The sequence below is a fragment of the Scyliorhinus torazame genome, chromosome 4 (genome assembly GCF_047496885.1).
Source record: "Scyliorhinus torazame isolate Kashiwa2021f chromosome 4, sScyTor2.1, whole genome shotgun sequence".
Classification (NCBI taxonomy): Eukaryota; Metazoa; Chordata; class Chondrichthyes; order Carcharhiniformes; family Scyliorhinidae; genus Scyliorhinus; species Scyliorhinus torazame.
The window spans coordinates 211,439,347-211,563,298 of record NC_092710.1 but is presented as its reverse complement, the minus strand read 5'-3'; the positions used below and the strand labels follow the sequence as shown (position 1 = coordinate 211,563,298).

The window sequence follows — 123,952 nt, the reverse complement described above, 5'->3', positions numbered from 1 at the left end:
GTCAATTGTTGAGAAGACCCGGTACTGCGCAATCTGATTGACCATATCAGATATGCGTGGGAGGGGATAATCGTCGAGCTGCATGTACTGATTGATGGTCTGGCTGGAGTCCATGACCATCCTGTGTTTCTCACCAGTTTTAACCACTCCCACTTGGGCTCTCCAGGGGCTGTTGCTGGCCTCGATAATACCCTCCTTAAGCAGCCGCTGGACTTCGGACCTGATGAAGGTCTTGTCCTGGGTGCTGTACCGTCTGCTCCTAGTGGCAACGGGCTTGCAATCCACAGTTAGATTGGCAAAAAGGGAGGGGGAATCGACATTGAGGGTCGCGAGGCCGCAAACGGTAAAGGGGGGTAAGGGCCCGCCGAATTTGAGGGTGAGGCTCTTGAGGTTGCACTGGAAGTCCAGGCCCAACAGGAGTGCAGCGCAGAGTTTAGTGAGGACATAGAGGCGGAAGTTACTAAATTCTACACCCCGGACCGTGAGGGTGACTGTACAAAAGCCTCGGATCAGGACGGAGTGGGATCCGAATGCTAGGAAGATCCTTTGATTGGTAGGGTGGACCGTGAGGGAGCAGCGCCTTACCGTATCTGGGTGAACAAAGCTTTCGGTGCTCCCGGAGTCCAGCAGGCATGAGGTCGCGTGGCCGTTGATATTAATCGTCGTCGACGCGGTGGCCAGGTTGTGCGGGCGAGATTGGTCCAGCGTCATCGAAGCGAGCTGCGGGTAGCCATCGGATGCTTCGGGTGGAGAGAGTGTGCGGTTCCGATGTCGGGCTGACCCAGAGACGCTGTGGGGGACAAGATGGCGGCACTCATGGTGCGCACATTGCGGGGTCGGGACAAGATGGCGGCGCCCATGGTGCGCACATTGCGGGGTCGGGACAAGATGGCGGCACCCATGGTGCGCACGTGGCCAAAGGTGGACACAATGGCGATGCCCATTGGTCGCACATGGACCCGGGAGGAGAAGATGGCAGCTCCCACTGTGCGTCTGGAGTGGGGGAGGGGGCGATAGCATGCGCGATTGCAGCGACTGCACGGGCCTGGCACACAGCCACGAAGTTGCCCTTTTTACTGCAGGCTTTACAAACTGCAGTGCGGGCCAGGCAGTTATGGCGGGGGTGCTTCTGCTGACCGCAGAAGTAGCAACGGGGACCCCCGGGGTGCGCAGATTGGCGTGCGGCACAGGCGTATTGGGAAGGCAGGGCATCAGCTGAGGAGGTCGCCGGCGGGGTCCAGGAGGGGTAGGAAAGAGTAGGAGGATGGGCATCGCGGCGTGAGGGGTAAGATTGTACGTTACGGGATGCGACCGTCAAGGAAAGCGCCAAGGTTTTCGTCTCCGCCAGTTCGAGCGTGGTCCCTTCCAGTAATCGTTCTCGGATGCGGTCCGACGCAATCCCCGTCACGAAGGCATCGCGCATGAGGAGGTTTGCGTGCTCGGCGGCCGTAACGGCCTGACAGTCACAGTCCCGGACGAGTGGAATTAGGGCCCGCCAGAAGTCTTCGATGGACTCATCAGGTAGTTGCGAGCGGGTGGCGAGTACATGCCTGGCGAAGAGCGTGTTCGCCTTCTGCGCGTCGTGTTCCTTAAGGAATTCCATTGCTTTTGTATAATTCGTGGCATCTTGGATCAATGGGAACACGCTGGAGCTCAGTCTGGTGGACAGGACGTTTATCTTCTGAGCCTCTGTTGGCTCGGGGTCCGCCGCGTTGATGTAGGCCTCGAAACATGCTAGCCAGTGAGCAAGGTATTTCCTGGCATCGGGTGAGTGCCGATCCAGCTGCAGGCGATCGGGCTTAATTCGGATATCCATTCTGTGGAAAATCTGACTGTAATAAATTGATGCACGATTAATTGCACAAAGACTAAAGTTGGGTACAACTGTGGCTTTATTACAGTCAAATGCGTGGCCTCCTGCTGCAGCTGGTGAAATGGCAGGGCACTGGAGGTCATGCACATTTATACAGTTCTCCGTGGGCGGAGCCAGCCAGCAGGAGCTACCGGTGAACCTGTAGTGCAGGTCCTACCTTACATCTCCTATTACAGTGGTTCACCACAGTCTTCACAGTGGAAGACAAAAATAACATGCCAGTGACTGATGGAAATGAGGCTATGACAGGTGAGGACCTTGAGATGATTGTTATCAGTAAGGAGGTAGTGATGGGTGATATGCCATCAATGAACACACGACGAGTGGTGACCGTAACTGAGGCTTTAATAAACTAAACAGAAAGCCTCCTGGCCTCGGATCCCGAACTGAGGGAGTGGCAGAGACTAGACACCTTTATACTGAGCCTGGGGGGAGGCGGAGCCAGCAGGCAGAAGTTTACCACATTACATATAACACAGTGGCAGTTTACCACAATACACAGATTATATACTACAGTGGTTCGGACCCAGCAGGGGCAAGTCCAGGCATGTAACAGTACAACAGTACAATACAATACAGTGGTTTACCACAATGGGCAAGCTAATGGGGCTAAAGATAGAGAAGTCTCCTGGCCCTGATGGAATGCATCCCAGAGTGCTAAAAGAGATGGCTCGGGAAATTGCAAAAACACTAGTGATAATTTAGCACAATTCACTTGACCCTGGGGTGGTCCCGGCGGATTGGAAATTAGCAAACGTGACACCGCTGTTTAAAAAAGGAGGTAGGCAGAAAGCGGGTAAGTATAGGCCAGTTAGCTTAACTTTGGTAGTAGGGAAGATGCTGGAATCTATCATCAAGGAAGAAATAGCGAGGCACCTGGAGGGAAATTGTCCCATTGTGCAGACGCAGCATGGATTCATAAAGGGCAGGTCGTGCCTAACTAATTTAGTGGAATTTTTTGAGGACATTACCAGTGCGGTAGATAACGGGGAGCCAATGGATGTGGCATATCTGGATTTCCAGAAAGCTTTTGGCAAGGCGCCACACAAAAGGTTGCTGCATAAGATAAAGATGCATGGCATTAAGGGTAAAGTAGTAGCATGGATAGAGGATTGGTTAATTAATAGAAAGCAAAGAGTCGGGATTGATGGGTGTTTCTCTGGTTGGCAATCGGTAGCTAGTGGTGTCCCTCAGGGATCAGCGTTGGGCCCACAATTGTTCACAATTTACATAGATGATTTGGAGTTTGGGACCAAATGCAATGTGTCCAGGTTTGCAGATGCCACTAAGATGAGTGGTAAAGCAAAAAGCGCAGAGGATACCGGAAGTCTGCAGAGGGATTTGGAGGCAGCACGGTAGCATTGTGGATAGCACAATTGCTTCACAGCTCTAGGGTCCCAGGTTCGATTCCGGCTTGGGTCACTGTCTGTGCGGAATCTGCACATCCTCCCCGTGTGTGCGTGCGTTTCCCCCGGGTGCTCCGGTTTCCTCCCACAGTCCAAAGATGTGCAGGTTAGGTGGATTGGCCATGATAAATTGCCCTTAGTGTCCAAAATTGCCCTTAGTGTCGGGTGGGGTTACTGGGTTATGGGGATAGAGTGAACGTGTTGACCTTGGGCAGGGTGCTCTTTCCAACAGCTGGTGCAGACTTGATGGGCCGAATGGCCTCCTTCTGCACTGTAAATTCTATGATATCTATGATAGATTAAGTGAATGGGCTAGGGTCTGGCAGATGGAATACAATGTTGACAAATGTGAGGTTATCCATTTTGGCAGGAATAACAGGAAAAGGGATTATTATTTAAATGATAAAATATTAAAACATTCTGCTGTGCAGAGAGACCTGGGTCAGCTCGTGCATGAGTCGCAAAAAGTTGGTTTACAGGTGCAACAGGTGATTAAGAAGGCAAATGGAGTTTTGTCCTTCATTGCTAGAGGGATGGAGTTTAAGACTAGGGAGGTTATGCTGCAATTGTATAAGGTGTTAGTGAGGCTACACCTGGAGTATTGTGTTCAGTTTTGGTCTCCTTACCTGAGAAAGGACGTACTGGCGCTGGAGGGTGTGCAGAGGAGATTCTCTAGGTTAATCCCAGAGCTGAAGGGGTTGGATTACGAGGAGAGGTTGAGTAGACTGGGACTGTACTCGTTGGAATTTAGAAGGATACGGGAGGATCTTATAGAAACATATAAAATTATGAAGGGAACAGATAGGATAGATGTGGGCAGGTTGTTTCCACTGGCAGGTGAAAGCAGAACTAGGGGGCATAGCCTCAAAATAAGGGGAAGTAGATTTAGGACTGAGTTTAGGAGGAACTTCTTCACCCAAAGGGTTGTGAATCTATGGAATTCCTTGCTCAGTGAAGCAGTAGAGGCTCCTTCATTAAATGTTTTTGAGATAAAGGTAGATAGTTTTTTGAAGAATAAAGGGATTAAGGGTTATGGTGTTCGGGCCGGAAAGTGGAGCTGAGTCCACAAAAGATCAGCCATGATCTCATTGAATGGCGGAGCAGGCTCAAGGGGCCAGATGGCCTACTCCTGCTCCTAGTTCTTATGTTCTTATATCGCTTGATTCACTTAGTGTCAAAGAGTTTACTAATCTTACTCTGGAATATACTCGATGACTGAGCATTGTCATGAATCTGCATGGCGACAGAGGTAGACAAAGCGTCTTAATTGGTATGTGCCTCTCCTGGTAATGGCACTTTAGTTAATAAAGAACAATACAGCACAGGAACAGGTCATTCGGCCCTCCAAGACTGTACCGGTCAAGACACTAACCTTGGCCAAAACCCTCAGCACTTCCTTGTGCCATATCCCTCCAAACCCATCCTATCCTTGTATTTGCCGAGATGCCTTTTGAACACCATTAATGTATCTGCTTCCAGAACCACCCCTGGCAAGGCGTTCCAGGCACTCACCACACTCTGGGTAAAAAACCTGCCTCGCCCTTCTCCTCTAAACTTTGCCCCACGGACCTTAAACCTATGCCACCTGGTGATTGACCCCTCCACCCTGGGAAAGAGTGCCTGCCCATCCATTCTATCCATGCCCCTCATAATCTTGTAGACCTCTATCAGGTCACCCCTCAATCTCCGTCGTTCTAATGAAAACAGTCTGAGTCTATTCAGCCTCTCCACATAGCTAATACCCTCCAGACCAGGCAACATCCTGGTAAACCTCCTTTGCACCCTCTCCAAAGCCTCCACATCCTTCTGGTAGTGTGGCACCCAGAATTGTGCGCAATATTCCAAGTGCGGCCTTACCAAGGTTCTATACAACTGTAGCAGGTCTTGCCAGTTTTTATACTCGATACCCCGTCCAATGAAGGCAAGCATTCCGTATGCTTTTTTGATTACCTTGTCCACTTGTGTTGCCACTTTCAAAGATCTGTGGACCTGCACACCCATATCTCTCTGACTTTCTATATTCCTAAGATTTTTGCCATTTACTGTGTATTTCCTTCTATGTTAGACCTACCAAAATGCATTACCTCACATTTGTCTGAATTAAGCTCCATTTGCCATTTCTCTGCCCAAGTCTCCAACCTATCTATGTCCTACTGTCTCCTCTGACAATCCTCAACACTATCTGCCACTCCACCAACCTTGGTGTCATCCATGAACCTACGTATCAGACTAGCTACATTTTCCTCCAAATCATTTATCTATACGATAAACAGCAGTGGCCCCAGCACAGATCCCTGTAGAATCCAAGTGTGGATAGTTTAAGGAGGAGAAGCAGATTATACACAATTGGGAAGATCCATGTGTTAATTTATGACCAAGGACGTTGTTAGGGGCAGACAGATGAATACACAGGATGCATAATCAAAGAACAACAAAGGGATAATTGCCCAGACTCTGAGAAGCAAGGAGAGTCAATTACCATCTAGCATTCTCAGAAAGCAGATAGGGCAGTTTCCAACCACCAAACCTGAAGGCAAGGTTTACAGCAAACAAGCCTTAGAGCCAAGGCTTTGCAGAAAACCTTCATAATAGCAGTTTTAAAATGTCTTCGCTGGACCAAGAAAAAGACGGTTCCCAGATTTGAGTATCACCCGTGTACTGTGTATTGTGTGGTAACTGTAGCTGGTCATTCAATTTCAATGTTGTTTGGGGAACAGAGGAAGTCTTATAGAGTTCAGGTACCAGAGACTTATTTGGGAACAAGGGGTGCGTTTTATAGAAACTTTCATCTTAATTGCGTGTTTGTGTGCATTTGTCTTTACTTTAATAAATAATCTTTAAAATTGTTATCTGACGATTGTGCTTTTTATACTCACTAGAGTTTCACTTGTCTCCTCACACCAAAACAAATAAAACTATACACCCCCAGGAACCAGTGTGCCAAGTTGGGATACCCTCACAGATAACATGAGCATGCTTCGTGACAGCATTCACAACTCATAACATTCTATTGAGGACACAAATTCGGCAGGATTCTCCAGTTGCCGACACCGAAATCACCTTTGGCGATCGGCCGGAGAGTCCCCATTTCCGACGAAATCAGGGGCGGCACCACTTTCATGATGCTCCGCCCTCTCCAAAGTGCCGTACTCTAGGAGTACGCTGCCGCCGTATCAATGGCCTCAGGTCGTTGCCTGAGGCCCACCTCCCAATGCTCCGGCCCCGACTGGCCGAGTTCCCGACGGCGTGCGCCTCTCATGGTCTTACCTGTTGGGAACTTGGCGTGGCAGCTGTGGATGCAGTCCAGTGACACCACAGTCGGGGAGAGCCAATATGTGGGCAGGGGGGACTTTGGCAGGGGCTGGGACACTGTTGGGGTGTGGTCTGCGCTCGCAAGCCAGCCAAAGGGGAGGCACAGTTTTGCAAGCCAGGGCCGCGTGCTGCCAGCACCATGTTGCACGACATGGCCTCTGCAGAGGCCGCCGTGCACACGCACGGCTACGGACCCACCAATTCTCCAGGCCGTATCGGCAGCTGGAGCCAAGTGTTCTATGCTGCACTCCTGCTAGCCCCCAGCTAAATGGAGGATCGGTGGCCGTTTTGCGCCGAATGTTCGGTTGTAAAAGGCCACCGTTCCCACGTCTGCGTCAGGACATAGCCTGAGAATCAGAGAATCCAGCCCATTGTTTCTGATTTCAGTCCTAAATGGCTAATCCTTTATCCTATGACTAAGGATGGGATATTCCAGCCCTCCCACTACCACTATCTTCTGGACCCAGCAAAGTCAATCACGCACGGTGGATTCCCTGGTGGCGGGGCCGGTGAGTCATGCAAAGGCCCATGTACTTGGATGGGATCAGATGATCCCCAGCAGCCAATGGCTTGCTGCATCCATCGTGGGAATACCAACCAGAGGAGGCCCAGTTAACCACCAGTTCTAGACTCTCCAACAAGAAGACACAGCCTCTCAGCATATATTCTATCGAGCCCAGTAATAATGTTACACATTTCAATGGGATCACCTCTTACTTTTCTAAATTCCGTCTCTCCTCAGAGGAAGCCCTCACATCCCAGTAAGCAATCTAATTAACCTTTATTCCACCCCTTCTAAAGCAAGTATAGTGTTCTTTAGATAGAGACCCAAGTTGTTCATTGTACCCTAGTTGTGGCCTTACCAATGTCCATATCATTGCAGCAAGACTTAATTACTCTTATACTGCAACCCCTTAGAGTAAAAGCTAACTTCAATTTACTTTCCTAAATGCCTGCTGTACCTTCACATTACCTGTGTGCATAAACCTCAAAATTCCTCTGAATGGCAGCATTTATTAGGATCTAATCATTTAAAAAAATACTTCTTTTTCATTTCCCCTACTAAAATGGATAATAGAAGATATCTTCTATCTGTTACGTTCTTGTTTAATTGTTTAGCTGGTGTATACCGACCCACAGATTTTTAATTCTTTCATAGATCGTGAATGTGACTGGCTTGTCCAAAATTTATTGTCCATCACTACTTCCCTTGAGAAGAGGGTGGTGAGACACCTCCTTGAATCACTGAAGTACATCTGGTGTAGGGACACCCATGGTGCTATTAGGGGTGGAGTTTCTGGACTTTGACCCAGCAATAGTGAAGGAACAGCAATATATTTCCAAGTCAGGATAGTGAGTGGCTTGGACAGGAACTCCTAGGAGATGGTGTTCCTATGTGTCTGCTGCCATTGTCTTTCTAGATGATAGTGGTCAATGGTTTGGAAATTTCTGTCCAGAGAGTCTTGGTGAGTTTCTGCAGTGCATCTTATAGGTGGTACACAATGCTGATAATGTGCGTCGGTGTGGAGGGAGTGAATGTTTGTGGACGGGGTGTCACTCAAGTGCGTTGCTTTGTCCTGGATGGTGTTGAGCTTCTTATGTGTTGTTGGAGCTGTACTCACCCAGACAAGTCAAGATATTTCATCACACTCCTGACTTGTGACTTGTAAATTGTTGACAGACTTTGGAGGGTCAGGAGGTGGGTTACTTGCCACAGGATCCCTAGCCTCTGACCTGCTCTTGTAGCCACAGTATTTGTATTGCTAGTTCAGTTGAGCTTCTGGTCAATGGTAACCCCAGTATGTTGATAGTGGAGGAATCAGTGATGTTGATGCCATTGAATGTCATGGAGTGATGGTTTGATCCTCTCTTGTTGGAGATCATCAATGCCTGGCCTTTGTGTGGTGTCAATGTTACTTTCCACTTATCAGCTCAAGCCTGGATGTTGTCCAGCTCTTATTGTATTTAAACACAACTGCTTCAGTATCTGAGGAGTCACAAATTATGCTGAGCATTGTGCAATCATCAGCAAATATTCTCACTTCTGACTATATGATGGATGGCAGGTCATTGATGAAGCAATTGAAGATGGCTGGTCATAGGACACTCCCCTGAGGAACTCCTGCAGTGATGTCCTACGGTGAGATGCCTAACCTTCAACAACTACAACCATCTTTCTTTCTGCTAAGTATGACTCCAACCAGCAGAGAACCTTCTCTCTGATTCCCACTGGCGCCAGTTTTACTAGGATTCCTTAATGTCACCCTCAGTCAAATGCTGCCTTGATGTCAAGGGCAGTCACTCTCACCTCATCTCTGGATGTTCAGCTCTTTTGTCCATATTTGAGCCAAGGCTGTAATGATTTCATGAGTTGAGTGGTTCTGGCGAACCCCAAACTGAGAATCAGCAGAAGGTATTGTTAAGCTACTGCTGCTTGATTGCACTGTTGATGAACCCTACCATCACTTTACTGATGATCAAGAGTAGACTGATGGGTCAGTAGCTGGGTGGGTTGGATTTGTCTTGCCTTTGTGTACTGAACATACCTGGGCAATTTCCCACTAGACATAGGTAGCTCCAACTCGATAAAACAACATCCATCTTTACTGAAACCACAGAAACAATTCAGATAGAAATGGAAACCCAATACATGATTGGTATATTGCGGAAACAAGCAAATATGATGTGGTGCACAGACTGCCAAACAGCATTTGAAAAGTCGAGGGCCATTTTGGTAAGCGAACCAATATTGGCAGCCCCTGATTTGTCCAAACACTTTAAAATGGCCACGGATGCCAGCGATCTGGTAGTGGGGCAGCGCTAATACAGGATGATGAGTCAGGAACAGAGAGGCTGGTCAGGTACTTTAGAAAAAACAACGTCGACACCAAAGATAGTACTCCACCATAGTACTTCCAACAAATTAAGCCTTGACATTGCTACTAGCCCTTCAACATTTTGAAGTATATCTCCGGCATGACAATATACAAAGTTTAGTCTATATGGACCATAATTTCTTGCATTTATAGAAAAGTTTTAAAACACAAGAGTCTACTGTTGGATTTTATCATTACAACTGTTCAATGTTAAAATTGTACACATCCTCAGAAGGGATAATGTGACAGTGGATGATTTGTTGCTGGTTTAAGGGTACAAACTGGGGAGGGGTGGATGAGAACATATATAACGAGGAAGAATGAATGGGTATATGTTTGTGATTTATGTCTTACATACCTCATAATGAAACATCTGTATTATGACATTTCATTCCTTTTAGGGAAGGATTTATGTAAGGGCCTTTCCTGTTGATTCCTAAGTTCCTATTTCTTAGATTTTGTCTTTATCGTGTTTGTTCATGGATCCGGTAATAGAGACATACCTTTAAGTCGAGCAGAGGAAGTAAGGAACTCAAAGTGTCAAAATAGTATACTGTGTTATAAAGTTTTGTATTTTGGGCTGAAGAACCCAAACTTAATGGCACCCAAAAAATTGGAGGGATTTGCTTTGATTGGTTGCCTGGTGGCCAATGGTTGGGTCAGGGACAATATTCAGCCTGGCAACCAAAGGTGATTGGTTTCTGTCAGGTGATGTTTTTTGGCGAGAAGTCACTGGATCCCCAAGGTTGTAGAAACTCTCTCTTTCTGTTCTGGTGCCTTCTGTCTGAAGGCAGAATTTTCTAGACCCTGAAAAGTGAAGCTCTCCCTCTCCCTCTCTTCAATGCTGGCTGCCTGCTAATTCTGTGCGTCTACAGTGAAAACTACAACATGCTTAAAGAAAAAATAACATCCATCTGAAAGTCTAGATTGAAACTAACTGGACGACATCCATCCAAAATAAAGGGCAGAGTCTAACGGAAATGTTTCTAAGTGTCATTTGTGGCGGCTTTGGCTGGCTGTTTCCCGCTGGCTCTGCCAATGAGTTCCCCACTGCTATCTACCCATACTTAGTCACGTTTTGGGGCCCTGGGGAGTTTATCAGCGGTTTACCCCACACAGAATTATTTTCATCACTGGGGAGCTGAACTCACTGGCCAGACCGGATCCTCAGGGATCGGGCCGCCATTTTGAAAGGCTATCCTAATCTCTAAGTGAGCTTGTAGGTCCCCCACACTCCTCACCCATTGGCAATGTCACCCCCTACACATATGGGCACTCCCCCATCCCCAAGTAAAGACACCCCACTATGGGGTAGCTGAGACCCTCTCCTTATCAAGTCTTCCCACACCCCTTTTGGGTCCCCCCCCTTCCAGCACCGCCAACATTCAACCCCCAACCTACTAGAGTACTCTTTTACCCGCTCTGCACTCCCCACCCTTCCTACCCCCTCCCTCCTGTCTCCTTTTATGAGCATGACCCCCCCCCCCCCCAAGCCTTGATCCTTGGCCATGCCACCCTGGCACCCTAGGAGTGCTCCAGCTGGCTTTGCGGTGTCAACCAGGCACCTTGGCAATGTGAGGGTGGCAGTGCCAAGGTGCCGACTGGGCAGTGCGAAGGTGCCTGCCTTCCAGGGGGTGGGCCAAGTGGCCACCTTGCACTATACGTGGCCACCCAGGAGCCTCCGATGGCCTGGGAGACCCCTGGGTGCCGTTCTGCATGGTCCATGTTTGTGTGAACCATGAATGGTGCCTGGCTGGGGACTCTCTGGGTGGCCATTAGATGCTGTGAGGAAAGTAGATCCCGGGTGAGTTTGCTTAATTTACTTACGTATGCGCAGCTTGGTCACCCACCCATTGTGGGCGGGATCCTGGTTATGCCACCTCATGAGACTTAGTAGATCCCATGAGGCATAGTGACCAGCTGGAATCCCTAATCACTAAGTGAGCTTGCAGGTCCCCCACACTCCTCATCCATTGGCAATGTCACCCCCTACACATATGGGCACTCCCCCATCCCCAAGTAAAGACACCCCGCTATGGGGTGGCTGAGACCCTCTCCTTATCAAGTCTTCCCACACCCTTTTTGGGTCCCCCCCCACTTCCAGCACCGCCAGGAGAGGTGTCTCCTGGTATCTACTAGCCACATTGCACTCCCTGTCAGGCACGCTGTGGACAGGAGATCGCACCTGAAGTCTCTTTTTTTTAAATTTAGATGTACCCAATTTTTTTTCCAATTAAGGGATAATTTAACGTGGCCAATCCACCTGCCCTGCACATCTTTGGGCTGTGGGTTTGAGACCCACGCAGACACGGGGAGTATGTGCACACGGCAGTGACCTGGTGCCAGGATTGATCCCGGGTCTTTGGCGCCGTGGGGCAGCAGTACTAAACATTGGGCCACCATGCCACTGGGGTGAGTTAAAAGAGGTGGGTTTGAGATTATAGGATAGTTAACTGGTTATATTTGTTGCCTATTTAATTGTAGTTATTGTTAATAATAAAATGTTAATAGTTTAAATTTACAAACCTGATGACTGTCCTTATTGGGCAGCCAAAGACCTTGGGTATTTTAAAATAGAAGCTACTTTCGACTGTGTTGAGACTTTGGGTCAAGTGAGGCTGGAATTGACCACACATTGGCCCAAGGTGTTGTAACACCATATTGCTGGGTAGATGCCAGTATTGTAACTATATTGGAACATCTTGGCTAGGGGTGCAACAAATTCTGGAGCACAGGTTTTCAATACTATCGCTGAAATATTGGTTAGGGCCCATAGCCTTTGCAGTATTCAGTGCCCTCAGCCATTCCTTGATATCACGTGGAGTGAACCAAATTGACTGAAAATTGGCATCTGCAATGCTGCCTGGGGACCTTAGGAGGAGACCGAGATGGATAATCCACTAGGCATTTCTGGCTGAAGGCTGAAGATTGTGGCGAATGCTTCAGGCTTATGTTTTGCACTGATATGCTGGGCTCCCCCATCCTTGAGGATGGGGATATTTGTGGCGTCTCCGCCACCAGTGAGCGTTTGCTTTTCCATCACCTTTCACGGCTAGTTGTGGAAGGACTGATCGGGCAGAACTTCCTTATGAGATAGAGTGGCAGTCTCCCCTTGAACAGGTCCCCACTGACATTTTAGCTGATGGGGAAGGACCACCCCCAATGTGGTGTATTTTGTTTACCTTCTAAAAATCCAAAAATGCTACACTTATTGGTTCCCCATTTATTTACCTTACTCCCTGAAAAAACTCTATGAAATATGTCAAACATGATTTCTCCATTATAAAACCATGTTGACTCCAGGTGAGATCTTCTAAGTACCCAGTTGTTGTTTCCCTGATAACAGATTCTAGCATTTTCTTACTATTGATGTCAGGGTTAACTACCCTTAAGAGCCTTAGGTTTTTCATCCTTGCTTTCTTGAATAACACGGTTACTTTTGCTACCATCCAGTCCATGGAATCCAGAAAGATCAGAACCAATGCAACTACTTTTTCTGCAGATACTTCTTTTAAAATCCCAGGTTCAAGCCATCAAATCCAGGCGATTTATCAGTTGTTGTGTTGGCAAATTGTATGTGGGCCTTTACTGCAAGAGGCTTTAAGTACAGGAGTAAACATGTCTTGCTGAAATTGTACAGAGCCTTGGTGAAATTGTACCTGGAATATTGGGCAGAATCCTACCAGAATTTGGGAAATTGTCAGGCTCGGATAGAAAAATGGCATGAAACTCTCCAGTTGTACAGACCAGTTTTCTCTCCAAATTGGATTGGATTTGTTTATTGTCACGTGTACTGGGGTACAGTGAAAAGTATTTTTCTGTGAGCAGCTCAAACAGATCATTAAGTCCAGAAAAGAAAATGCGTAATAGGGCAACACAAGGTATACAATGTAAATACATAGACACCGGTATCAGGTGAAGCAGACAGGAGTGAGGTATCAATCAGATCAACTGTTTTTAGATCTGTTGGTGTGTGTTCTCAGACTTTTGTATCTCCTGCCCGATAGAAGAAGTTGGAAGAGAGAATAACCCGGGTGGGAGGGGTCTTTAATTATGCTGTCCGCTTTCCTAAGGCAGCGGGAGGTTTAGATAGAGTCAATGGATGGGTGACAGGTTTGTGTAATGGACTGAGAAGTGTTCATGACTCTCTGAAGTTTCTTGTGGTCCTGGGCTGAGTAGTTGCCATACCAGGCTGTGATGCAGCCAGATAGGATGCTTTCTATGGTGCACTTGTAAAAGTTGTTAAGAATCATTATGGACATTCCGAATTTCCTTAGTTTCCTGGGGAAGTAACGGCGCTGTTGTGCTTTCTTGGTCGTAGCGTCGATGTGGGTGGACCAGGTCAAATTTTTGGTGATGTGCACACTTAGGAATTTGAAGCTGCCAACCATCTCCACCACAGCCCCGTTGATGCAGACAGGGGTGTGTACAGTACTTTGCTTCCTGAAGTCAATTATCAGCTCTTTACTTTTGCTGGCATTGAGGGAGAGACTCAGCCTCTTTGATCAAAATAAATGAGTGAGCGTTTTTTACGCTGTCACTCTAGCAGGATGCGGCCTCACAGAGCCGGCAACCACTCCAAAGAGATCAGAGCGCATTTTTTCAAGGCACCCCAATCAGTTTGCAGCTGAACCAGCTCCAGTCCCCCTGCCCATCACAGAAGTATTGGGGTAACACGCCCTCCCTCGACAATCCTCGGTGTTCCGATCCCCCTAACCACTATCCTTGGAGTTCCAGCCCGTCAACTCCTGACAATCCATTTTCTATTTAATAATATTAATTATTTTAAGTTCCTTATTCACATTAGACCTTTGGTTTTCCAGTACCTTCATCACGTCACTTCATGATCAGCAGATTTCAGGGAAAGCTAGGCCTGGTTCAATGCGAACTGTACGTGGACACGCTGGAAACCACGGCAAGTATACATTAAAAAGTCGCATCAACTTCAAGGTGCTCTGAGGACTACTTACATACTGTACAGAAAGATAATGGGGTCCCACAACTAATAGGTCAGAGTAAAGCTCTGTAGCCCTATCAAATTCAATTAACAGAGGAAGAGGGCTCCATGAACACTCAATCACCAACCAATCACAAGCCCTGCAAATGAGTACAGGAACAAGGCTGAAATGAAGTGTGAGAAGGGAGGTGGTCAATACAGGATTGAGGGTGTTGTACCTAAATACGCGCAGTATACAAAACAAGGTAAATGAGCTTGTTGCATACATTGAAATTGGCCGGTACGATGTTGTAGGCATCACAGAGACGTGGCTGCAAGGGGATCAGGGCTGGGATCTAAATATACAAGGATATGTGTCCTATCGAAAGGACAGGCAGATGGGCAAAGGGGGCAGGGTTGCATTGTTAGTAAGGAATGAAGTTAACTCGATAGCAAGGAGGATATAGAATCAGAAGGCATAAAATCCCTGTGGGTAGAGTTGAGGGATTGCAAAGGTAAAAGGACTCTAATGGGAGTTATGTACTTCTCCCCCTAGCAGTAGTCAGGATGTAGGGCAGAAAGTAAATCTGGAGATAGAGAAAGCATGTAAAAAAGGCAATATCACAATAATCATGGGCGACTTCAATATGCACGTGGACTGGGAAAATCAGGTTGGTAGTGGGTCCCAAGAAAAGGAATTTGTGGAATGATTAAGAGATGGTTTTTTGCAGCAGCTTGTGGTAGAGCCGACTAGGGAACCGGCAATTCTGGATTTGATATGTAATGAGGCAGACTTGATTAGGGATCTTAAGGTGAAGGAACTCTGAGGGAGCAGTGACCACAATATGATAGAATTTACCCTGCAGTTTGAGAGGGAGAAGATGTAATTAAATAAGGGAACTACAAAGACATGAGGGAGGAGCTGGCCAGAGTTGGAAAAGGAGACTAGCAGGGAAGACAGTGGAACAGCAATGGCAGGAATGTTGGGGGGTTATTCGGGAGGCACAACAGAAATTCATCCCAAGGAGGAAGAAACATGCTAAGGGCAGGAAAAGGCATCCATGGTTGACGAGGGAAGTCAAGGACAGCTTAAATGCAAAAGAAAAAGCATACAAAGTGGCGAGGATTAGTGGGAAGCCAGAGGATTGTGAATCATGTAAAAGCGAGCAGAGGACAACTAAAAAAGCAATAAGGAGAGAGAAGATGAAATATGAGTGCAAGTTAGCTAGTAATATAAAAGAAGATGGGAAGAGTTTCAATATATAAAAGGAAAGAGAGAGGCAAAAATAGACATTGGACCACTGGAAAACATGGCTGGAGAAGTAATTATAGGAAACAAAGAAATGGCAAATGAACTGAATAGTTACTTTGCATCCGCCTTCACAGTGGAAGACACCAGTGGGATGCCAGAGCTCCAGGAGAATCAGGGGAAAGAAGAGAGTGCAGTGGCCGTCACTAAGGAGAAGGTTCTGGTGAAACTGAAAGGTCTGAAGGTGGATAAACCCGGATGGTCTACACCCCAGAGTCCTAAAAGAGATAGCTGAGGAAATTGTGGAGGCATTGTTGGTGATCTTTCAGGAATCACTGGAGGCAGGAAGGGTCCCAGAGGACTGGAAAATGGCTAAAGTAACCACTGTTTAAGAAGGGAGGGAGGCAGAATACAGGAAATTATAGGCCGGTTAGCCTGATTTCGGTCATTGGTGAGGTTTTTAGAGTCTGTTATTAAAGATGAGATCGTGAAATACTTGGAAGTGCATGGTAAACTAGGACTGAGTCAGCATGGCTTTATCAAAGTGAGGTCATGTCTGACAAATCTGTTAGAGTTCTTTGAGGAGGTGACAAGGAAACTAGACAAAGGAGAACCAGTGGACGTGGTTTATTTAGATTTCCAGAAGGCCTTTGACAAGGTGGCGCATATGAGACTGTTAAATAAGTTAAAAGCACATGGTGTTAAAGGTAAGATCCTGGCATGGATAGAGGATTGGCTGACTGGCAGAAGGCAGAGAGTGGGGATAAAGGGGTCATTTTCAGGATGGTAGCCAGTGACTAGTGGTGTGCCTCAGGGGTCTGTGCTGCGACCACAACTTTTCACAATATACATTAATGATCTGAAAGAAGGAACTGAAGGCATGGTTGCTAAGTTTGCAGATGATACAAAGATCTGTAGAGGGACAGGTAGTATTGAGGAAGCAAGGGGGCTGCAAAAGGATTTGGACAAGCGAGCAGAGTGGGCGATGAAGTGGCAAATGAAATACAATGTGGAAAAGTGAGGTTATGCACGTTGGAATGAGGAATTTAGTCATAGACTATTTTCTAAATGGGGAAATGCTTAGGAAATCAGAAGCACAAAGCAATCTGGGAGTCCTTGTTCATGATTCTCTTAAGGTTAACATTCAGGCTCAGTCGGCAGTTAAGAAGGCAAATGCAATGTTAGCATTCATGTCAAGAGTGCTAGAATACAAGACCAGGGATAGACCTCTGAGGCTCTATAAGGCTCTGGCCAGACCCCATTTGGAGTATTGTGAGCAGTTTTGGGTCCTGTATCTAAGGAAGGATGTGCTGGCCTTGGAAAGGATCCAGAGGAGGTTCACAAGAAGGATCCCTGGAATGAAGAACTTGTCGTATGAGGAAGGTATGAGGCCTCTGGGTCTGTACTCGCTGGAATTTAGAAGGATGAGGGGGGATCCTATTGAAACTTACAGGATACGGCGAGGTCTGGATCGAGTGGAAATGGAGAGGATGTTTCCACTTGTAGGAAAAAACTAGAAGCAGAGGACACAATCTCAGACTGTAGGGACGATCCTTTAAAACAGAGATGAGGAGGAATTTCTTCAGCCAGAGGGTGGTGAATCTGTGGAACTCTTTGCCACAGAAGGCTGTGGTGGCCAAATCACTGAGTATCTTTAAGAGAGAGATAGATAAGTTCTTGATTAATAAGGGGATCAGGGGTTATGGGGAGAAGGCAGGAGAATGGGAATGAGAAAATATCAGCCATGATTGAATGGCGGAGAGACTCGATGGGCCGAGTGGCCTAATTCTGCTCCTATGCCTTATGGTCTTATAGTCTTATGGTTTGCAAGTTGACAATTCTCTGTGGGTTTCACCATCATTGATGAAAGTGTTCAGTCAATTTGATTTCCAAGTTCCATGTGACATTATAAAACAGTAGAGTGAATAGCAAAGGCATCAGGCCTTAAGAACATCCCATCTGCAATGTTAAAAACCTGGGCAACAAGGCTATCTGTTCCCCTGGGCAACCTGAGAAAGTGATATCCACCAATCTAACAGAACCAATTGTCATCATAACGGCTTCCTTTCAATCATGAGCAAAGTTGTCAGAATCATCAGCCTTAAGACCAAGGAACATTTCTAATAAGGATATAGAGAAGCATTAAATACAAATAACAACATGAGATAGATGGGTCATTTATAATTGTTGTTGCCTGACAGTAATCAGACAGTAACAGCCCCGATAACAATAATGGCTCAATTTCAAAGGTGATCTACCATTGGGTGTCCAAAGTGCCCTCCGGTTTTAGCAGAATATAGAAATTAGAGGCCTTTGAATTAAGTAGGACCCTGATTGCAAAGAGATTTGAGCACACAAGCTGCACATCACATGGCTAAGGTCATAATAAAATAAAAAGTAAATGGGATACTGAGTATAAAAGATAAAAAAAGTAATGGTGAATCTATGTGTAATGTTAGTAAAGTCGCATTTGGAGAACAATGCGCAGTTTTCGACTCCATGTTATAGGAAAAATATTGAGGTATTAGAGAAGGTCCAATACAAATTTAATGCGATTCTGCCTGGAGAGGTTTCACAAATTGGGACTGACTTAAGTGATTTGGGACAGAAAGCAGGAGAAATCTTTATAAAGATGTTGCCAAAATGCACTTTAGTGATTGAGGTGGAGAGCATATTAATATTTAAGGATAGGCTGGATATATGGTTGAAGGAGAAAAAAGGAATTAAGGAATATGTGAACAGAACTGGCAAAGGTTAGGACTACATCTCATGTGTGGCATAAACTCCAAAATGAACTGGTTCAGCCAAATGGTCTGATTCCATATTGCAATTATTATGAAATTCATTGTTGTGCAACAGTAAAACTGGAATTTAAAGCAGTACACTGAAGAATACCAATTTAGAGGCCAAAATTAACCAATTTTAATCCACAAATACTCAATTTCAATGAGCTAAACCAGACTGATATCTTCCCTCACAGTCCATTTGTAAAATTGTATTTGGTTACATTAAATGTGTTTAAATTTAGAAATGCATTTTTGTATTCATGGGGTGTCAGCTGCTGAAAATTTTGCAATCAAGAAAGACGATACCCTAAAGCCTTTTGTCAAAAGGAACATTACCTAGAAAGTGACATAAAGAAAACGATTTATGAAAACAACTAATCCTGAGTGGCCAGTCATGAGAACTTACCAAACCACTTGATAACACCTTAAAGAAAATGAATGAAACATTTTTCTCTGTAACTACATTTTCTAATGTAATAGGTACAAACATCAAACATTTTTTAAAAATAATAATGGAATATATGGAGGATATCATTCAGATTTGCCTTGGGAATAGCAATGCAAGGCGGCACGGTGGCACAGTGGTTAGCACTGCTGCCACACAGCACCAGGGACCCGGGTCCAATTCCGGCCTCGGGTGACTGTTTGTACTTTCTCCCCATGTCTGCATGGGTTTCCTCCGGGTGCTTCGGTTTCCTCCCACAGTCCACAGGTGTGCAGGTTAGGTGGATTGGCCATCCTAAATTGCCCCTTAGTATCCAAAAGTTTAGATGGGGCTACTGGATTATGGGGATAGGGTGCGGCTCTTTCAGAGGTTCAGTGCTGACTTGATGGGTGGAATGGCCTCCTTCTGTACTGTAGGGATTCTATTCTATGATAAAAGCCATGCAGGTCTTGTAGGGGGTTGGCCACCGTGTAGTGGGAATAATGGAGGACCTGGTAAAGCTATTCTGGCCTGGGAAAGCTAGCACTGGGGCAAAATATTTTCAGCTACTTTGAAGGCCCCCCAATTTCCTTGCAAAGCCACACACTGTCCTGACTTGGAAATGTAAGACTGTTCTTTCACTGTCAAAATCCTGGAACTCCTTCCCTAATAGCACTGTGGGTGTACCTGCACAACATGGACTGCAGCGATTCAAGAAGGCAGTTCATTACCACCTTCTCAAGGGTAATTAGGGATGCGGAATAAATAGTACAAATCAAAAGGTGATGGTGGAATTGGATAGGCCATACTTTGAGGAAGCCACGGAACAACATTGCACGGCAAGCTCTCACATGGAACCCACAAGGAGAGGGAGAACATGGCAAATTAAGGGACGCATAGAGGCGGGATACAGAAAAGAAGATGCGAGCTGAGGGCTATACCTGGAAACAACTGGAGAGGTTAGCCCAAGACAGGATTAGATGGAGAGAATTTGTCCATGGCCTATGTTCCATCAAGGAGTGAAAAGGGTAAAAAGAAGAATAAATACTGACCTCTCGTGCAACATCCACATCTCACAATTTAATAAAACCAAAGGCAGGAGATTGCACAACTTTTGGAAGCTTACATTCAACTGATCGTTCTGCCTCTGAACGCAAGGACAAGGCCAGACTGGCACTGCCTAATCACCTAGCAGCAATGGGTAACCAATTTGTGACAATTAATTTGGGGCAGCACAGTGGCACAGTGGTTAACACCTCACAGCGGCAGGGTCCCAGGTTTAATTCTGATTGTCTGTATCGAGTTTGCACTTTCTCTCCGTATCTGGGTGTGTTTCCTCCGGGTGCTCTGGGTTCCTCCCATAGTCCAAAGATGCGAAGGTGAGGTGGATTGCCCATGCTAGATTGCCCCTTAGTGTCCAAAGATTAAGTGGGACTACAGGAGATAGAGCGGGGATTTGGCCTAGTTGAGGGTGCTCTCTCAGAGGGTCAGTGCAAACCCAATGGGCTGAATGGCCTCCTTCTGCACTGCAGGGATTCTATGATTCTATGAACTGTCTATTTTAGTGGAATTTAGTAACACTACCGGAATCTTCCCGACAGCAAGTGAAGGTCAGTTATGCCTCCTTTAGTTTTGCCCCACCGCCGCACCATCCTACCCAACAGCTGCTGGTGCCAGAAGTTAAAAGCTGCAGCTAAAGATTATTCTGTGAATGATGGCCTGGTAGCCGTGCCAACACCAATGAACATATGAACAAGGAGCAGGTGTCGGCCACTCAGCCCCTCAAACTTGCTTCGTCATTCAATAAGGTCATGGCTGACCTGATTGTAACCTCAACTCCAAGTGCCCACCTACCCCATTGCTTTATCAAGAATTCATTTACTTCTGCCTTAAAAATATTTAAAGGCTCTTCTTCCACTGCTTTTTCAGGAAAATTATTCTCAAAGACTCACAGCCATCGGAGAGAAAAAATTATCTACATTTTTGACTTAAATGGGTGATCCCTTATTTGTTCTACATTCTCCCACAGGGGAAATTTCCTCTCCACAACCACCCTGTCAAGACCCCTCATAGTTTTATGTTTCAATCAAGTTACCCCCTTATTCTTCTAAACTCCAGTGGATACAGGCCTAGCCTGTCTAACCTTTCCTCATAACACAAACTACCAACTCCTACTTATCTGGTAAACCTTCTCTGAAAAACTTTCAACACAATTACAACCATCCTTAAATAAGGTGACAAATACTGTACACAATACCCCAGATGAGGTCTCACAAATGCCCTGTATAACTAGCATAACATCACTAATTTGTATTCAATTCCCCTCACTACAAATTATAACTTTATGAGCTTTCCTAATTACTTACTGTACCTGCATACTAATCTTTGTTATTCATGCACTAGGACACCTAGATTGAGGATCTGCAATCTCTCACCATTTAGATAATATGCTTCTTTTTTGTTCCTCCTGCCAAAATGGAAAATTTCACATTTTCCCACATTATACTTCACTTGCCAGATCTTTGCCCTTTCACTTAACCGATCTATATCCTTATGTAGTTTCTGCGCATTCTCTTCAGAACCTACTTTCCTACCTATCTGTTATATATCAGAGTGACACCATTGGCTGGTGTAATGTCACATGTTTCACAATGAGGTCATTGGAGCATTTCTTGGATTTTTGTGGAGTTCACCATTGTACCTGTTTGAGCAGCATCTTGTAAATATGCCATACAAACTCAACGTGTGCCATCTCTGATTCTTTCTCTTTGTGGCTACAACAAAGAACATAACACTATCCCTGTGGAATCAGCAAATTCAGCAACCATATCTTCAAACTCTTCATCCAAGTAATTTCGATAAATTGTAAAGAGTTGGGGCTGCAGCACCAATCCGTGTCCTACACTACTCGTTATATCTTGCCAATCAAAAATGACCCATTTATGCCAACTGCCTGTTTTCTGCCAGCCAGCCAATCTAACCATCCAAATATTTTACCCCCTACACCATAGCTTATATTTTCTACAATAAACTTTGATGTGGCAAATGTCTTCTGTGGTGGATTCAAGATTAGTCTGTGGGTCTTGGAGGTTCAACCAAAATGTAGAGTTTTATTCAGAAGAAGTTAACACGACAGGCTGTGATGTGAAACTGCCCGCTTGCCCACACAAACGGCTGATGACATCACACAATCATTCTCGTAAAGTGCCCCTGTTCACCTTCAAGGCTGCTTGTGTGGAAACACTAAAAACACTATGAATACACAAAACTTCCTCCTCTTTAAATCAAAGGTCCCTGACACCATGAACAGTATAACTTTAACAATCAATTAGCAACGTGAACAATCAATAAACAACAGTCAATATGTCTGATGTTCCCGAGGTCGTCGTTCTCTGTGTGGTTGTCGGTGAAACTCAGGCATCTGCTTTTTAATACTTGCTGCTACCTCTGGTGTATTTGGCTTGGTGTGAGCATCGTCAGTGTTATCTTAACTGGAGTCATGGAGTGAGCTGAGGTTAACTAGGTGTTTTATTCCCAATTGAGGTGCTGTTTTCTCCAATTTGTTCGATTCATGGCAGGTTCTCAGGAAGGTCCAGGTCATTTCTTGGCACAGCTGGGTTTGGACACTCTATCAGTTCTGCCTCTGACGGATTGGTTCTTGTCGCAAAAAGTTGATCTACATGCCTTCTTCATATTACATCGCCTTAGATTTGAACAGTGTAGGAGGAGAATGGTCCAATCTGTGCTAAGATGGTGGCAGAAAGACATTTTTCACTTGTGGCATAATTTCTTTCCAGAACATCTTGTCCCTGACGCTAAACAGAACCGTTTGCCTTGTTCTTCTGCCACATGATCTGATCCTACTGCTTTGTCTCGGCAATTTCTTTTGTCTTGGGTAGTTTTAGCAAATCGAATGCTGTGCGTAGTTGGCATTTAACCATTAGCATTGCCAGAGAAACTTGAATTGTTGAGTGTGTAGTATTGCTGTACATGAGCAGGAATTGACTCAAACGTTTAGACAATGCTCCTTGCTCTCTGGTTACCTTTAACAGATGTTTCATTGTCTATACAAAACATTCTGTCAGAGTATTTGTGGCAGGGTGATAAGGATCGGACTGTGATGTGTTGAATTCTGTTCTCCATCAAGTAGTTTATGGACTCTTGAGATATGAACTGTGGTCCACTATTTCTGACAGTTGTTCAGAGTAACCGAATCTGCTGAAGATTTCACTCAATCTCTCAATTATTTTCTCGAATGGCATTGACTTCATAAAGGCAACTTCAGGTCATTTCAAGTCAGCATCAACTAGAATGAGAAACATGCAGCTTTCCAATGGTCCAGTGTAATAAACATGTACCATTCCAGGCCCCTTCTGGCCATTCCCACAGTTGCATCGGGGCTAATGTGTCAGGTTCACATTTTTTCACAAGACAAAAACCTTCCCGCCTCCTCCTCAGTTTCAGCATCTAACCCCGGACACCAAAAATAGCTCCAGGCTCCAGCCCCTGATTCCAGGGGCTACCTCCTCCTTCATCCTGACAATACTATAGTGGCCTTCATGTCATTGGTTTAATACACATTTTATTAATAATGGTGGAATGAGGAATCACATTCCTCAGAGGAGACAATCTGTCTACGGATAACTCAAGTCTTCAGATGGAATTTGGCTTTAACTCAGGATTTGCTCCTGAAGTCTTTCCTTGAAGCACCGTGTCCATAACCTCTAATAGTACTAGATCACTTCAGGTAAGTTTCTTCACCTGTCCTGCGGTTACAGGAGTTTTATCTACATGCTTGAATTAGAAAATGTTTTCACACAAACTGCTTATCGACAAACTATTTGGTAAGGGTAGTTGGGAGAATCCATCCATGTTCCCATGAAGGTTTAACTGCTGATACTTGATTGTGTATGTTTGTGCTGGCAAGAGCAATTCTGCATTCTGCTCATTGCCAGCGATGAAATCCCAACATGAGGTCCAAACATCATTGTTAGTGAATGATGGTCTGTCAATAAAGTGAATGTCCTCCCATACAGGAATTTGTACAACCGTCTTATTCCAAAAATGATTCCAGGGGCTACCTCCTCTATCTGCTCATAATTGCTTTTGGTATTATTTAAGGTCCTTGATGCAAAGTCTATTGGCTTTGTATCACCTGTGAGCATTATGTGGGAAACCAACATCCCAACCCCATAAGGTGATGCTTCACATTCCACTTCGAACAAACAGTGTAGGAATTCTGACTTGAGTAGCCTCTCTTTGGTTTATATGAATGCTCTCTCACATTGATCCCCCCATTTCCACTTTTTATTTGGACACAGTAGATTGTGCAAGGGTTATAGAATAGTCACCAGGGGCGAAATTCTCCGTTATCGGCGGAAAGTCCGCCGATCGGCGCAAAAAACGGCGCAAATCCGACTTGCGTCACGTCGGAAAAACGGGATCCGCGCTTGCGCAGTGGTTCACGTCGTGCAGCATCATACGCGCTGCACGGCGTGACGGCTCATAAGGCCGCGCTGCTCCCCCCCACCCGACCGGAACACCCGACCGCAACACCCGACTGGATGGCTGGCCGCCGCTCAGCCCCGAAGTTCGAGTCACGGGATGTGGAGGCGCTCCTGGACGCGGTGGAGCAGAGGAGAGACGCTCTGTATCCCGGGCACGGCCGCAGAGTTGCCCCACGCCACAGCCGGCATCTGTGGAGGGGAGTGGCAGAGGCCGTCACCGCTGCGGCCCTGACACCACGGACAGGCACCCAATGCCACAAGAAGGTGAACGACCTCGTCAGAGCAGGCAGGGTGAGCCTCCCCATATCCCCCCTCCCGCATATCCCCCCTTCCCCCATATCCCCCCTCCCCCATATCCCCCCTCCCCCATATCCCCCCTTCCCCCATATCCCCCTCTCCCCCATATCCCCCCTCCCCCATATCCCCCCTCCCCCATATCCCCCCTCCCCCATATCAACCCTCCCCCATATCCACCCTCCCCATATCACCCCCTCTCCCATATCCCCCCTCCACAATATCCCCCATATCCCCCTCCCCTATATCCCCCCTCCCCCATTTACCCCCTCCCCCATATCCCCCCTCCCCCATATCCCCCCTCCCCCATATCCCCCCTCCCCATACCCCCCTCCCCCATATCCCCCCTCCCCATATCCCCCCTCTCCCATATCCCCCCTCCACAATATCCCCCATATCACCCCCTCCCCCATATCCCCCCTCCCCATATACCCCCTCCCCCTTATCCCCCTCCCCCATATCCCCCTCCCCCCTCCCCCATATCCCCCATATCCCCCCTCCCCATATCCCCCTCCCCATATCCCCTCCCCATATCCCCCTCCCCCATAACCCCCCATCCCCCATATCCCTCATATCACCCTCCCCATATCCCCCATATCCCCCCTCCCCCATATCCCCCATATCCCCCCTCCCCCATATCCCCCCTCCCCCATATCCCCCTCCCCATATCCCCCATATATCCCCTCCCCCATATTCCCCCTACCCATATCCCCCCTCCCCCATATCCCCCATATCCCCCTCCCCCATATCCCCCATATCCCCCCTCCCCATAACCCCATATTCCCCCAACCCCATATCCCCCATAATCCCCCGTCCCCCATATCCCCCCTACCCCATATCCCCCCTCCCCATATCCCCCCTCCCCCATATCCCCCCTCCCCATATCCTCCATATCCCCCCTCCCCCATATCCCCCCTCGCCATATCCCCTCCCCCATATCCCCCATAATCCCCCCTCCCCCATATCCCCCATATCCCCCTCCCCATATCCCCCCTCCCCATTTCCCCCCTCCCCATATCTCCCCTCCCCCATATCCCCCCTCCCCCATATCCCCCCTCCCCCATATCCCCCCTCTCGCATATCCCCCCTCCACAATATCCCCCATATTCCTCCCTCCCCCATATCCCCCCTCCCCCATATCCCCCCTCCCCCATATCCCCCTCCCCCATATCCCCCCTCCCCATATCCCCCATATCCCCCCTCCCCATATCCCCCATTACCCCCCTCCCCCATATCCCCCTCCCCCATATCCCCCATATCCCCAAGTGAATCCAGCCCTAACCTTAACCTCTGCAATGCACGCGCAACCGATGGCGTGCATTCATATACCTGTCTAACAGTGTTGCCTTTTACCCCTGCCACACCACCCCCCCCCCCCCACAGGATAAGCGCGCACACAACAATAGGGAGCATGTGAGGACTGGAGGAGGCCCCGCTGATGAGAGGCCACTGACCGAACACGAGGAAAGGGCCCTGGAACTGGCTGGCAGACCTGACGACCGGGAGGTTGCTGATGCAGAGGTCGGGGGCGTAGTAGCAAGTGAGCTACCGACAGCCTGTCCCCATATCCCCCCTCCCCTATATCCCCCTCCCCCATATCACCTGATCACTGCCTGATGTCTAACCATGCATGCTTCATTGTGTATCGCAGGACCAAACGTCCAGGCACCCATCCCCGCAGATGCAGACCGCCCGCAGGATGCCCCTCGGAGGCCATGGGAGACGGAGAGACATGAACCCTCCAGCATGCGACGCCCGCAGGATGCCCCTCGGAGGCCACGGGAGACGGAGAGACCCAGACCCTCCAGCATGCGACGCCCGCAGGATGCACCTCGCACACCACGGGAGGCGGAGAGACCCGCACCCTCCAGCATGCGACGCCCGCAGGATGCCCCTCGCACACCACGGGAGACGGAGAGACCCGCACCCTCCAGCATGCGACGCCCGCAGGATGCCCCTCGGAGGCCACGGGAGACGGAGAGACCTGGAGCAACAGAGAGACGACACCCCCGTCACGTGCGGGAGCGACCACCAAGCGACGAGGGGGGCAGCCACAGGCCCCCGTCACATCCGAGCCAGGACACCACTACCCAGGACACCACTACCCAGGACACCATTACCCAGGACACCACTACCCAGGACACCACTACCCGGGACACCACTACCCGGGACACCACTACCCGGGACACCACTACCCGGGACAGCACTGCCCAGGACACCCCTACCCGGGACAGCACTACCCAGGAAGACGAAATACCGGACAGTGACTCAGAGTGGATGGGTGGAGACGAACCCCCACCCCAAAGTGCCATGGACTCAGAGTGGGACGAAGAGCACGACACAACGCCACTGCTGTCACCAACACCCTCCACCATCGCAGAAACACTCACCTCGGTTGGGCACTTTAGTGATGGGGTGTCTGGTACACTCACTGGTGCGCACAACACAGCCGTCCCGGTACAGCAGGTGGAGGTAGGAGCAGCAGAGGGGCCGGGCGGTCGGAGGGCAGCCCAGCCCAAGCGAACATCTGCCGCCCAGATGGATCCCGGGTTCCTGGAGTTACCACACCCACACATAGATCCGATGCAACCACCGACCCGGAGACGAGCGAAGAGGGTGACGGGTGGCTTGCGGCGGCTGCAGTCGCAGGTGGAGGAGTCCACCCGCGTCCAGGAGCTGGGAGTGGTGCCGGTCATGCGTGCCACCCAGGCTGACACCGCACGGGTGGCGTCCGCAGTGGAGGCAATGGGTGCGACGGTGTCAGACATGGGGAACGGTTTGCGAGGCCTGGGGCTTTCCGTGCAGGCGGCGTCTGTGGCCCAGGAAATGGCTGCCCTCTCACAGGAGGCCATGAGCCAGTGCCAGCGCCAGATGGCAGAGGCGCTCAACGCCATAGCCCAGTCTCTGCAGGCCATGGCCCAGTCTCTGCAGGCCATGGCCCAGTCTCTGCAGGCCATCGCTGAGGGCATCGGCGCCAGTGGCCATGTGCGAGCCGGCGTCGCACTGTCACAGACAGGGTTTGCCAACCCCCTGGGCTCCATGGCTGCAAACCTGCAGACCCCTGTCGATACCAGCACGGGCCTCCAGGACTGGCAGCGCCAGATGTCGGGGGTGCGTCGGATGGCCAGTCCGTTCGCATCCCCCACCCATGAAGAGGCCTGGGGGCCATCGGGCACCCCGAGGGAGGAGGAGGTGGTGTGGTCCGTCCTGGCTCCCCCTGTAGGGGATGTCCCGGTACACCGCGACACCTCGGACTCCCCCCCTTCCGTCCCAGGTGCATCGGGTGGGCAACGGGCAGGACAGGCTGGCAGCTCGCCATCCCAGTCGCCCGGGCCGCAGCCTGGCCCATCTAGGCCAGGGCGCCCCAGGAAATGGCCGCCAAAGGGATCCAGTGTCAGAGGGCAGGAATCACAGGAGTCCACCTCCAGTTCTGCTGTACTGTCTGGGGAACCACGTAGACGTAGTCAAAGGGCCCTTAAGGCCAAACAATTAGACACTGAGTAAGTTGGCACGGGTGCAGGGCACAGATGGGTTTTAGGGGCTAGGGCACGTGCATGAACTCCTTTGGTTATTAAAGTCAATGTTACACCTACCGAAGCTGCCTTTGTGCTCTGTCCAAAGCGTGCGGGGTTGTCATGTACGTTGAGCGCAAGTGTGTGTGTGAGGGGTGGTCTTACCTCAGCCCCAGGTGAGTCTGCCCACTTCCCCCTGGGCCGCCATCAACATCCCCCGGGCAGAGGACGGGACCGTGCGCTGCAGTGTCACAGCCGCATGCAGGGATGGTCCGGGTGGATGGTGGTACTGTGGCCATGGGTCAGACATAGTCCAACGATGTAGAGCCAGGAGCTCACCGCAGGGAGGGTTGTCATCATCCTCCATGGCCTGCAATAGACACGCGTCCACCCGCAACTGGGTGAGCCCGGCCCGTTGTGCCGCAGGTGGATCGGCAATGGGGGGGGGGGTGTGCATGCGGGTGGGGTGGGTGGGGTTGGGGAGGGGGGTGAGGGTGCTGGGTTGGTGGGGGGTGTGGGTGGTCGGCTGTTGCCATGGTGTGCGGTCTGTGGCCATACTACCCGATTCCCACGCCCATCTAGTCAGTGAAGCGGGCGTCTATCAGTCTGTCCCGTGCCCGCTGGGCCAGCCGGGAACGGTGGACAGCCACCCGCCTGTGTCTACCCCGTCTGCCCTGACCATTACCCCCATCCCCCTCATCTGGGGAGGACTGTGCCTCTTCCTGCTGCTCCTCCACTCCGCCCTCCTCTGCCTGCGGCACATCGCCCCTCTGCTGGGCTATGTTGTGCAGGACGCAGCACACCACAATGATGCGGCCGACCCTATCTGACCGATACTGGAGGGCGCCCCCAGAGAGGTCCAGGCACCTGAAACGCATCTTCAGCACGCCAAAGCACCTCTCGATCACTCCCCTTGTCGCTACATGGGCATCATTGTAGCGGTTCTCCGCCTCATTGCGTGGCCTCCGTACAGGCGTCATCAGCCACGATCGCAATGGGCAGCCCCTGTCGCCCAGCAACCAGCCCCTCAGCCGGGGATGGTGTCCCTCGTACATGCCGGGGATGGATGACCGCGACAACATGTATGAGTCGTGTACACTGCCTGGGTAACGGGCGCAGACGTGCAGTATCATCACGCGGTGGTCGCAGACCACCTGTATGTTCATCGAATAGGTCCCCTTCCTATTGGTGAACACGGCCCTGTTATCTGCAGGTGGCCGCACGGCGACGTGTATCCCATCGATCGCGCCCTGGAGCATGGGGAACCCGGCCACGGCAGAGAAGCCCACGGCCCGGGCATCTTGGCTGGCCCGGTCCACGGGGAAGCGGATGTAGCGGTGCGCCATGGCATATAGGGCATCTGTCACTGCCCGGATGCACCGATGCACCGATGTCTGCGATATGCCGGACAGGTCCCCACTCGGTGCCTGGAATGACCCCGTTGCATAAAAGTTCAGGGCCACCGTAACCTTGACGGACACGGGGAGAGGGTGTCCCCCGCCAGTGCCACGCGGTGACAGGTGTGCCAGCAGGTGGCAGATGTGTGCCACGGTTTCCCGCCTCATCCGGAGTCTCCTCCTGCATTCCCGGTCCGTGAGGTCCTGGTATGACTGCCGGGGCCGGTACACACGGGGCGCCCTCGGGTGCCTCCGTCTCCATGGGGCCGCGACGTCCTCCTCCCCCTCCTCGTCCTGTCGGTCAGGTGTCCCTCCAGCCTGGGCGGCTGCCGCCTGTCCCTCTGCGGCAGCCTGCGCCGCCTCTCTGGCACGCTCCTCCTCCTCCTCCTCCTCATCCAGGGCAACATAGACATGAGCGGCTGCCGCCAAGGCGGCCAACATCGCTGGATGATCGGAAAACATGACGGCCTGGCGTGGGGGAGGGGAACGACGACATGTCATCATTGCCCATATCCCCTCCTCCTCCCAGCCAGGTGGCATGGACCGCATGGGTCCAACTGTTGGAGGCTGGCACCTAGCCAGGTGGACCAACTCACTTGCCCTCGCATCCCCCTCCCCGGCACGGGCCCCCCATCCCCCTCCCCGGCACGGACCCCCCCCAACCTCCACCCCGGCACGGACCCCCCCCCCAACCTCCACCCCGGCACGGACCCCCATCCCCCTCCCCGGCACGGACCCCCCCCAACCTCCACCCCGGCACGGACCCCCCCCCCAACCTCCACCCCGGCATGGACCCCCCCCCAACCTCCACCCCGGCACGGACCCCCCCAACCCCTCCCCGGAACGGAGCCCCCCCCAACCTCCACCCCGGCACGGACCCCCCCCCAACCTCCACCCCGGCACGGACCCCCCAACCCCCTCCCCGGCATGGACCCCCCCCAACCTCCACCCCAGCACAGACCACCCCCCAACCTCCACCACGGCACGGACCCCCATCCCCCTCCCCGGCACGGACCACCCCCCCCAACCTCCACCCCGGCACAGACCCCCCATCTCCCTCACCGGCACGGACCCCACCCCAACCTCCAGCCCGGCACGGACCCCCCCCAACCTCCACCACGGCACGGACCCCCCCCCAACCTCCACCGCGGCACGGACCCCCCCCAACCTCCACCCCGGCACGGACCCCCCATCCCCCTCCCCGGCACAGAACCACCCCCAACCTCCACCCCGGCACGGACCCCCCCCCCAACCTCCACCCCGGCACGGACCCGCCCCAACCTCCACCCCGGCACGGACCCCCCATCCCCCTCCCCGGCACGGACCCCCCCCCCAACCTCCACCCCGGCACGGACCCCCCATCCCCCTCCCCGGCACGGACCCCCCCCAACCTCCACCCCGGCACGGACCACCCCCCCAACCTCCACCCTGGCACGGACCCCCCATCCCCCTCCCCGGCACGGACCCCCCCCCCCAACCTCCACCCCGGCACGGACCCCCCCCCCAAACCTCCACCACGGCATGGACCCACCCCCAACCTCCACCCCAGCACGGACCCCCCATCCCCCTCCCCGGAACGGACCCCCCCCCAACCTCCACCCCGGCACGGACCCACCCCAACCTCCACCCCGGCACGGACCCCCCATCCCCCTCCCCGGCACGGACCCCCCCCCAACCTCCACCCCGGCACAGACCACCCCGCAACCTCCACTCCGGCACGGACCCCCATCCCCCTCCCCGGCACGGACCCCCCCCCAACCTCCACCCCGGCACAGACCCCCCATCTCCCTCACTGGCACGGACCCCCCCCCCCAACCTCCGGCACGGACCCCCTCCCAACCTCCTCCCGGCACGGACTCCCCCCCCAACCTCCACCGCGGCACGGACCCCCCCCATCCTCCACCCCGGCACGGACCCCCTATCCCCCTCCCCGGCACAGAACCCCCCCCCCCAACCTCCACCACGGCACGGACCCCCCATCCCCCTCCCCGGCACAGAACCCCCCCCAACCTCCACCCCGGCACGGACCCCCCCCCAAACTCCACCCCGGCACGGACCCCCCCCAACCTCCACCCCGGCACGGACCCCCCATCCCCCTCCCCGGCACGGACCCCCCCCCCAACCTCCACCCCGGCACGGACCCCCCATCCCCCTCCCCGGCATGGACCCCCCCCCCAACCTCCACCCTGGCACGGACCCCCTCCCGCACTCCCCCGGAGCCCAGCCTACTCTAACCCCCCCCCGCCGCACACACAAACACACAACCCGAGACACACCTCTCCTCACGCAATCAGTCTGCGGCCACGCCATTTCCCATTTCCTGCCCAGAGCCAACCCCCCAGGCCGTCACTCACCTCCACGCTGGTCAGCGTGAGCCTGGAGCACCGGGTCACGCCGATGAAAAGGAGGTTTAATTCACGTCGACGTGAACGGTCATCACGTCGACGGGATTTCGGCCCATCCGGAAGGGAGAATATCGGCAGGCCAAAAATCGGCTGCCTTGCGCAGACCGGTGACATTCTCCGACGGCTGCGGCGACATTAACGCCCCGCCGACTTTTCTCCCTTCGGAGACTTCGGCAACCGGCGGGGGCGGGATTCACGGCGGCCAACGGCCATTCTCCGACCCTCTGGGGGGTCGGAGAATGACGCCCCAGATTAGGAACAAACCTTCCATGGTAATTTAGAAAGACCAAAGTTGGTGGACATTTTGAGTTGCGGCTGCCTTGTTAACGGCTTTGATTTTCAAAAGCGACTTATGCAGCGTCCTGGTATCGAGGCATGACCCAGATATTCAATTGAAGATTAGAAAAATTCACATTTGTCTTTTTGGACTCTTAATCTAAAATATTCTAATCTCTGGAGTGCTGCATCTAGGTTACAGAGACATTCTTCCACATTCTTCCCAGTAACCAAGATGTCATCCAGACAACACTGGACTCCATCTAATCTGCCTAAAATTTAGCCAATCGCTCATTGGAACAATGCTGATGCTAAAGTGATGCCAAATGGTAAACTTTTGTATTAAAATAACCCTTTGTGTGTCACAATCATCAAAAACTGTTTTGAATCCTGATTCACATTCATTTGAAGATATGCTTGACTGAGGTTTATTTTAGCCAAGTGTTAACCAACAGCCTATCCAGCGAATAGGGTAGAGGGTACTGCTCTACACACAGTATTGGATTAATAGTGACTTTAAAATCACCGCAAATCACTGCCTCTACTTTATAACTGATTGCGTATGGCATTGACCTAGCCTTTAAGCATCTTGCCTGACATTTTCTCTTGATCTTCAGCTTTCTTTGTTCTTTGTGTAGAAGATTGTAGTTTAGTCGGGCAGCATGGTCGGCACGGGCTTGGAGGGCCGAAGGGCCTGTTCCTGTGCTTTACATTTCTTTGTTCTTTGTTGTTCTTTATTGATATATCTTTCATGCTTCCCAGCTCACTGTTGAAGTCAATGGCATGTTTCTATGCGGCCGGCCCACCAATTCTCGGCCGAGTTCCCGCCGGGGAAGGGTCGGGGGCGGCGTGTGGGGGGGGGGTCCAAACCCGGGGGGAGTGGGGGCCTCCGATGTGGCCTGGCCCGCGACTGGGGCCCACCGACCGGCAGGCCGACCTCTCTGGCTGGCAGCCTCCTTTCTTCCGCGCCGGCCCCTGTAGTCCTGTGCCATGTTGCATCGGGGCCGGCACACTGAAGGAAGCCACTGTGCATGCGTGCATTGGCGCCGGTGCCACTGCAAATATGCACGTTGGCGGCGGTGCCACTACGCATGCGCGGATCCCGCGGCACCCAGTTCACGCCAGGATCAGCAGCTGGAGCAGCGTGAACCACTCCAGTGCCATGCTGGCCCCCTGTAGGGGCCAGAATTGCTGATCCTGAGGCCGTGTTTCCGACAACGTCAACACTTAGCCTCAGGATCACAGAATCCCGCCCGATGTCTTTGCATCACTAATCTGCTGCTGAGTGCCCGGGTTTTGCAAACCCATGCCAAGTTCGAGTCTGTGTTGTTAGACTGCCCGCTTGTCCATGCATACGGTCGATGAGGTCACCTCCGTGATGTCGCACAATCTTTCTCTTACAGTGCCCCTGTTCAGCCACAAGGCTGCTTGTGAGGAAACACTGAAAACACTATGAATACACCACACCTTCTGGAAATCTAAATCCAGCACATCCACCAAACCCCTTTATCTATAACACATGTTACTTCTTCAAAGAATTCCAATAAATTGGCTGAACACAAAACCATGTTGACTCAGCTTGCTGACATTGAATTTATCTAAGCTCCCTGCTATAATATCCTTCATAACAGCTTCCAACATTTTCCATAACTGATGATAAGCTAACTGGCTGATAGCTTTCTGCTTTTGATCTCCCTCCCTTTTTGAATAAAGGAATTACAGTCTCTATTTTCCAATCTAATAGAAGCTTCCCCGAATCACTTAATTTTATCATTTAAAAATAATTCATTCTTGGATGTGAGTATCTCTGGCAAGGCCAATATTTATTCCCCCATCCCTAATTGCCCTTTTTGAACACTTCTGAAGGATCCTCCATCATGACGAGCCCTCACAGTCACCCACCTCCATTCGCAGTGCTACCTCTCCCAGTCGGGCTTCCAACCACCTACAGCCTCAGCTGCTCAAACTGGCCCTCCAGCTTCCAAACCTGCCCGTTGGTCTTAATTAGACAGGGCTCCGCGATGTGGCCTGTTTATCACCTTCGGGAAGTTGATTCAAGCGGGAGGACTCAGACATCAGGATTGGGTCCCCATGTGGTCCTGGTGCCTGAGAATCTTCTCAGTTGAGAAAATTCTGCCCTGGGTGGCTGAAACAGAAGAGGTCAATTCTCTAGCCCTAATTTAAATCCCTTAATTTAATGAACCTAAAGAAAAAATAGATTGGCGTCAGAAAATGCTACTTAATTATTTATGATTTGAAGGTGTCATGAAGGACATTCAAGAATATGGTTGACAGTATTATTCTGTGAGAAAGGAATAGGCATGTTTGTCCCAATGGCCTTTTTATGTTCCTAACAATTTGTTAGAATACGATATTTCCATGTGTTATTAGCATATTAACAGTGAATGCATTTGTATGAAATTCCTTAATCTGCTACTTTAATAGCTGGTTGAGCTCATTATAATAATGAATTACTTCAATATGTTATTTTACTTATTAATGATCTTATTTAATAATCCACACATTCTGAAACTACAATTTAAACTACATTATTGTTTAATATATACATTTGACATATGAATGAAATGAAATGAAAATCACTTATTGTCACAAGTAGGCTTCAAATGAAGTTACTGTGAAAAGCCCCTAGTCGCCACATTCCGGCACCTGTTCGGGGAGGCTGGTTCGGGAATTGAACCGTGCTGCTGGCCTGCAGCCACATATTGTAAGTGCAGAAGGAGTAAATTATATTTAAGTTCCAATGAAATGAAATGTTTTGCCAAATCAATTATAAAATAAACCTTATTTAAATTGGCCCGATTTGTTTTCACATGTCATGAGTTTGTTTGATATCAGGTTGAACATTACACTTTAGGATCGGAATATCCCCATAATTGTTTTCGGATATATCCAGTCTTTTTTTTTTTAATCCCAAAACCTTTTCACTGAGAGCTTAAATAACAACGAGTGCCAACTGAGATCTTTACAGCTTTGATCACAAGTTTAGGATAACTGTCTTACATTGTGATTATTTTAGTGGTGGATTGGGGTGGGTGGGTGTAGGTCGCAGACAGCAAACACATGATTGCAAAATAAATAAAATTATCAAAATACTACATAAAGTGCATAATAGCAACATCTGTCCAAATGAAATAGAACAGACAGAAAGTAAGTCAGATTTAGATTGTCAAATTAGTATTCAGGTGTCAGTCCCCTCCAAACCCCAACCACCACCCCTCCCCACCCACTTCCCAGTCCCCGACCAACCAAGCGCAGCAGCCAATGCTATTTTAAATAGTGAATTAACCAAGCTGACAGTTTATGTATTAAACTTATTGCTATACTTGTCAGGTTAAGCATTATACATCCAAGTTATTAATTTGTAACACTTTATCACAGCTGATAAAGAGAACAGAACTGATGGACCCTGTAGAGCAGCCAAAGTGCGTCCAACAACACCTAATTTAGCTTGGCATTGTTTATACATTGTTACAAATGAAAGTTCATATTGTGTACATGTGTAATATTTATTTCCTCTGAGCAACCTTTGTTGCAGAGTCATGGCCTAGTAAGGCTGTGCTACAAGCCAGTAGTGGTTTTCAGCCATTAACCAAAAGCTGTCTGGAAGTGGTGCAAGGTGACTGCTCCAGATTGGTGTCCTGCTCACTAAGGAAACACAGTTCACCGTCACTCAGCAGCTCCTCCAGTTGTACAGGAAAAAATAATTTGCTGCGTGTGGAATGGCTTGTGTAATTCCCTGCAATGGCATGGTACAGCATGTTAGAACATCAACCAGTCACCCTGGTAACACATAGTTTCTTATTGAACAGTGCAGTTTATGCATGTAACAGCTGTAGTCAAAGAAGTAACTTGAAACAGGCTGAGTTTTAGCATCACATCCTCTGCCCCTCACTGCATCATTAATTATTTTTAAATGACGTGCTTTATTTATATCTATGCTATATCTCTTCAAACTTATGTCTTTCACAAATATTTTATCCTATCTTGCAACACCAGGTGGTTTCTGCAGCTATACAAGACATTTTTAGATATCTTTTAGGTAGTGGGATAATTTTAATCGATCTTGTTTGCTGGGAACTGTGTGGTTTCAGCTCTGATGTGTATTCTATACCTCACTCAAATTTATGCACCCTTGAAGATATTGGAGCATTAAATTGGGAGAGCAACAAAAGGGGAGTCCAACCTGAACCACTCCCCTTCCTGCTCGGTGAAGTTAAGGTAAAATTAACCCAGTGATCTCTGAAGGGACTAAAATCCTCTTATGCTGGAACCACCGTCCATAGTGGTTTGAGGTAGTTTGGCCACCAAATATACTAGAGCCTAAAAATGGGCACATGGATCCAGGTGTGTGATTGATTTGCACTCATTGCTTCCAATGCAGGCCACACAATAACTTTAGGCTGTCTGCTTAATTAAGTGATTTCTGCTGAGTAGCTGCACATCTGAGCAAGGATCACAAAATCCTGAAATGCTGGTACTATGTAAAGCTAAACTGCAGTACTTAAAATCAATCCTCTTAAGAAAGAGGTAGATTCTCCCTGGAGCAGATGCAGGTGGGGAAGAGAGACTGTGCTAGAACACTGAATGATGGTATATCATTGCAGAGAATGGACTTCTGATGCTGCACTAGAAGCCATGGCCAATTAGCTGCTTACAAAGATAGATGTCATAAATCTGCAATATCAGGAGGCCCTACAGACAATCTTTCAGGGGCAATGGGAGTAGATAGCCATCATGGTCAATGCTAAGAATGCAATCCCAAGGACATGAATTCAATGGCACAAGAAATTCAATGAGCGTGATTCTCTGGAAAGATTTCTAAGTGTGGTAATGAGCGGGAATTGCCGCGTGCTTCCCGGTGCTTGGCCCAGCAAGGCCGACAAAGCAATTCCACGTTAATTGGTCCACTTAACGAGGCCTCACGGGCTTCATGCTGCAAATGAAGGCTCACTAACCGATTTGGCAGGACTGCGCTCGCTAGCCCCCCGCTAACAAGGTCAAGCAGCACTTAAACAGTACTTGCAGAACCAACCCCACTCAGCTCCCAGCCATGGTGCCGACAGCAGTCAGAGGGTTTCTGGATCCTAGGACCCAGCCGGGTCCCAGCCAGATGCTGAGCCTCTAGAACAGGTTTACCTGGAGCTGATTGAGACATTGGGAACGGCTGGGACATCCAGATGAAAATGTCAGCGGAGACTCAAACAGGTTGATAACTGATTGGAGAAGTCCCACAGTCTATGGGCACAGGAGATATTGCTGGCAATATGTGGCACCGAGGCTAACACTGCTAGGGTGGTGACCGCAGTGGAGAGCCTGGTGCACAACGTCAGCAGCATTAATGAAGGTATCCAAAGCATTGCGCAGTCGGTGATGGCCATGGCTGAGGGTCTCGGCAGAATGTCTGACTCACTGGGGGATGTGACCCAGCACCAGGTTGACCTTGATGAGGCTCTTTGGGCCATGTCCTGCTCTCAGATGGGAATAGCCGAAGCACTGCGGAGCTTGACCCAGTCATAGGTGGGCATTGCTGCGGTGCTGCAGCGCATGGCCCAGTCACTGAGGAGCATCCCTGAGGGTGTCAACACCATAGTGCAGACATTGTGGAGCCACTGGGGCTGGCAGAGCCAGATGTCGCAGGGACAGCCGGTGTTCGAACCAGATGACCCTCCGTCCCAAGGTGAACCCCAGGGCCCTATGGGCACCGACCGGGAGGTGGGAACCCGGATCAATCTTATGGACTGCCGACAGAGGCCACCAGCTCCCTAAAGTTCCTCCCTTTTGATGAGGCCTTGCAGCCAGCACCCGGAATAGGGCAGCAAGTGCATGTGCCGCCATCAAGTGCGCTGGAGCCCTTCGACCCCAGAGTCCCCACAGGATGCCTGCCAGAGGCATTGAAGGCCACAGGACGTGGCAAGCAGCTGGCTGCCTCCACCCCTGATGTAGATTCACCTAGAGGTTGCGGTAGAGCAAGAACGTCCAAGCACATTGAGGATCACTGAGGGCCCGTTGGGGGGTGGCTTAGGTGGAAGATAGAGAGTGGAGGGGATGTTGGGGGGAGGGGGAATTGTGGGGGCTTGGGTGCAAGGGTGGGAGGGTGGGATTGTGCGACAGCACCATCAAGAGAGAGTGGGGCAGTGGTGTACATGTGTACGAGAAACATTAAAATACCTCCACCACAGCCATTATAACGCTTCTTTGTTCAGCAATGGGGCCGACCACCAATTCCATGCCTCATTCCCCCCAGACATGCACCTCCACCCCACACACCCCAGCCCCTGCTCCCCCACCTCCCCCACCTGCCACGCTCTGCCCATGCGCACCCGGCCATGGATATGTGCCCGGGGCTGGGCCCCATCCCCTGGGTGATCAAAGGTTGGCCCCTGCATCTGTGGTGCAGCCTCAGTGTGTTCAAGCAGTGTCCATGCATAAAGCTGTGAGTGGGATGCTAGGCAATGACATGGCACACAACTGACAGAGTACCCTTCGGCATCCAGTACTTCCCTGGAGCGGAGAAACCAAGACATCTTCTTCACAGCCTTCAACACATCATCGATGAAGATGAACATCTTGCCAAGGTCATCCCCACACCCCCACTACTTGCCTTCAAACAACCGCACAACCTCAAACAGACCATTGTTTGCAGCAAACTATCCAGCCTTCAGAACAGTGACCACGACACCACACAACCCTGCCATGGCAACCTCTGCAAGATGTGCCAGATCATCGACATGGATACTACCAGTACACATGAGAACCCCACCCACCAAGTGTACGGTACATACTCGTGCGACTCGGCCAACGCTGTCTACCTCATACGCTGCAGGAAAGGATGTCCCGAAGTGTGACACATTGGCGAGACCATGCAGACGCTGCGACAACTGATGAATGGACATCGCGCGACAATTGCCAAACAGGAATGTTCCCTTCCAGTCGGGGAACACTTCAGCAATCAAGGGCATTCAGCCTCTGATCTCCGGGTAAGCGTTCTCCAAGGCGACCTTCAAGACGAGCGACAACGCAGAATCGCCGAGCAGAAACTGATAGCCAAGTTCTGCACACATGAATACGGCCTCAACCAGGACCTTGGATTCATGTCACATTACATTCATCCCCCACCATCTGGCCTGGGCTTGCAAAATCCTACCAAATGTCCTGGCTTGAGACAATTCACACCTATTTAACCTGGGATTACCCCTCTCTCCAGGCCTGCAAAGACTTAATTACCTGCAAAGACTCGCATTCAAAGTATCATCTTCCATCATTGACCTTGTCTATATATATGTTTCTGGAACCCACCTCTTCACTCACCAGGTGAAGGAGCTGTGCTCCGAAAGCTAGTGATTCGAAACAAACCTGTTGGACTTTAACCAAATGGCAGGATGGTCCCTCCGCCTTTATACCTCTCAACTGACTGCAACAAGGTATACTTTAAAGAAAAAAGTACTTTGACTCCTTGAGTGCTGTAACTCTCAAGAATATACCCAAGACAGGGCGGCATGGTAAAACAGTGGTTAGCACTGTTGCTCCACAGCGCCAGGGTCCCAGGTTCGATTCCCAACTTTGGTCACTGTCTGTGCGGAGTCTGCATGATCTCCCTATGTCTGCGTGGGTTTCCTCCGGGTGCTCCAATTTCCTCCCACAAGTCCTGAAAGATGTGCTTTTAGATGAATTGGACATTCTGAATTCTCCCCCTGTGTACCCGAACAGGCGCCGGAATGTGGCGACTAGGGGCTTTTCACAGTAACTTCATTGCAGTGTTAATGTAAGACTACTTGTGGCAATAAAGATTATTATTAAGACAGGTTTTCTTTTAAGTTGAAAAACGAGAAAAAATAAATGTTTATTTCTCAGCATCCAAGCGTAAAAGCAGCAGCACCCGCTCACATATGCAACACAAGACACATCCTCAGAAGAAAAATTAATTGAGTTTTTCAGAAAATATTCAAAACATGACTGTTACTCTTGTCTTTCGTCGTGTCACCTAGAAACATTACAGGCCTGATGGAGTCCATTTGTTCACTGAGCAAAATGGAGGATGGAAGTTGCTGGCGATGAATTCACAGTAACTTATTTCTTGCAACAGCAGGTTTCTGGCTTTGCTCCAGTTGAGATGAAGTTGAGCCCCTGTAGTGAACGCCTGGGGCTGGATTCTCCGCACCCTGATGCCAAAATTGCGGCCGGCGCAGGGGCGGAGAATCTATTTCGGCGCACAAAATCGGGACTGGCGCTGGTTCCCTGATTCCCTAGGCCCCGAGTACGCCGTGCCGCATATCACCTACTTGTGGCCATTGTTGGAGGCCCGCCATTCTCTGCTCCCAACTAGCCGAAGTCCCGACGGCGTGGATCTAATGTGGTCCTGCTGGTCAGGATACTAGTTTGGCGGCTGCGGACTCAGTCCGCGGCCACCGTGGTCGGGAGCGGGCCGATCGGAGGGCAGGGGGGCCTTATATGGCACCAGACTAATTTAGGGCGGGTGGTCCGGGTCAGGCGCGTGGCCGATCGGGGGCGCTATTTGGAGGGTCCAGCTCCCCGGCCTGAGTCCGCCATGGAGCACCGCGCGGCCGCTGGAGGCCGCCACCGTGCGCATGCGCAGCCTTTGACCCGGAGGTGCGGGGGCCCGCATCGGCAGCAAACATTGCGAGCTTCCTGACGGTTCACTGCTAGCCCCCTGCGGGGCTATGAATATGTGGCACGTTCACGCCAGTTTTTCTATCGTGAAAAGCCACAGTTTTTTCGCCGGAGTGGGGGACATAGTCCCAAAACCGGAGAATCCAGCCCCGGTTTAGTTCTGCAAATCAGTAGGTAGAAGGATAAAGGCAAATTCCTGCGGATGCTGGAATCTGAAACAAAAACAGAAAATGCTGGGCAATCTCAGCAGGTCTGACAGCATCTGCGGAGAGAGAACAGAGTTAACTTTTCGAGTCTGGATGTGTCTTTGTCGTCTAGACAAGGGCTAGCCCTACATCTTCGCCTGTTCAAGGATTCTCATCAGGGTCATTTGTTTTTATACTCAAATAATTCTAAAACGTCCTGAGGAACGATCAGCATTCATTCATACAGGGGAGAGGATGATGAATAAGAAAGGTAGCTCAAGGACAAATTCACCAATTGTACTCTCTTTTCTTGATGCGGAGAGGTGTTTTCTGTCATGATATCCACATCAGCATATCACGGTGCAATCACACACACACTGATGGACAGGCAGTTGGACCAACCAGCACACACATAACATCGCAGCCAATCACCAGTGAGAGCACACGCACTATAAAACAGGGAACACCACAGTTCCCGCTCATTCTACCACAAGATAGCTCAGAGCACAGAGTTCACAGCGTGCCACTCAGACATACACCATGTGCTGAGTGCCTCACTAAGATAGTGCTAGGGCTGGGTCCACAGGTTAGCTGGTGAAGCACGTACCCAAGCCAGCAGTTAGTTGTTACCGTTGTTTAGACAAAAAACAGAGTTGTACCATCTACAGCCGTGTTGGATCATTTGTGCATCAGAACACCCAGCACGACATTTTCAATGATATTTCTTTGTATCTGTTGTGAAATTAATCTTTCTTCACTGTAATGTTTTCCTAATTTTAATTTTCTTGTTATCATTCTGAATGACCTTCATCTGCCCCTTTCTACAATTTAGATCAGCTCAGTTACAGGAAATATAGATTAAAATGTCAGCTGAAATCAACATATGCTATTTTTCCCATGAAAGTGACCTAAATTCAACTCTGGAGTTGGTTTCAAGGTCTGCAACAGAATTGTTCTGTAAATTAAAAGCTATTTGATCAATTTCTGAATCATTGTAAGGAAACTTTTTCATGGCCCATTGAGCTTTGCACCTGAGATGCAAATTTGGATTTAGATTTGGATTTATTGTCATGTGTACTGAGGCACAGTGAAAAGTATTGTTCTGCGTACAGTCCAGACAGATCGTTCCATACATAAGAAGCATAGGACATACGATAAATACACAATGTAAATACACAGACAGACATCGGGTGAAGCATTCGGAGTGCAGTACTACTCAGTAGTGAAGATGCATGGAGAGATCAGTTTAGACCATAAGAGGGTCATTCAGGAGTCTGGTAACAGCGGGGAAGAAGCTGTTTTTGAATTTATAATTCTTTACTTCACATTTGAATTATTTTAGAACTGCCTTAATATGCTATCATGCCATTTCATGTTATTTTCAGAAAGCTTGACGGAGAAGCCAAAGGTCTGTCGATTTTGGGTGGGATTTTCTGGTACCTGAAAACCCTGGCCCAAGACTTAACGGCCAGGGAAGTTACATTGCTAACGTGATCAAACAGGTTGATTATCATCCTAACAGGCTCCCAGCGAAAAATCACGTGGGCGTTGTTTGGTACTCCCAAGATGCCCAGGCTGCAGGATTCTCTGCCGTCTCTGGGATGCCCAGGTCCAGGGGATAAATGATCGCATGCATGTCACCATGTGCATACCGAGGCATCAAGGAGGGCCCTTCAATTTTTTTCAATAAAAATTTTATTGAGGTATTTTTGGTTTTACAACAACAAAATGAACAATGTACATGAGTCTATAAACATAGTGCAAAAAGCCTGCTTCCTCCCTTACAGGTCCCACCTTTATTGACCCCCTACTCTAAGCTAAGCTAACCCCCCCCCCCCCCTTCTGCTGACGATTAATTTTCCGCAAAGAAGTTGACGAATGGTTGCCACCTCCGGGTGAACCCTAACAGTGACCCTCTCAAGGCTAACTTGATTTTCTCCAGAGAAAGCTAGCCATGTCAGCTAGCCAGGTCTCTGACTTCGGGAGTTTTGAGTCACTCCAAGCTAATAATATCCGTCTCCGGGCTACCAGGGAAGCAAAGGCCAGAACGTCTGCTTCTTTCTCCTCCTGGATACCCGTATCTTCCGACAACCCAAAAATTGCCACCCCTGGACTCAGTGCCACCCTTGTTTTTAACACCGTGGACATGACACCTGCAAACCCCTGCCAAAATCCCCTAAGCTTCGGACATGCCCAGAACATGTGGATATGGTTCGCTGCCCCCCCCCCCCCCCCCCCCCCCCCCCCGCACACCTTGCACATCTATCTTCTAACCCAAAGAACCTGCTCATCCGGGCCACTGTCATGTGAGCCCGGTGAACGACCTTTCACTGTATCAGGCTGAGCCTGGCGCATGTAACAGCCTCCCCAAACAGGCGTCGGAATGTGGCGACTAGGGGCTTTTCACAGTAACTTCATTTGAAGCCTACTTGTGACAATAAGCGATTTTCATTTTCATTTTCATGTAGTGGACGCGTTGACTCTACTCAACGCATCCGCCCAGAGGCCATCCTCTATCTCTCCTCCTAACTCCTCTTCCCACTTGTGCTTCAGCTCCTCAGTCTGCGTATCCTCTGACCCCATGAGTTCCTTATAGATATCAGAGACCTTCCCTTCTCCCACCCACACTCTGGAAACTACCGTATCCTGTATCCCCATTGGTGGTAGGAGCGGGAAGGTTGAGGCCTGCCTACATAGGAAGTCCCACACCTGCAGGTACTTGAATTTGTTTCCCCTCGCCAATCCAAATTTCTCCTCCAGCTCCCTCAAGCTAGAAAAACTCCCCTCTATAAACATATCCCCTATCTTCTCAATCCCTGCTCTCTGCCATCTCCGAAACCATCCTGTCCATCCTTCCCGGGGCAAACCGGTGATTATTACAAATTGAAGACCTGGACGATGCTATGGAGGGCCCTTCAATAACAGGAAGGAGTTCCACTCCCTGTATGTTCAACTCCTGTGCGACAACCACGTCTGGATCATGCTTGTGTGTGCATGCAAGCATGCATGACAGCTACATCCTGGTGCACTCAGAGATCCCCGGCAACTTCGAGAACTGCCCCATCATGACAGGTTGGCTCTTGGGGGAAAAGGGGTATCAGGTGAGGTCCTGACTGATGATGCCAGTGCGGAGGCCAGAGAACCACAATCCCTGCTTCCTCCCAATCCCCCCAACCCAATCCCTTTGGTGCTACTCAGTTTATGCCAAAGACACCTGTCTTTCTGCTGATAGTGTGCTCACACCCATCCTCTGAACAAGGTGGGGAGGGGAGCAGAAGGCAGCAGGAGTTGGGAGTGTGGGCTGGCTGGCTGTGAAGGCATGTATCAGTTGTATCTTTCAATAGTCAACATTCCCCCTAGTTATAGATAGTGCCCCACCCCATGCCACTGCAGTTCCCACTCAGTGATCCTCTGTCTTCTTGATCTGATGTGGTCCACTGCTACATCAAAGGTGGAGGCAGCCTGCTGCTTTCCACGCCCTATGGTTTTTCCATTAAATCGTACTCATAGTCACAAATGAGCTATGGAATACACATTTAAAAATCTGCCAGGAAGTCTCAAAATAGTTCTACTAACTCACACTGTCCAACAACAGCAAAATATTCCAGAAGGTAAAAGATACAGTCAGCACAGCAACGTGCTTTTAGTAATAGCTATTCAACTGAAGGAAACAGGTTTCCTTGCTGCACCATTTCATACAATCATTTGCGCACTAATCAGGCTTTAGGATTAAGAAGCCTTCCTCTTGTTTATATTATATTTAGCTTTTTAATGCAGTTTCCTACCATAGACTCCATTCCTTAGTCATTAAGTCCAGCTCCCTGCCTGACAACTGCCTGAGACCGAACCAACCCTTGTTGCTGTTCACCCCAAGATGAGCATTTGACCATATCTGCTTCCTATTATGGGTATATGGAGGCATGGGATTCAATACCTGTTCCTGAATTATGGCAAGGCTTCAATAACATAATGGGTTACAAAGCAAAGTTGGGTAGAATCTCCGGGAGCAGTGCACCCCTTCCTGATGAACCCAATGCACTCAATGCTCGTTTCGAGCAGAAAACCATCAAACCGTTGTCAACAGCAGCCTCGGACACTCCCATACCCATCGTCACAGCTTACAAAGTCAGATCGGCCTTCTTGAAAGTGAACCATTGGAAGGTAACGGGTCTTGACAGAGCCCCTGGTCTTGCACTCAGATCCTGCGTGGACCAATGGGCGGTTGTGTTCCTGGACATCTTCAACCTCTCCCTACTCCATTCCGAGGTTGCCCCCTTCTTCAAGAAGACCACCATCATACTAGTTCCTTGACATCTATCATTATGAAGTGCTTCGAGAGGTTGGGTCATGAGACATCGCAACTTCATACTCCCAGAATGCCTTGATCCACTGCAAGTCGCATACCGAACCTGACCACAGCAGGCGCCATCACCCTGGCCCTACACTCATCCCTGGAGAATCTCGACAAAAAGGACTCCTACGGGGGGCTCCTATTTTAAAAAAATCTTTTTATTGGTATTTTCAAAAAATATATACATTGCCGTTTGTTTTCATTTGCTGTACAATACAGAAAGATTTGTCCTTTTCCTCCCTTGAATTTTCCTATATACAGTCTGTCGCCATCCGACTCGGCGTGCAGTCCTCCCTGCCACCCTAACCCGCCACGTCTACTCCCCTCCCACCCACCTCACCTTGTGCCCTCCCTGGTCGGTCTGGGGGTGTGTTCCCCCTTCCTCTCCTCTTCCCTTCCCCTCTTTCTTTTCTTCCCCCGTCGGCTTCGGCCATGTTTCTCCTGTGGCGGGGGGCGGGGGGGGGGGGGGGGGGGGGGGGCGGTGGCGAACATGTCCCTTAGGTGTGGGGCCAGGGTTGGTGCATATTTTTTATAGAAGTCTGCCGGGAACCCATCGGGTCCCCGTGCCTTTCCCCCCGCCTGCATGGAGCTGATGCTCTCCATGATTTCTCCCAGATCTATTGGTGCTTCTAGCTCCCCACATCTGTCTTCCCCCACAACTGGTAGTTCCAGTCTGTCTAGGAACTGTTTCACCTCTGCATCCCCGATGGAGGCCCGGAGGCATACAGTTCCCGGTAGAAGGTCTCGAATGCTCGGTTGACCTCATTTTGTTTTGCTACCAGTCTGCCTCTGCTATGCTTTACCTGTGCTATTTCCCTTGTGGCTGCCTGCTTTCTCAGCTGGTGAGCCAATAGGCAGCCAACCTTATCCCCGTGTTCATAAAAGGTCCCCCGTGTCTGGTGGAGTTGGTATACTGCTTTCATGGTGGATAGCAGGTTAAAGTTCATTTGCAGCTTTTTCCTCTCTGCCAGTAGCTCTATGGTTGGGGCCTCGGAGTATTTTCTGTTGACTTCCAAGGTGGAGTCGACCAGCTGCTGCCTGGCCTCTCTTCCCTATATCTGCTTGCCTTATATGCTATGATGTCTCCTCTAATCATGGCCTTCAGTGCCTCCCAGAACGTGGAGGGTGAGACCTCCCATTTTGGTTGTTACTTACGTAATCGCCTATGGCCTGCGATGTTTAATGGCAGAGGCCTTGTTGAGCTTCCATGTGGGGCGCTGGGCACGGCCTGTCTCCAACCTCACATACATGTAGTGTGGAGCGTGGTCGGAGATAATGATCGGGGAATATTCCACTCCCATGATTCCTGGAAGACCCAATTTCCCCACTGCAAAGAAGTCGATACGGATGTACACCCTGTGCACCTGCGAGAAGAACGAGAGCTCCTTTTCTCCCGGGTCTAGGAACCGCCCCAATCTGCTCTATGAATGCTCCGAATTCCCTAACCATGACAGTCGTTTCCCCTGTTCTGGTGTTTGATCGGTCGATCAGTGGGTCCTGTCGGCAGTTAAAGCCGCCCCCCCATAATCAGTCGGTGTGTGTCTATGTCGGGGATTTACGCCATGGTCTTTTCCATGAATTCTGTGTCGTCCCAATTGGGAGCGTACACATTTACCAGCACCACCCATGCCCCTTCCACGACGCCACTGATCATGCCGTAACGTCCCCTTGGGTCCGTAACCATCTTGGTTTGTAAATTTCATCCCCTTGCTGATCAGTATGGCTACTCACTTGCCCTCGTCCCGTAACATGAATGGTATGTCTGTCCCACCCATCCTTTCCTTACCAGCTGTGGTGGTATGTATTAGGGGTCATGTGGGGCTGTGAAGCCAAGATGCTATTGGCTGACAGATCCCGGGTCCTGGTTGGCTGCCGACTCATGGCTCCGCCCTGAAGGCGGAGTATAAGAACCCGAGCTTCTCCCCGCAGCTTCATTCTGTTGCTGAGCTGCTGGGAACAAGCATCGCTTAATAAAGCCTGGATCGACTTCATCACTTCTCGTCTCTCGTAAGTCATTGTGCGCTACAATTTATTAAGCGAGCTTAAAAGACTATGGAGCTCCGGATCGCCCTGGAATGCCTGCGGATCAGCCCCCACGCAGCGAACTTGGCAGCAGTATTCAAACACTGGCAAGCATGTTTTGAAGGCTACCTCCGAACGGCCCCCGGCCGGATCACAGAAGACCAGAAAATGCAGGTCCTGCATTCGAGGGTAAGCCCGGAAATTTACCCTCTCATAGAAGACGCAGAGGATTTCCCAACGGCGCTCGCAGTGCTGAAGAGCATCTACGTTCGGCCCGTTAACCAGGTCTACGCGCGCCACCAACCCGCGACGAGACGGCAAAGTCCCGGAGAATCGCTAGAGGAATTCTACGCCGCGCTGCTAATTTTGGGACGGGGCTGCAGCTGTCCGCTGGTGAACGCGATCGAACACACGGACCTGCTAATTCGCGTTGCATTTGTGGCAGGTATGAACTCTCCCCAAATCCGCCAAAGACTTTTAGAAAGAGAGTCGCTAGGACTCTCAGAGGCACGGGCCCTTGCAGCTTCCCTAGATGTGGCCTCGCAAAACGCCCGCGCCTACGGCCCCGACCGCGCGGCAGCCCCTTGGGCTCTGTGGACCTCCGTCACGACAAACTCCCCCCCACCTCGCAAGCTTGCGTGGTTAAAGCACCAGACCATCCCGGGGGGGCCCGCTGCTATTTCTGCGGACAAGCGAAACACCCCCGGCAGCGCTGCCCGGCCCGCGCAGCTATTTGTAAAAGCTGCGGCAAGAAGGGCCATTACGCGGCAGTGTGCCGGTCCCGGGGGGTCGCCGCAATCCCCGGAGAAGAACGAGCCCAGCACATCCCAAACGCTCCCCAACCCCCTCAGCGTCTCATGTGCGACCCGCGGGCGCCGCCTATTTGGGTCCCGGGCACCATGAGGGGAGGATGGGCGCCGCCATCTTGTTACGCCCAGCCACGTGCGATTCATGGGGGCCGCCATTTTGTCCACCCCCGACCACGTGCGATCCATGGGGGCGGCCATTTTGTCCACCCCCGGCCGCGTGCGATTCATGGACGCCACCATCTTGGTTGACAACAAAGGACCCCAGTATCGACGGCTCCACGGGGTCCGAAGAAGACGCCGCGACACTACTACCACGACTGGCTTCGGTGGCACTGCATCAATCGCGGCCCCGGACGCTCCAGACGACGACAACAACGGTGCTGGTCAACGGATACGAGACGCCATGCCTGATCGACTCCGGGAGCACTGAAAGTTTTATTCATCCAGACACGGTAAGACGTTGTTTTCTGACCATCCATCCAAGCACGCAAAAGATTTCCCTAGCTGCAGGATCCCACTCCGTAGAGATCAAAGAGTTCTGCATCGCGAACCTAACGGTGCAACGGAGGGAGTTTAAGAACTACAGGCTCTACGTCCTTCCCCAACTCTGCGCGCCCACATTACTGGGATTAGATTTCCAGTGTAACCTGCAGAGCCTAACATTCCAATTCGGCGGCCCAATACCCCCACTCACTATCTGCGGCCTCGCAACTCTCAAGGTTGAACCGCCGTCCTTGTTTGCAAACCTCACCCCGGATTGCAAACCCGTCGCCACTAGGAGCAGACGGTACAGCGTCCAGGACCGGATATTTATTCGGTCTGAAGTCCAGCGGTTGCTGAAGGAAGGCATAATCCAGGCCAGCAATAGTCCCTGGAGAGCCCAGGTGGTAGTAGTAAAGACCGGGGAGAAGCAAAGGATGGTCGTAGACTATAGTCAGACCATCAACAGGTACACGCAACTAGATGCGTACCCTCTCCCCCGCATATCCAACATGGTCAATCGGATTGCCCAGTATAAGGTCTTCTCCACCGTGGACCTCAAGTCCGCCTACCACCAGCTCCCCATCCGCCCAGGTACCGCAAGTACACCGCCTTCGAGGCAGACGGGCGTCTATACCACTTCCTAAGGGTCCCATTTGGTGTCACAAACGGGGTCTCGGTCTTCCAACGGGAGATGGACCGAATGGTTGACCAGCACGGGTTGCAGGCCGCATTCCCGTATCTCGACAACGTAACCATCTGCGGCCACGATCAGCAGGACCACGTCGCCAACCTCCAAAAGTTCCTCCAGACCGCTAACGCCCTGAACCTCACATATAACGAGGAAAAGTGCGTTTTTAGCACAAACCGGTTGGCCATCCTGGGATACGTAGTGCGCAATGGGATAATAGGCCCCGACCCCGAACGCATGCGCCCCCTTATCGAATTCCCCCTCCCCCACTGCTCCAAAGCCCTGAAACGTTGCCTGGGTTTCTTTTCATATTACGCCCAGTGGGTCCCCCAGTATGCAGACAAGGCCCGCCTGCTAATACAGTCCATTACCTTCCCCCTGTCGACAGAGGCTCGCCAGGCCTTCAGGCGCATCAAAGCGGATATCGCAAAGGCCACGATGCGTGCCATCGACGAGTCCCTCCCCTTCCAGGTCGAGAGCGACGCATCCGACGTAGCTCTGGCGGCCACCCTTAACCAAGCGGGCAGACCCGTGGCCTTTTTCTCCCGGACCCTCCACGCCTCAGAAATCCACCACTCCTCAGTGGAAAAGGAAGCCCAAGCCATAGTGGAAGCTGTGCGACATTGGAGGCATTACCTGGCCGGCAGGAGATTCACTCTCCTCACCGACCAACCGTCGGTAGCCTTCATGTTCGATAATGCACAGCGGGGCAAAATTAAAAATGACAAGATCTTAAGGTGGAGGATCGAGCTCTCCACCTTCAACTATGAGATCTTGTATCATCCCGGAAAGCTGAACGAGCCGTCCGATGCCCTATCCCGCGGCACATGTGCCAACGCACAAATAGACCGCCTCCAAGCCCTCCACGAGGACCTCTGCCACCCGGGGGTCACTCGATTCTACCATTTCGTAAAGTCCCACAACCTCCCCTACTCTGTGGAGGAGGTCCGTACAGTCACCAGGAACTGCCACATCTGCGCAGAGTGCAAACCGCACTTTTTCAGGCCGGATAGAGCGCACCTGATCAAGGCTTCCCGCCCCTTTGAACGCCTCAGTTTGGATTTCAAAGATCCCCTCCCCTCCATCGACCACAACACATACTTCCTGAACGTGGTGGACGAGTACTCTCGTTTCCCCTTCGCCATCCCCTGCCCCGACATGACAGCGGCCACAGTCATTAAAGCCCTTGGCACCATATTCACACTGTTCGGTTGCCCCGCGTATATCCATAGCGACAGGGGGTCCTCCTTCATGAGTGACGAGCTGCGCCAGTTCCTGCTCAGCAAGGGCATAGCCTCGAGCAGGACGACCAGCTACAACCCCCGGGGGAACGGGCAAGTAGAGAGGGAGAACAACACGGTCTGGAAGACCGTCCTACAGGCCCTACGGTCCAGGGATCTCCCAGTTTCCCGGTGGCAGGAGGTCCTCCCGGATGCTCTCCACTCCATCCGGTCGCTGCTGTGTACCGCCACTAACCAAACGCCGCATGAGCGCCTCCTTATCTTCCCCAGGAAGTCCTCCTCCGGAACGTCGCTGCCGACCTGGCTGGCGGCCCCAGGACCCATCTTGCTCCGGAAACATGTGCGGGCGCACAAATCGGACCCGTTGGTCGAGAGGGTTCACCTTCTCCACGCGAACCCGCAGTACGCCTACGTGGCGTACCCCGACGGGCGACAGGACACGGTCTCCCTGTGGGACCTGGCGCCCGCCGGCAACACACACACCCCCCCCCCCCCGACACCGATCATCCCCTCCCTGCCACCGGCGCACCCCGCGACCGCCCCCTTCCCGGGGGGATCGGTCCTCCTCCCGTGCCCGCCCAGGAGTAAAACAGGAACAAACACCGAAACGCTGCAGGAGACGACAACGCCTGAGCAAGCACCTGCACCACCACCGGGGCTGAGGCGATCGACGAGGAAGACCAGACCGCCCGCTCGACTCGTGGAATCCGTGTGACACCAAGTATGTTGTTATAACAAAAAAATGTTTTTGCTAATATTGTAAATAGTTCTCACAAACTTGTACATAGCCCAGTGTAGGGCTAAAACTGTAGTAACACTGTCCGAAATTTTCCTTCCAGGGCCAGCCTTGTAAACCCCTACCACCATGCGAACCACCACTCCGCCGGGTTCCTTTTTAACAAGGGGTGAATGTGGTGGTATGTATTAGGGGTCATGTGGGACTGTGAAGCCGAGATGCTATTGGCTGACAGATCCCGGGTTCTGGTTGGCTGCCGACTCCTGGCTCCGCCCTGAAGGCGGAGTATAAGAACCCGAGCTTCTCCCTGCAGCTTCATTCTGTTGCTGAGCTGCTGGGGACAAGCATCGCTTCATAAAGCCTGGATCGACTTCATCACTTCTCGTCTCTCGTAAGTCATTGTGCGCTACACCAGCAGTCTGCCCTTCTCCCTCAGGTGTGCTCCTGGAGGTAGACCAAGTCTGCCTTCAAGCTCCTCGGGTGGGCAATGACCTGGTTCTTTTCGCTGGGTCGTTAAGTGCCCTTATGTTCCAGGTGACTTTCCTGGTGGGGGGTTCCTGACCCAATGGTCCTAAGGGATCAACCATACCTACCTGGTGGACACACACCTGCACTCTGGGGTTTCCCATTGTTCGGAGGCCGTCCAAAATGAGGTTCGGCTCCTGCACTTCAGAGTCTCCCTTTGTCCAGGGCGCACTCAACATGGTCGCAAACTGTGTGTACACCATGTGGGTGTGCCCCTGCACTCCAGCATCTCTCTTTGCCAGAGACCCTCCCGAGTGGCTGCTTCCGGCGCCATCTTGGTTCCTTGCCATGTTCCATGCTCGCCGAGCCCTATGTCCTTCTCACTGCCAACCCTTTCCTCTTTCTGTCCCCTTTCTGTTCTAAGCGTCTTCCCGTCCCCTTTCCCGCCCCCTCCCTGCCCCCCCTCTCCCCTGAGAGGCGCGCCACGGCCTCCCTTACTGACTGTCCTCCCGTGCGAGCCCTCCTCGCTAGTACGGTGGCTCCCTTCCCTGGGCTGATCTAGCCCTATCCCCGTTCTGCCTGCCTGTCTTCATCCCCTACCTCACTCCCTTACCTGCTTCCCTTATTCTTGCTCCCTTCTCTCTGTTTCCCAGCTTCAAACCGAAAACAAAGCAGCATAGTCCCGCGCAAACACATAGGCAACATTACAGTCCTTGTTCTTAGTTCGTCCTCCACTTTCATTCATTTTTTTCCCAGATTGTTCATTTTTATGAACTCGTCGGCCTCCACGGGGGTCCGAAGTAGTGTTCCTTCCCCTGGTATGTTACCCAGAGTCCGGCTGGGCACAACATGCCAAATCTCACCCCGTTTTGGTAGAGCGCTGATTTTGCTCTGTTAAACTTGGCCCTCTTTTTCCCAGGTCTGCCCTAATGTCCTGATGGACCCTGATTCTGTGCCCTTCCCACAAGTAGAACCTAATGGCATGGTGGAACGGCAACAATCTCTCCCTCAATGTCAGCAAAACTAAGGAGCTGGTCATTGACTTCAGGAAGTGAAGTATAATTCAAACCCCTGTCTGCAGCAATAGTGCCGAGGTGGAGATAGTTGACTGCTTCAAAAACCTATGTGTGCATATCACAAACAATCTGTGCTGGTCCACCCACGTTGACAAGAAAGCAGAAAGTGCTTATACTTCCTCAGGAAATGAATGAAATTCTGCATGTCCACATTGACTCTGACCAATTTTTGCACCATAGAAACCATCTTATTTAGCTGCATCAGAGCCTGGTCTGGCAACTGCTTGGCCCAAGATCATAGTAAGCTACAGAGAGTCGTGAACACAGCACAGGCCATCACGCGAACCCGCCTTCCATCCATTGACCCTGTCTACACTGCCCGCTGCCTTGGGAAAGTGGGCAGCATAATGAAAGACCCCTCGCTGCTGTGTTATTCTCCCTTCCAATCTGTTCCATCGGGCAGAAGATACAAAAGCCTGAGAATAGGTTCAAAAACAGCTTCTTCCCCACTGTTACCAGGGGCGAAATTCTCCACCAACGGCGCGATGTCCGCCGACTGGCGCCAAAAACGGCGTCAATCAGATGGGCATCGCGCCGGCCCAAAGGTGCGGAATGCTCCGCATCTTTGGGGGCCGAGCCCCAACATTGAGGGGCTAGGCCGGCGCCGGAGGGTTTTCCGCCCCGCCAGCTGGCGGAAATGGCATTTGTTGCCCCGCCAGCTGGCGGAAATGGCGTTTGGTGCCCCGCCAGCTGGCGCGGAAATGCGGCGCATGTGCAGGAGCGTCAGCGGCCGCCGACAGTTTCCCGCGCATGCGCAGTGGGGAGAGTCTCTTCCGCCTCCGCCATGGTGGAGGCTGTGGCGGAGGCGGAAGGGAAAGAGTGCCCTCACGGCACAGGCCCGCCCACGGATCGGTGGGCCCCGATCGCGGGCCAGGCCACCGTGGGGGCACCCCCTGGGGTCAGATCGCCCCACGCCCCCCCAGGACCCCGGAGCCCGCCCACGCCGCCTGGTCCCGCCGGTAAATACCAGCTTTGATTTACGCCAGCGGGACAGGCAATTTCTGGGCGGGACTTCGGCCCATTCGGGCCGGAGAATTGAGCGGGGGGTCCCGCCAACCGGCGTGGCGCGATACCCGCCCCCGCCCAATCTCCGGTGCCGGAGACTTCGGCGGGGGCAGGATTCACGGCGGCCAACGGCCATTCTCTGACCCGGCGGGGGTCGGAGAATGACGCCCCAGATTCCTAGACGACCCACTTGTGGACTGAACTGATCTTTTCACACAGCTTCTCTGCTGAGTAGTACTCCACTCCGTATGCTTCACCTGATGCCTGTGTCTATGTATTTACATTGTATATTTATGTATGTCCTAGTTTTTCATGTATGCAATGATCTGTCTGGACTGTACGCAGAACAATACTTTTCACTGTACCTCAGGACACGTGACAATAAATCAAATCCAAATCCAGTTGCCAAATATTGAGCCATTGTTAGTGTCACAGTGGCCCTCAGGTAAGTGCATTACTTTTATTACGTACATTTGAATGAGAAGGATCCATAATATGACATATATGTCAAGGTTCCTAACCATGTCAAATAACTTTTCACATAAATTGATGTATCTTGTAGTGCATTGTATTCTTTATTAAAGTGTTATCAGAGCATGGTCTGCTCTTTCATGTATTAGTAAAGCACATGGCTTTTTTTATCTCAGCACTCCGTATGTAATGTCCAATTAGGATGTCATAGCTGATGTTGTGTGCATTTTCCAATTGTATTGATTTGTTGTTAATTAAGTTGACATGTGAGTGAGGTTGAAGCCTATTAATGTCACTGGGAAAAGAAACACTTGTGAAATAATTTCATAATTCATGATTATTCATACAATCATACAGAGGAGACCTTGGAGCTTATATAAAGAGGATGGAACATTTATGTGAAGTCATTCAAAATGGCAAGGTTTCTTCCAGTTCGTAAAGCATCTGCCATTGTACTCCTCGCTGCATTGCTGACATGTTTTTCTGATGTAAACCGACAGGAGAAAGCGGGAGAAAGTGTTAGTTACCCACCATTATGGGATAATGTTCCAGACTCATTGGATGGTTTTGTTATCCGTAACAAAACCGTTATTAATCCTTGGAATTACCTTGATCGAATGGGGATGTATAAAATGCTGCTAAATGTCACAGCTAAGTATATGAATCATTTTGGACCCAGCAATACAGGGAATGTATTGTGGGGTCTACCTCTGCAACATGGATGGCAATTTAAAACAGGTATGAGATTAATTGAATGTGTTCATGATCCACCCTTGTGCAAATCTCATATCAATTTGAATAACTCTAATAGACTGTACAGTAACAAAATGTTATTTAAAAATACAATTATATAAATATCTTAAAGTTTAAATGATCAATTCATGAATAACTTGCACAGTGTCCATGTATATAGTTTGCGATATTGGAGGACTAATTAGTTGGGTGCCTGTGTTCAATCATAGGGTGCATCACAGCTGAGTCCATTCTTGTCTTAACCAATGATTATATACACATATTTTGTCAGCAGGAAACAGTAGGTAGTAATAGTGCAATTTCTGGATGATTTTGTTTGTCATTATCCCAATTGTTGCATCGCTTCTGCTGTCTCAGTTAAGTGCAACTAACTTAGCATACACTCACTGGTCCCTTTGTAGTCTGTATGGTTTAATAACATGTGAGAGAGAGCACTGATGTAGTATACAAACAGGTGTTGGTGCATACTAATGAACCAAGATGGGTTGATTTTAAAAAGGTGTTAATCAGCATTATTTTTTTCTAATTATACTACTGCACTCTGAATCATTCTGAGCTCCTTTACAGTTTATTTGATTACTTTGAACAATAGCCAAATTTGCTAAATTTGTTCGGTTAGCTCCCTGTCGTGGAAATTATAACTTAGACAAATTCTTCGAGGTTCGATTTAAGGAAATTTATTTACACAGATATATTTGCGGAGAGAGAGTGTTCTGGCTTTTTAGCCAGTCCACAACACTCTGAGATTCGATTGAAGAAAGCATATCTTTATAGTATGAAATAACAGCTCGAAGTAAACAGCCATGTTTATATTAAATAGACCTTGAAAATTACGTAAGATGAAATACATAGTAGGTATGTTCTTGCCCTTGGCTAAAAACAACTCGAGTACGCATTTTGTTATCTTTCGGAGGACAAGGTGTGATCATAATAAGGCCGAGACCAAAATACTAAGCAGTATTTTGTTTATGTTACCTGACCTACTTATTTTCATTCAAAAGCAGTATTGAACTATAGTCAAGCATTTCCCAGCATGCTTTACGATTGTTTCTTTTCATTTTCTTACTATTTTGACCCCCTTATCTGTCTTCTATAAGGAGCTCACCTTCTTTCTCGCTCTGGATGTCTTTACCGAGGCTTCGGGAGGCGACGTCGAGTTTATTGCTCATCATTCCTTCTGAAAAATACTTTAGAGCATATACATATAACAAGGACCGCGGGAAATTATTAACAAATACTACAAGGAGCACTCACTGGTGTTAGTCCTTTTGCGAATCTCGAAGCCTGTTGATTGTTCAGTTTTTTTTGTTAGTCTCTAAGGCACCTTTGTTCTTCTCATGCAGCTATCATTAATTTATTAATTAAGATAACTCTCCTAGCATAAGTCACTGGCCAGTAATTAAGGCTGCCGAGCGGTAGACCCTCCTTTCAGCTTGGGTCGTGCTATGGCTCTCTCCCTTTCAGCTGACAGAGTCTTGTTTAGAGATTTGTTTCGGGGTTCACTTCCTGTTAAATTAGGGATACTGCACGATTATGCCAATTTGTCGAAGAAATTATAAGTCAGCACTTCGAGTTTTCGCCAAAGGTCCTTTAATTAAACACAAAGTTTGTGGTGGGGGGGTTGGAGAGACTACAGTCATTCCAATTGTCCCGCTTTACAGAGATAAAGGCAGGCAATTTATATGATACAGTAAGCAATATCTAGGACAGAAAGCATTCTTTAGATTAGCAAGAGACAGAAAAATGAGCAGGCCGGAGTTAGATTTTAATAACAGGCCTTGGGTTCCTTGCCTAAGAAAAATAATAATTGTATGCTGTCAGCAAAACAATGTGCAGCTGTATGCTTGTTTACATTGTATGACCTTCTGACTATTTCATACAGAACTCTTGACTGAAATAAGGCTAAATATCCATCATGCTTTGCTAAGTGTCTATTTCCATGCAATATAGGCAAGCAGCTGGTTAAAATGAATACAGGGTATTAAGGCAACTAATCCGCCAACTAAAGTCCCTTCTACACTCCAGGTAACAACTGAAGGGGTGTCCTGTAGGGTAGCCTTGCGCAGTACTTTGGCTTTGGACTATAAAGATATGCTTTCTTTAATCGAATCTCCAAATGTTGTGGACTGGCTAAAAAGACAGAACACTCTCTCTCCGCAAATATATTTGTGTAAATAAATTTCCTTAAATCGAACCTCGACGAATTTATCTTTGTTATAATTTCCACGACACTCCCTTCACTGCACAACACTTCTATAAACAGTCAGCTAAACCTCACCCTAGCCCACCCACAGAATCACTGCAACAAAAGTACACTGCAGAAAAAATAAAAACCGCAACGGCAAACCATAGCACAGTTCTGAAGTGTCAATGTGCAGACGGGTGGAATGGAAAACTGTGCTTACAATTCAGCACATGATGAAGTCCCAATGGGATACGCCTAACAGCAAATTAGGGCAAAAGGCCTTACTCATGGGGAGGAGGGTGGGAATTTTGGCACTGAGAGCAACCTGAGAGATTCTCATGTACCTTGTAACAAATGGCGACAAATCATGGGTGACAGACCAGGTTGCACAAGGAGCGAGAACTAGTTATTTAAAATACAAATTACAAATTGTGAATTGTTCTTCTTATCATTTTTAATGAGATAGTAAAAACATTCACTTGATTGCTGAATTATTTCAAGTGCCATTTTGTTAGAAGACCTGAGATAGAATTGGACATAAATTGCATATTTGTGAGCATGAACTATTTGTCTTGTTGTACTAGGTAGATTAGCAGATCCGTCGGATATGTCATCTTGTGGCCAACAAACTGGTGACTCGTTGTGTATCTCTACAACAAGTTGGTGGTCCTGTAAGTAGTAAACTTTATTGACTGCTTTAGTAAATATGTACAAAATAATTATTTACTTGGTGGTTGATGTTGCTATTTTCACATTTCTCAACCATATTTGAAAATATCAATTATAATTCTGATGACTGTACAACAGGAATCAGTCAAATTTAATTTGTAAACTATATAGTAGTTTAATCTATGCAATTTGCCAATTTATCCAACATGTCTAGTATTCACTGTAGCAAGATAAGACTGTTCAGCTTCCCAATCCTATTGATTCAAATTTCATCAGTCTTTTTCCTACACTGAAATATTCTGCTTCCAAACCCTTTGATCGTGATTTAACCACCCCGTTGCGCTATGCTGGTTAAATAGTGGGAAAGGCCAAAATCAAGATCCCACTGGTGAGCACAGGTTGCTCTCAGTGCCAAAATCAGTTTGCCATTTAACCGGCCCACTCCTGATGGCGCGTTCCAGATTGCACCTAACTATGGCGAGCATATTATTAACCCCAATTCGCCCCAATTTCCATCACACTAGCGAGATTGAAGTCAAATGTATCGGCCTCTTGGGAATTAACCAGCTCCACAGGGAGAAATCACCGGGCATCGTTTAGTACTCATTGTTAAAAATGAGAAGCAGTAGCTACTGAGTGGATCTGAGGAGGTGAGTAGCCATTTCCTTTTCTGGGCGTGCAGCTCATGGGCAGGGAACTGCTGCCACAGTGCTGGGGGTGGGGAGGGAGGGATTAAGGGTGGTCACCCCTCAGGGGGGTTGGGCTTGGTGGGGGGGCTGAATCATTCCAGGTCAGGAGGGTGGGAAGGGACAGCTGCTGATGGACTTATTATCCGTGAGGCCTTCTAGCCATCTTTAAATATTGTGGATGCCCATAACCGGGACAAGCTGCAGCCTTCTTTTCTACCTAATACTTCCAGGACAAAACCCTGTTCTTGGTTATATAATGAAGGTTATTTTAACTTCCTTTGACTGTGAGCAGTATAAAGCTTCACAGCTGAAGGCTATTGCTAATAAGGAATTGGCCTTGTTAGTTGTGAGAGCACTTCACAGCTACAGGTTGTGTTTGCTGTTTGCTCCTGCTGGTGGTTGCAAATGCCTGGAGGCTGCTGTTGCTGTTTCCTTCCTTTTCTGTAGCTGGAAAGAAGGACAATTTTTTCTAAGATACCTGTGTCCTGCAATACTGGGCTCAGGGGATGTTTGAGTCCATAAGGCAATCCGGTTTGAAGCAAGAAAATGCTGCGGGACCTGATGCGTGACATTGTTCCAAATGGGCCACCTGATGACGCCATTGAAGAAATGCTTTCACTGATTGATGATGTTTTTGTTGCTGGTGTGGTGAATGCTGCATATAGCTGGCACGTCATCTGGGGTTAAACACGCTGGAAGTCAAAGATGTTCAACTGCACCTTGAGCGCCTGTGGAATATGTGGATCCCAGTGAGATTGGGCCATATGGGAGGGCCTGCACAGCTGTGGCTCCTGGACGGAGAATGGCATTGACATGTGGAACAAGTAATACATTGATGGACAGATAATTTCTACAACTAAGTTCTGGACATGGTAACACATTCTTAGGCTTATCCTCCGTTTCTGTTGTAGAACCCACAAGGAGTGATACTGTGCGTTTGTTTTTTGTGTGAAAATGAGCTGATACAGCTTTGTATTGGTACCAATATGGAACGGTCATTTTTCCTTGTTGTTTAATGGTTAGTGTGATATATAGAATGGTACATATTTGATTTTCAAATCTTTGTTACTGTTGACTGTTTAATAAACAAAATATTCTCAAGTGGTGCTGTAGGGTGTGTTTGCTGATTGTTCCTGCTGGTGGCTGCAGATGCCTGAAGGCTGTGTGTTTGTTTCCTGCTGCCTCTACTGCTTCTGTGGCTGGGAGTAAGGGGAGGGAGGATATAAGATGACCTGCTACCAGTGCTGGAGAAGGGGAAGGGGTGCTCTTTCTTCTTCTGGTGTGCATTGAGTTGGTGTGGCTTTCCAGTTTGATTATTCCCACCTTTGAGGGTCTACAGCTGGGAGCTGTAGGAAGGAGAGAGGAGGAGTGATCCGAATGCTGCTGTGGTTGCCTGGAGGCTGTGTCCTTGTTCGTTGTCACCTGTTTTACTTCTGTCGACCGGAGCGAGGGAAGGAAGGATGTAAAATGACCTGCAACCAGCACTCAAAGGTAAAGGGGCTTTCTTTCTCTCTTCTGGCATGTCCTGAGTTTGTGTGACTTTCCGGTGTGATTACTCCCACCCTTGAGTGTCTACTGCTGGGAGCTGCAGGAGAGAGAGAGAGGCAGACTGTTCCATACAAGCTGCTTGATGATGGCATTGATGGAGCACTTTTGCGGATTGAACATAGAACATACAGTGCAGAAGGAGGCCATTTGGCCCATCGAGTCTGCACTGACCCACTTAAGCCCTCACTCCCACCCATCCCTGTAACCCAATAACCCCTCCCAACCTTTTTGGTCACTAAGGGCAATTTATCATGGCCTATCCACCTAACCTGCACGTCTTTGGACTGTGGGAGGAAACCGGAGCACCCGGAGGAAACCTACGCACGCACGGGGAGAACGTGCAGACTCCGCACAGACAGTGACCCAGTGGGGAATTTAACCTGGGACCCTGGCACTGCGAAGCCACAGTGCTCTCCACTTGTGCTACCGTGCTGCCCTTTGATTGTCGGTGGCTTTATTGTATTGTTGACTGTTTCATGTTTCATGCTTGGTGTTTGTGTGTGTTTGTTGCCGCCTCTTTTGCTTCTGTGGCCAGGAGCAGAACTTGCTACCAATGCTGGAGAGGGGGTAGGGGTGCTCTTTCTCTCATCAGGCGTGCCCCGCATCAGTGTGACTTTCTGGTGTGATTAGTCCCACATTTGAGGGTCTACTGCTGGAGGCTGTGGCAGGGGCAGAGTGGCAGACTGCTCTGCTTGGTGAGAAATGTTTTTGCAGATCGCTGTGATTTTATTGTACTGTTGACTGTTTTATGTTTTGTACGTGGAGGCTATATGTTTTTTGCTGCCTCTTTTGCTTCTGTAGCCTGGAGTGAGGAAAGGGAGGATGTATTATGATCTGCTACCAGAACTGGAGAGGGGGAAAGGATGCACTCTGTCTCTTCTGCCATGCCCTGAGTCGATGTGACTTTCCAGTTTGATTATTCCCACCTTTGCTGAGGGCTATGAGAGGGGGAGGGAGGGGCAGACTGCTTGAAATGGCACTTGGTGAGGGTATGGAACAAATGCTGGTGCCTTTATTGTATTGTTGACTGTTTACTGTTTCATGCCTGGATGCCCTGTGATTGTATGTTGCCCATTGATTCACAGGCTTGGGATATTTCATTCTATTGTTGACTGGTTAATGGTCATAGTATGTTTAGTTTTCCTTGTATAAATGCACTGTTGCAGCTTTGTGTTTGTCCTGATATTTTGTTGTAAAAAGGTACGGTGTGGTGCCTTTTTCTTGTTGGTTTATGGCAAATGTAATATATGGACTGTTGAATAGTTGTTTTAATATTTTTGTATGAAGGTACTGTTGACCATTTAATAAACAAAATATTCTCAAGTGGTGCTGCAGGTTGTGTTTGCTGCTGCTGGTAGCTGCAAATGCCTGGAAGCTGCTGCTGTTTCCTTCTTTTTCAGTGGCCTGGAGTAAGGAAAGGGAGGATGGGAATATGACCTGCTGCCAGGGCTGGAGAAGGGGGAGGGAAGCTCTTCCTCGCTCCTGGCATGCTCTGGGTCAGTACGTTTTTTTCAAAGTGAGGAGTCTACTGCTGGGAGATGCAGGAGGAAGAGAGAGAGGCAGATTGATCCGAGTAAGCAACTTGATGAAGGTGTTGAGGAAATGCTTTTGCGGATTGCTGGTAGTTTTATTGTGCGCGTGGTGAGTGCTGCGTGTTGACAAGCACAGTGCCGTGAGTCAAACACGTTGGACCTCAAGGCTGTTTTACTGCACCTTGTACGCCAGTGGAACTTGTGGATACTGAGATATGGCTCCGATTAAATTAGACCACATAGAAGGCCTGTATGACAGCGTCTCATGGACAGAGACTGATACGTAAAATGTCAGAACATTGAGGACCTGTGAGGGGTGATACAGTGTGTTTGATTTTCTTTGTACATATGAACTGTTGTAGCTTTGTGTTTGTACCGATATTTTGTAATGAAAAGGTGCATTGTGTGTATAGCACAGTGCCTTTTCCTTGTTGATTAATGGTTAGTGCGATACATGAATTGTTACATATTTTGTTCTCATCTTTATTGTGTAAAGGTCCTGTTGACCGCTTAATAAACACAATATTCTCAAGTGGCTTCTCGTGGTTACACGTGCCATGTCTCAGACAATGATTATTGCATCGCATTTCAATCACATTTTGAAGCCGGAACAGTTTGCCTGAACTCTGGAATTGTCAGCGCCATAGAGGCAGCAGCCAACAATCAATCAGGATCTGGGCTTCAGCACTGGGAATATCCTCTCAACCAAAGGGTGAGTGTGTAGATCAGAGGGCGGCACCTGATCACGGTCTCCTTAATGTTCCCGGCAGGGGTCTGGGGTCTAGGAGTTCCTGCTGTGGCCAGGGGTGAGTGAGTAGAGCGAGATTCTCCAGCACAACTGGCTCACTGAATGGCACTCTGTGAGAGGCGGGACACGTAAGGTTGGGGGAGACTTTGGAGATTTGAGGGTCCGGGGTGGAAGACCTAACTGTTTGTCAGTCTTTCTCCTCCTCCAATTCCTTACAGATACCAGAAAGGTGGGTGTTGTCGATCCTGCAGAAAATGCCCTAGGGGTGCTGGTGGAATCCCAGGCAGCCAGACGCCAGAGAAGGCAGCAGAGTGAACGCAGGCTGGAGGCGGCACCACATGGGCAGGGGGCCGCCTCCATTTGCTTTCCTAATGGCTTACAGCATCACCATGCTAGCTATCAGTACCTCATTAACAAGGGCACCCAGGTCCCTTTGGACATAAACACTTCCCAATCTCTCACCATTTAAGAAGTACTCTACATTTCTGTTTTTCTGAAGTGGATAACTTTTTATCACTTATAATCCATCTGCCAAGTTCTTGCCTATTCACTAAACCTGTCTAAATCCTCTGGAAGTATCTTTGTAGCCTCCTCACAACTCACATTCCCACCTAGTTTTGTATCATCAGTAAACTTATAAATATTACAATTGATCCCCACATCCAAATCATTGATAAAGATAGTGAATAGCTGGGGCCCAAGCATTGATATTTGTGGTACCGGACTAGTCGCAGTCTGCTAATCTGAGAATGATCCAGTTATTCCTACTCAGTTTTCTGTCCATTAACAAATTCTCAATCCATGATAGTATATTACCGATATACACTAATTTTGCTTATAAACTCTTCTGTGGGACCTTATCAAAAGTCTTCTGAATGATTCGTCTTGTGGTGACATGTAGGGAGCAGTTGCACACAGGATGGCTCCCAAAGAGAATTTTGATTTAAGCCCTCTGCCCAGTTTTTGGAGGAGATTTGGGTGAAATTTGGTCAGTTTGACAGGTTAAGAATCCCACGTTATAAGGAATGCCCAATAAATACAAAACTAGGCAGCAGAAAAATAAGGAATTGTCGTCAGACTCAGAGTCTTCGAAATGTTTGTCTGTTAAGAAGATGGCGGAGTCTCATGCAGGGTCAGTGGCTACTTCACTAAGCGCTGAGATGCTTACTGGTATCTTGGTGGGGGAACACAAAAAACTAAGGCGAGAGGTCTCTGAGGACCACGAGAGAGCAATTGAGGGGGCGATGTCCACCATTCAAGTGGCCTTGGAAAAATGGACGAAATGGTAAAGGTGCATGGTGCGACACTAAAGGAGGTGTAGGCAGCCCTTTCAAGGCAAAGTGACCAGATCACCTCCCTGGAAGTGGAGATGGCGCAGGTGGCCAGTGACAAAAAGGCATTAAGGGCCAAGGTGGATGATCTGGAAAATTGCCCCAGAAGTCAGATCTTGAGGGTTGTTGGGTTGCCAGAGGGCTTGGAGGGTCGAAATCCAAGTAAATATTTGTCGCAGATGTTTGGAAAGCTGATGGGGGTGGGGAAATGGCTTCCCCTCCTGAGCTAGATAGGGCCCAGAGGTTGCTGAGGCAGAAGCCCCATGCTGTTGAGCTACCGTGTGAGATCATTGTGCGCTTTCACAGTTATCAAGAAAGAGAAAGAGTCCTACGGTGGGCAAAAGATTATCGAGACTCCAGATGGGAGTGCCACGTTGTGAAAATCTACCAGGATGTTGGAGCAGAGCTGGTCAAGAGGCATGCAGCATTCAACAAGGCGTTGTTGTATAGGAACAATGTTCGATTTAACATGGTTTACCCTGTGCACCTTCGAGTGACTTATGAATCAAAAGATTACTATTTGGATTTTTACTGAGGATTTTGTGGGATGGGTGATTTCTTGTATCTTTTTTTTTCGAAACAACTAAACTTGGATTTGGACAGGGCTTGTCGGCATTATGGTTTTTTGATATGTTTATTACTCTGTTTGGGGGTGATCCTGCTAGCTGTATAGTTAGTTAATGGGAGCAAGGGAAGGGGGTATCTGTAGCTCATACTGTCGGGGGGGTTTTAAGCATGAGGTTAGGATTTTTGTTTTTGTTGGAGTTTGGGAGGGGGAGGGTCTTTGTTTGCCTTGTTGGTTGCTGAGCATTTTGGATGTGATATTGATGGGAGGCGGGGCGAAGGTGGGACGGGTACATTTTCTGATGGTGGCTATAAACATTTCTTTGTTCTATTTTTTAAAATATTTTTTTCAAATTTGCAACATTTTAACATATTTACATCAAATGAACCCAACCCCAAAGCCATCCCACCTCCCCTGAAATGCCACCCGCCCCCCCTTCCCAAAATGTAACACAAACAAACCCCATCACTGATGGAACCCTTCATTCGTCCCTCTCAAAACAAATTTTACCTTCTCCAAATGCGGGAACTCCATTAGATCCCCAGCCACATTGAGGCACAGGTGGAAGAAGCTGACTTCCACCATATCAGGACCCGTCTGCAAGCAATCAACGAGACGAAGGTTAAGACATCCACCCAGGGGCTGGTTTAGCACAGGGTTAAATCGCTGGCTTTGAAGGCAGGCCAGCAGCACGGTTCAATTCCCATACCAGCCTCCCCGAACAGGTGCCGGAATGTGGCGACTAGGGGCTTTTCACAGTAACTTCATTTGAAGCCTGCTTGTGACAATAAGCGATTTTCATTCATTTCATTCTTAGCACCATCTGCAACTCCGACTGATCTGACACCCTGAATATGGCCTGCAGGGCACCCTGCTCCAAATCCAAATCCACATGTAGAGCTGCAGACATGGGCAGCATGGTAGCGCAGTGGTTAGCACTGCAGCCTGACGGTGCTGAGGACCCGGGTTCGATCTCGGCCCCGGTCACCATCCGTGTGGAGTTTTCACATTCTCCCCATGTCTGCGTTGGTCTCACCCCCACAAACCCAAAAATGTGCAGGGTAGGTAGATTGGCCATGCTAAACTTGCTGGTAAATTTGACAACCACCGGTTTGCTCCAGGGAGCTTGGATGGGGGGTTCTGAGTATGGCGAAGGGTGGGAATTGAGAGGATGGGGGACCTGTTCCTGGAAGGGAGCTTCCCTAGTTTGAGGGCGCTGGAGAAGAAGCTTGGGCAAGAGGAAATTAATTCAGATATTTACAGGTACGGGATTTCCTGTGCAGGAAGGTATCATCCTTCCCGCTCCTGCCACTAAGGGGGATCCAGGATAGGGTAGTGTCTAGGGGATGGGCGGGAGAGGGGAGTGTCTCGGACATTTACAAAGAACTTATGGGGGAGATGCAGACCGAGGAGCTGAGGCGTAAGTGGGAGGAGGAGCTTGGAGGTGAGATGGAGGATGGCTTATGGGCGGACGTGTTGAGAAGGGTCAATGCGACCACTACATGCGCCAGGCTCAGCTTGATCCAATTCAAGGTGGTACACCGGGCCCACATGACAGTGGCCCGGATGAGTAGATTCTTTGGAGTAGAGGACAGGTGTGTAAAATGTGCGGAAGGACCAGCGAACCATGTCCACATGTTTTGGGCATGTCCAAAACTTAGGGGATATTGGCTGGGGTTTACGGACGTCATGTCCAGAATATTGAAAACAAGGGTGGCATGGAATCCAGTGGTGGCGATTTTTGGGGTGTCGGAAGATCCGGGAGTCCAGGAGAAGAAAGAGGCAGATGTTCTGGCCTTTGCCTCCTTGGTAGCCCAGAGACCGCCATGGCGAGCTTCCTCAGCCTAGAGAAGATTAAGTTCGCCTTGAGAGGGTTTTTGTTAGGGTTGGCACGAAGGTGGCAACTATTCATTGGCTTCTTAAAATTGTTTGTTAAAAAGAAATAAAATTGCTGGTAAATCGTCCCGAAAATCATCTCCAACTTCAGGCAGGACCAGAACATATGGATATTATTGGCAGAGCCCCTCCCACACTGCTCGCAGCTAGTCTCCACCCCCTCAAACAGCCGGCTCATTCTCGCCTTCATTAATTGCACCCTGTATGTCAGCTTTAATTGAATCAACCCCAGTCTCGCGCATGAGGTTGAGGTGTTAACCCTTCACAGTACTTCGCACCATACTATTTTCTCCAACACCATTCCTAACTCTTCCTCCCACTTAGTCTTACTCCCTTCCACAGACTCCTTGTCCTCCTCCATGATGCTACCGTTGATCGCCAAGACAACCCCACTCTCCAGAACCCCACCGACAGTACCTCCTCCAACAACAAGTGGACGGTGCCTCCAAGTTCATTTCTCATGAAATTCCGCACCTGCACATACCTGAAGCTCTCCTCAAGCTAGAGCCCATACTTCACCCCCAACTCCTCCAAGCTTGCGAACCGCCCCTCCAAAAACAGATCCGTCATCTCTTCCACCCCTTTCTCCTCCCATCCCAGGGACCTCGCATCCATCCACACTGGCTAAAACTCATGATTCCCTCTTATTGGCATCACCCTTGAACCTGCCCTCAACTTGAAGTGCTGTTGGAATTGCCCCCAAATCTTCAGCGTGGCTACCACCACAGGACCCGAATATTTCCCTGGGGCACACGATAGCGGCACCATTGACAGCCTCGCAACCCTGACCCTTTACAAGAACCCATATCCATCCAAACCCACAAAGCCTCCATCTCTCTACTCCAGCTCCACACCCTCTCCACATTTGCCGCTTTGTAATAGTGTAACAACTTCAGAAGGGCCAAACCTCACAACTGCCGCACCCTTTGGAGCACCGCCTTCCTTATCATGCCAACCTTCCCTGCCCACGCAAACTACGAGACCTGCCTGTCCACCCCTCGAAAGAATAACTTTGGCAAAATGACTGGCAGATACTGGAACAGAAACAAGAACTTGACAGAATGTTCATTTTTGCTGCCTGCACACGGCCTACCTGCGACAAGGGGAGACGATCCCATCACACTATGTCCTCCTTCACCCTCCCCACCAGGCTCGTGAAATTAAGCTGACAATGTCGCGCCCAGTTCCACATTACCTGCACCCCCAAATACCAAAAATGAGTTGTCGCAACCATCCCACTCCCTCTCGTGTGCCTGGAGAAGATACCATAAAATATTCACTCTTCCTTAAACTTATACCCCAAAAGCACCCCAAATTACCTTAGCAACCCCATTATGTCCTTTACCCAGGAACTCGAGTCTGAGAAGTACAGCAGCAGATCATCAGCGTACAGAGATACCCTATACTACACCCCCCCACACCCCCTCCTACCCCTCACTATTCCCTTCCCCTTCCATAACAAAGAACAAAGAACAATACAGCCCAGGAGCAGGCCCTTCGGCCCTCCAAGCCTGTACCGGTCATTATACCACCCTTGGCCAACACCATCAGCACTTTCTAGTGCCGCATCCCTCTATACCCAGCCTATCCACGTATTTGTCGAACACCGTTAATGTATCTGCTTCCAGACCCTCCCCTGGCAACGCGTTCCAGGCACTCACCACCCTCTGTGTAAAAAAAAAACCGCCTTGCACATTTCCTCTAAACTTTGCTCCATAGACCTTTAACCTATGCCCCCTAGAGACTGCCCCTCCACCCTGGGAAAGAGTGCCTGCCCATCCACTCTTTACATACCCCTCATAATCTTATAGACCTCTATCAGGTTGCCCTTCAACCTCCATCATTCTAATGTAAACAGTCTGAGTCTATTTAGCCTCTCTGCATAGCTAACACCCTCCAGACCAAGCAACATCCTGGTAAAGCTCCTCTGCACCCTCTCCAAAGCCTCCACATCCTTCTGGTAGTGTGGCGACCAGAATCGTGTGCAATATTCCAAGTGTGGCCTTACCAAGGTTCTATACAACTGTCGCATGAGTTGCCAGTTTTTATACTCGATGCCCTGTCCAATGAAGGCAAGCATTCCATATGCTTTCTTGACTACCTTGTCCACTTGTGCTGCCACTTTCAAAGATCTGTGGACCTGTATGTCCATATCTCTCTGACTTTCTATATTCCTAAGCGTTTTGCCATTCAGTGTGTATTTCCCCTCTATGTTAGACCTACCAAAATGCATTACCTCACATTTGTCTGGATTAAACTCCATTTGCCATTTCTCTGCCCAAATCACCATCCTGTCTATGTCCTGCTGTATCCTCTGACAATCCTCAACATTATCTGCCACTCCACCAAGCTTGGTGTCATCTGCCAACTTACTAATTAGACCAGCTATATTTTCCTCCAAATCGTTTATGTACACTACAAACAACAGAGGCCCCAGCCCAGGTCCCTGTGGAACACCACGAGTCACAACCTTCCATTCAGAAAAACACCCTTCGACTGCTACCTTCTGCCTTCTGTGACCGAGCCAGTTCTGTATCCATATATAAGTTTGAGCCCCTCAGCACAATGGCCAAAGGCTCAATCACCAGCGCAAACAGAAGAGGAGATATGGAACATCCCTGCTTTGTTCCCCAAAATAGTGGAAAGTACCCCAAATTCGTACTGTTCGTCTGCACTCAAGCTGTCGGGTCCTTATATAACAATTTCACACATACCATAAATTTAGGCCCAATCTCAAACTTCAGCACTGCAAACAAATAACTCCACTCCACTCTGTCAAACGCCATCTCCGCATCGAATGCCACCATCACATTCAGCTCCCTGCTGGAGAAAGCACCACATTTAGCAGCTGCCGCACATTTGACAGCAGCTGCCTGCCCTTGACGAACCCTGTCTGATCCTCCTCCACCACCTTCAGAAGGCACTCCTCTAACCTCACAGCCAACACCTTCGCCAATATCTTAGCATTCGCGTTTAGTAGAGAAATGGGTCTGTCCGCCCCACACTCCAACAGATCCTTCTCCTTTTAAAAAAAAATATATTTTTATTCTCCTCCTTTTTCAAATTTTCTCCCAAATTTACACCCAACAATAAACAATAAGCAGTAACGAATATAATGTCAATCCCAATATCAACAACAACAACCCCATCCTCCCACCAAACCCCAAACATTAGCCCGCATGTTAACATAAACAAATAACAAAAAGGAATCAGGAATCACCCATAGTCACCATTAACACATACAGTCCCCCTCCCCCCAACCGTCCCAACGCCCCCCGCCCAAATGCTCCATGTTATCCAATTCTTGAAAGTGTATAATGAATAACGGCCATAAATTGTAGCACCCCTCCATCCTTCCCCTCCATTCAAATTTAGCTTCTGAAGAGTTGAGAATTCCAGCAGGTCCCCTCCGCTATGCCAGGGCACAGGGTGGAGAGGTTGCTCTCCATCCCAACAGGATCCGCCTTCGGGCGATCAACGAGGCGAAGGCTACAACATCTGCCTCCACATCCATTTCCAACCCGAGCTGGTCCAACACCCCGAATATGGCCTCCCGAGGGCCCGGGTCCAGTTTCACGTGCACCACTTTAGAGATTATCTTAAAAACCTCCTTCCAGTAATCCTCCAGCTTTGAACGTGATTTGCGGGCCCCCATCGCAACGTTCACACACAGCTTCTATCCCCTCAAAGAATCGGCTCATCCTCGCCCTCGTGAGGTGTGCTCTGTACACCACCTTCAGCTGTATCAGCCCCAACCTCGCACACGAGGTGGAGGCGTTCACTCTCTGGAGCACCTGACACCAGAACCCCTCCTACGTATTCTCTCCCAACTCTTCCCCCCACTTTGCTTTGATCCCTTCAATGGTGCCTTCTCCTCTTCCAAAATAGCCCCGTAAACTGCTGACACTACCCCCTTCTCCAGTGCTCCTGTCGTCAACACATCCTCCAGCAATGTGGAGACCGGTTCCACCGGGAAGCTCTGTCTATCCTTCCTAGCAAAATCTTGAACCTGCATGTATCAAATCATTTCCCCCTGCTCCAGCCCGTACTTTGCTTCCAGCTCATTCAATCCCGTAAACCAACCCCCCATCTTTTAATGACTTAATCCCCTTCTCCTCCCATTTCTGAAAATTTCCGTCCCACTTCCCTGGCTCAAATCTGTGGTTCCCCCGAATCGGCATTTCCCTTGACACTGCCCCCAACCCGAAGTGTTGGTGAAACTGCCTCAAAATTCTCAATTAAATTATCATTACCGGACTCCCTGAGTATTTCCCCAGGGCCATCAGGAGTGGCGCTGTTACTAGCACCTTCAATACCGGCCCCCTACTGTGGTAATTGGTATTAGGGGTATTATGGTACCTAGGTTGAGGCTGTAAGATCATTTGTGTGGGAGGTACCTGAGACAGGAAGATCATTGGTGAAGCCTGCCTGCTGGTTCCGCCCAGTAAGGCGGAGTATAAGAGTCTGTGTCTCCCCAGCAGCTGCATTCTGTACCTGCGCTGCTGGGGGAAACATCTAGTCCAATAAAGCCTTCAATTGTCATCCAATCTCGTTTCTGGAGTCATTGATTGAGCATCAATTTATTGGACTAGATTTTAAAGAATGGAGCTCCAAATCAAGCCCGTGTCTGCAACTCAGCCCTCACGCGGCAAACTCAGCGGCAACTTCAAACACTGGTTGGCATGCTTCACCGGGTACCTCAGGAAGGCCACGACTGCACCCATGGAGGACCAGAAGATGCAAGTTCTCTACTCAAGGGTGAGCCAAGAGATCTACAACCTCATTGAGGATGCGGACAATTTCGAGGCCGCGATGGCCCTGTTGAAAGGACACTACATTCTCCCAGTAAACCAGGTTTACGCCCGACATCTGCTTGCGACAAGGCGACAAATCCCGGGTGAATCGCTGGATGAATTCTACCGCGTTCCTGGTACTATGTAGGAAGTGTGACTGCCCGCAAGTTTCAGCCAGCGACCACACAGAACTTTTAATTTGGAATGCATTCGTTGCAGGTATGCTGTCCTCCCAAATCCGTCAGCAGCTGCTGGAGAAAGAGACACTAGGCCTCAAGGAGGCACGGGCCCTTGCTAGATTCCTGGATGTGGCCTCCCAAAACGCCAGCGCGTACGTCCCCGACCATGCGGCAGCCCCTTTGGCAACGTGAAACCCACCTGCGGCCGACCCCGATGCATCCCCCATCCCCCCACAAACTTGTGCCGCGTGGCTACCAGGCAATCTTGGGGGGCCCCACTGTTATTTTTGCGGGCAAGCCAAGCACCCCCGGCAGCGCTGCCCGGCCCGCTCCTCCACCTGCAAAGGTTGTGGCAAAAAGGGCCATTTCGTGGTGGTATGCCAGGCCCAGGCGGTCGCCGCTGTCACCGGGGGCGAACCGGGGCCGCCACCACAATTCTCTCCACGGGCAACGTGCGGGCCGCGGGCGCCGCCATCTTCATTTTCCCGAGCCACGTGCGGGCCCCGGGTGCCGCCATCTTGTTCCCCAGGGACCTCGCGTGATGCATGGGCGCCACCATCTTGCCCACCCCCAGCCATGTGCGACCCGTAGGCGCCGCCATCTTGGCTGGAGTCTCAGGACCCCGATTCGGATCCACACACTGCCCGAGAAAAATCTTCAACTTTTACCACGCCTCGCCTCGGTGACCCTGGACCAGTCTCGGCCCCGAATGCTCTCGATCGCGACGACGACCGTGCTCATCAACGGGCGCAAAACATCCTACCTGCTCGACTCAAGGAGCACAGAGAGCTTCATACACCCCAACACGGTAAGTCGCTGTTCCCTTCCCATCCAGTTAACCAAAGAATCTCCCTGGCCTCCAGGTCTCACTCTGTAGAGGTCAGGGGTTCTGCGTAGCGAACCTCACGGTCCAGGGCAGAGAATTAAAGAATTTCCGACTCTACGTCCTCCCTCACCTCTGCGCTGCCACGCTCCTGGGATTGGACTTCCAATGCAACCTCCAGAGCTTAACCTTTAAATACGGTGGCCCTATACCCCCTCACCTTCTGCAGCCTCGCGATCCTCAAGGTCGACCCGCCTTCCCTTTTTGTGAACCTCACCCCGGATTGCAAACCCGTCGTCACCAGGACCAGACGGTACAGTGCCCAGGACCGGACCTTCATTAGGTCGGAAGTCCAGCGGCTACTGAAGGAAGGTAATATCGAGGCTAGCAACAGCCCCTGGAGAGCTCAAGTAGTGGTTGTAAAGACCGGGGAGAAGCACAGGATGGTCATCGATTATAGTCAGACCATCAACAGGTATACGCAGCTCGACCCGTACCCTCTCCCCCGCATATCTGATCTGGTCAATCAGATTGCACAATACAAGGTCTTTTCCACGGTGGACCTCAAATCCGCCTACCACCAGCTCCCCATCTGCCCGGGCAACCGCAAGTACACTGCCTTCGAAGCAGATGGGTGGCTCTACCACTTCCTAAGGGTTCCCTTCGGTGTTACAAATGAAGTCTCGGTCTTCCAACGGAAGATGGACCGAATGGTTGACCGGTACGGTCTGCGGGCCACGTTCCCGTACCTCGACAACGTCACCATCTGCAGCCACAGCCAGCAGCACCATGACACCAACCTCCGCAAATTCCTCCATACCGCAAAAACCCTTAACTTAACCAACAACAAGGACAAATGCGTGTTCAGCACCGGCCATCTCGCCATCCTCGGCTACGTAGTGCATGATGGAGTCATAGGCCCAGATCCCGAACGCATGCATCCCCTCATGGTTTCCCCTCCCCCACTGCTCCAAGGCCCTGAAACGTGCCTGGGATTTATTTCATATTACGCCCAGTGGGTCCCCAATTATGCGGACAAGGACCGCCCACTAACCCAATCCTCGGTTTTCCCCCTGTCGGCAGAGGCCCGCCAGGCCTTCAGCCGCATAAAGCCGGACATCACAAAGGCCACGATGCACGCAATCGATGAATCCCTTCCCTTCCAAGTCGAGAGCGAAGCGTCCGACGTAGCTCTGCTGGCCACCCTCAACCAAGCGGGCAGGCCCGTGGCCTGCTTCTCACGCACCCTCCATGCTTCAGAAATCCGTCATTCCTCCGTTGAAAAGGAGGCCCAGGCCATAGTAGAAGCTATCCGGCACTGGAAGCATTACCTGGTCGGCAGGAGATTCACGCTCCTCACTGACCCAACAGTCGGTAGCTTTCATGTTCGATAATGCACAGCGGAGCAAGATTAAGAACTATAAGATCTTATGGTGGAGGATCGAGCTCTCCACCTACAACTATGAGATCTTGTATCGTCCCAGAAAGCTAAATGAGCGTCCTGATGCCCTATCACGCTGCACATGTGCCAACGCACAAGTGGACTGACTCCGGGCCCTCCATGAGGACATCTGCCACCCGGGGGTCACTCGATTCTTCCAGGTTATTAAGACCCGCAACCTGCCCTACTCCCTCGAGGAGGTCAGGACCGCCACCAGGAACTGCCAAATCTGTGGGGAGTGCAAGCCGCACTTCTACAGGCCAGAGAAAGTACACCTGGTAAAGGCTTCCCGTCCCTTTGAATGCTTCAGTATGGACTTCAAAGGGCCCCTCCCCTCCACCGACCTCAACACATACTTCCTGAACGTGATTGACGAGTACTCCCGGTTCCCATTTACCATCCCCTGCCCCGACATGACCGCAGCCACCGTCATAAAAGCCCTCCACAGTATCTTTACCCTGTTTGGTTTCCCCGCCTACATACACAGCGATAGGGTGTCCTCGTTCATGAGCGCCGAACTGTGTCAATTCCTGCTCAGCAAGGGCATCGCCTCGAGCAGGACGACCAGTTATAACCCCCGGGGAAATGGACAGGTAGAGAGGGAGAACGGAACAGTCTGGAAGACCGTCTTCCTGGCCCTACGGTCCAGGAATCTCCCAGTCTCCCGTTGGCAGGAGGTCCTTCCCGATGCACTCCACTCCATCCGATCACTGCTATGTACCATGACAAACAAAACACCTCATGAACGTCTCCTTGTCTTCCCTAGGAAGTCCTCCTCCGGGACCTCGCTCCCAACCTGGCTGGCAGCTCCTGGATCCATTCTGCTCCTCAAACACGTGCGGGCGTACAAGTTGGACCCATTGGTAGAGAGGGTCCGCCTCCTTCACACTAACCCTCAGTACGTCTACGTGGCGTACCCGGACGGCCGGCAGGATACGGTCTCCCTACGGTACTTGCCGCCAGCTGGATCCCCACCCACACTCCCACACCAAGCCCACCCCCACCCTCCCTCCCACCGGCGCACCCCACGGCTGCCCCCTTCACAGGTGGATCAGTTCTTCCACTGGTCCCACCCAGGGGTGATTAAGCTACCGAAGAAGCCGAAGGCACGCTCCCGGAGTCACGGATGCCCGAGCCGGCGCCCGCATCACCGCCGAAACTGCGACGATCACAGAGGACGACCAGGGCCCCCGATCGACTAATTGCTTCATTCTGATATGTGCATATAAAATGAATACTGTAAATAGTTGTGACATGTAATAAGGCAAAACACTGTACCACCTACGGGCACCACCATAACTTCTACCACTGTATGACGCGAGACCACCACCCCCGCCGGACTCTTTTTTTAACAGGGGGTGAATGTGGTAGTCGGTATTTGGGGTATTACAGTACCTAGGTTAGGCTGTAAGATCATTGGTGTGGGACGTACCTGAGACAGGAAGATCATTGGTGAAGCCTGCCTGCTGGTTCCGCCCAGTAAGGCGGAGTATAAGAGTCTGTGTCTCCCTAGCAGCTGCATTCTGTACCTGCGCTGCTGGGGGAAACATCTAGTCCAATAAAGCCTTCAATTGTCATCCAATCTCACTTCTGGAGTCATTGATCGAGCATCACCTACACAACTCTCCTTCATTCTGACCCACCCACTGGGTATCAACCCCTCTGACCCAGCTCCGCACCTTCTCCACATTCGCCGCCCAGTAGTAATACATCAGGTTCGGAAGACCCAAACCCCCTGCCTGCCTTCTCCTCTGTAGCAGCACTTTTCTAACTCTGGCCACCTTCCCTCCCCATATGAATGAGGTAATCATTCCTTCAATCTCTCTAAAAAATGCCTTTGGCAGGAAAATCGGTAGGCATTGGAAAATAAACAGAAATCGAGGCAACACATTCATTTTAACCGCCTGCACCCGACCCGCCAGTGACCGAGGGAGACCATCCCACCTTGCCAGATCAGCTTTCACTCTCCCCACCAAACTAGAAATGTTGTACCTGCGGAGCCCCCCCACTCCCGGGCAACCTGCACCCCCAGGTATCTAAAGTGAGTCCCTGTCCTACAGAATGGCAGCCCCCCCATCCCTGCCCCGCCCCCGGCCGAGACACCACAAAATACTCACTCTTGTCTAGATTTAATTTGTACCCCGACAGGGCAGCACAGTGGTGCAGTGGTTAGCACAGCTGCCTCACGGCGCCGAGGTCCTAGGTCCGATCCCGGCTCTGGGTCACTGTCCGTGTTGAGTTTGCTCATTCTCCCCGTGTTTGCGTGGGTTTCGCCTCCACAACCCAAAAGATGTGCAGGTTAGGTGGATTGACCATGCTAATTGGCCCCTTAATTGGAAAAAATGAATTGGGTACTCTAAATTTTTTTTTTTTTAATTTGTACCCCGAGAAAGACCCAAACACCCGAAGCAGTTCCAATATTCCCCCTGTTGACACATTCGGTTCCGACACGCATAACAAGTCATCGGCATATAAGGATACCCTATGCTCTAGCCCCCACCGCACTATCCTTTTCCATACCACTGAACCCCTTTCCATACCCCCAAACCGCTTTCCATACCCCCAAACCGCTTTCCATACCCCCAAACCGCTTTCCATACCCCCAAACCGCTTTCCATATCCCTGAACCTCTTTCCATACCCCCAAACAGATCCTTCTCCTTTTTGAGCAATATTGAGATGGGTACATGCCTCATTGTCTCCGGCCATCCTCCCCTTACCATTGTGTCCTTACCATTGTGATGGTAGAGCATTTCTACCATCAGCGGTGCCAACTTATCCTTGAATACTTTTATAATATTCTACAGGAAATCTTTCCAGCCTTGGTGTCTTACCAGACTGCGTCTTCCCGATCGCTGCCTGCACGTCCTCTACCCCCATTGATTCCTTCATCCTGCTCTCTCCTCCTTTCCCACCTCCGGACAACCCAGTCACTCCAGAAATTCCCTCATCTCCATCTAATCCTCCGGCAACACCGACTTATACAAGTCCTTATAAAAGTCTTCAAAAACATATTCACGTGCTCCGGCACCCCCACCAACCCGCCTGTTCCATCCCTAATCCGCGATCTCCCTCACTGCTGCCTACCGACGGAGCTAGCCCACCAGCAATCGACTGGCCTTCTCACCATACTCATAGACAACTCCCTTCGCCTGCTTGAACTGCCACACCGCTCTCCCCATTATAAATCAAGCTTCGCCTGCAACTTCTTCCTCCTCACCAAAGGTCCCGGCTCCAGGCCCTCTCCCAACTCTTCCTCCCACTTTGCTTTGATCCCTTCCAGTGGTGCCTTCTCCTCTTCCAACATAGCCCCGTAAACCACTGACACTACCCCCTTCTCCAGTGCCCCTGTTATCAGCACCTCCTCCAACAATGTGGAGGCCAGCTCCCCCGGGAGGCTCTGCATCTCCTTCCTGGCAAAATCTCGAACCTGCATGTTTCTAAACATTTCCCTCTGCTCCAGCCCATACTTCGCTCCCAGCTCCTTCAATCCCGCAAACCGACCCCCAAGAAACAAATCTTTTAGTGTCTTAACCCCCTTCTCCTCCCATTCCGAAAATTTCCGTCCCATTTCCCTGGCTCAAATCTGTGGTTCCCCCAAATCAGCATTTCCCTTGACCCTGCCCCCAACTCGAACTGTTGGCGAAACTGCCTCCAAATTCTCAATGAAGCTATTATTACCGGACTCCCTGAGTATTTCCCCGGGGCCATCGGGACCAGCGCTGTTGCTAGTCCTTTCATTCCCGACCCCCTGCACAAATTCTCCTCCATTCTGACCCACTGGGAATCAACCCCTCTGACCCAGCTCCGCACTTTCTCCACATTCGCCGCCCAGTAGTAATACATCAGGTTGGGAAGACCCAAACCCCCTTGCCTGCCTTCCCCTCTGTAGCAGCACCTTCCTAACTCTGGCCACCTTCCCTCCCCATATGAACGAGGTAATCATTCCTTTAATCTCCCTAAAAAATGCCTTTGGCAGGAAAGTCGGCAGGCAATCGAAAATACACAGAAATCGCGGCAACATGTTCATTTTAACTGCCAGTACCCGACCGTCCAGTGACAGAGGGAGACCATCCCACCTTGCCAGATCAGCTTTCACACTCCCCACCAAACTAGAAATATTGTATCTACGGAGGCCCCCCCAATCCTGAGCAACCTGCGCCTCCAGGTATGTAAAGTGAGTCCCTGCCCTACGGAATGGCAGCCCCCCACCCCTGCCCCCACCCCCGGCCGAGATACCACAAAATACTCACTCTTGTCTAGAATTAATTTGTACCCCGAAAAAGACCCAAACTCCCGAAGCAGCTCCAATATTCCCCCTATTGACTCACTCGGTTCCGACACGTATAACGACAAGTTATCGGCATATAAGGACACCCTACGCTCTCCCCCCCCCCCCCCCCCCCGCACTATCCCTTTCCATACCCCCAAACCGTTTTCCATACCCCCAAACAGATCCTTCTCCTTTTTGAGTAATATTGAGATGGGTACATGCCTCATTGTCTCCGGCCATCCTCCCCTTACCATTGTGTCCTTACCATTGTGATGGTAGAGCATTTCTACCATCAGCGGTGCCAACTTATCCTTGAATACTTTTATAAAATTCTACAGGAAATCTTTCCAGCCTTGGTGTCTTACTAGACTGCGTCTTCCCGATCGCTGCCTGCACGTCCTCTACCCCCATTGATTCCTTCATCCTGCCGGCAGAGCTAGCCCACTGTGGTATTATAGGTATTACGGTACCTGATAGGCTAAAGCACCATTGGTGGAAACTGTATGCTTTCTATTGGCTGGAGTGTATAATAGCTCCGCCCTGATAAGCGGGGTATAAGAACCCGTGCCGCCCCAGCAGCCCTCATTCTGTATCTGAGCTGCTGGGGAAACAACTAGCTTATTAAAGCCTTCAGTTGGACTACAACCTCGCTTTAGTGGTCATTGATCGTGCATCACCCACCAGCAATCGACTGGCCTTCTCACCATACTCATAGACAACCCCCTTCGATTGCTTCAACTGCCAGACTGCCCTCCCCATGGATAGAAGATCAAGCTTCGCCTGCAACTCCCTCCTTCTCCTCGGTGAAGTGATAGACGGATTGTGGGCAATGCAATCAGGTAAGGCCCCGGGACATGACGGATTCCCAGTGGAATTTTCTATAACATTTTCGGGGCTAGTGGGACCGCTGTTAGTTAAGGCTTTCAATGAATCCAAGGAATTGGGAGTGCTTCCCCCAACGCTATCACAGGCATCAATCTCTCTCATCCTGAAGCGTGACAAGTACCCGGAGAGCTGTGGATCGTACAGACCAATTTCCCTTTTAAATGTAGATGCTAAATTACTGGCAAAAATCTTGGTCACCAGAATAGAGGACTGTGTCCCGGAGGTAATCGGGGAAGATCAGACGGGATTTGTGAAGGGCAGGCACTTGACGTCCAATATTAGACGGCTGCTTAATGCTATAATGATGCCAGCTGAGGGGCGTGAGGCTGAGGTGGTAGTAGCCATGGACACGGAGAAGGCTTTTGACCGGGTGGTGTGGACATACTTATGGGATATTTTAGGCAGGTTTGGGTTCGGGCAGGGATTTGTGGACTGGGTCCAGCTGTTATATCACACCCCGGAAGGGGGGGTGGGGGAGAGCACAGGGTTGCTCTCTATGCGGATTACTTTATGTTACAGACCCGGTGGGGGGGATGACCAAAATCATGGAGGTACTAGGAGAATTTGGGCAATTATCAGCGACAAGTTAAATACAGGAAAGAGCGAGATGTTTGTGATCCAGACACGGGGGCAGGAAAGGAGACTGAGGGAGTTACCTTTTAAAGTGGTGGCGGGGAGTTTTAGATATTTAGGGATTCAAGTGGATAAAGAATGGGAGCAGCTCCACAAGTTAAATCTGGGCAAAGCGGTCGACCAAATGAAAAGGTATTTCCACAGATGGGACATGCTCCTGCTGACGCTAGCGAGAAGGGTCCAGGTGGTGAAGATGACAGCCCTCCCAAGACTGCTTTTCTTTTTTCAATGCCTTCCGATTTTTGTCTCAAAGGTTTTTTTTAGAAACATAAACGTGGTGATTACAGGTTTTGTGTGGGCGGGGAAAACCCCGAGAGTAAAGAGGGCACTCCTGGAGCGGGGTCGCGGAAAGGGGGCCTGGCCCTCCCGAGCTTTATTAATTATTACTGGGCGGCTAACATATCGATGGTCAAGAAGTGGGTAGTGGGGGAGTGGTCGGCCTGGGAGCGAGTGGAAGCAGCATTCTACAAGGGTACGAGTTTGGAGGCTTTACTAACGTCGCCCCTGCCGTTCTCGCCGGCTCAGTACTCTACAAGCCCTACCGTGGTGGCAGCCCTCAGGGTGTGGGGGCAATGGAGACTAGTGTCAGTGTGGTCTCCGATTTGTAACAATCACCGGTTTGTCCCGGGGAGGCTGGATGGGTGCTTGAGGAGGTGGCAGCATGCAAGGATCGAGAAATTTGGGGATTTATTTATCCAGGAGGGCTTTCCGACCTTGAAGGCACTAGAGAAGGAGTTTGAGCTACCGGGCAGGAATAGGTTTCGATTCCTTCAGGTCTGGGATTTTGTACGAAGGCAGGTTCCAAGCTTTCCTTGCCTCCCCCTGAGGGGACTACAGGCTAAGGTGATGTCAAAAACTGGGGTTTGAGAGGGGTGGATTTCGGAGATATACAAGGAGTTGATGGAGTGGGAGGGGTCCCCGATCAGGGAGGTGAAGTGGAAGTGGGAAGAGGAGCTGGGAAGAGAGCTGGAAATGGAAAAGTGGGAAAAAGCCTTGAAGAGAGTCAATTCATCCTCGTCCTGTGCCAGACTTAGCCTGATCCAGTTCAAAGTGGTCCATGGGCCCACATGATGATAGCCCGGATGAGCAGGTTCTTTGACGAGGTTGAGGACTGTGGTGATCCACTGTAATAGGAGATGTAAGGTAGAACCAGCGCACAAGTGGACCAACTCCGGGCCCTACACGAGCCTTTGTCACCCAGGGGTCACCCAATTGTACCATCTGGTCAAAGCTTGCAATCTGCCCTACTCCGTCGAGGAAGTAAGGACAGTCACCAGGGACTGACAGGTCTGTGCGGAGGCTTCCCACCCCTTTGAACGCCTCAGCGTGGATTGCAAAGGGCCCCTCCCCTCCACCGACCGTAACATGTATATTCTCAGTGTGGTCGATGAGTATTCCAGGTTCCCCTTCATCATCCCATGCCCCGATATGACGTCTGCCACAGTCATCAAGGCCCTCAGCACCGTCTTCGCTCTGTTCGGTTTCCCCGCCTACATCCACAGTGACAGGGGATCCTCATTCATGAGCGATGAGCTGCGTCAGTTCCTGCTCAGCAGGGGTATCGCCTCCAGCAGGATGACCAGCTACAACCCCCGGGGAAACGGCCAAGTAGAACCGGAGCCGGAGAATCGCCGGGGGGGCCCGCCAACTGGTGCGGCGCGATTCCCACCCCCGCCGAATATTCGGTGCTGGAGAATTCGGCAACCGGCGGGGGCAGGATTCATGCCAGCCCCCGGCGATTCTCCGACCCGGCGGGGGGTCGGAGAATCCCGCCCAGGATCTTTCAGGTCAATTTCACATTGAAAAGGGGTTTGATAGCGTGGAGGAGAGGTATCTGTTCGGGATCCTTGGAAGGTTTGGTTTTGGACCTAGATTTATATCTTGGATCCAGCTTTTATGTAGAGTCCCCATGTAAGTGTTCATATGAATGCCTTGAGCTCAAAATATTTCTAGCTGGAGAGAGGTACGAGGCAGGGTTCTCCATTGTCCCCGCTATTGTTTGCCTTGGCAATTGAGCCTCGCGCTACAGCCTGGCCATAGCATTGAGGTCATCTTTGTGGCAGATAAAAGGGGCCGTTATGTGATGGTGAGTGTAAGGCTGCAGAGGGCCTGGGTGGTGCTGGTGAATGTATATGCCCCGAATTGGGGCGATGCAGGGTTCATGAAGCGCATGCAGAGCCGGATCCCGTATCTGGAGGCAGGGAACCTGATAATGGGGGGGGACTTCAATACGGTACTGGACCCGGCACTGGATCGATCTAAGTCGAGGTCGGGCAGGAGGCCAGCTGCGGCCAAGGTTCTGAGGGGGTTTATGGATCAGATGGGGGGAGTGGGCCCGTGGAGGTTTGCCAGGCCAGCGGCGAGAGAGTTCTCCTTCTTTTCCCATGTGCACAAGGCCTATTCACGGATAGACTTCTTCGTGGTGAGTAGGGCATTGATCCCAAGAGTGGAGGGGACGGAGTACTCGGCCATAGCGATTCCGGACCACTCCCCGCACTGGGTGGAACTGGAGCTGGGGAGAAGAGAGGCCAGCGCCCGCTGTGGCGCATGGATGTGGGACTGCTGGCGGATGAGGAGGTCTGTGGGTGGGTCCGAGGGTGCATTCAAAGGTACATAGAGGCCAATGATAATGGGGAGGTACTGGTGAGTGTGGTCTGGGAGGCGCTGAAGGCGGTGGTCAGGGGAGAGCTAAATGTGGTGAGTGTGGTCACATCGGCGGGACTTCGGCCCATCCAGCCGGGAGAATTCGGGCAGCCCCGGGGTCCATAGCATCGCGCCGGTCCCTGCCATTCTCCGAGGCGGGCGGCGCGATTCACGACTCGGCGACTTTTGTGGGGTCCGAGACTTCGGGGAACGGTGGGGGCGGGATTCATGCCGGGCACCGGTGATTCTCCGACCCGGCGGGGGGTCGGAGAATCCCGCTCCGGACCTGGCAGACTTTTGCAAAGTGGCCCTTCTTCCCACAGCCGTTACATGTTGCGTTCCATGCTGGGCAGCGTTTTCTGGGGTGGTTACTCTAGCCGCAGAAGTAGCACCTCGGGCCTCCGGCGTTGGCGGGCCGCTGCACGGCGCAGGCTTGCGTCGCACCCGGGTCAGTTGATGGCTGCGCCCACGAGGCCCACGAGGGTGCCGCGTGGTCGGAGGTGTAGGCCCCCATGTTCTGGGAGGCCACCTCCAGCGAGTTGGAGAGTTGTACTGTCTCTGGGAGATCGAGTGTCCCCCCTTCTAATAATCGCTGGCGGATATAGTTAGAGTTCATGCCCGTGACATAAGCGTCCCTGATCAGCAGCTCCGCGTGCTGGGTAGCCGATATCGCCCGGCAGTCACAGTTCCGGCAGAGTATGCGCAAGGCACGCAGGAATTCTGCGAGTGATTCCCCAGGACGTTGCCGTCTCATGGCAAGGAGGTGCCTAGCGTACACCTCGTTAACAGATTTCACGTATTGTCCTTTTAGCCGCGTTATTGCCTCCGCGTACGAAGGGGCGTCCCTGATGAGGACAAAGACTCTTGGGCTCACCCGTGCGAGGAGGACCTGCTTCTTCTGGAAGTCTGTGAAGTCTTCGGTGAAGTATGTGAGGTGCGCTTCGAAGCAGCTTAGCCAGTGTTCAAACGTTTCTGTAGCGTCGGCTGCCTGTGGGTCCAGCTCCAAGTGATCAGGCTTGAGTGATTAATTCATCTTGAGGAGTTTAGTGTATTAAATTAATACACCATCAATAACACACGACGAGTTATGAACATAACTGAGGCTTTAATACACTAAACAGCAAGCCTCCTGCCTCTGGACCCGAACTGGGTCGCAGGCGGAGACTTTCCACCTTTATACATTCGCCCGAGGGGAGGGGGCACAGATGGAGCCAGCCTGGACAAGCCCAGGCATGCACAATACAATACAATGCCATGCAATGCAATACCCTGGTTTACCACAACATAGATATCTAGTTTTCTGTACTGAATGTTTGTAAAGATGGGTTAAAAGTCACCAGCTGCGTCTTTAGTTTGATCTCAGCAGTTCAGGCTGCTGCAAGTGCTGTTAGCATTTGCTACTGGAAGCTGTTTTTCCAGGCAACTCCTTTGCTATTTTGAGCCATCTTTTAGCCTGAACAAAAGTGAATTTAGATCCTCAACTGAACCTCAGTCTTTGGTTGTAAAAATATAGGATAATGGTCTCCATGGGAGACTAATCTCCCAGCGAAGAGAAGAGGAGGAGGAGGAGGAGGAGATTGAGAGGGAGAGGGAGATGGCCAGATGATTAAGGACAGGATGCACTTATGGTGCATGAGAGTGGCAGACCTGGGCCAGAGCATGTAGCTGATGAAGGCATGATGCTGCACCAACGGAGGCACAGAGCAAGGACTTGCGTTGACGATCAAGTATACTGGGCGGGATTGTCCAAAATGGAGGCAGAGTGTTCGCGCCGCCGTGAACGCTGTCGAGGTTCACGACAGCGTGAAACGGCCCCTATCCCGACCGATTCAGGGCCCGATAATGGGCTAGGGGCGGCGCCGCGTCATTTACACACGCCAGGCCTTGGCGCCGCGTAAAGGCGGCGCCGCATACATGACGCGGCCGGCGCCGCATAACTGGCATCACCCGCGCATGCGTGGTTGTTGTCCTCTCCGAGTCCGCCCCGCAAGAAGATGGCAGACGGATCTTGCGGGGCTGCGGAAGAAAGGAGGTCCTTCTTCAGAGAAGCCGGCCCGACGATCGGTGGGCACCGATCGCGGGCCAGGCTCCATTTGAGGCCCCCCCGGGTGCAGGATCCCCCCTCTCCCCCCCACAGGCTGCCCCCCCCCAGCGTTCCCGCGCTGTTCCCGCCGGCAGCAACCAGGTGTGGATGGCGCCGGTAGGAACCCGCCGTTTTGGGCTGGCTGCTCGGCCCATCCGGGCCTGAGAATAGCAGGAGTGCCGGAGAATCGCCATTTTGGGTGTCTCGGGCGATTCTCCGGCCTGCGCCGTGCGGAACTCGACGGGGCAGTTCTCGCCGCTTGGGAGAATAGCGGGACGGCGTCGGACCGGCGTCGCGGGATAATTTGGCGACCCAGGCGATTCTCCCAACCGGCGGGGGAGTGGAAAATCGCACCCACAGGCAGTGAATGAGCTACCTTCATATGTTAGAGTTACAGTGCCAGAGGAGACTCAGTGGGTCGGACTCTCCGTTCCCCGACGCCGATTTCGTAATCGGCGATCTGGCAGAAAATCCCTTTTTACGATGGAATCAGGAGCGGCGCCTGTTTTTGCGCCTGTTGCCTGTGGAGACCTCAGTGGCATTATTCAGCCTGCTGCACACCACTGCATTAAGGTATTTACAGATGAAATGACCCGAAGGACAAGTCATTACGTTGCTTTTTCAATGGGCCAACACAATCAATGTGAATGAGCCAGAGACTTTGTGGTGATCGCAGGTTTCCCCAGGGTTCAGGGAGCAACTGACTGCACTCATATCACCATAAAGGTGCTAGCAGGCCAGCCCTGTACATTAATTAACAGAAAGGGCTATTATCCCTTAAATGTCCAGTCGTTCTGTGGCAACAAACAAAGAGTTATGCAGGTAGGTGCAAGGTATCCGGACAGCCTCCACAACTCCACATTCTCCAGTACTCCCAGGTGCCAGACGTGTTCAATCTGATGCCCTGAATGGTTGGCTTCTGGGTGACAAGGGTTACCCTTTGAAAATGTGGCTTATGCCCCCTAGAGGGTCCCTAGAACAGACAAGGAGGAGCGATAACACCAGCCACAGAACCACCAGGGCCATCGTTGAGCAGACAATTGGGCTGCTAAAGAGGAGTTTCCAATGTCTGAATGGTTCAGGAGGAGCACTGCAGTACGTGTCCTTCAAAGTTTCACTGATGGTCATTGTGTGCTGTGCTCTCCATAACCTCACTACTCAGAGAAGGTATGACCTGAAGGAAGATGAGATGCACGATAGTGGGCATTCCTCTGGTGATGATTTCAAAGTAGAGGAGAGGGAACACCCCGAGGCAGAAGTGCAAGAGCCTATATGGGAGCACATGGATGGCCTTGACAATAGGGCGGTCTTGATAACACAGAGTTCCAGTGGGCCAAGCATTGAGATGCACGTACCTTGTTTGTCTGAACATCATTACAGACTGTGAGCTCACTGAGAGAGTCCTGTCTGCACACTCAGCAGCTCACTAAGAGAGTCCTGTCTGCACACTCAGCAGCTCACTGAGAGAGTCCTGTCTGCACACTCAGCAGCTCACTGAGAGAGTCCTGTCTGCACACTCAGCAGCTCACTGAGAGAGTCCTGTCTGCAAACTCAGCAGCTCACTGAGAGAGTCCTGTCTGCACACTCAGCAGCTCACTGAGAGAGTCCTGTCTGCACACTCAGCAGCTCACTGAGAGAGTCCTGTCTGCACACTCAGCAGCTCACTGAGAGAGTCCTGTCTGCACACTCAGCAGCTCACTGAGAGTCCTGTCTGCACACTCAGCAGCTCACTGAGAGTCCTGTCTGCACACTCAGCAGCTCACTGAGAGAGTCCTGTCTGCACACTCAGCAGCTCACTGAGAGAGTCCTGTCTGCACACTCAGCAGCTCACTGAGAGAGTCCTGTCTGCACACTCAGCAGCTCACTGAGAGAGTCCTGTCTGCACACTCAGCAGCTCACTGAGAGATTCCTGTCTGCACACTCAGCAGCTCACTGAGAGAGTCTTGTCTGCACACTCAGCAGCTCACTGAGAGAGTCCTGTCTGCACACTCAGCAGCTCACTGAGAGAGTCCTGTCTGCACACTCAGCAGCTCACTGAGAGAGTCCTGTCTGCACACTCAGCAGCTCACTGAGAGAGTCCTGTCTGCACACTCAGCAGCTCACTGAGAGTCCTGTCTGCACACTCAGCAGCTCACTGGGAGTCCTGTCTGCACACTCAGCAGCTCACTGAGAGAGTCCTGTCTGCACACTCAGCAGCTCACTGAGAGAGTCCTGTCTGCACACTCAGCAGCTCACTGAGAGAGTCCTGTCTGCACACTCAGCAGCTCACTGAGAGATTCCTGTCTGCACACTCAGCAGCTCACTGAGAGAGTCTTGTCTGCACACTCAGCAGCTCACTGAGAGAGTCCTGTCTGCACACTCAGCAGCTCACTGAGAGTCCTGTCTGCACACTCAGCAGCTCACTGAGAGTCCTGTCTGCACACTCAGCAGCTCACTGAGAGAGTCCTGTCTGCACACCCAGCAGCTCACTGAGAGAGTCCTGTCTGCACACTCAGCAGCTCACTGAGAGAGTCCTGTCTGCACACTCAGCAGCTCACTGAGAGAGTCCTGTCTGCACACTCAGCAGCTCACTGAGAGTCCTGTCTGCACACTCAGCAGCTCACTGGGAGTCCTGTCTGCACACTCAGCAGCTCACTGAGAGAGTCCTGTCTGCACACTCAGCAGCTCACTGAGAGAGTCCTGTCTGCACACTCAGCAGCTCACTGAGAGAGTCCTGTCTGCACACTCAGCAGCTCACTGAGAGATTCCTGTCTGCACACTCAGCAGCTCACTGAGAGAGTCTTGTCTGCACACTCAGCAGCTCACTGAGAGAGTCCTGTCTGCACACTCAGCAGCTCACTGAGAGTCCTGTCTGCACACTCAGCAGCTCACTGAGAGTCCTGTCTGCACACTCAGCAGCTCACTGAGAGAGTCCTGTCTGCACACCCAGCAGCTCACTGAGAGAGTCCTGTCTGCACACTCAGCAGCTCACTGAGAGAGTCCTGTCTGCACACTCAGCAGCTCACTGAGAGAGTACTGTCTGCACACTCAGCAGCTAAACGGCTGGGAACTCAGGGCTAAAAGGCTGGGAACAGACGAAGCCTGTGTGGCATATAAGGAACGTAGGAAGGAACTTAAGCAAGGAGTCAGGAGGGCTAGAAGGGGTCACGAAAAGTCATTGGCAAATAGGGTTAAGGAAAATCCCAAGGCTTTTTACACGTACATAAAAAGCAAGAGGGTAGCCAGGGAAAGGGTTGGCCCACTGAAGGATAGGCAAGGGAATCTATGTGTGGAGCCAGAGGAAATGGGTGAGGTACTAAATGAATACTTTGCATCAGTATTCACCAAAGAGAAGGAACTGGTAGATGTTGAGTCTGGAGAAGGGGGTGTAGATAGCCTGGGTCACATGGAGATCCAAAAAGACGAGGTGTTGGGTGTCTTAAAAAATATTAAGGTAGATAAGTCCCCAGGGCCTGATGGGATCTACCCCAGAATACTGAAGGAGGCTGGAGAGGAAATTGCTGAGGCCTTGACAGAAATCTTTGGATCCTCGCTGTCTTCAGGGGATGTCCCGGAGGACTGGAGAATCGCCAATGTTGTTCCTCTGTTTAAGAAGGGTAGCAAGGATAATCCCGGGAACTACAGGCCGGTGAGCCTTACTTCAGTGGTAGGGAAATTACTGGAGAGAATTCTTCGAGACAGGATCTACTCCCATTTGGAAGCAAATGGACGTATTAGTGAGAGGCAGTACGGTTTTGTGAAGGGGAGGTCGTGTCTCACTAACTTGATAGAGTTTTTCGAGGAGGTCACTAAGATGATTGATGCAGGTAGGGCAGTAGATGTTGTCTATATGGACTTCAGTAAGGCCTTTGACAAGGTCCCTCATGGTAGACTAGTACAAAAGGTGAAGTCACACGGGATCAGGGGTGAACTGGCAAGGTGGATACAGAACTGGCTAGGCCATAGAAGGCAGAGGGTAGCAATGGAGGGATGCTTTTCTAATTGGAGGGCTGTGACCAGTGGTGTTCCACAGGGATCAGTGCTGGGACCTTTGCTCTTTGTAGTATATATAAATGATTTGGAGGAAAATGTAACTGGTCTGATTAGTAAGTTTGCAGACGACACAAAGGTTGGTGGAATTGCGGATAGCGATGAGGACTGTCTGAGGATACAGCAGGATTTAGATTGTCTGGAGACTTGGGCGGAGAGATGGCAGATGGAGTTTAATCCGGACAAAATGTGAGGTAATGCATTTTGGAAGGGCTAATGCAGGTAGGGAATATACAGTGAATGGTAGAACCCTCAAGAGTATTGAAAGTCAAAGAGATCTAGGAGTACAGGTCCACAGGTCATTGAAAGGGGCAACACAGGTGGAGAAGGTAGTCAAGAAGGCATACGGCATGCTTGCCTTCATTGGCCGGGGCATTGAGTATAAGAATTGGCAAGTCATGTTGCAGCTGTAGAGAACCTTAGTTAGGCCACACTTGGAGTATAGTGTTCAATTCTGGTCGCCACACTACCAGAAGGATGTGGAGGCTTTAGAGAGGGTGCAGAAGAGATTTACCAGAATGTTGCCTGGTATGGAGGGCATAAGCTATGAGGAGCGATTGAATAAACTCGGTTTGTTCTCACTGGAACGAAGGAGGTTGAGGGGCGGCCTGATAGAGGTATACAAAATTATGAGGGGCATAGACAGAGTGGATAGTCAGAGGCTTTTCCCCAGGGTAGAGGGGTCAATTACTAGGGGGCATAGGTTTAAGGTGAGAGGGGCAAGGTTTAGAGTAGATGTACGAGGCAAGTTCTTTACGCAGAGGGTAGTGGGTGCCTGGAACTCACTACCGGAGGAGGTAGTGGAAGCAGGGACGATAGGGACATTTAAGGGGCATCTTGACAAATATATGAATAGGATGGGAATAGAAGGATACGGACCCAGGAAGTGTAGAAGATTGTAGTTTAGTCGGGCAGTATGGTCGGCACGGGCTTGGAGGGCCGAAGGGCCTGTTCCTGTGCTGTACATTTCTTTGTTCTTTGTTCTTTGTTCACTGAGAGAGTCCTGTCTGCACACTCAGCAGCTCACTGAGAGAGTCCTGTCTGCACACTCAGCAGCTCACTGAGAGTCCTGTCTGCACACTCAGCAGCTCACTGAGAGAGTCCTGTCTGCACACTCAGCGGCTTAACACCCTAGGCAGTGTTGCATCTTGACCAATGTTCACGAATGACAACTCATGAATCTTTTCACTGTACATTTTCTAATGTGTTTCTAATGTGGGAACAGTCGAAGCCTGCGTGGAATATAAGGAAAGTAGGAAGGAACTTAAGCAAGGAGTCAGGAGGGCTAGAAGGGGTCACGAAAAGTCATTGGCAAATAGGGTTAAGGAAAATCCCAAGGCTTTTTACACGTACATAAAAAGCAAGAGGGTAGCCAGGGAAAGGGTTGGCCCACTGAAGGATAGGCAAGGGAATCTATGTGTGGAGCCAGAGGAAATGGGTGAGGTACTAAATGAATACTTTGCATCAGTATTCACCAAAGAGAAGAAATTGGTAGATGTTGAGTCTGGAGAAGGGTGTGTAGATAGCCTGGGTCACATGGAGATCCAAAAAGACGAGGTGTTGGGTGTCTTAAAAAATATTAAGGTAGATAAGTCCCCAGGGCCTGATGGGATCTACCCCAGAATACTGAAGGAGGCTGGAGAGGAAATTGCTGAGGCCTTGACAGAAATCTTTGGATCCTCGCTGTCTTCAGGGGATGTCCGGGAGGACTGGAGAATAGCAAATGTTGTTCCTCTGTTTAAGAAGAGTAGCAAGGATAATCCCGGGAACTACAGGCCGGTGAGCCTTACTTCAGTGGTAGGGAAATTACTGGAGAGAATTCTTCGAGACAGGATCTACTCCCATTTGGAAGCAAATGGACGTATTAGTGAGAGGCAGCACGGTTTTATGAAGGGAAGGACGTGTCTCACTAACTTGATAGAGTTTTTCGAGGAGGTCACTAAGATGATTGATGCAGGTAGGGTAGTGGATGTTGTCTATATGGACTTCAGTAAGGCCTTTGACAAGGTCCCTCATGGTAGACTAGTACAAAAGGTGAAGTCACACGGGATCAGGGGTGAGCTGGCAAGGTGGATACAGAACTGGCTAGGCCATAGAAGGCAGAGAGTAACAATGGAAGGATGCTTTTCTAATTGGAGGGCTGTGACCAGTGGTGTTCCACAGGGATCAGTGCTGGGACCTTTGCTCTTTGTGGTATATATAAGTGATTTGGAGGAAAATGTAACTGGTCTGATTAGTAAGTTTGCAGACGACACAAAGGTTGGTGGAATTGCGGATAGCGATGAGGACTGTCGGAGGATACAGCAGGATTTAGATTGTTTGGAGACTTGGGCGGAGAGATGGCAGATGGAGTTTAATCCGGACAAATGTGAGGTAATGCATTTTGGAAGGTCTAATGCAGGTAGGGAATATACAGTGAATGGTAGAACCCTCAAGAGTATTGAAAGTCAAAGAGATCTAGGAGTACAGGTCCACAGGTCATTGAAAGGGGCAACACAGGTGGAGAAGGTAGTCAAGAAGGCATACGGCATGCTTGCCTTCATTGGCCGGGGCATTGAGTATAAGAATTGGCAAGTCATGTTGCAGCTGTATAGAACCTTAGTTAGGCCACACTTGGAGTATAGTGTTCAATTCTGGTCGCCACACTACCAGAAGGATGTGGAGGCTTTAGAGAGGGTGCAGAAGAGGTTTACCAGAATGTTGCCTGGTATGGAGGGCATTAGCTATGAGGAGCGGTTGAATAAACTCGGTTTGTTCTCATTGGAACGAAGGAGGTTGAGGGGCGACCTGATAGAGGTATACAAAATTATGAGGGGCATAAACAGAGTGGATAGTCAGAGGCTTTTCCCCAGGGTAGAGGGGTCAATTACTAGGGGGCATAGGTTTAAGGTGAGAGGGGCAAGGTTTAGAGTAGATGTACGAGGCAAGTTTTTTACGCAGAGGGTAGTGGGTGCCTGGAACTCGCTACAGGAGGAGGTGGTGGAAGCAGGGACGATAGTGACATTTAAGGGGCATCTTGACAAATACATGAATAGGATGGGAATAGAGGGATACGGACCCAGGAAGTGTAGAAGATTGTAGTTTAGTCGGGCAGCATGGTCGGCACGGGCTTGGAGGGCCGAAGGGCCTGTTCCTGTGCTGTACATTTCTTTGTTCTTTGTTTGTTCTTTGTTTACAGATAACAGAGCCTCTGCACGAGGGACAGTAAATTGAAGATTTGTTCATTTGTTGGCAATTGCCAAACTGATGATAACATCTAGATAATTCACCTATGTGGCCCACTTAGTGACAAGAGTAAAGGTTTCTTCATTCTTTTCCGTGTGCTGCAGTGCAGTGCTCCCCCTCACTTGCTGCTGTGTTGGGAAAGGCTGATGATCTGCTTGTCTCTTTGCCTTGGATGACTTTGTCAACGTCCTTTGTGCAGCTGAGTCATTGAGGGCTACACCACGTTGGAAGATTCTTGCAGGAGGAGCGTCTGTCACCATAGCAATCAAAGTGGATTGTGCAAATGACAGAGGGCAGAGGAGTTGCTGCACCCATCAGACGTGTCCTGAGAGGTGCTCCCAGATGGCAAGAGCTGCTGCTCTACCACTGCCATGAGATCAATTGGTCCTCACTTCCTTCCCATGAGGTATTAGTAGGTGGATCAGTGACTACGGACCTAATCCCCCCATTGCTCAGGCTCCAGGCTCCTGAGCCTGGAGCCAGGGTGATAGTGTGCAGGTTGAAGCACATACCCATGATTTTGTCTGCAATATGGTAGGTTTGTCCCTCCAGGACAGTTGGTAGTCTATCCACAGAGGAATTTAGCACTCTGAAGAACAGATGATCACAGTGCACAGGGTCTGGATGAACGCTTCCATAGTTGGGGCGAGAGAACATAACTTCTGCTGATATATCCATGAAATCTCCCAGCACCTCACGCTGGACATCCGGCATCTGCCAACTCACAGACAACTCTAGAGGCTCATCATCTGACTCAGACTCTCAATCACCTCAATCACTCCCACAAGTGCCGAGGCCTGCTGCATCACACTCTCTGGTAACTGTATGCGTGAATATGAAATTGCGCTTGCCCTCCTGCAGGTGCTTTAATCCTTCCCAAGGTGTCAATATCTGAAATAGTACTTGGTGCAGGGAGAGGATGTGATGCTCCATCCTCTGAGGGTTCCTCTTCCTCAGGGCTGGCGAGGTTAGCAGACAATGGTTCATCTACACAGACATACAAAAGAATATAAGAACTAGGAGCAGGAGTAGGCCATCTGGCCCCTCGAGCCTGCTCCGCCATTCAATGAGATCATGGCTGATCTTTTGTGGACTCAGCTCCACTTTCCGGCCCGAACACCACAACCCTTAATCTCTTTATTCTTCAAAAAACTATCTATCTTTATCTTAAAAACATTTAATGAAGGAGCCTCAACTGCTTCACTGGGCAAGGAATTCAATAGATTCACAACCCTTTGGGTGAAGAAGTTCCTCCTAAACACAGTCCTAAATCTACTTCCCCTTATTTTGAGGCTATGCCCCTAGTTCTGCTTTCATCCGCCAGTGGAAACAACCTGCCCACATCTATCCTATCTATTCCCTTCCTAATTTTATAAGTTTCTATACGATCCCCCCCTCATCCTTCTAAATTCCAACGAGTACAGTCCCAGTCTACTCAACCTCTCCTCGTAATCCAACCCCTTCAGGTCTGGGATTAACCTAGTGAATCTCCTCTGCACACCCTCCAGTGCCAGTACGTCCTTTCTCAAGTAAGGAGACCAAAACTGAACACAATACTCCAGGTGTGGCCTCACCAACACCTTATACAATTGCAGCATAACCTCCCTAGTCTTAAACTCCATCCCTCTAGCAATGAAGGACAAAATTCCATTCGCCTTCTTAATCATCTGTTGCACCTGTAAACCAACTTTTTGCGACTCATGCACTAGCACACCCAAGTCTCTCTGCACAGCAGCATGTTTTAATATTTTATCATTTAAATAATAATCCCTTTTGCTGTTATTCCTATCAAAATGGATAACCTCAAATTTGTCAACATTGTATTCCATCTGCCAGACCCTAGCCCATTCACTTAGCCTATCCAAATCCCTCTGCAGACTTCCAGTATCCTCTGCACTTTTTGCATTACCACTCATCTTAGTGTCATCTGCAAATATGGACACATTGCCCTTGGTCCCCAACTCCAAATCATCTATGTAAATTGTGAACAATTGTGGGCCCAACACTGATCCCTGAGGGACACCACTAGCTACTGATTGCCAACCAGAGAAACACCCATTAATCCCCACTCTTTACTTTCTATTAATTAACCAATCCTCTATCCATGCTACTACTTTCCCCTTAATGCCATGCATCTTTATCTTATGCAGAAACCTTTTGTGTGGCACCTTGTCAAAGGCTTTCTGGAAATCCAGATATACCACATCCATTGGCTCCCCATTATCTACCACACTGGTAATGTCCTCAAAAAATTCCACTAAATTAGTTAGGCACGACCTATCCTTTATGAACCCATGCTGCGTCTGCACAATGGGACAATTTCTATCCAGATGCCTCGCTATTTCTTCCTTGATGATAGATTCCAGCATCTTCCCGACTACCGAGGTTAAGCTCACTGGCCTATAATTACCCGTTTTCCGCCTACCTCCTTTTTTAGACAGTGGTGTCACGTTTGCTAATTTCCAATCCACCGGAACCACCCCAGAGTCTAGTGAATTTTGGTAAATTATCACTAGTGCATTTGCAATTTCCCTAGCCATCTCTTTTAGCACTCTGGGATGCATTCCATCAGGGCCAGGAGACTTTTTTACCTTTAGCCCCATTAGCTTGCCCATCACTACCTCCTTAGTGATAACAATCATCTCAAGGTCCTCACCTGTCATAGCCTCATTTCCATCAGTCACTGGCATGTTATTTGTGTATTCCACTGTGGAGACCGACCCAAGAAACCTGTTCAGTTCCTCAGCCAATTCCTCATCTCCCATTATTAAATCTCCCTTCTCATCCTATAAAGGACTCAAAAGAAAGAATGATAATTAGCCATTCACGGCCTTCATGGGGTGCGCAAGGTCACAATCTTCAAAATCAGTAGCAACATGTGGATTAACCGATATAACATCTTGCAAAAAGTTGTGATGATGGATCAAAACCCTGAATTATGTGCAGACATAATGAGGGTGGGATTCTCCCGTACCCGGCGGGGTGGGGGGGTCCTGACGGGATGGAGTGGCGTGAACCACTCCGGCATCGAGCCGCCCCAAAGGTGCGGAGGAGGGCTAAGCCCGCCCCGGAGTGGTTTGCGCCCTGCCGGCGGGATAGGGGCTTTGCGCCACAGCAACCGGCGGCGAAGCGCCTCCGCCGGCCGGCGTGAGTGCTGGCGTCATCCCCGCACATGCGCGGGAGGGTTTGTCTCCGCATCGGCCATCGCGGAGGACCACAGCAGTTGATGCGGAGAAATAGAGTGCCCCCACGGCACAGGCCCGCCGGCGGATTGGTGGGCCCCGACCGCAGGCCAGGCCACCGTGGGGGCACCTCCCGGGGCCAGATGCCCCCGTGACCCCCCAGAAACCCCGGAGCCCGCCCGCACCGCCAGGTCCCACCGGTAAGGGACCTCCTCTGATTTACACCGGCGGGACCGGCTACAGACGGGCGGGAATTAGGCCCATCGCGGGCTGGGGAATTCGGGCGGCCCCGGCACCCATTGAGTCGTGCCGGACCCCGCCATTCTCCAAGGCGCGACTCATGCCGGGCTGGTTTTTGGGGGGCGGGAGAATTGGGAGGACGGTGGGAGCGGGGTTCACGCCGATCCCCGGCGATTCTCCCACCCGGCGGGGGGTCGGAGAATCCCGCCCCACATGTTTTATTTGTGACACAGAAGCAAAGAAAGAGGGTAGCAGTCACCCCTGGGCTGGCTGCAGGTAATTATCTTGCCCTCTCTCTTCGTGCTAGAAGCATGTCAAGTTAACAAAGCCACAGCTGAAAAGGAAGCAGGACAACCCCCCTCAGCTAAACTGCAGAATCCTGGAATCTCGAAACCAACTATTCAATTGCTGACATCAATGCTACTGGAATCATGAATCTCAAACAACAGCAGCGTTTCAACATCTACGCTTCACAGACAAGTCAAAGACTGATTTGTATCTGTTTTTAAACTTATTTTTGGATTCAGTTCTAGTCTAGGTGACTGTATGTTGTGTTTTATTACTTTTTATCATTCTTTAACTGAAATAAGGTCTGGTTAAATTGATGCCTTTTAAAACATAAACATATTGGGACTGGGAGAGGTTATCCATAAGAGAAGAAATCTATTTTAAATGAATTCTGTTGCAACCAACCAAGGCTGTGAATAAAGAAAGGGAGCAGGTTCACCCCTCCTCATCGAAGGGCATAACGATTTGAGGGTAATCCCGTCTGGAATTGACCAGTTTGGAGCTGGTGCCTAGACAGTTCCCACAGAGTGGGTGGAGGGTAATAAATTGAGGGATAACAAATTTGGTAACCTTACCCGGGAACTGGTGGTAAAACAACAATTAAATAGCACTTGCAGAAAACCCACCTACCAGAAAGCTTCTCGACGTTAGAATGCTAAAAAGCTGCTCAATTTTCAAATCTTAACATTATGTGGATGATCATATTTCATGCCATCAGTGTTCAATGGGAGAAATGCAGAACTCAAAGCTTCTGCAGAGTTTGACAAGCCTTATAATCTTGCAGAAAACTAAAACTTCCTTCCATCTTTGCCCCTTAGAAAATTGCTGGGTCACCTGACACTATCCACTGCCAGGCTCCCCTTTAACTGAGTGGCACTGAACTCCTTCTGGGTTATGGTCAATGATTATAGTCACCGGACATTCCGTCCTACACGTCAGATCGGGCTCGGGAACAATCCACTGGTTCCTCTCTTTAAATTCATTTATGGGATGTGGGCATCGCTGGCTGGACCAGCATTTATTGTCCAGCCCTAATTGCCCTTCAGAAGTGAGCTGCCTTCTTGAACCGCTGCAATCCCTGTGGTTTAGGTACACCCACTGTGCTGTTAGGCAGAATCCAGCCCTTTGCCTCCACATGGACTGTGCAATGGTTGTTCATGCCAATACTGTTATGAATAGATCATTCTGCAGCAACCAGGTTGGTGAGGATGAGTAGGATTTTCCAGGAGGGCTTTTCCGACCTTGGAGGCACTAGAGGAGGAGTTTGAGTTTCTGGGTGGGAACGGGTTCCGGCACTTTCAGGTGTGGGACTTTGTACGGAGGCGGGTTCCAAGCTTTCCGCTCCTCCCCGTGAGGGGACTACAGGATAAGGTGATGTCAAAAACAGGGGTTGGAGAGGGGCGGGTTTCGGAGATATACAAGGAGTTGATGGAGTGGGAAGGGGCCCCTATCAGAGAGGTGAAGAGGAAGTGGGAAGAGGAGCTGGGAGGAGAGCTGGAAATTGAACTGTGGGAAAAAAACCTTGAAGTAAGTCAACTCATCCTCAATGTGTGCCAGACTTAGCTTGATCCAGTTCAAGGTGGTCCACAGGGCCCACATGATGGCAGCCCGCATGAGCAGGTTCTTTGAGGAGGTGGAGGACAGATGTGGACGGTGTGGGGGGAGCCCAGTGAACCATGTACATATGTTTTGGGCATGTCAAAATTGAGGGGATTCTGGCAGGGATTCGCGGACGGTATGTCAGAAGTCCTGGAAGGAAGGGTAACTCCGAGTCCAGAACTGGCAATACTTGGGGTACTGGAAGATCCGGGGGCCAAGGGGGGGAGGGAGACCGATGTCCTGGCCTTCTCCTGCCTGGTGGCCCGGAGACGGATTTTGCTGGGATGGAGGGACTCAGAGCTCCCAAAGGTAGGAGTGTGGGTCAGCGATGTGGCAAGGTTTCTCAGCCTGGAATAAATCAAGTTCGCCTTGAGAGGATCAACTCAGGGGTTTGGGGTGGTGGAGTGGGGGGGGGGGGGGGGGGGGGGGGAACAGGAGGCATGGCAATGTTAGATAAGGACAGGGATCTTAGTATACGGGTAATTAAGGAATAGGGCGGGGTAGTAAGGAACGCTGTTTTCTGTTTTTTGTTCATTTAGGTGTTTTGCGTGTGTCGGCCCGCATGGTTGTTTAACCGTGTTAGACTGTTAAACTGAAAATTACAAATGCATCAATAAATATTTTCTTAAAGAAAAGAGTATAGTAGGATTTTCCCTCTGGTTGGTTTCACCACCACCTGCCGCAGACCCAGCCTAGCAGCTATGTTCTTTTCGACTGGGTCTGCCTGGTCTGTAGTATTGCTACCAAGCCATTCTTGGTGCTGTGCATTGAATTCCACCGCCTAGGATACATTCTGTACTCTTTCCATCCTCCATGCTTCCTCCAAGTGGTGTTCAACATGGAGAAGTACTGATTCATCAGCTGTGCATTTCTGTTTAAGACCTGACCTTGACAACCTCTTTGGCTCTTTGTCATTTAGAAAGCAAATGAAACTGCACAACCACCACCAACCCCCCCAAAATCTTTGAAATATAAAATCAATAAAGTAATACATTAATTTGGCCATTCATGCATTGTAACATCTGCAAGGGACTGTGTTTATAGCCTTAGCAATCAGACTAAAACCAATGCCATTGGGATGTCAGGATAAAACATCTGGACAAACTGATGCCACTTTTAATGCACACTATAAGAATGTATGGGTTCATGTCCCACTCAGAGGCCTAATGGTAAAATACTGGCCGAAGTGCTAGATTGGGTGCTATACTGGCTGCTATACTGGGTGAGTGCTGCACTGGCAGAGGTGCAGTCTTTTGAAAGTGATGTTAAACTGAAGCGCCATCTGATCTCTCAAATGGATGTAAAACATTCCCTGGTACTATTTCAAAGAAGAGCAAGCGAGTTCTCACCAGTTATCTATCCCTCAGTCAAGAATACTAATAAAACAAATTGTCTGGTCATTATCACATTGTCATTTGTGGCTGGGCAAATCCTGTTTTTATTGTGAAGAACCAAATGAAAATAAGGGAGAATTCTGAAAAGAGGGATACTTGGTTACGAGATCATTAGTCTTCTGAGAAGTTAAGCTCTGGCTGAGTTTGCTATTGATTGGAATTGTTAAAAAAGGATTCATGAGAGTTTTAGTGATAAGTGGTCTGTGCAGTCGCAGAGAACGAAGGCCCAGACACAGATCCCCTAGCAAAGAAATCGGGAGAATTCTCTGAGAATAGGATAAGAACTGTGAAACTGTGGGTATAAAGTAAATAAGGTGGAAAGACATGGCACAGCTAGCCAAGGAGGCCAGAAGATCCGTTTCAGAGAATCGAGCAGTGAAGGTTGGGAAGGAAATGCCTTTTGATGGCTTGTGGAAATTGGGGCCGCAATTTTATCAGCTGCATGCCATTTCTGATGTCATAAGCTGAACTGTGCGCCAGTTCTGCTTTCTCTCTTTTTGACATTTCCCATGCAATTATAATTAAAGTTACAAGTGCCAGCAGTGTACATGGAAAACACGTGCAATTTAGTGGCAGCAGAACTTTTCATTGGTGAAACCCCTGCCAGCTGACAGTGCTGCATCTAGTGGCAGACTAAAGAGCCCCCTGTTCAAACAGAGAGATTGTACATCACTGCTAGAAAACCCTCACCTGGTTGTGGTGAGATTGCCTTCTGTAGGGACTTCAGGCCTACCTCCTGTATCAGTAAAGGAACTCAATCTCCACTTGGGAAAAATGGAGGATTGTGATTTTTAATGCCACACATGAATTGCCTGTAGCTGTGCATGATGTATCATTGTTGCACTGACTACTTAAAGTGAAAATTTACCTCTTTATTTGAATTCATGTTTTCCTGTTAATTAATGTTTGAATTTTGTTGATTTTGGTTTTTTGCTACAGTAAACGTTTTCAAAAAGCGAAATCTTGACCTTTGATTATCTTCCTTGGGTCATTTGGAAAACTCATCTCATTTTAAAAGTTGTCAGTCACTTTAGGGCTCATAACAAATTGTGGGCTTGTTGGGTTAGATTCTTGAGGCTGTAAAACAGTTCTACTGGAATTTCCAGAATCTTAACAAACACGATTTCACATTTACTTTTTGCTGTGTTCAGTGGGAACTCAACACGGTGACTTCAAATGCTCAGATCTTCTTGGAGAAAACTGATTTGTTTCTTAGTGCCCTGAAGCAGTTGACAAAAGATAATTTGAAGGCTATAGCATAGAAATTGGACATCAATTTAGGAGCTTGGAAGGCAGATATTATTGCAGAATTAGCTCACCCATTGAAGCATAAGGAAGAAAATGGCATTGATTTTTTTTCTATTTATTGGATGTGGGCTAGCATTTCTTTCCCATCCCTGATTGCCATTGAACTGTGTGGCTTGTTAGGCCAATTCAGAGGGCATCTAAGAGTCAACCACATTGTTGCCGGTCTGGAGTTACATGTAGGTCAGACCAGGTAAGGGTGGCAAAGTTGCTCCCCCAAAGGACATTAGGGAACTAGGAGCTGGGTTCTCCATTCTGGAGACTAAGTGCTGATGCCAGCATAGAATGTGTTGACTTTCCCAACAGGAAATTCGCCACCGGCCCCTCACTGATTCCAGTACCAATGAGGGGAATCCAGTTATTCCACTGGCACCTACTGAAACAACCGGCGCCCACGCTGAAAACAGTCGGAGAATGGCCGGGTCCCGGGCCATGCATGTGCAAGGCTGACAACCTGCACTGGTCGCGCCGTACAACATGGTGCCGGCCATGCGCTAAACCTAGCCTGCCGACCGCGACTCCATTGCCCAGCCCCTGGCCACTCCACGGCCACCCCCACTAGTTCCCCCAGCCCTGACAGACGGCCAACCCCGGCCTGCGGCACAGATCCCGATCAAGTGTGGCTGCGCTGAAAACTGTCTGCAGCCGGCACGCCGGGTTCACAAAATCTAGGAGAACCCGTGCCCCGTGCCGTGGGGAACTCGGCCCTTCGGGGGCGGAGCTTTGGGAATGGGCCGGCCGATGAGGCACCAACGGCATTGTGACTGCATGTGGCACGCGTCACGATGACGCCGGTTTGGAGGGGGGGAAATTGCAAACCGGTGCCGGTCCCGATTCTGGGGTTGTAATTGATTCTCCGCCCGATCGCCGATTACGATTTCGAAAATGAGACTTGTACAGTTGCACAGTGCCCTTCCAGAGAATACTGTCCTAGCAGGTAAAGCTTATGACAAGCCAATGGGGTCTCCTGTGTTTAGTGATGGAGTAAATCATGGTGCAGGAAATTGTAAAAATTCTAATGGTGAAGCATCTCCAATTATGTCCAGTGAGGTTGGCAAGCCAGTTGTTATCCTTAGAGATGCAGGAGCAGCACAGTCACTGATAGTGGTAGGTGACGTGCATCTCTCTCCAAAAGATTCACACAATAAAAAGGTATTGATTCAGGGCATCAATGGAAATTGTTTGCCTATTCCTTAAATGTGACTTATTTGCCTATAAATGTGACTGAGTTACGGATTCTGTTACTATAGGTGTCAAATTCTTGCGAGGAAATGACTTGGCTGGGGTAAGGTACTACCATATTCCCTGGGAAAGGCTGCTGAAAATTAAGTTGTGCAGGTAAATCCCAGTGACTTGAAAGAATCAACAACTTTCTGTAAACCTGCTATTAAAATTGATGTCCTGACTAAAGATGTGTTAAAAGCGTCAGAAGCTCAGCGCCAAAAATCAAACAACAGCCGCCCTCGCACATATATATCTGACACACATGCACAGGCACACCAGCAATTACATAATCTGACCCAAAGGTAACTACACTCCTCCAGGAAGACTCTCACTGAATTATGCTATCTTCTGGAACCTGGGGAACGTACAATTTGCAAAGGATTCCATTCCATTAATATCCAGTTATTCCAGCAAACCACCATGTTCAACGTGGGAGATTGGGAGGATTTAGATGCTGTAAATTGCCCTGACTGTTTATGAAGCTCTATACATCAAAATGATCTTCTGACCTCCACATATTTTGGTATTCATTTTTGTATTAGGTATGAATTACTATCTGGCTACAATACCATTTCTGGGAGCAGTTGAAGCAGGCTTCTTTGATGAATGGCCTTTTGAAATAGAAATCTTGCCTCCTGAAGACCACAAGGATGATTTTTGTTACAACACTGCAGACTGCCATATACTCATCCCTGACACAATGGCTAAATGGACAACATTTTTTCAGGTATGCTGATTATTCGAGTTTTTGAAATTTTGCATATATTCAAATACTTACCGTGCACCTACAAAGCGCGCAGACCATAGAATTCCGACAATGCAGAAGGAGGCCATTCTGCCCATTGAGTCTGAAACTGACCCTCTGAAATAGCACCCTACCTAGGCCCAATCACCCACCCTATCCCCGTAACCTCTAAAAATTCTAATGCTGAAGTATCTCCATTTATGTCCAGTGAGGTTGGCAAGTCAGTGTTATCCTTAGAGATACAGGAGCAGCACAGTCACTGATAGTGGTAGGTGATGTGCATCTCTCTCCAAAAGATTCACACAGTAAAAAAGGTATTGATTCAGGGCATTAATGCAAATTGTTTGTCTATTTCTTAAATGTGACTTAGTTGCTTATAGATGTGACTTAGTTACGGATTTTGTTACTATGGGTGTCAAATACTTGCTGGGAAATAACTCGGTCTACCTTGGCCCACTTCCCCACCCTACCCCGTAACCATACCTAACCAGCACATCTTTGTACACTCAGGGACAATTTAATATGGCCAATCAACCTAACCAGCACATCTTTGAACTGTGGGAGGAAACAAGAGCACCCGGAGGAATTCCAGGCAGATACAAGGAGAATGTGCAAATTCCACTCGGACAGTGACCCAAAGCTGGAATTGAACGCGAGTCCCTGGTGACTGTGAGGCAGCGTTGCTAACCATTGTGCCACCGTGCCATCCCCAAGACAGGCAATAACTTGTTCAGTGCCACACTGAGTTAAAAGATCATGGTATACAAATCAAATCATACCATTTCAGGTAGTAAATGGGTGCCAAAGTGAGAGATGCAATCATGTCTATCCCAAGCCAAATGAGTGTGTTTCATCAGGTGCCCTTGGATAATGTGTCCATGGATATCAGGGTGCACACTGAAGTATTTAAAAACTTCAACATAAAACATAGACTGGTAGTGATGGTAAAATAGAGCTATTTGCGCAAGTGAAAATAAATGTTGGGCTGGATTCTCTGATTTGCAGACTACATGCTGATGCCGGCATGGGAACAATGGCGTTCATGCCAGAATAAACGGTGCCCGGACCCTCCGTCCGGTAGGGAAATAGCAGCCGGAGAATTGCCGGGTCCATGGCCACACATGCGCGCGGACCCGGCCTGCCAAAAACTGCCCCCCTGTAACCAGCCTCGCCACCCCCAGACCACACACCACCAGTGCCCCAGCCCCCGCCAAAGCCCCCCAAGCCCGCGGAATGGCTCCCCCCCCCCCCGACTGTGGCGGCGCTGGACTCAGTCCGCAGCCGCCATGCGAGGTCCCCGGAAAAAAAATTGCATGATTGACGCACGCCATCGGGAACATCAGCCGATCGGGGGCGGAGGATCAGGGGAGGGCCTCAGGTGACGTCCTGAGGCTGCCCATACGGCGTGCGGCATTCTCCCTGAGTGCACCACTTTCAAGGTGGCGGAGCATCGCAAAAACGGCACTGCCCTCGATTTTGTCGCAAACGGGGATTCTCCGGCCAATCGCCGAACATGATTTCAGAGTCAGCGACTGGAGAAGCCCGCTGCTGAGAGGCAGCACATAGATGAGAAATCGGAGGGAAGCACTATAGACCCTTGATGGATTCCAGACTCAGAAGGAAAAACCAAATCAAAATTTTCAAATCCCACTAAAAATCAGTAAGACTAGATTTTCATTTTCAGGTATTTTACTGTTTTTGTCCTTTTGGGGATATAAGAATACATGATCACAGAGAGGTCATTGCAGGTGAATATCTGGCTACAACTCAATACATAAGAATGGAACCAAACAAGAGCAGTCCCAACCAGCTGGATGATGAGGAAAGGCACTGGAGGAGGATGGTGTGTTCATCCAAAGGAACATAAAAAATAGAAGCAGGATAAGGCCATTCGGCCCTTCGAGTCTGCTCCATCATTCAATAAGATCATGGCTGATCCTCTATCTCTCCCCATACCCCTTGAAATCCTTAGAGTCTAGAAATCTATTTATTTCTTAAATATATTCAGTGACTTGGCCATCACAGCTTTCTGTGGTAGAGAATGCCACAGGTTCACTACCCTGTGACTGAAGGAAAGTGAAGGATAGTTTAGCTGCAGTCAAACAGTAAGGCATGTGTGACTTTTATAAGAGGTGCTTAAGTTCTCTGTCAGAGGGCGGCACGGTGGTGCAGTAGTTAGCAATGCTGCCTCACAGCACTGAGGACCCGGGTTTGATCCTGGCTCTGGGTCACTGCCCATGTGGAGTTTGCACATTCTCCCCACGTTTGCGTGGTCTCACCCCCACAACCCATGATGTGCAGGTTAGATGGATCGGCTACACTAAATTGCCCCTTAATTGGAAAAAAAGAATTGGGAACTCTAAATTTAAAAACAAATGTTCTGGCATGAGTCAAAACCTGTGATTCAAACAGGGTGTTTGATTGAAAATGAACACAGAATTGGAAGGTGACAGCACACTCAGACTTTGGAAAGGAAAGGAAGGTTGAGATGGGGGAATACTTTGCGGGGTCAGAGGGCTCTTTCCTGTGGAGAGAGATGATATTTGCAGATCTGAAGGGAGGGGCAAAGACCTGATTAAAAGGAACTGTTTACAGTATCATCTGACATAGGGACCAGTGATATGGCCAGCAGTTTAGAGGAGAGTCTTGTAGATAAGAGGGACTCAGAGAGGGCATGAGGCAAAAGAGGAGACAAACTGAAGAAAGCTGTGAGATCAGTTCTTGGATGAGATGGGGAGAGGGATTTAAGAAGATTGTTTTTAACAAAGAGAAACGGATGGTTGGCTATGAGTCATACGGACTCAAAACATTAACTCTGTTTCTCGCTCCACAGCTGCTGCCAGACTTGCTGGATTTTCCAGCATTTCTATTTTTATTTCAGGAGGTTGGTTATCTTTGCATTTCAGGATACTCCTGGAATAGTAAGCTGTTTTAGCAGATGAGAGCAGAACCCAATAATACTTTATGTGGATCAGCCAAATATGCTAATGAATGGCTAATCCAATTGTTTCCCATAAGCATTCAAGTCTATGCCCCTTAAGGGAGCAGAGATGATGGTCGTACTGAGGAAATGGTTGCAGTAAGAGAGAAGGGTGGTTTTCTTCTGGACTAGGGCAACAAAGGAGGAAGTGAGAATGTGATTGTGCAGATTGTAGCTGCAGAAACGTCATGGCAAATTAAGGGACAAAAGCTAGATAATTTGGAAAGAGTGATTGGATGTGATCTGGGCCATTTGCTTTTCCAGAATGGACAACAAAGGGATTGGGCTTTGGTGAAGGAGTGAAAGAATGAAGAGGGATGCAAAGAAGTGTTCAAAGATGGTCCTATATGTAATTGGCACAAAGGTAATAAAGAGATCATATGAAATGATAACCCTGACGGGGTAGCTGTCATTATGGGTTGGGAGAGATTGAGAAGTTAGAAGAGCAGTGAACTCATAGGAAAGCAGGCATGATGAGTTGAGATGGTGGGTGATAAAGTAAAAAACTCACCACTATTCTTAGAATTCCCCCTATATTAAAAAGGGTCAATAAGACATTCTAAATGGTGAACAGGGATTCTCACTCCCTGACTCATATGCAGACTTAGGTGTGTGCTATTCGGGTCAATCTATATTTTCAAGTTATCCCCCAGTATAACCCATATCTTCATAGAAGATTTTATCTACTTACCACTTAGTAGCATCGATCCTGGGTCCCACGTTGCTAAGTAAGTAAAGTAGACTTAGTAATAACCACTGTTTCAGGTTAAAACTTATAAGTTATTTTGTTATTATATTTTTTCTTTTAAAAGATGCAATCACTGTCTTTACAGAAAATTAAAAGGTATTGATTCTGGATTCTCCTAGTTGGTTGAAACGACCTCAGGTCTACCTTGACAATCTCTCTTCTTTAGCTTTTGGTCTTCCACAGATGGATTCGCTGTTCTGCTCGGTTTCTGTGCTCTATCCTTCCCATGACCGAGGGCAGCTATGAGAGCTGACTCTGCTGGCTATCCCCAAGGGTTTATATTCTCCTTCTAGCAGTTATTAAGTTTATATGACATTATCATAAAGTAACTTTATTTTACTCTTGATTGTTCAAGGTACCTTTAATCTGAATTATTTCTAACACGACTATGTATTCATGTTGAGAATTACTTCAGCTCATCGAACTCTGATTACATTGTTTCCCTTGTGATGTTCAAAAGTGCTTTAATCCTAGAAGGGTGTTACATCTGGTTTCTGTCACTTCTAAAGTTGCTTTATTACCAAATAGTGCCCTTAGCTTGTCAGAATTCTGACTCCGATTTGGGGTTAACATGTGTTCTCATGGACATGTTGTCTCCAGCTTCCCATATTCACCTGGTGTAAGCAAGATTTCACACCTAAACATTTGTCACCCAATTCAACTGAAGATCCTAGCAATTCTTTTTTAGCTGCTTACTAAAATAATTAATTTCAAAGAAGGTGTGAAATATAGCTTTTTTCCATATAACTAAAAGTTCAATCTGCTGTGACTTAAAAGACATGCATCAGTTTTACAGCTTGAATAGTCACAAGCTGTTTTCTTAATGCCTGCTTGATAAAGGCTATCAGCATTTCAAAACCTTCTTTTGCAGCTGCTGTTAACCCTTCATGGGATTTTTCCCTACATTTTCTCATGTATCCTCAGGTCAAGTTTTGCCAAACTTCCATGTTTCAAATGACATATTTTCCCATTTTTACTTTACAGTGAGTAGTCACTTGGTGCAGAGGATAAGGAGGAAAGCTATAAAATTACCTTGGTGAGAAACTTGGCATGGTACTTGGGTTAGCAGTAGAGGATGTCCTTCAGTTGAGAAAGCATGTATGATTGGACTCTTGCCTTTCCACCTTCTGCCTAGTCTCTTATGTTGTGTACAACCTAGTTTGCACAAAAGAAAGGACTGCGTTAGTGCTAGCCTTATGACGATTATGGGCAAATAGTTCATATGTTGCGTGTAAGATGTGAGTAATAGAGAAGTGAAGATCACTATGGCGTTGAGAATAGGAGGCGCAGGTTTGGGTGAGTAGGAGAAGGAGGTAGTGTAAAGCATGGTACAGTGATTGTAGGAGAGTGAAAGGAGGTGAGAGAGGAGAGGGAAGTGAGCTGCAGGTGGTGCAGGTATGAGAGAGGATTCATACCACAGCACGATATTTCCAATCAGTACCAATGCTGAATTGAGGATGTTTCACAACATTTGAGATAGAGTTGGTTATATTACAGCTTTGCCAAGTACATTCCATCAACCTTGTGTAGTTTCTATAATCACCTTAATTTAAAAAAATTGAATTGCTTAAATAGACTGGTCTCGGCATTTATTTGCCATTTGTTTTCACAGTTTCTGAAAAAAACAAAGGAGTTTTCCCAAAACAAGCTGTCACCTACCATCCCAGCAGAAGAGGATAATGTTTGGCAATATATGTGGACAGCTCATGTATCATCAATCAAAGCTGCACTTCAAAAATTTTCTGAAAGGTTTTTTTTGCGTGTCTGTTTTTATTTCTTTCAATTTATCATACTTATTTGAGTGCTTTCATCCTATGAACTGGGTGACTTTTCTTCAGCTCCAAGTAAATTGTTCTTTCTCCTATCAGTGCTTCACCATTTCCTAACTCACACCAGGTCCTGCTTACCCAATACCCCTATGCTCATTAATCTACATTGGACCCGTAAGCAATGCCTCAATACAAAAATTCTCATTTTTGTTTTAAAATCTATCTAGAGCCTCTCCGCCCTATCCCTGTACCCTGCTCCAGCCTTTCAAATCTCCAAGATCTCTGCTCAACCCCCATTGTAATGGGCCCACGATTGGTGCTGTGCCTTCAGCTGTCTGTAAACCTAAGCTGCCTTCTTAAGCCTCTCTGCCCCTCTCTCCTTTAAGATGGTTCGTAAAACCTACTTCTTTGTTTACTTCTTTGTGTTTGATCCTAAAGACATATGAATGGAGAAATAGGGCTAGGGGGAGGACATTTCCCATTGAACCTGCACCACCATTCAATTGAATCATGGTTCAGGGGTATTGTGTCCAATTCTGGGTAGCACATGTTAGGAAGTTTGTGAAGGCTTCAGAGAAGGGGTAGGAAAGATCTGTGAGAATGGTTCCAGGGATGAGGGATTTCAGTTAATTGGATGCACCAGAGAAGTTGGGGTTGTATTCCTGAGATGAGAAGGTTGAGAGGAGATTTGATAGAGGTGTTTGAAACCATGAAGGGTCTAGACAGAGTGGGCGCGATCAAATGGCCTCTTCGCACCCAACTCGGTGACGCCACAGGCACGTTAAATCTCATGAGAGACCTCTTGCGAGATTTGCGATGCTCGGAATGCGCCGCGAGATCTAACGAGATCTTGCGAGACGTCAGGATCTGGATCTCACCCTCGCTGGGTGAGATCCAGATTAACATATTTAAGTGAGGCATTAGGCCCGGGAACCAATGCCCATGCCGGGGAGGCCTTGCCATGGCACTGTTTAGCACTGGTCCACACAAACATGCCTTAAATCGTGCTGAGTAGATGGAAAGACACTTTTCCGATATGTTGAGTGTCAAGAAATAGAGGATGCTGATTTGCGGTGAATACAGTGAATAGCAAACGAACCAATCTTCAGGAAAACATTTTTATGCAGTGAGTGCTTAGGATCTGGTATGCACTTCCAGAGAGTGTGATGGAGGCAGGTTCAATTACAAATTTCAAAAGAGAATTGAATAAGCATACTGAAGGGAACAGACAATTCAGGCTAGGGGAAAGGGCAGGGGAGAGGGACGAGCGGAGTTGTTCTTGCAGAGAGCCAGCAAGGACTCGATGGGCTGAATTACTTTATGCACTGTAAACATTTTATAATTCCATGGTGATCCTTCAATCGAAGTAGGCAATTCTCCTGAAGAGTGCAGGATCATGGGATGGAATTCTCCACTGGCGGGATTCTCCATTCTGCCAGTATTGTACCCAACTCCCGTGCGGTTCCTTGCCGCATGGGGTGGCCACAATGGGAAATCCCTTGGCAGGTGGCGGGAACGGAGAATCCCACTGTCAGCGAGGGCACGTCACTGAGGAACACACAGCTGGTGGACTGGAGAATCAATCCATGATGTTTTAGTGCTCTCTGCCTATCTCTATGTCCCTGTGAGCATAGCTCCTTGCTTGCTGCGGATCCACCCCTGTATAGCAGTCTCAGTATTTAGAATCATAGAATTTGCAGTGCAGAAGGAGGCCATTTGGCCCATCGAGTCTGCACTGGCCCTTGGAAAGAGCGCCCTACCCAAGCCCACACGTCCACCTTATCCCGATAACCCAGTAACCCCACCAGTTGGACATTAAGGGCAATTTAGCACGACCAATCCACCTAACGCGCACATCTTTGGGAGGAAACCGGAGCACCTGGAGGAAACCCACAGACATACCGGGGAGAGCGTGCAGACTCCGCACAGACAGTGACCCAAGCCGGGAATCAAACCTGGGACCCTGGAGCTGTGAAGCAACTGTGCTAACCACTGTGCTACTGTGCTGCCCCTTATACCGGTGTGCTCCTCTTCTTATTGAACTTTGACAATTCCCAGTGGTTTTTGAATGTCACTTTACGATTTCTAAAAGTACTCAACTGCATGAAACAATAAGCAATTGTGGTGTAAATTTTGTAAATTTGAAATTCTTTATTTTATTGAAGTTCTTTTCTTTGACAGATTAACATACATTTCGACTCCTGAAGCGCAGTTTGGCATCAGCTGGGGCAATGCAGTTGATTTTATTGCTGCCACTCATTTTCCCACAAACTTTAACCAAACCAATATCTTCCAAGTTTATCTCCCTCAGCGAATGTTATTAGCCACTGATAAAGCACCATCTATTCTTGACCTGAGTAAAGAGGAGAATTGGGCCCTTGTTGCACTTGATATTTTATACGAAGGAAACAAAATGACAGGTGGGCAGCTAATATGTCTTTTAACTGTATTGAAGGCAACATTACATTTTAATGAATACATTTTACACAATCACAAGTAATATAAACTGGCATATGTTGTGACAAATTACATTAAAATGCATTGTTCACTACATTTCAGAAAAACATTGGGCGGGATTCTCCCGGGATGGGCCGAGCGGCCGCTCTAAAAAGGTAGAGTCCCGCCGGCGCCATCCACACATAGTCGCAGCCAGCGGGAACTCTGCGTGCAGGGTTGGAGGGCGGCTGTGGGGGCGGGAAGGGGGGCTCTGACCCCGGGGGTGCCACTGATGGGGCCTGGCCCACGATAGGGGCCCACCAATTGGCGGGCCGGCCTCTCGCTCCCAGGGCCTATTTCCTTCCGTGGTGGCCCCTGTTCTCCCGCGCCATGTTGCATCGGGGCCGGTGCGTTGAGGGAAGCCACCGCGCATGCACTGGTTGGCGCCGCGCCACTGCGCATGCTCGGATCCCGCGGCGCACAGTTCGCGCCGGGATGGGAGGCTGGAGCGGCGTGAACCGCTCCAATGCCATTCTGGCCCCCTGTAGGGGCCAGAATCGATACGCCCAGCGGCCCGTTCACGCCGTCGTGAAACGCGATGGCGTTTCCGACAGCGTGGACACTCTGCCGCCGAATGGGAGAATCCCACCCATTGTTCTTTGTTCTTTCAAATACATGAATAGGATGGGTATAGAGGGATTTGGCCAAGGTTTTGTATCACAAAGGGTCTGTTCCTGTGTTGTATTGTTCTTTGTTGTTTGTTACAATCAGAGTGAAGTTATTTGGTTATTTTCATTCGTTATTTGACTTTTGCAAACAACCCAAACATGCCATAAAGCGCCATTCCTAATCTTTGTAAATGAAACAAAATGTCAGGAAATCCCTGCTGCAGGCTATGTGAAACACAATGCGCATAATTCAGTGACCCCATTGCGCCCAATACAGATGCAAGCGCAATGGGGAAATCGTGCAAGAACATAGAACATTACAGCGCAGTACAGGCCCTTCGGCCCTCGATGTTGCGCCGAAGAGACACCAATCAAGAGCTGGGCGCCGGGCTGATCACGTGTCACCCGGCTTACTCTGCCAAATCTGCATATTTAAATGAGCCAACTGTTTTAGTTTAGGGCGCTGTTTAGTACTGGCCCACACAAACGTAGACCAGGCTTAACGGCACCTTGTGGAATCTCACAGACCATTGGAGAAACGCGGATGGTTGGGGACAGGGCAGAGTGGTACCTGGCACTCCCCCTGGCACCTGGTCACCTTGGCACTGCCAGCATAACACCCTGGCAATGCCACCCTTCCACTGCCATGTTGCCATGGGCACTGCGGGGTGCCAGGTTGGCACTTCCAGAGGTCGGGCCGAGGTGGGGGAGCTTGCTAATTGGTGGGGGGTGAGGTAGAATGGTCAGAATTCTCCCAATGGGCGGCTAAGTGCCGACGCCGGAGTAAAAACGGGAGTGTTTTACTCTGGCGTCGGCGCCCATTCCGGGACCCCATTCTGCGGCCCACAGGGGGCTAGGACGGCGCTGGAGCCACCTCCGCCGCTCCAGCAGCCGATCCCGGCCTGAACCCGGCGCCGCAGGGTCCGCGCATGCGCAGTGGCCTTCTTCCCCGCGGCGGCTCTGACGCCAAATGCCGCAGGGCTACAGGAGCCGGCGCGGAGGAAAGGAGGCTGGGTGGCAGAGAGGCCAGCCCGCCGACTGGTGGGCCCCGGTCGCGGGCCAGGCCACTACGGAGGCCCCCCCTCCCCCCAGTGTCGGACCTCCCCTCCCCCCCCCCCCAACAGGCCGTCCCCGGACCCTTCAACGCCGAGGTCCCATCGGCTCAGAGGATGTTAGAACGGCGCCGGCGAGACTCGGCTTTTTGTTGACAGCCGCTCGGCCCATTCGGGCTGGAGAATTGGCGCGCCGGCCCGTGCCAGCCCGGGCCGGAGAGTCGGCGCATACCCCGACCGGCGCCACGCCAACTACGCCGGTGCCAATGGCGCCGATTCTCTGCACTGCGGAGAATTGCGTCCCGGGGTCGGGGCGGCGTGGCGCGATTCACGCAGCCGGCGCCGATTCTCCGACCCGACGGGGGGTCAGAGAATTCCGCCGATGTTTCTGGGGACCTCAAGAATGTTGGGGGTTAAAAAAGTGGGGGGGGGGCTTGAAAGGGGATGGGAGGAGATAAGTGCTACCAGTCAAAATGGCGCCCAAATCTGCAACAGCCGTTCCCTTTAAATGCAGCCTCGGCGGGGATCAACCTCCCGAGGCCAAAAGAAATACCTAAGTGCCATTGAATAACGGGGCGTTTCTCGGTGCTACAGAAGTGGACTTTAACATTTGTCTGCTGAATTGCGCCCAATGTAATTCATCTAATGAATACACACAACTGTAAGTTGCTTGAGACAAATTCCAAAAAGAAAGTAAACAAGCAAGGTGTAAATAAAATATTTTGTTTCTTAGTCAATTTGAACTCTCAATGTTGCTGTGGAATTTCTGCAACTGGAACATTAAATAGCAAAGGTTAATGGTGACATTAAACTGCTTCTTCCAGTGTTGCAGTGCCCCTCGGTGGTTATTTAAAGAGGAGCAAGGAAATGAAATAGTCACCAAATAAATTTGCAGCTTTTCAGTACTGAATTATTTCCCTTCTTCCATAACGCACAAAATCCTAAAAACTGTTTATTCACCTTAGATATAAATATTTTCAACTTCAGATGAGCATCCACTGCTTCATCAGCCCCATTCTTCACAATTCCTTCAGCAGCCACCTTTGTAACTTCTCTGCGACTGCTGGATTATGTTAAACGGTGGAAGGTTTTGTAATATATACACACTCGGAGATGAGGTGAAAATTAACTTACAGAGAATGCCTATATCTAGCAGAGGGAAAAAATTCATTAGTCCTAGAAATTAGGGTAGTGTTTTAATGTCTTGAAACACAAAGCAGTATGTTGTTTTCTTCCTTGCTATTAAAAACAAATCAATATTTTAAGATGCCATAGTACTAATTTATAGGCAATTCTCATATGCGTTAAACTAATATTTTTGTCTTTTATTACGGTTGCATTTAATGCTTCCTTTATAGAAAATCATGTTTTGTACATTCAACATGTTTGTTTTTAATCCAGCTGGCCGCTTATTGAATTTTTGGAAGAGGTCGATGTGCTCAGAGAAAGGGAGAGAGGAAGGTCGACACTTGTTGGAAAATGCTGTTTCAAATCCTGACCTCATTTTACCTGGGATACAGAAAATCATTCTGGAGTTCATTAAAAATCATAACTGTGTTCCAACAGATGCTTGATCTTTATGTTTGAGTCTTTGTGGAGGTCCAACTTGCAATAAAGAGTAAACATGTTTGAACAAAAGTTTTTTAATCAGCATCTCTGAATATTTAACAGACAAGTAAACTGCACACTTTTTATTCTTATGTCTAAAATTGTTACAAAACCTCTTGGGCTGATTCATCCCCTAGAAATGCAGACCTCAGTGCCTGAATTAGGTCTAATTGCAATACGGGAGGTTCCACATTGCACTCTTTGAGGCACAGTATTGAAGAAAGGAAGTGGTCTGGACAATTCCTGTGCTTTAAAAGCATCAGCACCATTATAGGGACAGGGGCAGTTAAAGCCCTGTGGAAGACACAGGAAGATTTTGTTATCATTAAAATTACTGGATTTTCATCTGGAAACGGTGGGCGGGATTCTCCGAACCAAAATCGCGATCGGCGCGGGGGTGGAGAATGGGCATTGACGGCAAAATCCGGCGCGATGCCGCTCCCGCGATTCTCCGGTACCCAGAGAATCGGCGGGAATCGCGCACGCACGATCTACGCGGCGCAGGTAGGGGGCAATTGACAGGGGCCCCTACGCCGATTCTGCAAGGATAACTGGCCCAGTTCACGACGGTGTGGTTCTCACCACGTTTTGCCTGTCAGGAACGGCCGGCGGCTCTGCCCTGTTGGGCAGCGGGGGGATCCTTCACCGATGGGGTGGGGGGGGGGGGGGCGGGGGGGCCTCACAGACGGCCAGGCAAGCGATCGGGCAGCACCGATCTGCAGGCGTACACGATCTCAGGGGGAACCTACATTACTGGTGCCACTCCGCGGGCTGAGTCCGCCATGTCGCACGGGGCAGCCGCCACAGGCTGCCGCGGTGCGCATGCAGACTCCCGATTGGAAGTGCAGAACCCCATATCTGCAGCCAGAGCTGCGAGGAGGGCTCCAGGGCCCTGCTAGCACCCTGCAAATTGGAGAATCAGTCTGGGCTTTCTTAAGGAAAGTCCAGAGTGAAATGCTCGCGTTTTGACGCTGGCGTAGGGACATAGCACCGTTATTGGAGAATCCCGCCCAGTATATCGAACAATGGTACTTTTTTATTTTTAAATGTTTAAACAAAAAGTGAATTGCATGTTGGTGGTCATAACTTTGATGTAACGATTGTGTCCCTTGTAAATCATTTTTGTGTGCCTATGTTACAACACCCCACCAACAATTCAGGTGCCTCAAATTCAACTGGAGTAGCATGGTCCGAAACAGTCGGTGGAAAAACAGCAAAAACATCTGGGTTTGAAGAATGATGTTGCAGGAATATAAGCAGGGCACTGGATTCTATTTTTCTTGTCACAAGTCACGTTGTGTAAATGCCTGGTTAAAGTGAGGAGGGTTTCCGCTTTGTGCTAAGAATACAGATATTTTTGCTCTGGAGAAGCTAAGCAAAATTACTTGAGCAGCTACAAAGGGGATTCTGGTTGCTTTTAACTCATCTGCATTCAAGTAAATCACATCATGGACCAGGCACGGCAACAACACTAAACATGGGTCTTCATCATAAAATGATCTCATTGATTTGATCTGATCGCCTGAGGAAGCAGAGCAAATTTGTAATAAATTTTCCTCTTATTAGCCTAGGATTTTTCAGGGTTTTTTTTGCTTTTTCCCAGGAGATTCCATGGCTACAAGGGTTAAGGAGTGGTCTAGGCGAACTTGCCCGACCACAGCAGGGGAGTGCAGCGGCAGAAGAGGAGCGGCGACCCCCCCCACCCCACGGAGCTGGAGATGAAAGCGCTTGGGAGCGGAGCCAGCGACCAGGAGAGAGCGAGACCCCTCCCCACACGGACCCGTGGCGACCACGTGGTGAGCGGCGACAAAAAAGGGGACACCCCATTCAGAACACAAAACTTCTCTCCTGACCTCCCCCACCCCCCCCCCCCCCCCCCCCACCCCGACCCAGTGAGAGAGAAGGGAAAATAGGAGGGGAGAAGGAAAAAGAAAAGAGAAGAGAGAATAGAAGAGAAAAGAAAGAGAGGGGAGGGAAGGGAATCAACTTCAAAACGACCCCACCCCCCAAACAAAACCGGAAGACTGCGGCAGACCCAACAAGAGCAAAGGAGAGAGGGGTGGGTAGTGGGAGCAACCCCAGGGGAACGAACAGCAGCTTGGAAAAGAGAGAGAGAGTGACAATTGGCTGGAGGAAAGAAAAACACCAAAGCGAAGAGACAACAAGACGCAAGCAGCAGCAGCAGCGAGAGGAAAGTGCAGGAGCAACGGACACGCAGGCAGGCGGCCCCACAAGACAAGTTGGAGGTTCAGGCGCACCTGAAAGGGAAAAGGATGGCAGAACTAACAGCGGAGCAGGACGCAGCGACCAGCATAAAGGAGGGGCTCTGGTCGGAGCTCCAAGCAATGGTGAAGGAGGCGCTGGTGGGAACGAACCACAAAATGCAGCAGACCATCGAAGGCCTGGAAAGGAAAGCGGAGGCACAGGAAAAAACGATTCTGGAGTTGGAGAGGGCCGCCTTGGACAAGAGCGACAGGGTGATAACCCTAGAAGTCGAGGTGAAAAGGTTAGTAAAGGCCCAGGGGAGGCTAAGAGGGAAAGTGGAGGACCAGGAAAATAGGTCCAGACGGCAGAGCATTAGAATAGTGGGTCTGCCAGAGGGGAGGGAGGGCAGAGACCCAAAAGGCTACATCACCCAAATGATGGGCAAGCTAGTGGGAAAGGAGGTATTCCCAAATCCACCAGAAATAGACAGGTCGTTACGACCCAATCCCAAGGCGGGAAGCAGCCCAGAGCGATTATCGCAAGGCTACACCGGTTCCAAGACCAGGAGAAAATCCTAACGTGGGCCCGGCAAACGAAACACAGCACATGGGAAGACAAGGCCATAAGGGTGTATCAGGACATTGGGGCAGACCTGGCCAAAAGAAGGGCTGAGTTCAACAAGACGAAATCAGCACTGCATAAGAGGAAGAAGGAGGCTTATGTAAAGATGAGACATGAAGATTCAGTTAGGGCGCTCGAGAGTTACAAGTTAGCTAGGAAGGACCTAAAGAGAGAGCTAAGAAGAGCCAGGAAGCGAGATGAGAAGTCTTTGGCAGGTAGGATCAAGGATAACTCTAAAGCTTTCTTTAGATATGTCAGGAATAAAAGAATGACTAGGGTAAGAGTAGGGCCAGTCAAGGACAGTAGTGGGAAGTTGTGCGTGGAGTCCGTGGAGATAGGAGAGGGGCTAAATGAATATTTTTCGTCAGTATTCACACAGGAAAAAGACAAGTGTTGTCGAGGAGAATACTGAGATTCAGGCTACCAGACTTGAAGGGCTTGAGGTTCATAAGGAGGAGGTGTTAGCAATTCTGGAAAGTGTGAAAATAGATGAGTCCCCTGGGCCGGATGGGATTTATCCTAGGATTCTCTGGGAAGCTAGGGAGGAGATTGCTGAGCCTTTGGCTTTGATCTTTAAGTCATCTTTGTCTACAGGAATAGTGCCAGAAGACCGGAGGATAGCAAATGTTGTCCCCTTGTTCAAGAAGGGGAGTTGAGACAACCCCGGTAACTATAAACCAGTGAGCCTTACATCTGAGCCTTACCCCGGAGCACTGGGGCCCGACCTGATGGGGAGAGCAGCGATCGTGGCCATTTTGGACGGTCCCCTAGCAAAGGGAAACCCCGAATTGCAGGGGCGCATCCACCAGGTAAGTATGGGTGATCCCACAGGACCGGGGGGGTCAGAAAGCCCCCACCAGGATTGTTACCTGGAATGTAAGGGGACTCAACGGTCCAGTGAACAGATCCAGAGTCTTTGCCCACCTAAGGAGCCTAAAAGCAGACATAATCTACTTACAACCGACACACCTGAGGGAGAAGGACCGACTGCTGGTAAGGGAGGGCTGGGTGGGACAGACGTACCATTCATGCTACAGGACGAGGGCTAGGTGGGTAGCAATATTAATCAGCAAAAGGACGAGGTTTACGGAAACCAAGACAGTTACCGACCCAGGGGACAGTACGTCATGGTCAGCGGTGTCCTGGAAGGGGCACCGGTCGTACTGGTAAATGTGTATGCTCCCACCTGGGAAGACACAGAATTCATAAAGAAGACCATGGCGGAAATCCCCGACCTTGACACACACCGACTGATCATGGGGGGCGACTTTAACTGCGTGCTGGACCCACTGATTGACTGATTAGAAAAAAGTCTGGCATGGCTAGGGAGCTAGGACCTTCATGGAACAGATGGGGGCAGTGGACCCGTGGAGGTTCCTCACCCGGGAGAAAAGGCAGCACGGTAGCATTGTGGATAGCACAATTGCTTCACAGCTCCAGGGTCCCAGGTTCGATTCCGGCTTGGGTCACTGTCTGTGCGGAGTCTGCACATCCTCCCTGTGTGCGTGGGTTTCCTCCTGGTGCTCCGGTTTCCTCCCACAGCCCAAAGATGTGCAGGTTAGGTGAATTGGCCATGATAAATTGCCATTAGTGTCCAAAATTGCCCTTAGTGTTGGATGGGGTTACTGGGTTATGGGGGATAGTGTGGAGGTGTTGACCTTGGGTAGGGTGCTCTTTCCAAGAGCCGGTGCAGACTCGATGGGCCGAATGGCCTCCTTCTGCACTGTAAATTCTATGATGAAAAGGAGTTCTTGTCTTTCTCGCAGGTGCACAAGGTATACAACCGCATCGACTTCTTTGCAGTGGGGAAATCGGTGCTTCCAGGGATAACGGGAACGGACTACTCCACGATCGTTATTTCCAACCACGCTCCACATTATATGGATGTGAGGTTGGAGCCACTGGAAGCTGGACACAGACCTCCTGGCCGACAAGGCCTTCTGCCAAAAAATATCGCGGGCCATAGGCGATTACGTTAGTAACAACCAAAATGGGGAGGTCTCACCCTTCACATTTTAGGAGGCACTGAAGGCTGTAATCAGAGGAGAGATCATAGCCTACAAGGCAAGCAGAGATAGGGAAGAGAGGGTGGCCAGGCAACAACTAGTGGACTCCATTCTGGAAATCGATAGAAAATACTCTGAGCCCCGACCGTAGGGCTGCTGGCGGAGAGGAAAAGCTGCAACTGGTCTTTAACCTGCTATCCACTAGGAAAGCAGTGTACCAACTCCGCAAGACATGGGGGACCTTCTACGAACATGGAGACAAGGCTGGCACCTATTGGCTCACCAGCTGAGAAAGCAGGCAGCCACGAGGGAAATAGCGCAGGTTAAGGATAGAGGAGGCAGACTGATAACAGAGCCAAAGGAGGTCAATTGGGCATTTGAGACCTTCTACCGGGGACTGTACACCTCCAAACCCCCCAACGGAGATGCGGGAATGGATCAGTTCCTAGACAGACTGGAACTACCAGTAAGGGGGTGGAGGTGGGGGGAGAGAGGACAGACGGGGGGAGCTGGAAGCACCAATAGACCTGGGAGAAAACAAGGAGTGCAGCAGCTCCATGCAGGCGGGGAAGGCACTGGGACCCGACGGGTTCCCGGCGGACTACTGCAAAAAATTCGCACCAGTCCTGGCCCCACACCTAAAGGACATGTTAGCAGACTCACTGGCAGGGGGCATCCTACCCCCCACGCTAGCGTAGGCCAAAAAAGATAAAGACCTGACGGAATGTGGATCATACAGATTCATTACACCCATTTCACTGCTAACTCGCTGAGGTCCTGGCCAAAATACTGGAAGTCTGCGTACCAGAGGTACGCGGAGGACCAAATGGAGCTTTGTCAAGGGCAGGCAGCTCACAGCGAACATCAGGCGGCTGCTGAATGTGATAATGACCACCCCCGCGGAGAGAACACCAGAGGTGATCATCTCCCTGGATGCAGAAAAGGCCTTCGACAGTCGAATGGAACTACCTCCTCAAGGTACTGAAAAGGTTTGGGCTAGGAGCAGGATTCACCGCCTGGGTGAGGCTCCTGTACTACGCTCCCAAAGCAAATGTCCGAACTAACACCACCAGCTCTGAATACTTCCAGCTACAGAGAGGAACAAGACAGGGTTGCCCCCTGTCCCCACTCCTGTTCGCGCTAGTGATCGAACTCCTGGCGATAGCCCTGCGGGACGCGAAAAGCTGGAAGGGAATCCGGAGAGGCGACAGAGAGCACAGAGTCTCACTCTATGCAGATGACCTGCTCCTCTATGTTTCGAAGCCACAGGAGGGACTGAAGGCAATACTGCAAATACTGAAAAGGTTTGGAACCTTCTCGGGCTACAAACTGGGCAAAAGCGAGGTATTCCCAGTGAACCCAAAAGGGTGTGGGACAGAGCTGAAGGGGCCCCCGTTTAAAACGGCCCAGAACAGGTTCCGTTACCTGGGGAATCCAAATAGCCAGAGACTGGACACAGATCCACAAGTGGAACCTGACCAGCCTGGTGGAGGAAGTTAGAAGAGACCTTCAACGGTTAACTAAAATGTCCCCCATGACTCCCACAAACTCCCCCCAGCCATGCTAGATACCACCTTCAAAAAGATGGAGGCGGGACGGGGCACATTGACGGTCGGGAACTTTTATGTAGGGCGCAGACTGGCGACACTGGACGAACTGACAAGGAAGTGGAAACTAGCAAAAGGACAGGAATTGAGACATCTCCAAATAAAGCACTTCCTCCGCAAAGAGACAGTAGGGTACCCCGGGGCCCCAGAAAGCACACTACTAGAGGATCTGAGCAGGGCACAAGCAGCGGGAAGGGGATGCTATGTGGGAACATATATGGACAGATACTGGACAGAGCTTGGTCACCACTGGACGAGACCAAACAAAAATGGGAGGACGAACTGGGGACTGAGGTAGGATGGGGACTCTGGAGCAAAGCACTGAGCAGGGATAGCTCCACCTCCTCCTGCGCAAGGCTAAGCCTAATGCAGCTCAAAGTGGTGCACAGAGCACACCTGGCCAGAACCAGAATGAGCAGGTTCTTCCCGGAGGTGAAGGACAAATGTGAGCGGTGCCAGAGGGGCCCGGCCAACCACATGTTTTGGGCTTGCCCCAAGCTTGCTGGGTTCTGGACAGCCTTCTCCAAGGCAATGTACAAGGTTGTGTGGGTGAGGGTGAAGCCATGCCCAATAGTGGCAAACTTCGGGGTATCGGAGCAGCCAGAGCTACATACAGGGAAGGGAGCCAATGCCCTTGCTTTTGCTTCCCTAATCGCACGCCGAAGAATCCTGCTCGGCTGGCGATCGGAAGTGCCACCCAAAACTGCCGACTGGCTCGCTTGGGGGCAGTTCGTCGGCCTGCTGCAAAACCTGTTCGAGGCCAGCAACGAAGAGTAAGCTAAGGGGGGAAAAAAAGAGAGATGGGAAACCAAAGGACCGCGCAACCCGAGGGGGGGGGGGGGTGGCGGAAGGAAGGTGGTGAAACCACAAGAGAAGAAGAAGGGTGCAGAAGCCAATGGGAGGAGGAGGGGGAGGAAGTGGGGGGAGGGGGGGAGTGGAGAGGGAAGGGGGGGGAATCATAGACCGATCCAGAGGGCAACAAAATGTACATAGAGTTAGTTAAATGAAGGACAAAACAAACCTCTGTAAAATAAAGTAAATTAGCACGGGCAAGAAAAATGAAATGTATATACACAGCAACGGTTTATAAATATGAGAAAAGCCAATAAAAAGAGTTTTTAAAAAAAGGAGGGGTCTACATGTTCAAGACATCATAAACCAGCTGATCTTTTGCTGCCCATCATATTTGCAGATTTGTAAGTGTAGAAGACAGTATTTTACAACAAGATCAATGGCGGCAAAATCATATTGTATTCAAAAGACAAAAAATTAAATCATTCTCGGAAATATAAATGCACCTTTTAACGCATGTAACACTGAAACAGCAACTCTGGAAACAGCAGCACCAATATTGCAGCTTGATCCTGACATTCAGCTAATGGGGGAAGTTAGGGTTCAGAGGTCTCTGACATTCATTCGAACTAACTTCCATCACTGTGCCCACGCAAGGCACCAATCTGAATGGTAAAGGAGATTTAGTGACGGCACACTTACTGCATATGCACAGTTGTAGTACCTGTATCATTGATACTGCTGACACTAAACTCTGGATCCACCTGCACTGAACCATTGCTAATGGGCAGACTGAAGGAGGGAACGACAGAAAGTCCCCAATATCCCCTCACCTAAGGCCCCTGACACCCAGCCTTCGGTTGCCCGCAGTGAGTAGAGCTGAAGATCTCCTCATGAACCCAGCAGCCCAGCTTCAGTGTCAGCCATGACATCCAGTCCCAGTGGCTCCAAAAACCACAACCAACAGCCCTGAATGACTCAGTGGCGGAGCCTGGCTGTTGGAAGGCATCAACATGCTTTGTGTGCGCAGGAGCACATTCGGTACAGCTTGCCTACATCACACAGTTCAAAGATTCTCTGTAGAGGGCACTGCAGTGAAACCTCTCTCAAAGTCTGCAGTGAAACCTCTCTCAAAGTTTGCAGGAAAGCCAAATGTAATCATATAGGGTAGGTATGGCACAGAAACAGGCCACTTGGCTCAAACAGTCCATGTATGCCCTACTCGTCTTCTCCCATATTTCTTCATCTAACTTAGCATAGCCCTTTAATCTCTTCTCACTAAATTTATCTAGCTTCACTTTAAATACTTATCTATATTATTCACCTCAACTACTCTCTGTGATATCAACTCTCTGCACTCTCTTGGTAAAGAAGTTCTTTCTGAATTTGCTATTTGTTTATTTAGCAACTATCTTATATCGATGGCCTCAAGTTTTGCTCTCCTCCACAAGTAGAAGCTCTCCTTCTGCATCTACTCTTTCTGCATGTATCAATATCTTTCAGAATTTTACTGGCCTCTGCGAGGCCACCTCTCAACTGTCTCCTTTCAAGAAAAAACAGACCAAAGCCTTCATTTTTTCCCCCCTAAAAATATACTTAAATCAAAGAATTTGTGAAGTTACTCTACATAATATATTCAAGAGGCGGCTGGATATAGCACTTGGGGGGAATGGGATCAAAGGCTATGGGGAGGAAGCAGGATTAGGCTATTGAGTTGGATGATCAGCCATGATTGTGATGAATGGCGGAGCAGGCTTGAAGGGCCAAAAGGCCTCCTCCTGCTCCTATCTTCTATGTATCTATGTATCTCTAACAGTTCAAATGTAACGATCAATAAAATGCAATACAGATTGGTTTCCTTCAATACAAAGCCTGAATGCCTCACCACACTTGCCATTACAGGTTATATTTACAATGTACATTTACACTTCATGTCAAACATTCTCTGGTGTATACAGTCTGAGGAGCTTTACACGGTTTCCAACCCCTCAGCATACTATGTTGGGAGGGCCTTAAATAGTGGTCTTTCCCCACTCAGCCTTTGCATCAGCTATACCAAGCTTTGGTGCTAGTCTGCAACATTCAGTTCTTGACTGCTCTTTTCATATTCTCCTGATAGGTATAACCTTGCAGTTCTGGCATCATCCTCTGTAAATCTTCACAGTGCCCTCTACAAATCTTTCATACCCCTTTAAAAAGGGCGACCAGAACTGTACACATAGTACTCCAAATGTGTTTTAATCGGGGTTCAGTAAAGCTTCGCAATAACTTCTCTACTTTTCAGGTGTACCTCTCCAGAAATAGATATTAGTGCTTAAACATTTTATTTTAATATGGCCTCCTTTACCTGCATTGATATTTTTAGTGATTGTTTAATTATATTCTCAGCTCCATTTGTTTCGCTACCCCATTTAGATTCCAATTTTTCAAGCTGGCTACCTTTATTTGTTTAACACAATGTAATATTTCATACTTCGCTGTTTTGAAATTCATTTGTGCACAATCCATAAGTTTATTAATGGCCGGAATTTTACATTGCTCGGGCAGGAGTGCACTCGATCTGAAAGCATGTGAAATTGTGTGAGCGGACATTGGGCGCATGTCTCGTAATATTGCGGTTGGCGGGCAGGCGAGAGAGTTGAAAGCACACTCGCCGACAATCAAACAGGCAATTCAGCCCATAGAGGGACCAATTAAAGGAATTTTACGTGGCCCATCTACTTTTACAGTTGGCGGGCGGTCGATTGGCCATCGCCCTTATGTTTTAGCTGCAAACCCAATCCAGAGAAGGATGAAATGTCAAGGCTGAAATAAAATGCGTCTGGGGACTTAGGATTGTGTTTGAATGTGCTGCCTAGACACAGTTTGCTGTGTTTTTTTCATTGGGTATTATTTTGTACAAGTCTGCAGCCCCCTGACACAGCTCTCCTTAGAAACACCAGCCCACACCCTCCATTTTCTCAGCCCTTCCCTTCCTGACAGTGCTGAACCTTTCCCAACACCCATTTCACATTGGCTGCCGGTAATTGGTAAGTTATACATAATCAGCCAATAATGATGATGCGACCATCAATTCACTCGAGACGAGAGTAGAAGTAAACCGTGGCTTTAATCAACTTAGAACAGTGCCTGCCTGCGACTGATCCAATACTGAGAACCACCTACAGGTCAACTGCTCTTTATACCTCCCTTCATGGGGAGGAACCATGGGCGGTGCCCATACAGGCCCCAACATGTTCCCCTATGGATAATGCCATACAATGGCCCATAGGAGGAGCCCACAAGGGCAACAGCACAGTAGAGATACAATTACAAGGGCAACAGCACAGATAAAAATACAATGGTGGATTATTGGCATAATACATTCATCACAAATGAGAAACGTGATCACCTTTTTAAACAAATTTCTCATTCAGTTTGCACCCTCCTAGAAGTGATGAGAAAATGCGCATATTCTAAAGTGATGATGTTCCTGAATAAAATATATGAGCGCAAAATGCATTTGTATCTTGCCGCTTCTTAAGACAATACGCAGACATACATGGAGAGTCGGAGCATGGGAGACACTGCTGGACGCTTCTCCTGCCACCCTCACGGAATGAGGCAATTGGAGGACTGAAGAGACGCTGAATATGTACATCATGACATCATTAACATCAACAAGGTAATGTAATACACAAATATTTAAAATGGTCAATGAATGTGTAGGGAGCGCCTTCTTTATTTACTCGCAAAACAGTAAGCATTACAAAGCAAGATGGGTCCAGAATAATATTAACAATCATCACAGTTTGAGCACGTCACATTTCATTGTGTCCATCCTGTGTGCCACTACTAGATTGGTTGCACTTCCTCCTAACTCCTGGCCGGTCCAGCCTTGGCTTGCCATCTGTGATTGGTCCCTCACTCCCTTCATCAGTGATCTCCATTGCCGCGTCCTCTATGCATTTGAGGAGCCTGAGGTCAAGCACTCCCCTCCTGTCCATCTCCTCTCCCTACTGTTGTGGGTTTGCTTGTCTAATATGATCCCATGTCAGACCTCAACAGTAGCTAGGATACTGGATTGGAATCCCAACATTTTATTTTAATTTTGCAGGACTGTGAGGAAAGGATACTTCGCTCCAGCA

The 123,952-nt window shown here is 49.7% G+C and overlaps 1 protein-coding gene across 1 annotated transcript; it reads left to right on the top strand.

Annotated features, from left to right (window-relative positions):
* The first annotated feature begins 54,847 nt into the window (after nt 1–54,847).
* LOC140411472 (protein LEG1 homolog) lies at nt 54,848–112,624 on the top strand. Its single transcript, XM_072500569.1, has 6 exons — nt 54,848–55,172; nt 57,957–58,043; nt 101,131–101,315; nt 106,674–106,810; nt 109,012–109,250; nt 112,388–112,624. Exons 1-6 carry the CDS (start codon nt 54,848–54,850, stop codon nt 112,558–112,560), a joined length of 1,146 nt encoding a protein of 381 aa, XP_072356670.1. The 3' UTR covers nt 112,561–112,624.
* The last annotated feature ends 11,328 nt before the right edge of the window (nt 112,625–123,952 follow it).

Bases quoted from the DNA above. Each gene is read 5' to 3' on its own strand.
- LOC140411472 (XM_072500569.1), top strand. From the start codon at position 54,848: ATGGCAAGGTTTCTTCCAGTTCGTAAAGCATCTGCCATTGTACTCCTC. The intron at 58,044-101,130 runs GTAAGTAGTAAA...TTTTTGTATTAG, and splicing joins TACAACAAGTTGGTGGTCCT to GTATGAATTACTATCTGGCT. The intron at 109,251-112,387 runs GTGGGCAGCTAA...TTTTTAATCCAG, and splicing joins CGAAGGAAACAAAATGACAG to CTGGCCGCTTATTGAATTTT.